Below are 130803 nucleotides of genomic sequence, written 5' to 3' on the forward strand. Positions count from 1 at the left end.
ATGTGACTACCCAATGTACACGATTTCCACTCCGCTAAATCGTGGGAACATCTTCTGGGAGATTGAGTTACAACCCCTGTTGCACAATTCACGTCTCACTTGTTTAAAATGTCTAAGCCCATCCCCAACTCATCTGCTTCTCTTTATCTACACCTCCTCCTTTGTTAATGCATTCTGCGTTGCAGAGAAAATCAATACGGGACGAGGACACAAACAGAGATGGACCCAGTTTGTAAGCATGAGGAGAGTGTGTCACTGAGTGGATCACTTGGTAACGTTCAGAGCGAGGTATTCCCAAAGTTGTAAGAAAAATATATAACATAACGAACATATTTTCATGACAACCGGAAAGAGTCCATCTGCTGGTAAACAAGGCGTTTAAATTACTCAAATTTGAACAACAGCTGCTCAGTGGAGCGTATCAAGCACAGTCTTAAGTTTTTTTTTTTTTAATCAGATACTGAATACTTCCATCAGAAGCAAAGAGTTCATGCAAACAAGAAGAAAGATGCAATAAGGCCATGAGGAGATTTACTAATAGTATAACTACTTCCTCACTGAGCTTCTGTTTTGTCCTAAAGATCTCTGGAGCTTTTAAACCACGAGAGATCTGTAAATGGAAATCTTGAACTTACAAGTTTTACTTCCAGGGATATAGTAAACCAGGTGCTTTATAACCAAATATCACTTTGTAATGATTTCTAACTAACTAACTAACTAACTAACTAACTAACTAACTGATCGGGGTTTTTTCCAGTTACTCTGGAGTCCTCCCACATTTTAAAAGCAGGTATTTAAATTTAATTGTTCATGCTAGATTGCCTGTCAGTGTGATTATAAGCAAGTTTTGGTGTGTTTTAGGTCTTGGATGCCCGATCGGTACATGTGAACCTTCACCTTCACCTTGAGCTGAAGGTGAACAGCTGGATGGATAACTGATGTATAAAGTCAGTGTACTGATGACACTTTCCCTGATGATCTTGATCAGGACAGAAGAAAATTTCATGCAGAAGTCTAAAGTTTGCTGTTAGTGTAACTTTTTCAGGATTTATGCTACAATTCCTACAGTGGAATAACATCTAAATTAATGTTTTAACTTATGTACGAGTATTAAGATCCCTGAATTGTGTGATGAATTGTTGAATGAACTGTGACTAATCTACTGAGTATTTGAAAGCATTTGCACTGAACCCAGTGCTGAAAACAGTGAGTGATGAAGTAAATACTGACGCTGCTGTATACATATACGATATGGAATAAAAGGTGTTATGCTGAGTTCATCATTGCTCAGAACTGCACCCGCCTCGCAGGAGTGTGTGTGTATCGAACACGTTGGACTTTAATTATGACTGTTTATTGCATCCCTCCATCTAAAGCATAAACTCGGTCATGATGCACAACTGCTCTCAAGCAAAAATGTTAAGTAACTTGCATAACACTGCGCTGAACTTCAGTTAACTCTTGGTTCTTGGGCATAACTTTTTCTGTCTGTCATATCAGTTGCTTCTCAGGAATGATAAGTGTTTATTTAATTGAACTGAATTTAATTTTATTCCTCACAGGCTCACTGTCCTCACGAAGGACCTTTTTTTTTTCCTTCTTCTTCTTCTTCTTTTAGTTGCTTCCAATTACACCAGTGGCTGTTTTCTTAGTGCACTTGCAGGAATGCGACTCTGTGTGAGTGGGTGTGTTTGTATGTAGTGTGTGCCAGCAGAAATCAGGAACTCCGGGGCAATGAGTGTATTTGGCTGTGTCTTTCTAGCTTTGAAATACAGCGAGGATTAACATGGGACACAAACACACACATAACTGATGGATGCACTGTTGATTAAACAGCCTGTTGTTGGAGAGTACATCACAGCAGAAATCAAACAACGCTGTGTGTTCGTCTTTAGATATTCTACAGTCTGGTGGATTTCAGGAATCCCACTTTGAGGCGGTCAATGAGTCAAAGCAAGTGCCAATTTTTCTCTGACATAATCTTTAACAGCACCTCAGAGTCTTTATGTTCCACCTCCAGCATTCCTTTCTTCCAGCTATTTTTAAAGTGTATTTTGATCAGACGCTGCATTTTAATGAAAACAGTTCATGTTATACATTTGGCACAGAGAGAAAAGGTTAAACACTCTGATCCTGACATGTACTTGTTGGCAATTATTTCCTCAATTTCAAGCTTCAACACGCCCGAATAATCTCCGACACAGATAAAAACGACTCTGTATACATGTAATTGCATCGCAATGCACCCAGAGGAAGGAGCTCATACACAGTCAGGAGGACAGATACGATCTGGCTTTTGCAGTATATCTTGTCTGGAATAGTTCAAGGAAAAGCTCCGCATGCACACCGCTGCCATGAGAGATTTATTTGATTTGTTGACATTTTTTTTTTTTTTTTCCTGGAAATCACTTTGTCTGGTTCTGTGGGTGTGTCAGACTCTCAAAGTGAACGCTGCTGAGTTACGGTGCAGCCACCAGAGGGACCGATGGCAGCAGTTGAGTCTGGCAGGACAGAAATCTCACCCTCTTATTCTCTGACTACATTCACTTCATATTTCTATACAAACTTTTTTGAGATTTGACAATTAGGTTGATTCTTATGCAGTTGAAGGAGAGAATTGAACTGTGAAAAAGTGACAGGGTTGAGTTCAGGTCATCTGCCAGCGGTGGATCCCGCTGCGTTAGTGTATCTGTGTCATTATTGGAGCAATATCATGTGCAAACGAAATTCAGCCTTGGTTGTATTTGCAGACCAGTTCAGCCACCTTTCAGGCTGACATAGCAAATGTTCCAGCAGCAACCAAGGCCACAAGTCATCCCCTGCATAGGAAATGTCATCTTAACTTCATTTATTTTATAAGTGACATTTTCAGAGAAGTGATTTGAAAGCAAGTAATAAAAAGGTGCAACATACAAAGAGATAAAAGGCTTTCAATGACAGCAAACTATAAAATCCAGTAAAATGTACTGAACAAAGATGGTAAGGGCAGTTTAGGCATATTCAACTTTTCACTGCATATGACAGATGTGATTCTCAAATGAAGACTTTGTTAGCAGCTTAATGTGATGATTGGTAATTTAAAAAAATATAATTTCAGTTATTGTAATATAATTTCAGGTCGTTCAAGAGGGCGCTTCAAGAGGTCGTTCATCCCCTCAGCAATCAGGCTGTATAACAGATGTGCCTGAGCCAAACCAAGTACAATCCGAGCACTTGTATTTATTGTACTGCTGTTATTTATTTGCATGTGAATGATCTGTGTGCTGCTGGACACCGGAATTTCTCCCTTGGGAGATTAATAAAGTTTTTATCTATCTTATCTATCTATCTTATTAAAATACAAATATATAATTTAAAAAAAAAGGTCTGTGACTTTGTTCTGGCAGGTTCCAGCCGACTGTTGGGGGAGTGCAACGGCACACCTCATCCAGGTCAGCGGTCCATCACAGAGCAAACACAGACTAACACTCGCATTCACATCAATGGCTTGTTTAGAGTCACTGATTAACCTCAAACGTGTTTTTTTAAAGGCAATGACAGGAAACCGGCTGACCTGGGAAAAACCCATGCCTGCTCGGGAGAACATGCAATCTCCAAGCTGAGACTCGAATGAGGATAAATCTGCTGCTTCACTGTTTCTATTTATTTGTTGGTAAAAAGTGAACATGGTTTGAGAGAGATTTGAATTTCATTTTTAAGAAGAAGCTCTGTCGGTCTGTGTCTGTGTCTGTGTGTGTGTGTGTGTGTGTGTGTGTGTGTGTGTGTGTGTGTGTGCTTTTCTCGGTGCGCACCGTGCATTACGGTAAAAGGGGGCGGGCTCTGACCTCCATGTGCGTCGCGTTTTGATTGACATGGCGGAGTCTCCCAGTACGCGTCGCGCCGCGCCAGCAGACAGGCAAGACCCGACCCTGGGAATAAAAAAACGCGCAGCCCCGTCTGTTTGAAGACCATTTTATTACAGCGAGGTGAGTTCTTTTACACTTCTTCTCACGGCGCGAAACCACCCCGGAGAAAGGAAAAGAGGGGTGAAACTCGGGAACCGATGGAGTCGAAAAAGTTTTCGAAGTGCGTGTGTGTGTGTGTGTGTGAGTGTGAGTGTGTGTGTGGGTGAGTTTGGAGAGCTGAGCGCTGACGCCGGCAGTCTGGGCCACTTGGCCAGCGTCAAGGAAAAAGGAAAACTGCCTCTCTGCTGCTGCGGAGGAGGGGGGGGAATCCAAACTTTTTTTTTTTTTTTAAAGAAGGGTGTTGGTAGTTTATCTCGTTTATTCTGAAACGAAAAGCGTCACGGCGGGGATTATTGTGCGACTTCTTCACCCATTTCTCGAGTGGACGTGTCGGGAAGAGAGAGAGAGCGAGAGAGGGAGAGAGAGAGAGAGAGACGGGGGCGCGCTTGGAGTCCGCTAGTCGTGGTCCCGATTTCTCAGCTTTCACCAAAGAATGTGTTTTTGTCTCCGGGGACTTCGGATGGAGTGAGTGCGCAACAGGAGAAAAACCTTCTTCTCCCCTTCGTCGCTCCTTGGTTTTTCTGCGTCGCGGCTCGCGTTTAATGGAAATAGTCTGTTTTGCCTTCGCGGCCGCTCAAAATCAGGAAATGAGCACTTTTTATAGCTGGAAAATAACTTGGAAGGGAAGATGCTGAGGCAGTCACATTTGACAGAGGGGGGGTTGCGAAATCATTGAATTGACACTCCAGGGGGTCAGAAAGCATGGGATCACAGTGGAGAGGCGTTAAAGGGGCAACTTGATGGCGACTTTCTGCCAAGTTGCAGATTGCAGTAAAAAAAAAGAGGTAGAAGAAGAACGAGAAGAAGAAGAAGAAGAAGGAGGTTTTGGAGGAGAAAAAAAATCCCAACTCCAGCATATCCTAGCATTCCTTCCAGCCAGTCTGTCTGCCCCTCTCTCTCTCTCTCTCTCTCTCCCTCGCTCTCTCTCTCTCTCTCTCTCTCTCTCTCTCTCTCTCTCTCTCTCTCTCTTCCCCCTCTCAGAAACGACTACGTGTCTGTTTGTGCAGGGAAGACAAATCTCTCGCTCAGCCTCTCTGATGCAGACGTGGAAATCAAACATTGGTCTCCTGTTTGCTCCAAGCGATCGATTATCTATCTTGACCCCCCCCCTCCCCTTCCTCCCCCCCTCCTCCTCCTCCTCTCCTCCGCGAGAGGACAAGATAGGACAGGCTGTTGTTACTTAAAGCGCTTTAACTCATCACAGATTTGGGGGGGGGGGGGGGGGGGGGGGGGGGGGGGGGGGGGGGGGGGGGGGGGGGGGGGGGGGGGGGGGGGGGGGGGGGGGAATGTCTGAGGATGCGTTCAGGTGCGCAGATCTTTTCGTTCCGTTCAATAACGGGACGTCGCGGTTGATATGGTCCCGCTGTCATCGTTACCGGCGGAGGCGCGCGCGCGTAATTGGCGCATAACATATCGCCCTCACGCTGTGCGCCCTGGATCCACCGGGCACGTTGGAGAACACAGGCTGCAGGCATGAAACCCCCCCCCCCCCCAAAAAAAAAAAAAAAAAAAAAGAAAAAGCACACTCACACACTTATCTTTTTTTTCTTGGGTGAGAATAAACAAGTTTTAGAGGAACTCTGATCCTAAATACTTGAGTCAGATGACTTTTTCGGGGGTGAAAAGGCTGATGTGGCCATGTAGGCTTTTTTTTCTTCCTGTGAATAACTGATATCCTACTTTTCTTTTCTTTTTTTTTTTTTTAAAGGGAGGGAGAGAAGGTGGGGGTGTTGCTGAGGGGTTGGGATTGGGGGTTGGGGGATGAATGGCGCTGGCTTCCAGCTGAAAAGGTGTGTTTAGGTTTAGAGTGCAAAGGAATTCTGCCCCTTGGTGCATGAATGAGCAATTTATTTGGCTTCTGCGAGTCAACAGGAGCATCATGAAGTCTTAGCATCGAGCCGGTGTGAATGTGGACAGTAAGCACAGGGATGGACAGTGAGGAGAGGGGGAAGCTTTAATTGGGCCGTAGGATGTTGTTTATGAAGAAAAGCTTTTAGTCACATTGCTGAATTGAACCTTCAGTGATAGTTCCATAGTTAGGATAGTGTTCCAGGTCTGGGAAGGCCCGACCTGGAGACCTGGTTGCTTCTTTTTGTGTCTTTGGTTTCAGTGAAGGTTGCATTCAGTGTCGCATACAAAGACAAGGGCAAGCTAGAAAATCATCAAATGTACTAAAGAGCAATATTCCTGAGAGGTGATGACAGAAAGGGCCACAGAGTATCAACAATACGGTTGCATTCAATCTGGCACAGCTTCATCTGGTAAGATCACCTGGAAAGGTGGCTGTGTGGTGGCATTTGGAGCCCCAGCCTCTTGAAACCATGTTGTCTCAGCTATTTCTACTGAATCATTGACTGTAACTTTGAATATTTGCTTATTGTATTGTAAAATTATATTTACCTTAAAAAGATAAAGTATTTTATATCCTGTTGAGCGCTGCAGTCGATCCCAGCTCGATGTGTGCGAAGGCAGGCACACCTGAACAGGCCGGCAGTCCATCACAGGGCAAACACCCTGTTGCTTTAATTGATATTAGAGCTGACAGCCTTCGATGCGCATGATCCAACAGAGACCCTGAGGTAAAAGAGCAAAGAATGTCTGAGGACACCCAGAAATCAGTTTCATGCTGCTTTGTGGTTTCAAATAAATGGATGGTGGATCTTTTTGTTTCCAACTGAACTTAGTAAATATAGGAGACATGATTCAAAATGTCATTGTGTTGAGCAGTAATGCTTTAAATGCACATGGCTGTATTCCTTTCTATTCTATTACTTTTTAATGATTTTTTTAATGGGGGGGGTCATCTTGATCTCCTTGTTTCCTCTTTTATTTCTACCTTTAATTACAGGTGAAATAACGACTGAAGCTTGAGGGAGGTTTTGTTATTGTTTTGTGAAAAGAACATTAAAACACGGGATCAGATGTGGAAGTCAAGCTGCAGGGCCTCTCACCGTCTGAACTGTGTTTTCATCCAAAAATGCTGGTTTTATTGGTCAAGTGCTACACCCATGTCCTCCTTAACACAGTCTGAGTGAGGTTTATATCACGGTACACTGTTCTTCTGGAAGTTAAGCCTCTTTGGCTTCGACATTTATACACTCCAACAATGTAAACAAAGCTCATAGGCTGGCACTCAAAAACTTATGAAAGCCCTCTTGTGCTGATTTTCTGTTTAGAACAGATTCAGCTATGAAAATGCTTTATTTTTATTTTTTTTTTTAGCATTTATGAATTATTCATTTCTTTGAGTTTTTAATATTTCTTCACTTAATTCTGTATTTAGTGGAAAAGTGCCCGAGAAAGCACATCAGTCCCCCCCCCCCCCCCCCCCCCCCCCCCCCCCAATTTTCCCACTTATAATTTTAGTTTTCTGTTTATGAATTCTCGTTTTGCTTGCGTGTTTAGTCACAGAACGAAAAGGCGAGCGTTGCAGTGGGAGTCGGGTTGAGGGAGAGGAGCCATTGTCGCGTTGGCCTCTCTGTGTCTTCCCCCATGAATAGGCGAAGGGGTTGAATAACACTTTATATAAGTTAACAACCTGTGTTCTGTAACCGCCGTCACACAGGTACAGCCCACACGCTCGCGTCCGTCGCGTCTATTGAAGCCCTTTCGTTAATTCGTCGGTTTGTTTCATTCCAGTGAAGTGCTTCAAGGTTACGCTAAAAATGCCAAGAAGTCAAAATATGTCACGTTGATTGCATTCCCCCCCCCCCCCCCCGGCCTTATCGTTGATAGACATTGTTTATTCTTTCAGGTGAAGGTGAAAACTAACTTGAAGATAACGGCGGCACTTTAACTTGATTAATCGGCCGTGTTTGGAAGCAAGGCTAGAATGTTCTCCATAACATTTAGAAACAGTGAGGAAGTTTTCCCGACGTTTTCACGGAGAAATACCGCAGGTGGTGCGTCTGCCTCTGTCTGACCTCCAGCACAATCTGGACGCTCCGTCGTCTACCTGCGCTGGCTTGTGGCTGCTCCGGTTGGAAATGGGGTCAGCGGACGGGCAGGATGATGCTCGCCTTTGTATGTTGCGCGCTTATGTGTCCGACCGGTAACCTAGAACATGTTATCCGATGGGTCCTGTTACCGAGCAGCGCTTGTGTGTCGGGAACAGAAGCCGGAGGAGCTATAGGGTTACGCAGACAAAAACAGCCCTGCCCTGGAGAGTGTGTGCGAGCGTGTGAAATAGAGACGGAGAAGAAGAAACATACGATAAACCTCCTCACTTAGTGATGGATTAATGTCGTCCACTGCAACTTTTTTTTCCAACAGTGGAAGTCATTCAATGATTTATATTTGTTGTGGGGTGATTTAATCAAAGTTTTTGTGCAACAGTAAATTTGATTTAGCCGAAGATTATTAGATTGAAAAGAAAATAATGTGAATAAACTGGCTACATCCAAAGTTTTCTGATTTCATTTGGTTTCTGATACTGGTTTGAATTTTTTTGCCCTTTGGGTGTCATTTTAGTGTCAGGGCAGATTGGTTGCTTTTTATTTATTTTCAGAGCACAGCATTGAGAAATCCGTGGAGAAAATAATAGAATTGAACGCTAAATGAAAACAGAAAAAAGACGTTGAGACAAATGAGATGTTTTGGACTGTCTAACGAGTGCAGGTTTATTTATTCAACATGCGTCATATGCAGATCCCATTTCTGCAGATCACTTGACCTGTTCATTATACATCTGGGTTATTGCTGTCTAAATATGTTCAGTTGACCCCGATCAGCTGTTCATGTTTACAATATTTCCTCCGGCTAATCGGCGCGGCTTTGCTGTGCGCAGTGTTGCTCTCTGTCCGCCGTCAGTTGCACCATCTGCTCCCCCATCATGCAACAGGTGTGCTTCTCAGAAAGAGCGCTGCCTTCGGCCTCAGTGTGGTTTTCTCTTATGAGAATCACGGACTTCCTGGTTCTGATGAGAGGTGCTCTGATTAGAGAGGGGTGTCGGATGTGAAAAGGTATTGAAGAGGTCAGCAGTGAGCAGGATTTACACTGTAACGTAGGTTTTCCCGGTGGTGGAGCAGACGGGACGTCTGCAGAGCTGACTTGCTGTAGAATGAGTCGGAGTGAAGTTCTTAGTTTGTTTGAAGTGTTTTGTAAAGTATATTTCCAGTTGGCGTCTGCTTCAGTTGAATTAAAATTAGCTGCATTATGACATGCATGCCGAAACCGAGTGGCACGCATGTCTAAAACAGAAACAAACAGACCAGATAAATTAAAAACAAAACCTTTGTCCTACTTCTTGACAACAGCTGTTTTTTGCGGCTTTGATGCTTTCACTTTCCATTTCCCTGCTTTCTGAGCTCTCTCTCTCTCTCTCTCCTTTTCTCTCCTCGGTTTCTGTTTAGCATCCTCTTACACCCCCTCATTTTCATGATCTCTTTTCTCTCCCATATGAACGCTGGCTTTTTGTTGAAGTATCCCAGCGTCGTATGTTTGCTTGGCACCGAGCTGTAATGTTTACCCTCGTCCTCTCTTTCTTCCCCCCTCCCTGCGTCCCTCCTTCCCTGCTCCTCTTGCAGAACACTGTCTCCCTTCTTTTTTGTCTCCCATGATAATTTCCTGCATTGTTGACAGTTGATTTAGAAGAAGATAAAAGGAGCCTTTCAACTTCTCTTCCCTCCGTTTCCCTCCTCCCGTCTTCTTTTCCAGTGCTTCTTTCCTTTCTTGCCCTTTCTGTCCTCCTCTCATGAAGCAGAGTGTCCCATATCCAATGGCGTCAATCATTCCAGTCTTTGGTTCTCATCAGCATGTTTGAAGAAACATGACGTGTCTGATTATATTTAGAATATGATGCAGCTTCTCTTTTTGTTTTCCAGAGAAGTTACAAATTCAGATTCTTGATAAAAATGTATTAATCAGATCTCATGTTCATTAGAAGCATGAAAAACTTAATAGTTAAAAGAAACTTAAAAGGAAAACAAAATAGTTTATGTGAAGCCCTAATCTCACCTACATAATCTTTGACGTGTCGTTTCAGCAGTTTGTGCTACTTTGTCGTTCTCACAGATTAATCAGTAAAGATTAAACTGCTGCATCAGAGATAAAATAGACATGTGTGCGAAGGCTAAAAATACCTCCGGTGCCAAAAAGGAATTTCAGGACAGAGATATGACTTCACAAAAAAAGCTCTCCTTTGTTTTTGTGCCGATCTGTGGCGTTGCTCATCTCTTGGTGTCATTTGAAAGGTCTTGACAGCAGCTGGCAGAGCATTAATAGAAGGAGGCGGCAGCAGACATGGGAGATGATGGAACAAAACCATTTTGACAAAGAGATAAAATGTTTAGAATCCAGAAATAAGCCTGTCAGGCCTGTCGTCAGCTGGTGAAGCCGTGGAGAGGAAAGCTGGAGCGCTTCGGATGAGGCACACGGCGTTCGGTCACCCTGCCCTGCCGGTGCCCTTGCCCAGTTTCTCGGGGGTGTAATCCATCGGAATGGCCCATTGAAGATCTGCCCTGCGCTCTGTGTGTGTGTGTGTGTGTGTGTGTGTGTGTGTGTCAGCTGGCTGATCGAGTGTGCACCTGTACACACACACACACACACACACACACACACACACACACACACCAATGAGTTAGCACACATGCATGAAACATATACACACACTGAGTCAACTTTACGTGCCTGTATTAGCATGCCAGGCGTGTTGGTGTTGCTAGTTGGCAGCCCCATGGAAAGTTCCACCAGTTGTTAATGGGTGTTTTTATGCCTGACTGTGAGCATTTTGTGTGGAGCTCAAGTATCTACTGTGTGTCTTGTGCGTGCATGCTGGAGTCGGCAAGCCGAGTCCGAGACCTGTGATACTTCTGATTATTGCACATAAACCTTCAAATGTGGCTCTTTTATGTTCTTTTTGTGTGTATGTGATGTGTGTGTGTGTGTGTGTGCGCATTAGTGTGTGACAGCTGCTGGCCACACTGTCACATGTTGGCGGGTTACAGTTAAAGACTTGGCAAATACGGAAGTTGGTGCTTTTTAATGCAGAACCACATTTTTTATTGCCTTTCTTTGCTAAACCCCCCACCCTCCTCCTCCTCCTCCTCCTCCTCTTCCTCCTCCTCCTCCTCCTCCTCCAGGGCCTGCAGGCACACTTTGACAACACCTTCTCCTCCTCTTAACATGACTTCCCCCACCCAGCACCACACACCTATTATTATTCCTTCTTTTTTCCGCCACACACAGCCTGTTTCTACAGGACTAATAAATGCTGATGGAAATGACGACAAATCTGTTCTCACACCGGCGGAAATAGAACCTCACGTCAGCATCAACACCAAAAGTCAGGCTAAGACAGTGCAAAGTAACACTAAAACATTTACAATTTCACAGGATATATTTATTCTGAACTGCTTTATTCAGTATTCAGGATGTAGCCTTCTGCTCTGCATTTCCTGAACATATACAAGTGGCTCACCTTCGCCCTCCCTCATGCCCTCCAACAGTGTCGTGGTCTGTTTCTCTGTGACAGAAAGAAAGGAGATTTCATACGAATGAATATGGAAATGCACTTTAGCCTAATTTCCACTGCGCAGTGCGTCACGGCACGGCAAAGCGTAACCAGACCCAAATGTAATGCGTGTCTCCACCACAGAGAGTACGGCTAGAATGCAGGTGAGGCTATGAACGAAACAGGAGTGAAAAGCTGCTGGGTGACTGTTCTTTTGGTTCTGTCCACAACTTTTGTCAGTGGAAACCCGTGCCGGCACGTACTGCGCGGTGGAAACAGGGCTGATGTTCTTGTTCTTCTGTATTTTCAGTCATTCTTTGGCCCTTTTCATGCTTTCATGCTGAATTTTGATTTCTCTTCAATGCAAAGCTCATGAAAAGAGGTTCTTGTCTGTATGGACCGTCAGTGAAGGCAGCTGTATTTATGCTGTGTTTCCTATCTTTGCCCTCTCAATAGACCCCCCACAACTTACTAAAATATCTCAAAAGTCACACACTGGCATGCAGGCACACACACACACACACACACACGCCCCTGAACTAGTGTGTGAAATCCTGAGGCTGATTGAGGAGGAGGAATGTGACCCTCTGACCCCGTGCTGTGGGAAGGGGTGTTATAAATGTGTGTGTGCATGTGCGCGCGTGTGTGATGGTAGATGTTAGGGAGCAAGAGATTGTGTGCATGCCTCCATTGGCTCGTTTATCCATCCATCCAGCATCTATCCATCCGTCTTCCATAACACAGGGGCGCTGGTGCCAATCCCAGCTCCTGGGTGAGGGCAGGGCTCACAGGGTGAACACAGACAGACAGACAATCACACACTCTCACATTCACACCGAGGAGCAATTTAGGGTCACCGATTAACCTCACATGCACGTTCTTGGACCATGGGAGGGAACTGTAAGAAACCCAAACACACACACACGTTAATCAGTTCAATCGCTGCCTAGGTAAGAAGAAAGCGCAGACAGAGAGTGAACCGCAGTGTCGGGAGCAGCAGGCGACCGTGCATCCGCCGTCTGGAGGTGGTTTAGATTCAGGGCAAGTGATGTTGACCAAAAGAAATCATGTGCACCGAGTGCCGCAGGTCAACACAACTAACTTCACTAACTTCACAACCACCTGGAAAAAAAAGAATTATTTGCAAATTTCCTACAAAGGCTTCATCTTTGTCATTTGTTTGCACTCTGCGAGGGTTAGAATTGTTCACATATTAATCAGTCATGATTGATAATCGTAATGTCAATATTGAGGAGAACATGCAAACCCCATGCAGAAAGAGAGCGTGCCAACCACTGACTGCGCCATCATGTGGCCTGCTGGATGTGCGGGTTTTCTTCATCCTACACACACACACACACACACACACGCACACACACAGACTTGGTTGTCTTGTGAGAGAGGAGACAGGTTTCTCATGTCGGTGTGACTAAATAGTCCTCTCAGTCTCATGCGCACACACACACACACACACACACACACACACACACACACACACACACACACACACACACACACACACACACACACACACACACGCACACACCTCCCACTGAGCAAGCTTTTTCATGGCCCATAAAACTGATGATCTGAACGTCTCTTGGTGGTTTGTCTGCGTCTCTGTGCTCATCCATCTGAAAAAGGGAGTTCATGCATCTGTGTGTGTGTGTGTGTGAGCGAGAGAGAGAGAGGCAGACAGGGTGGGAAGAAGAAGAGAAGGGCCGAATTCACTTCTTGACTTGGCATAGCTGTCTTAATTAAGACTCGTGGCATGCAGCCCTGATGGAGCTCAGCGTTCGTGGCAGAGACACGCTGTGTGTGCAGGCCCGGGCGGCAGCAGGTCCGCTGGCACTGAATGTGGGCTCATTGTCTGGACTCTGTGTGCGTCCTCCTCCACTCCTCTTTACTGGATGCTTGTAATGTCGAGCTGATTACAATGATTGTAGGTCATTGCATTGAAAGGCGAGGTAGTTCAGGGGTCTTTCAGCAGGAGAAGCAAACTTCACAGCAGCAGGGAAAAAAAAATACCCTGAATGACTTATTGGCTCGTTTTTCTTTACACGTTTTCACAGGGTTAGTTTTGACCTGTGCCTTTAAATCCCCATAATAAGCTGATTTCATGTTGAGTTTTTATTTCTTAGTAGGCATTGCTCCTCTTGAATTGCTGCTCTACGTGTATTAAAATCATTGCAACTTGCACAAATACAGACCGAGAGGTTTTTTTTCTCTGACCCTTTCTGTTGCAGCCAGTATTCAAAGCAGAATCTCCAAAATTCTAGGCTAAAACTAAACTGGATGTGCAGTGACACAAGCAGTAGTAGATATTAGCGTACACTTTGATATTGACTTTACATGCCACAATCTTTTTTTCATAGCAGTTTCACCCAGATGAGGGTCACAGAAGGGCTGGTGAGAAGTGAAAGGTCACAGTTTTACTTTGTTCTAGAACGTGTGCTTAAAAATATTTTCGATTGATTGCCAAAATAGTTGCCAATTAAACAGTTGATTCACAGACTGTTGCAGCTCTGTTAAAAATTCATTCTGAAAGTTATTTCAGTGGAGAGTTTCTTTTGCCTTTTTTGCCAGAAACACAAAATACGATCAAAAGAACGCACGTGCAAACCTCTTACGAAGGTGTGAGCTCCCTGCACGTCAAATCACACACTGAAATGTGGAGCATGCATGTGACGTTGTTCTTGTTAAGTTGTTTCGGTGTGCTGCCTGGACTCAGCTGTTGGTCTCCTGCCTACTGCCTGCCATCATACACAATGTATTATGTGTGTGTGTGTGTGTTTACATGCGCGTTTATGTGTGATGGAATTTAAGCGCGTCGGTGCGCCCTGTTGTTGTGTGTATCTGCGTGTGTGTGTGCGTGCGCGCTCGGCCGTCCGCGTGTCAGTGCGCACAGCGAGGAGGAAGTGGCTGTGTTTGTTTAAACTAAGCACGCTCAGCCATGTGGGACAATTTAGCGGGAATGAGAGCTGGACGCCCCCTCCTCACCTCCCCTCAACCTTCCCCGGGCCCGCGCCGCTCTCTTCCCCCACGCCACGCCGCACCGCAGCCTTCTGAATGGGCGGCCGCCTTTTGAAGGCCGAGGGGTTGTTTGGGAAGTAGGGCCAATAGTGTGGCGGCGAGGATGGAAGGGGAGGGGGGGGGGGGGGGGGGGGGGGGGGGCTGAGACAGGTTAAAGCTGGAAGTGCAGAGGAGATGAAGGAGGGAGGCAGCTGGTGCAGGGAAATCAAAGTGTAACTAATGCTCATTGGCCACTGTTTTTTTTTTTTTTTTTTTGTTCCTCCTGTGAAAAGCGTGGAACCACAAAAGTCATACACAACACACACACTGCTTTATCTGAGCCGCCACTTGAAACGGATCCAACTCTGCATCATATTTACGCAGGGGGAGACTGCGTTACATGGAACCAACGGTATTACACAGCCATGGAGGGGAAGACTTCGAGGAAAGGCAGAGAAGAGATGATTGGGAATGTACAGCGGATGCAGAGCCGGCGCTGCATACTGCCACACTGGCGCAAGATTACCATGTCTGATATGTAGGGGCGATTTTGACGCATCCGTGAAATCCGGTGGAAGCCGACAGTGTGGCTCATGTTATGTGTGTGAAACAGGGGAAAAATGACCAAGAGAAAAATATTACAGCCTCAGTTGAGTTCACGCCGTCACATCTCCATGCTGACAAAACCGTGAAATGGGTTTATGTATGAAGAAATCAAAAAAGATCGTTGTGTGTTTGTCCGTTTGGAATTGACCGTGACTATCTCTGACAGAGATGAAGCGAAACACTTGTGTTTCTCAGCGTAACCTTCAAATTTCTCTTCAAACTATGCTGGCTTGCCCAACGGAGGCGTATGCGTCTTCAGCATGTGGTCAAAACATAAAAGAGCAGTCGGCCTCAATCGGGCTTTGCTAAAAACAAACAAACAAACAAAAAAACAGGGTTCAAATAATGTAAGAATTCCAGGAACTTTAACAAACTTTGGGTATAATGAGTAGGTAGAGTAAAAGCTGGATAACGCCAGTTCACTCCAGTAGCAATATGAGCAACACTGCCATTCAGAGCCTGGACTCAGACTCTGTCATACTACCTGTGTGTGTGTGCGTGTGTGTGTGTGTGTGTGTGAGAGCGTCTGTCCAGACTGAGCCTTGGAATCTCTAAAGTGTTAGGAAGGGTTTTGCCGTGAGCCGTCCTCGGGCTCAGTGCTCAGCCCTTTTGGATATGATGGGGAAAAACCTAATCAGAGTTGAGGCGGGAGGAGGAAAGAGGAGGGAAGCAGAGGATGACAGAGAGGAAAATAGGCGAGGAGGAGGAGGAGGAGGGGGGGGAAGGACAAAAGAGGAAGAAAAATTTGGAAGCGCTGCCATGAAGAAAAGTGAGTCATGTTCATGCGCGGGAGAATAGCCACTTCCTCTGTATTAAACCCACAAACAGTATCAAAATGCAGCATGTTCTGTCTGAAGAGTCTCTCTTTAGCTGATATTGATTCAGAGGATTATGGAAGAGGACAGTGATGGGATTGATAAAGTCAATGATGGATGAACTGAGATGCCTCCCTTATTAGGATGATGACGATGACGAGGACCGGTTGGGTGTGCCAGTTAGTAAACCATGCTGTGTGTGTGTGTGTGTGTGTGTGGTCATTAGTTTGTGGATTCTGGCCCTGAACATCTGCAAGTGAAAAGAGTTCTCAGTTTGAGAAAAAGAGCGTGAGACTGGTGGTCCTGGCTGATGTAACCGGAGGAAACGCCAGAGCTCTGGACTGGGATAAATGCTATCACAAAGTCACTTTGTCTCTGTGACTGCTTGCAGTGACTCTGTTTATGCTCCCACTCCCACACAGTGACCCACATTATTGCACTTTATAGTTTTTTCCCCTTCTGCATAAGTATTTTTTCTCATACGCCGGAGAGCGAGTGGATGTGGATCTCGAGCTCTCTCCTCTTGGAGTTACGTCGCTGCTACGTGGCAAGCATCGGACTGTCAGGGCCTCTGCTGCGGGTTTACTGCCTACTGGCCCCCTGCCCAACCACACACACACACACACACACACACACACACACACACACACACACACACACACACACACACACACACGCGCACACACACACGGCCAACTCACAGCAGTACAGCTGTAGGAGGGAGGGCTTACTGGCAGATGCACACATCTGCTGCTGGAGCTAACCGGGCTGTGCTAAAGCGAAGCTAGCGGTAAACACAGAACTCCCAGAGCAACACAGAGCGGATTGTAAAGGCTCTGCCCTCATGAATAGCTGGGGAAGAAGTGGAGAGTATGTCTGAAACTCTTGGCGTGACTCTTAACTTGCCGGGCTCATTCAATTTTCTCTTCCTCCCTGTTTCTTTTGCCGACACACACACTCTCTCTCTCTCGCTGCCCTGCTGTCTGTGGCATGACGGACAGGACTAATGTTTGTTCTGGAGCAATAACACAATTAGGATTCCACACATTTCTCTCTCCACAGTCACATTTAACCTCCGATTCCCTCCCCCCCACCCCTCCATCCCCGGTTTCTCCCTTCTCCTCTTTCCTTCCAGTCTTCTCACCTTTCCTCCTCTATTCCTGCCGCTGCTCCTCCTCCTTCACCTTTCCTCTCGCTCCTGCTGTCAATTCTGGTTCTCGCAAACAGGCGGCAGATAATATTGATTTAATCAGACCAAATTGCTTTGTTTTTCGCAGAACCACAAGGGTCGTGGAGGTGTATTATATTCTTGGCACAGTCCTTCTTTCCGGTCCACTGCTCTTCCGCTCGGGGTTTATTGCAGGTGATCTTCCACCGTACACCAATTAACCTTTCCCTCTGTCTCACACACACACACACACACACACACTGCCTGGAAGTACTCTCCCACAGCTCCTGACCCGAGTGTAAAATAGCCGTTTCCGCTTTATTTTGTTCCCAAGGAAAACTGATGCCTCACCTACACCCCCCTGCTCCCATTCTTTACTTCGCTCTGTCCTTCATGTTCCTTTTTTTTTTCTCTATTCGCGCACTCCCTCTACTGTCTGCTCACCTTTCTTTCTCTGTGACCCTGTTTTGTGTTACACTGTTACACTGTGTGTTGAGGGTGTTGTCTTCACACCGTGCGTGCGCATGTGTGTCTCTGTGTGTGTGTGTGTGCACAGTTACGTAACTCGGGTCTCTCACTGGGAATGGGCGGCCGCTTGTTTGAGATCAACTTTTACTTCCTCCCGCCCAGCGTCTCGGCAGCAGCCTATAATAGCTGCCGACTGCTTCCCATCGGCCAGTGGGAGAGGGGAGCCGTGTTTTGACAATGCGGTGGAATGTATGAAGGCGGGATCGTTCCAGGAAGTGGATGGCAAAAGAGTCAGATTGTGGATTCCTTTGGCGGAGTGGGCAACCTGAACCAAATATGCAGATCAGACCTGTTGTTGGGTTTGGTGTTACTATTCGGTGTGATCATTTTCACGTAATTTTAAATAAAAGAACCACTTCTTTAGCTTTGCATTTTTATTCAAAGATATCGGAAGAAGCAAGAATCTTGAAATGCCCCGAGATCTCAGCGTAGAAGAGGCTAAATGAGAATGAGAGCTGCCTGGAAGTGACTGGGTCATCTGTTTCTCGCCAGTGTTCCTGGAAACCGGGCCTGATGAGAGGATTGGATGGGTGGGTAGATGGATAGATGGGAGGATGACAGGGAGAAAGGCTTTGCTCAGGGTGCTCATTTTGTGTTGGTGTGGAGGTTGAGGGATGGAGGGGGGGAGAAGTGCTGAGGCTGTCGTTTGCCAGGCTGAGTCCTGACTTGTCTGCACCCAGTGATCTGCAGAATGCCAGGCATTTTGAGGAAACAGGAAAAATGCAGACAAAGGGGGGGAGAAAAAGAGAAAATGGAGTATAAAGAAACATTTTTTCGAAAAAGGAGTCATACAGTCAGTATTCTTGAATTGTTTAATGACAGTTAAAGACAGGAAGAGCAGCAGTGCTCTTCCACTTTATAAGATAAACAGCACATTCTTAGTAGTATCTCATCTGTGTGAGTTATGCGAGGGATGCAGGGAATGACCGCAGTGCAACCTTGAACACTTTTATTTGCATTCTCAGAAATTAGATAAATACTTGCCTTACAGGGAATGTGGGACGTGGCATTAAAAGAACTTTCCAAAACTGCCAGATCGTTGCAGTGACTGCAGCAGCAGCAGCAGCAGCAGCCAGACTTTGGAGATAAAAGCCCGGGGCCAGTGGAGTGCAGCTACCGTGGTTCCCAAAGTGGCTTCTCATTTCTCTGCTCTATATTTTGTTTGCATTGATGTTTCCAACAGATACCCCCGAGTTGGCAGATGTCTCTTTGATGCAGCAGATAAACCTTCCTCCAGACTATTTTGCAGAGGTGTCCTTGAGCAAAGCGGTGTTTCCAGTGTTGGTTTACTGTGGCGTTATCTTGGCAGGAATCCCAACTGAAAGCACATTTTCTTTTTCCATGTTTTGAAAATGTAAGGAATTATAACATGAAGATAATTATTCTGCTAATTGCTTTACCCTGAGGAGAGGAAAACTAAGTGATTATGATAATATTGATCATTTTCGTTTATTTAGATTATTTTCATTTGGACTTGTTAAAAGTGAAATGAAAGCCAGAAGATGCATCTTGCTGGCTGAGGCTTTCTTCTGCCATCGGACGCGGTTACCTGAGGTGCTGTATCTCATCTGTTCGGGGTGCAAAAGGTTCCCTGAAGGCGTAACTTCAGGGAGTTCGGAGACGAGCTTGTTCATACACGGTTTGCTCGGGGAACACGTGTGTGCGCTTGTATATGTCCGCCGCATTCCACTCCACCCGCTCGGAGTTCTTCTTCGTCGATGACATATCATTACCGCAATTACAGGGCAAGGGCTACACACACACACACACACACACACACACACAAGCCTGCAAACATATGTGAGCCAAATGCAGGTAGGCAAATTTAACATTTAACAGCAAGCTAAATTTTCTTTCAGGCTCTGAGCTGCTTTACTGCACATCTTTCTCTTTCAGACACACACACGCACTCACACACACACACACACACACACACACACACACACACACACACACAGAATATGCATATGGCAAAAGCTGTTTGCCAGTGTGGGAAGCAAGAGAGGTTCCATCTTTTATAAATCCCCTCTCTGTCTTCTCCAAGTGTGTGTGTGTCTGTGTCTGTGTCTGTGTGTGTGTGTGTGTGTGTGCGTGTGTGTGTGTGTGTGCTCCTCTCAGATTAACCATAAGTGCAGCATTCCTCTCGCCTCCCTCCCTCCCCACCCTTCCCTCTCTCTTCCTCTCCTTTGCTACATTTCTGCATCTTCCACCTTTCACTCCACCTATCTCCCCCTTTATTCACTCTGTGCCTCCCTCTTTCCAGGTAGAGAGGGAGAGCGAAAGAGAGAGAGAATCTCCCTGAGACTGAATACCTTTTGTAAAAGGAGCTGGAGCTGAATGAGAGTGGTGTTGGTAGCAGTTTCCCACCATATTTAGAAGCCAGCCGCGACACACACACACACACACACACACACACACACACACACACACACACACATGCACACACGTCTGTGCGTATTAAATGCCAGCTCAGATTGAAGTTGTCAGCTGATAAGATGGGTTTAAAAGGACTTGGATTCATCCCAGTCATGCTTGGTGTTCGCTCTGTTTGTGTATGTGTGTGTGTGTGTGTGTGTGTGTGTGTGTGCGTGCACTGACGTGAATAGTCATTCAGTCACTTCTCAGCACTGACACCTGAGAGCATTCCTAACTGCTTAACACACCCATCACAAGGAAGAGGTTCCCTATACCTATCCTTCTCTTTTTCTGTTCGCTCCTTTCCAACACTACAATAATACACGCATTGCATATTTAACTTTTGTTCATTTTATGTTTTGGACATTTGTATAGTCCTAAGCTGAACTTTGAATCATCACAGAGCTCCAGTGAGAAACGTGTAGTTTTGGCTGCTGAACCATGACAATTACTTGAGCACTAAATAAAGTTCAGTTTCAGTTCTCATTGTTGCTCATTCTTGTTTCTCTTTTTCGCCCAGGCAGTCTCCCTTCATAAAAACGCCGTCCCTAATTGAGAAACAGAAGTTGGGCAGCAGCATGTTGACATTTTTTATCATAAAGTTCAGCATATGTAGTGAAATTACAGCCAGTGTTTGCGCTGTGTCTTCTTACAGGGTCCACCAGGGTTTGAAACGGTGGTTTTCTTCAGTGTCCTCACTGCAGTCGACCACAAGATCCCAGCAAATCTTCTTGCTTGACTGTCGTGTGTAGTTGAGATTACCTGGTTCTGTGTAAATGGGACTGATAACATGTTGGTTAAAAGTGGCAGTATTGTAATCCTGCGCAGTCTATGCAAGCACTCTAAATGAAGAACAGCCAGGTTAATTATGTTTGCCAGAAGCAGCACATTTGATTGCATATCACTCGACAATTGCAGAAAAGTCTTCTCCTGTGAGAAAACCCTTCCATGTTCCGCCAACTTTTATTTTTCCACTCTTTTATAAATTGCCATCTCCTTCTCTGCCGATCCCCTGACAATAGTGATTTAAGAGACGGCGGGATTGCATCTGAAATCAATGCCTATCTCTTTGTGACACATTCACTTCTAGAAAGGATTTGTCGTGCCAGTCATGTGTGAACTATGCATCATCCTCCTTTAAAATGACTGACCAGAAGTATTAACGAGTGCTAGAGCGAGCCATTTGAAAATGTCACTCGGATCCAGCAGTGAATTGTGGACGACGTCAAATCAAATGCCAAACTTGTAAACACATTTACGAGCCAAATGATGGACGGCGAGGAGTGTTGACGACCTACAAAACGAAACAAAATCTTGTGAGCCCTTATCAGGTGTGCAAAAAGACACAAAGAGTTGTCAGGAGCAACATTGTGAAGACAAACTGCAGGGTAATAACTCAAGGCCGCAGTGCTCTCGCTGGTCTGAATGTATTTTAAAGGGTCCTGATGTTCAGTCAAAATATGCACTTCAAAGATTGACCTTGTCTGGGTCTTTTTTTCTAATGTGGAAAAACCAGAGCAAATTTTAACAATTCAATTCATGCTTTTCATTTTCCACTAATGTTTTCAAAGACTTTTTGAGTTTTTTTTTTTTTTACATATTTTTCATGTCGTACGATGGCGACGCGTCATTGGGAAGGCTCATGCTCAGATGCCTTTGTTTGTGGAGTTTGCATGTTCTCTCTGTGTGCATGAGATCCGATTCCTGCCACTGTCTAAAACTGAGTTCGAAACTGTTTGGTGACTGTAATTGATTGGAAGTGTGAAAGAGCGAGTGCGTGTCTGTCTGTCTGTGATCAGTCTGTGATTGGTGACTTGTCCAGAGTGCAGCTTGCCTTTAATCCTGCTCTCTATAAGACGTCCTTTCATAAGCAGCAGCTTTGGTCCTCCACTCCTGAAAAGGAGCTTCTCTTGGTTTCTTCCAGTTGCCGGGGATTATTTATCACTCAACCGTTGAAGTTCTCTGAATCCGCTATTTCAGAGGTCTCCTTGTGTAAACCTCAATTTCGGCTATTTGTTTACATGCCGTGTGTAGTTGAGCCCTTCGACTCTCAGTTACGTGGAGTCAGACATGCTTACGTACAGACTGACCGGTCCTCTGGAAGCGACTCACTTCGATCCCTCCAGCTGCAGGACTTAAAAAGTCACAGTTTGTTGAGGTCTGAGTTTCTTGTCTTAAAAGGAAACTGAACTTGCTTTCATTTGTTGAGGCTTAATATGAAAACCAAACAGTGTTTGGGAATTTTTTTTCTCTTTCGCTTTGTGGTAGAAACTCAATTCTCTCCCATTGTTTTGTTTTCTTTACATCATGAAGAAAGCCCACGTGGTACCAGGTGGAAGTAACGCACGCTTAGTTTCACACTCTTTTTTTTTTTTTAGTTGTGGTCAGGGGAATAATCCATTCACTGGAAGAGAAGGGGAAGTGACGGTGTGTGTTCTGCTCACAAGACAATTCATATTTTTAGATGATCTTTTTTTCTTTTTTTTTTCTTCTTTTTTTTTTTTTTGAATGACTGCTATTTACGTGGTAATTGCTATACTTATCTGTAGTGTTTAAGGCCATATTTAATCAGGCCGGGGAACACCGGTCATGAATGCTCGGGCTTGTGTGGTTGCACAATTGTGTGTTTGTGCTTCTTTGGGCTGTGTGAGTGATCGCAGGGGGAAAGGTGTGAAGCGGCGGCCTGGAAGTAAGTCAGACAGTCTGTTAGGTGGCTGTGAATATCCATTATGTTTCATCAGGAGGGACAAACTGGAGTCATTGGACGTGTGTGTGTGTGTGTGTGTATGTGTGTGAATGATGAACGACTGTGTGAGTAATGGCTGTCCTCTTATGAGGTCAGAGCTGCCCCTGAATATCAGGGACTGTGTGTGTGTGTGTGTGTGTGTGTGTGTGTGTGTGTGTGTGTGTGTGTGTGTGTGTGTGTGTGTGTGTGTGTGTGGCTTTTGGATCTCAGTGTTTTGCTCTCATGCATTTTTTATTTCAGAGGGACAGTTTGCGTGCTTACACTAGGCTTTCTGTCCAACGATGGAGACACGTGTACATGCGCACAAGCACACATGCTCAATTATGCTCTCTCACAAACACATGCACGGACACACACACATTCATACTCTTGGACAAGTGGTTGATTGTTTCTGGATCTAACATGGAATTTTTCAATTTAACATTTTATCCCTGCTGGGAATCGACACCTTATTCCTCCGCATTCCACCGGGGAACGGAAACCACTGTGTGTGTGTGTGTGTGTGTGTGTGTGCCTGTGTGTTGTTCCAACAGCAACATCCCTCCTATGGTGATTCCTTTGTAAAACAAAGGAAAAATTTTTATGCATCGATGCATTGAAATGGCAGATATGTACATCACATCCTGTGATCAACATCTGCGTTTGTTTCCCTAATCAATGAACCTTAAAGGCAAACGCTCCACAAATGAGTAGTCTGTGGCTGTGGACAAATGGGCGATCATTTCTTCCCCTCAAAGTTGCTCGAACACTGTGCAATTTCACCCATCAGTTCCTCCAAATTGCAGCAAAGGTTGTCTTTAAATTTTGAACGTCGCCATGCCAAGAAGCTTTGCAACAGGACGTCCTGTAAGCCGAATGCGATTATATTCATCCTAAAGCTGGTCTGTGATTACTGGAAGGAGATAGTTTAACGTTTTGGGAAGGAAGAAGAAAAGGGTTACTGGTGTTTCCTGTATTATAGCTTAGGTTCCACATTTTTCCAACATTTTTCTCAATGAGTCAATGAGAAACTATTCCATCCACATGGAAATGAGGGGGAAATGCAGCTTTTCTGAAATGTCGCTTCCCAAATCGGTCGCTGTGGTGAATAGTTCTTCCTGCACATGTGTCAGTAGATGAACAATAACAACAATGGCCGCCTCCAGAGTGGCCTGACTCCCCGTCCACGTCCTCCCGGGACTTGGTAACTTTATACTTGAGAGTCACCAATAATACCAATCTAACTTGAGCGTCTTGGCTGCAGAAATGTCCACGTCCTTGCCGTTGTTGGTGTTTATAGCTTTTTGTCCTCTGTGGGGAACTGGTTTTCGGCGTCTCTGCTGTTTCTGTTGGATGTTGGAACTGTTGGCTCTCTTTAACTCTCTCTGGTTTTGCACTGGTAACCTGCCTTGTGGCATCAGCCAGCAAAAGTGTTGAAATTTTGCAAATGTACTTCATAAAATGTTAAGCTTTTGCTTTAAAAGTTTGGATTATCCACATTACAAACAGCATATGTTCCTATTAAAGTTAACTTGTGGTATTTAACCAAGAAAATGGTTCTGAGTGTGAAAAATTGTGTCGAATATTTCATTGAATATTTTCAGATTGAGACAATGCGCAGTGCTTGTAACTGTGATGCTTGTTCTTAAGTAACAAAGACAGAAAAATTCCTTCAGGAAATTAGAGGTTATTTTAAGAGCCGGTTGTTGTGAGGGATGTTTTGGACCGTCCTCCACCTTCACTCTCCATTCATCGTGTCAGCCGACCCTTATGGTACTTATTCCCTCTCTCTCTCTCTCTCTCTACTCTCTACTCTCTGCTCTCTCGCTCCTCTCTTTTTCCTGGCAGAGCTGACAGTGGTGTTACCATCTGTCTGTGATGTGTCCTGGACGCAGCTCTGCGTGAGTGTGTGTGTGTTGAAGGCAGGATGGCCAGGCTGAGCTGGGAACGGGGCTCAGATGGAGAAAGAAGAACAACAAAGTCGGGGTTTAAAAGAAGAGATTGAGATATGTTGAAAGACGTTTGAAGGGATGGCGTGAGGCTGTGTTTATGTTGTATCAGTGTGAGACGCAGCTGGATGATCCACTAACCCTTTCAGCGACCTCACTCGAAGACAACCAGCTGAAAGACACACAGCTGGCTTTGCTCTTTGTGTTCGCCAGAGAGGAGTAATGAGCTTCTTTTACGTGCAGAGTAAAAAAAAAATTAAATAAAAAAACAAGATGCATGCTTACGTATGGGTTCGTCTGTGATAGCCAACACTAATGGCTCATAATTGCAGCTCATGGTCATCATTCTGCAGCTATTATTTAGCAGAGATTTTACACAGCAGTAATGAATGCAAACACCTCCATCATTCAGAAACCGACCCCTGGCAGTGAGTGTGTGTGTGTTCGCATGTGCTGGTGCGTGCGCTGTGCGCTGGACTGGGCTGGCTCTCGCAGAACCTCCTGCCTCGTGTTCTCAGCTTATCTGCAGTATACGTGTGTGGGTGTGTATATATATTTCCCAGGAGAGACGGCGTACGTATGGCTGCTGACGCAAGTGTACAGGAGCTTCAGTGGTCGAGCTGTGTGTTTGTGTGGCGTACGTGTGTGTGTGTGTGTGTGTGTGGGTGTCGGTACACACATTTTGAATTTTGAGGTTTGGACTCGCGGCTTCATTAAAGACTCTGATAGGGACCATGTGTGCAACTGACACGTGTCGCTTTTGTTTCTTCGAATCCTTTCCTGAAATCCAGTTGGGTGATGCCTTGTTGTTTTCTGCTCAGAACGAAGCCCTGGTTGTTGTTTTTATTTTGTGCATACTTATGCACTTTTTTCTTTTTTTTTTTTTTTTTAACTGCTATTCTTATGCAAGCAAAGACAACGTCTCCAGATTTGGTTTTTCGGTTAGAATTAGCCCTGGAGGCCCTCGCTTAGTGTGTGTTTACATGCAATCTTCATTTTCTTTGTTGTATTTACAAAGAAATCAGCTGACAAAACTAAAACCTTATTCATCCAGTGGTTCTGTCCCATTATTGTCTTAAATGCTCCCATAAGCAGGATATTCACTTTGAGTCCTCCTGCACTTTAAGAGCCTATTCTTGATGATGAAGAGCTTTGAATTAGTCTCTCACTGTCATCTCTATTTAGCTTGGCCTCTTTAATCTTTTTTCTTTTATACTGACATGGTATGACTTGTTGGATTGTACCTAATGCTCGATCAAAGTCTGGGGAAAAAGCATTGTGAGAAACATTGGAGTCCGATCCTCCGTTTTGTTTTCTCATGCTTAACTTTGTTTTGGCCATTTGGTAAATAAAGTATTTCACTTTTTTTTTTGGAACTTTGTTTAGATTTGAATTCTTCTCAGTAGTTAATTCCAGTTTGCACATGGCTTGGTCCCATGTTTCACATGTGCCTCTCCTAATAGAAATGCGGTGGTTTGGATTCAAGTTGAAGTTGGGATGGAAACTGCACGGCCACGGTGGACGCAACTGAAGCAAGCAAATTTGATAAAAGCTCCTCAACAATGCAAAAAACCCACGCTTTCATGCTTGCACGAATTGGAAAATCGCTTTATAATAGCAGAATTGCACGATAAACGTTGGTAAAAGCCCTTTGGTAGAGGCTGACATAATGCATGCCTGGTATAGTTATGGATTACTATGTAATTGGAAAACTTAACCATTTATCTGAAAAGATAGAAGAATTCCTCTGTCATTGAGAGTTTATTCAGTTTTTGTATAATGTAATTTCACAGTTCTGATTGGATAATACTTCAGGTGTCAGGAGGTACAAATCGACGCAAAGCCAGCTCTGGTTTATTGGACACAAGTATCAAAATCTCCATATTTCTTACACAGAAAAAAGTATTTGATTAGCAATACTGTAACCAGATGTTACTACAACATAAATCATGCAGATCAGATGAACCGCTGTGAAACACAAAGGTCTGAAAACAGACAAATAAACCTAGTGTTTGCAAAAATAGTCAGTTTGATCGGTATTACCCAACATTTTGATCGTCAGCCAGTTCATTAGTGCTCAAAGCGGAGGCAGCAGGAGTAATCTTGTCACTACTGAGTGAGACATGTTTTTGTTTTTTTTCCCAGTCCCTCCACGTGTGCAGAATTGTAACATCATGTTTGTCCTTCCTCTTTCTTCCTCTGTACTTCCCCAGGTAGGGCAGTTCAGTCAATTTCTCCATGAATGTACGTCACAATGATGATGACAGACCAGATTCCACTGGACTTGGCTCCGCCCCCCCTCCTGAACGGGGAGGTCCCGCTCATGCCTCACATGGTTAACGGTGACGCAGCGCAGCAGGTAAACTCACGGGCACAAACACACACAAACACACACACACTCTTTGCAGAATAAACTCACGCTCGTCTAAGACGTGCTGGAGCTCACGTGTTGACGCTATAGGTATTGAAACCCTGCCAGGCTGTTCCAGTAAAGGGTTTTTCCTTGTACCAGGAACTTGAGTCGTCGCCTTGACGCATGCAGGTGCAGTCAGTGCCATGCATCATTCAGTCCCACAGGCGTCAGAGACGGATCCCGGGCCTTCAGTTTACGCTCTTTGAAACAGGACCTGCTGCTTCCCTTTGGCAGGTTGATCTTATTTGATGCTGCTGAGCCTCCTTCCAAGTGCGAAGCCCCACTCAGGTCGTGCAGCGGGGATCGAGCAACATGACTAAAAACATCAGAGTTAATTGTTCTGTGTCTGTTGTCGTCGTCACAGTTTTTTTTTTTTTTTTATTTTGGTAGATGAGTTTTGATGTTGATGTTTACGCCTGTTCCCCTCGCGGCCCAGAGGAAGCGTGGTGGGAGTGTTTTGGCTGCGACACATAACAGTTATGGGGGGTTTTGGCTGGAGCACACAGCATTTAGGGAGCTCTTTTTATTGTAACACCCTGCAGTTTAAACTTGGTTCCCTGTGTGGAATCAGCGATCTAGACCGATGATTATATAGATTTGAGTCTGCATGTGTGTATTTGTTTGTTTCTGAGTGTGTGTTTCCATTTGTTTCCTCTACCCTTGCTGTGTGTGTGTGTGTGTGTGTGTGCATGTGTGTGAGTGGGCACACAGTGTCTGTGTTGAGTCTGAGGACATACTTATGTATTTGTCTGCTTTCTTGTCTATTAGTTTTCCTGTCTGTGTCTGCGTGCCGACTCCTGTTTCTGTTCATCAAACTTCTGTCGTGATTTTGAGGAGATGAAAACTTGTTAAAAATATATGGAAGACTCAAGGAATATGTTGAATATGGCCTCAGTTTGAAGAATTAGCTGTGTGTAACCTTTGTAAAAATGTACAGTTTATTCATTCCTGTCTGAATATTGTCATTATACTTTTGGATAAGAAAAAGAAAAAGAAAAATCTAAAAAAAATGAAAATGCATGTAAATCCTCCTAATTCATAAGCATCAGCAATGGAAATAATTTGTTGATTTGCTTTTTTGAGGTGACAAAAAATGTGATGGGTTAAAACTCCTTTTCACAGCTAGTATTGTACATGGACAATAACATAATACATGCAAATCATGTTAAATTCTACCTTTTTCAATATCATCAAGCCAACAACAAAACAACCTGCCAGTAGTGTTGTAGGGTATTTGAACCTTAATCTAATAATTTATAAGATGAAACAGTAGCATTAATGCAACCAACAATGAGATGATGTACAATTAGGACTACATTTATTGGAAATAAAGGTTTTTTTTTTTCAGTTTACTTAAAGAGAATTAGGCACAGTTTATATAGTTATATTCATTCATTGAGGATGCATATTATGCAACACTCTATTATGGTTGCGTCTAATTGGCTTTATGACTTTCACAATGGCCAAAATGATTACATTACTGGCACTTATTATGCGATCGCATTACATTATTAGTTGTTACAGTCCTTCGTTTCAAATAAACATCCAATCACGTAGCCTGAAATTCAATTGCTAACGTGTGAAAACTGACGACGGCCTTTGTTTGTTAAATGCTTTCACTTGTAATCATTTGACAGACGAAGTCGGCAGCGTGCTGCGACAGCCGAGAGGTTAGAGTCGGCGGCTTGTAGCTGGAAGGTCAGAGTTTGACACTTTCACCGAGGATTATGTCAAGAAGGAGACCTGGCATGAATTTCATGTTTTGTGTTCTCACTTGATTTTACAATTTGTCTGAAAATAAAAAAACACACACACAAAAAAAAAAAACAGCTGAGTCATCACTAATAAATTGTTATCAAAACTGAACCGATGTGCTCGCACATCATTTCAGAGTGATTTTGTCTCGCTGACCCTCCCACATGGTCTGATATAGGGGTTTTCTCGGTCCTTGGGAAACATGGGTCGCCCTGTACTATGCTGGGGTTCCCATAGCAACAGCAGCCGCTGCAGCAGACGGAGCAGGAAGTGTGTAAATGTGTGTGTGTCGTAGGGAGAGAAGCAGGTTAGCGCTGAGATGGGAGAAGATGCAGACACTAGAGGAGGAACGTAGGATATGAGGATTTTACAACAGCACACCTGTAGAGCTTAGACGGGGCTGCACTTCTGCGTGCGCGCGCATGCATGTGTTCCTGAGTACGAGCGCGCGTGTGTGTGCGTGTGTGTGCAATGGAGGGTCACCTGTTTCATGTCTACAGCCACGTGTACACTCTCAACAATCTGTATGCGGAGAATATGACGGTAAGGTATGCTTCATTTCTTCAGGCACTCTGAGCCGAAACAGGAATCAAAGCAGTGTCATGTTTTACCCAGCTCACCTGTCTATATGTTGATTCAGCTCTGCTCCGCGAGTGTGTGTTGTATATGTGTGTGTGTTTCTTTTTTTTTTTTTGTCTCATTAGCATCGCCTGAAAAGAAAAACTGTTGTCAAATCAGGGTGTGTGAGACAGCAGCGGCGTCTCACCATTAGCTTATCTAACACCTCCTTCATGTGTGTGAACTCTGTGTCCGCCTTGTGTTATATCACCTCTGCATAGGCAGCCCGGCATTGTCTCCTCACTGTTGGGATTTTCCAGGGATGAATGTATGAAACACTTAATTGTTTGATCAATTAACCTCGTTTATTTCTCCTGCTTTTTTTTTTTTTATTTTTCATGTGTGTGTGTTTTGGTCCAGGTGATCCTGGTGCAGGTCAACCCAGGGGAGACGTTTACCATCCGGGCTGAGGACGGCTCCCTGCAATGCATCCAGGGTCAGTCCCCTCTTATTTTATGATTTTATCTCACTATAATGTGGTCTGCTGTCGCCTCTGTGTCACAGTTGGTCGGGGCTTTTCCCATCGTTTTAGTCATTTGCTTGCAACACTTGCTTTGAAAAATGAACCAATGAATTTCCCCACTGTTGCCCAAAAGGTTACGCTAGTTTTACTCACCTTCAACTTTTCTTAAAGAAACCACCAAAGTGTTTTTGTTATACAAAGGAAAGTATATTTCCATAACTGACAGCGTGAGACGCATCATTCCTGAGCTGTGGTAGGTACTGGAAAAGGAACTTTACAGCTTTTTTCTCTTGGATTTAGTTATCTGAAGAAAATTGTTAGAGCTCGACATAATGCAGCCATCTTTCATTCCTCTTGTTTATATCATCGCTCTGTATCAGATTAATCTGCCAACTCAATACACATAGCAAGTGGTGTAATTTCAAGCATATCTGATGTGTTTATCAACATTTGCTAAACTCAAGAGAGCAACACGAAGAGTTCTTCGATACTTAAATTAAACAAGAAAAGCAAAAATCTAGAAAACTTCTTTTTTCGTGTTCGTTCTTTGTAATTTGGAGAGCATAACAGCGGCACCAAGGAATGGGCCTGGGTGACATGCACTGGCGTTATCTCCAAATTAAAAAGTGCGAGATGAGCGCAGTGAGCAGATTAAGACAGAGTGGGCTCTCTGGCTGCCTCTGCTATCAGCGCATGAAAAGTCTGGAAATGTAAGCCGCTAAGAAGCCCGCAAAGACAGAAGGAGGTGGCGGCAGCTCGGGATTTCCCCCCCCCGACTCTTCTGGAGTGGCGTCCCACTTTGATGATGTCAGACGTGTGAGCTGTTGCTGAGAAACTTTGAAAGGACGCCTTTGTTTTCCTTCCCCATCTCCTTCCCACTGTCTGTCTGCCGCTTCTTCTCTCACTTTTTCAGCCGCCCTCCGAGTGAAGGTTTCCTTTGAGACGGAGGCTGAGAAAGGGAGTGAGCAACTTTGCCCCCCCCCACCCACCCCTCCACCCCCACCCCTCCCTCCACCCCACAGCACTCTGCATTGTAACAAATTACATCCCGCCTTCTTATTTTCTTTCCCCTGCCCGCCGTGTAATTCAATTTTCCCGAGAATCAGAGCGACGGCCGCAGGCAGACCTACGGGCGCAGATAATGCCAGACACAACAGTCCGTGATCGGATGGATGGATGGATGGATGGGTGGAGGCGAGGACGCTGCAGATACAGTTGACAGATAAAACTGTAGATATGGATCAGTGACTTGTGAAAAGATGTAGAGAGGAAAAAACTGCTCACGGTGAATAAATGAGTGGGATGCAAGACTCCGATTTGCAAAAAGGAGCATTGATGCAGCGGGTGTCTTGCGGTCGTCTGTTTATTTGTGCGGTTGCGTGTGTGTGTGTGCACTTCAACACGAAATTCTGCATTGAAGGCTCCGTGTGAGTCTGACTATGCTTTTTTTTGGTGCCTTATACTTGCAGACAGTTAATTGGATGGGAGGTTGAGGACTTGAGGTCATGTTTGAATGCAGATATTATTAATGTGGAGGGCCACACACACACTCAAATTCCTGCTCTTTCTCTCTCTATCTCTCTCGGAGGAGGTCAGCCAGTTTAATGAGAGGTGGAGTGTGGCAGTGTGTCTTGAAGTCGAACTGAGTCGCTCTTTAGACTGACTCGGTGTGATTACCGAGACCTCAGAGCTCCCTGTTTGCCCGTGCTTGTGTACTTTTGTGCCTGCGTGTGTGTTTGCTCTTCGGCGTACTCGTGCGCAAGTGTGTGTGACAGAGAGCGAGATTACAGGGACCTCTGGGCACAGCCAGGGACCAGCTTTATAAAGTAACCTCTGTTTAGCTGCTGCACTGCGGTGCATGCATGCAAACATGCGTACACACACACACACACACACACACACACACACACACACACACACAGAGGCACGGATACTCTTGCCAAGGCAGAACCAGCCTGGAGACGTCAACACGGCGGCCAGAAGAGATTCTTTCATTCGAGCGCTCAGACGTCCTGCATGATCTTTTCCTCCCTCAGTTTTCCTTCTCTCCCCCTCGCTCATCTGTCTCTACCTCGAGGCAGACGGCGAGCAGAAAAGAGGCTTTTGTGTTTGCTGGATTGATGTTAAGTGCTGCTCATTAGCCTCGCTGCTGCTAAGTGCTACTGGCTGAATTATGCACTTTTATTTGAACTGAAAGTTTACGTAGAATTTTATTAAGCCCAACACATTCCATAACCTGAGGGTTCCTGAAATCCCTTTAGAACCACACTGAGCACTTTTAAATAAATCCCAATTAGTCTGACACAGGGACGGACTGGGACAGAATAAACAGCCCCAAATGTTTTTTTTTTTTTTTTTTTGCAGAAGCAGTAAAACAGTAAGGCCCAACGACCACGTACTTATAAAACAGTTAATATCCTTACATTTAATTAGATAATTCTCAGAAAGCCTTTTCGCCTAAGAGTGGTTTTACTTCTCGGAGCCATTATATTATTGGTTAAGGTCACATGATCACCATCAGGTACCTGTGCTAGACACTGGGACATAATCTTGCCTTTAATGTAATCAATTCTGACGTTTATTGGTCAGTCTTACTGCTGAAGATATGAGTTGGAACTCTGGACTTTACTACAGCGTTTAGATGAAGAGTTTTCTCTGATTTGGAAGAAACTACAAAACAAGTTTCAGGGGATTTTTTTTTTCTGGTGTTTTCTCCAAGTGAGAAAAGATTACCTATCTAGTCATCCATCTACTGTCATTGTTTTTTCTAAGTGAGGATTGTGAGTGTTGGAGCCCATCCTAGCAGCCCTCAGGGATGCATGTAGGAAAGGTTATCCACGGCTGGACTAAGGTTTCAGTGGTCTTTTTTGAGCGATATAAGATTACAGTCTCTCTCTCTTTCTTATCTTTTGCTTTGTTCCTTTGTGTGTGGTCGTGACTCTCTGGGCTGTTTCTTTGTGAATCGGTGTATTTTAATCTAAATCCCTTCCACTGTCGCTCCGCCAATTAGCGTGTCGACTCTGTGATTGTCTGCGGATCTCCGTCCCGTGTTCAAACGGGCTGACCTCTCCGTGCTCCAGGGGTCAGCTTTGGCTGACCCTCCGCTCACACTCCCAGCCCCTCCACGTCCCCACCTTCCCTCTGCCTTCCCTCTCTTTCCCTGCTCCTCCCCCCACTCCGACCATTCCCCTGAGCTTTCCCACACTCACATCAAAGCACAAGACTCTGGAGGGTGTGTTAGAGCACCCTGCTCTGGAATGCGAGTGTGTTAATATGCATTTGTGTGCATGTGTGTGTGTGTCTATGTGTGTTTTACAAGGCCGTGTTGGTTTACTGTTTTGTTTGCTCTTTGTTGGACTTTTATGAGGGATGATGAGGCCAGGCCTGTGAGGAGCAGGAAGCCGTGCCCTGCTGGAGAGGATGTGACATCAGGAGACTTGGGTGGCAGCTGGAACAGCCGTCTGACTGACGGAGTGCCACAGGGACGAGTTCTGGGCCCAGAAAAGCTGTCCATTTTGAGAAACACAACGTCTCTTCATAAAAACCACTTTTCCTGAAGAAGTCCCTGCCGTAATACATATTTATTTGCAGAAAGGTCTCCTTGCTGAAAGAATACCATAAGTTGGAGCTCCTGCTATAGTCAGCAGGTTTCGCTCCGTGCCAGAGGAGTGTATGGAAGGATCTCCTGGTGTTGCTTTTGGCCTCAAGTCTCGAGCTTGCCTGACTCTATTACAGAATGCCTACTTTATGTATGCAGAGGGTTACGCTCAGACTGGGCCTGATATGTAATGTGTAGCTTCTTTGTTTTTTGTATTCGCTGTCCTTATAGAGACAATTATGTTACAGTTACTTTTTGGTGCTTTTCCCTTTAGTTTATAAAGTATTGTGTTAAAAACTGAGTGGTAACAAAGCTAAATCAATAATGAATACAAACAAAAGAGTCTTTGCAGCTGTTTTGAAAAGATCTACTAAAGCGTGCAGATTGATTGGGTTCATTAATGTAACAGTGGTTGGTTTTCCTGCTCAGGTCGGCCTCTGGGAGCGCAGCGTGTTTGTGTGATGGAGTCCGTTCTCAGTGCAGCTTCACTGCAGTGGCATGATGGGATCCATCCTGCTCTTTTCAGCTGCAGTCCTGGTTCTCTTCTGAGAATTAACGGTTTTGGGATAGACTGCCGCTGTTACCTCAGGAGGGTGATGTCTGCGCTTGTTTTTGCCATCTGAACAGATCAGTGTGTTAATCATGTCAAGATATGTTTTGGGTTTTGCCAGCAGATGTTTAAGCTCTGCTCATTCCCCCCCCCCTCTGTGTGATTATTACTGTCTGTCCTTCTCTTCACTGTCGTTTTTCACGTCCTAACAGTTCTCCTAACGCCGATCGACCCCACTGTCATTAAAGATGTTCCACTTACCTCAGCGCCGATCGCGGCGCAATATAATCACTTTTTCCAAAAGCAATTTGGGCATTCTCCATCTCACAGATACTTTCCTTGTTTTAATGAGTTGATGCTCCATTAAAACCACATGGCCACAGTTCTATAAGGATTATATTGCTTTCTTTGATTCATCAAGTACTTTTTAAAGTCTGCTGAGCTTTTGACTTTCACAAACGATAGTGACAGATTTTTTTTTTTTTAATGCAGTCTTTTGTTTTCTATTCCTCTCTGTTCTTATCCTTTCCCTCTTTGTCTCAGTTTCTTGACGCTTCAGGATTTGTCCGAATTGGACGGACGGTGATGCTGCTCTCACCGATTCCGCTGCATTGCTGAGATCCTCTATGATCAGCCGTGCGCCTCAGTGTGCCCTTGTTCTCCTGGAGCCTTTAGATGTAACTGGAACGAGTCGATTGAGAGAAATCCAGCGAGGAAAGTCTCCTGCTCTGCTTTAGCAACAAGCCGGATGGCTCCAAACAAGCCGGAGGAAGAGTGCACAATACATTTTTCCCGAGAAGTGCCTAATTGAGAGTATTGTTCTCCACGGTCTTCTCTGTAACCAGAGGTGACGGTGTCAACAAGCTTTGTTGACCTGTCAACTGAAAGATTCAGTTTGTTGAACCTTCTCAAATGAACCGATAATCATGCTTTGCATTTTTTCTTTATCTCTTTTTGTTGTAAAATTGGAATTAAACTCTCTATCCAGCTTTAAGTTTCTTGACGGACTGCTAAATTTATACTTTCGAAAGTAAAAAATGTCTTTATAAGATATATGACAATTAACTTAATTCAGTTACTTTCAGAGATTTCACAGTCTTCACGTTTAATTATACTAGACATACTAAATTATGAAACATGATCTCTCATCTGCGAAAGATTAAAGTAAAAAAGAATATTTACATGTGCAACTGTTTTTTTTATTGAATTTGCACGGCGCCGCCTAGAAATTTACTCCAGTAGCCTCAACATCTTCTACACCTTTATCTAATAAGCTTAATGTCACAGTTGATGAAGGAGTGCTGCTGAAGTAAGTTTTAATCGTCGGACATGAAGATCATGTAGTGTGTGCTCATGATCTAAATATTTTCCTCCCTGGCTCCGACTTGATGACAGTTGAATCTGTAGTAATGGAATATGTTTGTATTGTGCTGGAAACCAGGATAATGGGACGGGTGGAGATACTCATGGTAGAGTGGGATCATATAACGGCCATCTCCTGGGTGTGTGTGAGATGCATGCTTGCATGATTCCGTTTGTGTTTCGCTGACAGGTTCGAGCTTTAGGTGGAAGAAAATCTTTCTTTGAGTGGATTCTGAAAGTGACTCTGGTTAGGTTTTCATGTCCCAGTGGATTCACTCAACTGGTCGCCATTGGAATGAACTCTAACTCCAGGTGGTGTGCAAAGGAATGCGATCCCTCTGGGCACTGTATGAGTGTGTGTGTGCGCGCGTGTGTGTGTGTGCGTGTGTGTTCATTTGTGTGGCATACCTGCTTTTTTTTTCTTTTCCCAGCATTTTCTACTCAGCAGAAGTACTTTGCAAGAAACAAAAGGGCACGGAGGATTGGTTTGGTTCATTTGGTACAAGGTAGTTAAGAGCTTGACTTCTGTTTGTGTGTGTGTGTGTACGTACGTGCACACGTATGCGCGCGAGAGAGGGAGAAAGCCCCAGAGAGAGAGAGAGAGAGAGAGAGAGAGTTGATTGTTGTTATATGCCCTGCCCAGTGTTCACTTATAAACTCAATGCCCTCACACAGTAGGGCATGATGGGACAAAAAAAGAGAAAGGGAGGGAGCAGGAGAGGGGGAAGGAAAAAAAAAAGGAATGGAGTTTAAATAAAATGATAGAACGAAACGGCGCACATAAAGGAAGACGAGAAGAAAGATGAGGAGGGATAAGCAGAGAGAGAGAGAGAGAGAATCAGACGCTACATGTCTGGTCGTGTCTGCTGCCATGCATTCCGGGTGAGGCCACTTCCTCTCTGCGATGACCCCGGCCACCTCTGCGCTGCCGCTGCTGACTCGGTCCAGTCTGCCAGCACTGAGGAGGGCTGTATTTGCTGTTGAGACAGGCCCACTTCGGGCAGCGTGGGGGTGGGAGTGGTTAGGAAGGGAAGAGGAGGGTGACGAAGGCTCATGAGACTACTGTGTCTTTGTTAGTAGCGCTGCGTGCGTGCACGCCCCTGCTTCATTCTCTTTGTGTGAAACTGGGATTATTATACCCCTGTGGGTGGGCAGATTTACCTCCAAAATGCCTTTAAAGGTTAATGTGAAGTTTAAGGAATCAGTTTCAGGTTAAAAGACGAGGACACTGAATGCATTATGTCAATGAGCACGTAAAGAATGGTGCGCGCGCGCGCGCGCGTGTGTGTGTGTGTGTGTGTGTGTGTGTGTGTGAGAAGCCGGCAGCTGTCTACTGAGAGTACTTGCAGATTTTTCCAGAGAGAAAGAGAGAGATCTTTTTCAGGGATGAAAATTCTTGGCTCTCTGGAAGCTCAGGGTACAGCTGGAGCGCTCCTCTCTCTCCACCCTCATTCCCTTCTCGTCTCCCTCTTTCCAAACCTCCTTCCCCTTCTCATCCCATTTTTTTTTTCTTCTTCTTGGTTTCTTTTACTTCCACCATAACAGCTCCAACTGAATTTCTGTGCCTGGCCTGCTGTTTTTTTTAAAATCAAATAAAGGATCACCATAACACAGTCGGACTCAGGATTATTGAATCTCCTCCACGTGTTGCTCGTGCTGCTTGTCGAATTAGATTCTTTTAGATTAGATCAAGATTTATTGATAGCACGCCGTTGTGGGAGGACTCATCAAAGCCTCCTGAAGGGAATCTCCTATGAAGGTGCATTAAAATGAATGTGGCGTCCGGCGCAGCTGCACAACTTCCACATGTGGTTGTTTACATTGTGTGTGTGTTTAGATTTCACAGGGAAGCCCCCTCCCTCTTTTTTTTTCTTGCTCCAGTCTGATTGGACGGGCGGAAGTGTGTGTCGGTCAATGGGTGGGCCCAACCAGGGAGGCCAAGGAATGATTGGAGACGCTGGTTCTAATAAGAGAGCAGTTTGACCGACACACTTCTTCCTCAGAGCTTCTCTCTTCAGTCTTGGCCCGACTTTACTGTCATTACCCAGCAGGCCCTGCACACACATACATATAAATACCGAAACAGTGGAATTTAAAGTTGGAGAGTGGGGGAAAGTCCCTTCTAATCTACAGCTTCCAATCTCGCCTCCTTTTTTTTTTTTCCCCTTTCCATTGAATTTCACTCAAGTTTCTCTTCTCTTCTCTTCTCTTCTCTTCTCTTCTCTTCTCTTCTCTTCTCACACTTTCTCTGCTCCTCGCGGTGGACACAGGCTCGGCGCTGTTCAGACCGTGACTCATACGGCAGGAATGCCCCACATTAACAAGTGGAGAGATAGGAGGAGGAGAGCGAGCGGAGGAAGACGAGCACAGCTGGATACAAACACAACAGGTTGACTACAGAAGGGGAAAAAATGAGTAAAAAAAAAAAAAAAAAAGACTGCTTGTGTTGCTGTTGCCTTAGTGGGTCAACATTTGTGAGTTTTGCTGCGTCTCGAGGATAAAAGTGGGCGAGAAGGAGAAGGGAGTGAGGAAAGGAGAGCAGGAAATGATTATATGACTCTTCAGTCTGTTTACACACCAACAGCTGTTGCACTTCTTCTTCTCTCTCTCTCTCTCTCTCTCTCTCTCTCTCTCTCTCTCTCTCTCTCTCTCTCTCTCTCTCTCTCTCTCTCTCTCTGCAGGGTTGATTAGGGAATGGATATAATGAGTCATGAGTGTCTGGATTGTGTATACTTCTATGTACACGTGCATGCTTGTGCATGTATGTCAGAAGTATTTGCGCATGTTTCCATGCATGTGTGCGCGAATGCAACAGTGATAAGTGATGTATGCTTACACTGAGTGTTGCATGGTTACTAATCGAAAAACAACAGTTTCGCCTCGTGTGAATGTAAAAGGTGCGTGTGTGTGTGTGTGTGTGTGTTACGTAAGAATGTCATTATTTCATGTGTGTTCTGTTTGGCCGTGGTGCCGAGGTGACCACAGTTTATGTCAGGATACACCATCCAGATGTCAGCGTGCCCCGCGTCTCTTCTTGCGTTTGAACCGCAGTGTCATGTCAGAGCAACATCTAAAGGCCCGCCTGCACATCTGCCCAGGTGTGAATATGGCTGCCTGTCTGCGGTTTTTTTTTTTTCTCTTTTTTTCTTTGTCTTGTGGGCTCGCACATTCGAGCGCTCGGTGGATATGTGCGCAGCTGCACGGGTGTGTGTTTGTGCATGTCGGGATCTCGAGAACAAAGCGCGGCTGGGCTCGGTGTCCCTCCAGACGTTACGTTGCTCCCCTCTGGAGCGGATCCAGCGGCAGAAGTAGGTCGGCCGACGGCGGCCCCTCCCGTGGGCGGGGGAGGACCGGAGAGCAGTGTGGGCCGGGTGGAGGTATGGGCTGGCACCCGGGCTCCACGCCGAACACTGAACAGATCGGGGCATGTGCGCTTCAGGGTCGTTTACACAACGATTAGAGCAGGATAAGATGGAGATGGTAACATGGCTCTGTGAGAAATGTTTTGCAAGCATTTCTCCCTCATGTGAAATAACAAAATCAAGGTCTCTGGCTGTTTAAAGTCAAGCAAACTGTTGCAAAAGGATTGCTAGACTCCTATTGAACACAGAAAAGCTACTTAAAAAGAAAAAATGTTACCCTGTTTTCATATGGTTATTGTGTTGTTTTAATATTTGTTTCTCTTATAAATAAAATAAAATTTAAAACTATATTAATGCATCGAGAGATGTTTTCAGAGCCCCAAGTATTTGCACTCAATTCTAAATTCTCCTGGGTGAAAGCCTTTAATTGGGTAATTGGGTAGAGAATATTCCAGAAATAGTTTTATCATTTTCCCTCTGGATAAAAGACAAATTACATGTTTTACCAAATATTATACTTTCGATATGTGACTTTGATGGTAATGTCAGCTAAAAGCCAAAAATGAAATCAACAGAAGGCACTTATGATCCGTATTTAATCCCTCCTCCAGACAGGCTTAAGAGGAGCGACCACCGCTTCTGCTTCTGGGCAAACAACCAGAGGTGAGACTGAAGGCTTCAGCGCACCAGTCGGACGCTTCTGTTTGGCAGCAGGCGACATCGCCTTCAGACCCCACAATGCATTTGGCTCGGAGAGGTGTTTTTTACCTAACTGGGGGCAGAAAGCTGCTGTGCTGTCACAAACGCAATAGTCATACTATTTTCTTTTCATCATCTGTATTGAAAGGAGCTTCATTTGAAGCATGGGTCTGAGCCGGTCGGCTAGTAGAATAACGGAGCTGGTTTTACCGGCCCCGTAGCGATTGTTTCTTTTGACCTGACGACCTGCGGATGAAGTCATGATAGCGTCCACAGAGCCATCAGCTGCACCTCTGATTATACTTTCAGCCTGTTCTCTTATGACAGTTATGTAACTTTGAGCTCAGTAGCTTTAAGTAGAAAAGCTTAAACATTTTAAAGAATGTGCTGACACATACCTACACACACACACACTCACACACACTCTGTGCATACAGTAAGGCCCAGTGTTCAGACGTAACGACTCTTCAGCTTATGATTTAAATTCCACAGCAAATCAGCAGGAAGCTCAAATTACAGCCCGTCTCAGAGAGCACAAATTTGGGATCAGTAGTGTGGATGTTTCTTCATTCATGTGTACGAATGTTTGTTACGATCATCACGGCGACGATCGTGTCCATTCCTCCACACGTCTCCGTGTGTGTGCGCTTCTTGTAAGTGCACGGTCTGCGCGTCACTCCACGGAGCGCCGGTGTCAAGAGGGCCGAGGACTGAAAGCAGGGCGGCACAGGAAGCCCCGGCTTCCTCCTCGATCACCGGGCCTCCCGACCTGCCCACGGCAAAGATGTCCGCCGGATTTGGCTCACCGGAGGTGAAGTGGAGGGCTCCGCAGATTGTGTGTTAGTGTGTTGTTGTACATGGATGGAGCCCACACTGTGTGCATACACACACACACACAGTGCTATTTTAGAGTTGTCTCCCATATTTCCTGCTAGCGCTGTCCTCTCTCTCCCCTCCTAACTCTAAATTTTTCTTTTCACCGTCTCCCTCTTTTTTTTCAGCACACGTCCCTCGATCGTCCACGTTCTGCTCCCTCTCCATCGCTCTCTCTCTCTCTCCTTTCCTCTCCCAGACCTTCTGGTAGCTATTTCAGCACGATCCACTGGGATATGTCAGATTTTTATATAGAGCACTGATCTAAGATATGACACCGGGCCATGCTCTCTATAGTGTGTGGTTGTGCGTTTCTTTGTGTGTGTGAGTGTGTGTATGTGGATTGGCCAGGCAGTAGAGGAAGCTGTCGTGGGAGTGTCTTGCTCTTGGAGCTCTGAGGACAGATAACATTACCCTGCTGATGCTTACATAACTTCCAGGCAACGCCACGTCACAATTGACCCAGACACACACACACACACACACACACACACACACACACACACACACGCAGGAGTTCAAATACCCATCTAGATTAGACAGCTGCTCCTATGAGGGTCCGATAGGGTGAACGAAAACTGTGTTTGTGTGTACTTTCTTGTACTTTTACGATAAAGTGTACTGTTTTTTTTGTTTTTCAGATCATCTATTTTGCAACGCCGTGTTTACTTTTCTTTGTATCTGTTTTTGGGAAATCCTTCTGAGTCTGGTTGCGTTGTATGTAGGTCAACTCACAAGCAGGCTCCTTTGGTTCAATAACAACACACACACTCACACACACACACACACACACTCTCTTTCCCAAGAGGGTCTGTGTTTCCTTTCAATGTGGTGACCACATGTGCAGAGAAGGAGGGATTGAAAGGAAAGCGAGAAAGTTCTCAATTTCTTCCTGAGGTTGAGTTTTAGTCTGGAAAAAAAAAAAACCCCCCGATGCACACGGTTTGTCTGCATTCACACTTGTCACCGACGACTGATTGATGGATATGGATGAGTGTGTGTTTATGCCATGTGCACAAGTTTGTAGATTACTGCGGATGTAAGTAATTGGCTGTGTGTGAGGCCTCTTCTTCTGCATTTGTGTGTGTGTGTGTGTGTGTGTGTGTGTGTGTGTGTGTGTGTGTGTTGTGCTCTGGGGGCCCGGTCGCAGCTGCCTTTGACAGCTGTATCATGGGAAACATCTGATGAAACGTTGCATCACCTCCTCGGTCTGTCTGTGTGTGAATGAATGTATGGGCAGCTGGACCAAAGCCCAATGTAGGGTTTTTTTTTTTGTTTTCAGAGGGTTTTTGTGAATGAGCCAGTACCGAAGCGTATCTTCTGCTGGTCGAAGATTCTGTCATTGTTCCTGCGTGTGGTAAATGCGAGACAGGATGTTTACCACAAATGTGCCTGTTTATATTTCTTGTGTAAATCCTTTGCATGAAGACCTAAACTTTCCAAGGTGAGGCTTAAAAATTGTGTAGACTGGTTTGAAGATCTGGCCTCCTCTTAACGGTCATCTCAGGCTTCTTGTGTCCAATTTTGATTTTGTCTATTTAAGGTTTTATGATCTGTGTGTTTACTGGGTTTGGCTGCTGTGGAAAGTTGATCTGTTTTTTACACACAATGCAAAATCGTATTTTTCATCATTCCTGTGGCCTTCTTAGTTGCTTTTTTGCCTCTCAAACCAGTACGTGCAACGCCAGTGTCCGTTAAGTGACCCGAGAAGTTAGATTTATTCCTGTGACCCTTGCTTTAACTTTAGTGAGATTTGAACTTGTCCTGGAGAAAATACACTTCCATCCCCCTTGAGGGAAATTATGAAAGCACAGCAGGTCCATGACAAACAAACATAAATAACATTAAATTGGAGCAATATATATATTTGTATAAAGAAAAATGCTCATGGTATAGTCGAACAGTACTAACAGATTATGTCTTGCTCATATATTTTCATCAGCATAACTCTTTAGATGAGTCAAAAACTGACAGAAAGCAGAAAATCAGTGTTGCGCTTGTATACTCGTCTTCATAGTGACGTTTTCTCGGTGTGATTGTTCAGTCACACTTTGGGAATGAATTCGCTGATCAAGGCTGCTGCGGCTCAGGTACAGTGATGCCATTCAGCGTTTCAGGATACGACCTCATGACTGATCCCTGACCCGACGTCCGCGGCAATCGGAAGCGGAAGAAGCAACAGATGGGAGATGAGAGCCGAGCAGGGCAGCGCGGCGCTGGTCCTCTGCCTTGTCTGGGATTCCTGCAGGATTAGGCGGAGGAAGTCGTGACTCTGTTTGTGGTGCTTAAAGGGTAAAGCTGAAGGCAAGACCAGAGAGTGACGTTACCACAAGGTGGATCAAGGACCACACTGACTGTTTGTACATGTGCACGCACACACACACACACACACACACACACACACACACACACACACACACACACACAGACGGACACAATTACAACCTCTTGAATGCACACGTACAGATGTACAGACGCTTGATTATCCTGAGCTTTTCTAAATGGAAGTCAGTCAAATATTGCATGACTTACAGCAGTGTGCGTGCGTGTGTGTGTGTGTACGTGTGTTTGTGTGTGTATGTACGTGCACGCGTGTGTGCTAGTGAAGGGTAGCAGGACAAAGAGTGTCTTGTATCTTGGGAGGGTTTGGGGGGTAGTTGGGCCTGTTGGGTCCAGTCCTGGGGGCCAGGGATGGGAAGAGAGAGAGTGTGTGTGTGTGTGTGTGCGTGTGTACGTGTGCATGTGTGTGTGTGTGTGTGTGTGCGTGCGCGCAGAGGAATGCTGCTGTTTGCTGAGTGAAGAGCACAGAGGCAGCAGCGACTGTCCAAACACACGTCTATTTGCCAAGAGTGTGTGCGTGTACGTGTCTGAGAGAGGGTGTGTGTGTGTGTGTGTGTGTGTTGGGGATAGTATGCGAGCGAGAGGGAAAGTGCGCTATGAGCAGTGATGGAAAGCGGGTTCGGGGAGCTGTGTGTGTGGTGTGTGTGTTCTCCCCATGCTATGACCTTCTGCTCAATGAGGACTTTCATATCCACGCCCGTGTCTCCATGGCAGGGGAGCAGACGGGACTGAAAGAGGCCTGTCTCTCCGTACCTGTGACCTACTCACTACACACACACACACACACACACACACCAGCCCACACTGCAGACTTTGCTCAGGTTGTGTGTCTGTGGATGTGTGTTACCTGTTTGTTTGGCTGCTCAGAGGTCAGAAAGGAGGGCGAGACGTGCAGAAGATGTGATGGTGAGAAGATGACTGAGGCGACTCTGAGAAAGGATGAAGCTAAAAAAAGGAGGGATTGGATGGAGTGAGTAATATTGCAAAGGGAAGGAGGGAGTGAAGGATGTGAGTAATAGCTGAAGCAAAGGAAAGCAGGGAGGCTTGTGCAGGAAAGAAATTCCTGGAAACAAGGATGACAGTATGGAGGTAGATGGGAAAAGGGGATGAAAAGATGGAAAGAAAAGCAGAATTGAGTGAATAAGAGCAGGAGAGCGAAGGTGTAGGAAGCTATGGAGAGAAAAGTTGTTAAAGGGTGGAATGTAGGAAAGGATAGAAGGCAGCGGATGGGAGGAAGAATGGAGGGAGACAGGAAATGAGAGAAGGGATGAAGGGAGGAATGAAAATAGAAGTCAGAAGTGCCACTTCACACAAATAACCGATAAAGAGCTCTGCTTCAGGTTTATCACATTCATGAATTTCCTTTTTGTTGTATGGAGCAAGTTCTCAAGAGTCAACAGGAACAGAAAACACTAACATCTGTGTGTGTGTGTGTGTGTGTGTGTGCGTGTGTTTGCAGGTAACCAGGGCCTCACTTTGTGTGTGTGTGTGTGTGTGTGTGCGCGCGCGCTGTGTGATTTATTCTGGAGCCAAGTCTGCTTCCAGCTGTCCCAATGGGGTCCCAATGACTTTAACAGCCGCAGGACCTCCATCACAGAAAGATGGAGGCAGAAAGCGATGGAGAGATTTGGTGGGGGAGGAGATATGGACAGTGGAAAAGTCAACATCATTTCAGTCTGCTAATTCTATTTAGATTTTCTTGCTGCTCCTTCAGGCCAGAGACTTCATTTTTCAGGCCATGCGGCTTCACGTGTTGCACCTATAATGATGCTGCTGCTCTGCTGCACAGTGCACGGAGCTGTGCACGAGAAATGTAGAAAACACGCTCGTTCACACGGAAGCTTTCACATGTTCTGATTTCCCGTGTGGAGATATAAAGAGATTAAGATAGTTTAATAATATATTCATATCATGGGTTTCATCAGAATACACTCCAGTATGCTACACATTGGTGTCTTCCCAGATGACGGCCTGCCTTTGCGTGCGTACGTGCGTGCGCACGTGTGTGTATTTTTGTCTCTGCATGTGTACTTGTGATTGATGGATGTTAATGCGAGTTTACCTAACTTGTGTGGTGAAGGTAAATAATGTTTTTTCTTCCTTGCAGGTCCTGCTGAGGTTCCCATGATGTCCCCAAATGGGTCAATCCCCCCCATCCACGTGCCTCCAGGGTACATCTCACAGGTTAGTTTATGTCTGTGTTTTTCCCCGGCCTGATTTTCTTTTCTTTTTTTTTTTTTTTTTTTTCTTTACTCATCGTAATTAGTTTGAGTCATATATTTGTTTGGAGTGTTTCCTTCAAAATAACAGTCTGACACATAGAGAGCGTGATGCAGAGACGGGCCTCATCTACAGCTGCTTTTCATTAGCTTGTTATTTTTGTTTCAGTGCAAAAATAATAAAAGTTATTTAAAGTGCAGTGTGTGGAGTTAGCAATGGTCAGTCTGCCCACAGGTTTGCTTCAGCAGGTTGATTCTTGCATTACGGTTTGTACTAAATAAGGCGAAGAGTCAGATCTTTAGCAATGTGGAGATTTTTTTGGAATACAGACTGATGTTCCTCAATAAAAATTATTTCTGTGGCCATGAATGGAAAATAAATTGTAGACTCTTTATTTAACCTTTATTTAACTTATTTGATACTTTCCTCATGATTCGCAAAATAACATTAGGAATAGAAATTAGTTATAAAAATGTGCATTTAAATGAAATAATAATAATAAATACAACAAATGCACACCTCGTCTTTTGTGTGGTTGCTTCCTGTCTAGCTTGAGCTACTCTTTGCAACTTTTCATGGTTTCTGTTTAAGGAATTCAGATGGAAAAACAAGCACAGTGTATGAAAGGTATTACAACTATTCTCTGTAGTTTAGAAACCAAAGAAACCAAGGTGCCCTCCTCCCCCAGCAGAGCGCCGAGCAGGAATGTGCTGAATTTGGGGTGTTAAGGTCATTTGTGTGTGTGTGTGTGTGTGTGTGTGTGTGTATGTGTGCTCTGTCAGATGTCCCCACAAAGTCAGAAAAGTGTAGAGGGAGAGTCGACGAACTGTCCTCGCAAGCAGAGTGTTGCAGACGCTTCTGCGGTGGGATTGTGTTCCTACGCCAATGGAAGTCGGGTCGTTGGCTCACCGGGGGTGTGTGTTTGTGTTCGCATGCATGTGTGGGTGTGTGTTTGCAGCGGCCGGGCCAAATATGAGCGGGAAACACTGTCACTCTTACATAAACAAGCCTGATAGGGCAGAAAAGCATGGGTTGGATATGGGGGGGGGGGGGGGGTGTTTCTGCTATGCCTGCTCTGTAGTGGCGTGTGTGTGTGTGTGTGTGTGTGTGTGTGTGTGTGTGTGTGTGTGTGTGTGTGTGTGTGTGTGTGTCTTCAGCAGTGTGCGTATGTAGGCCAGGTCCACATGTTCTCACACAGGGACTTTGCCCTTGTTTTCCCGTAAACACGCGTTTCCCCCTCCTCTGCAGCGGGAGATGGGCCGAGGGGGCAGATAGGGGGCCTCCTGTTCCACCTCCTTCCCTTATTCTGCCTCCCCTTAAGTTTTTTCTCACTCGGATTAGTTCTGTAACCCTCTTCCTCCCCTCCTGGCCCTCTTTCATACTCCTGCTTCTTTCTTTCCTATTCCGACAGAGAGTCTGTTGCTTCTCAGTTTGGGTTGGGGGATTTGGGCTGGCGTGATCTGGTGTGAGTGTGTGTGTGTGTGTGGCAGCGTGCCTGTTGTTGTTGTCGTTAGGGGCCAGCAGATAACTTCCCCTCGCTGCAGGGAGTGTGTGTTTGCTCTCTGCTTGGAATGCAGGACTGTGAAAGTGTCTGAATAGCTGGAATGTGCGTCTGTGTCTGTGTCCCAGTCCAAGAATGTGAAAGTGAATACATGCATGGAACCTATGTTAATTTGAGGCAGGTCTTTGGAGCTCGCCGTTATTGAAATCTGCACACCATCTGATCACAACATGGCAGCACTTGTTTGCACCACTTTAGAGGACAACATGACCTGTTGGCACCCTGTCCCAGTTGTCAAATTAATTATGCAGTTATCTTCTTTATTAGACATCACCCGTTTGAAAGACCGAGCACCTGCTCCTGCTCCAGCATTGAGCACTAAAGTGCTCTTCACATCAGAAATAGGCTACTTTGATTATTTTTAGGGCTGCAAAAATCCCATCCTCGCTACCAGAGAGGCAAAAAGCAGCTTTTCACTGTAGTAGAACAAAACTAAGCACCTGAGATGGACTTCCTATGGACTTCAGATGAACGGCGACGGTTGTGTTGTAATTAGAGTATTTATAATTGATTTCAGGTTTAAATGTGGTCCAAATGATGGGAAAGTGATGGCCGTGTTTCTGCTCCCTCTGAGGTCGCGAGGTTTGATTTGGCACCAGTTTTAGCCTGGGATGCCCTTCCTGATACGGTGTCTGTGGAGTTCGGGGGCAGTAAGATCTGAACCCCGACCTGCTCTATCATCTGGTCCACCAATCACCCCAGAGGCAAAAAGCATTTTACCGCTGGAATACCCACAGCCGCGTGTCTCCTGTCCCCGTTTGTGAGCCGCTGACTCGAGGTCAGAGTTCACAGTCCGGACAACTTGAGGGAAGAAGCTCCTCCTGAGTTTACAGAACTCACATGATTTGTGAGTTTAAAGTTCAGGCTTCACATGATCGGTTGTCTCGCTGTCATTTGGTGCTGCCGTCAGTTTTTGTGACAATTTCAAAAACATTCAATCTTTACCTTCAGCTGCTTTTATTCCTCTCACTCTGCTGCTGTGTAAAACTTCATTCTGATGGCGCCTTCAGTGCAGTTTGCTCCGGTTCATGTTTCAGAAGACATGATACAGCAAAACAAGATTTATTAGTATTCTGAACTAATTTTTGAGTATAATTAATGTTTGTTTAAAAAAACAACAACTGGGGAACAGAGGGCTCTGAAAGTAAGAAATACACATATAAAAACTGAGCAGTTGTTCATTTTTTAATTCTAATTTCAGAGCTATTGCAATATTTTTTTTCATTGACGTGTCAGTGGAATATGTCATCTGCGTTTTTTCTAAGCTGAAGATGGAATTGTGCTTGTTTTGTGATCATGTCCAAATCCTTGTGGAAATTTGTGAAAAGGCATAAAGAATATAAACACTAATGCTGTCATGTGCTCGTCTGGCCGTCAGGTGCTGGAGGACACCACGGGGGTCCGCCGAGTGGTGGTCACGCCTCAGTCTCCGGAGTGCTACCCCCCCTCCTACTCCCCGGCTCTCTCCCCCACGCACCACCTGCCCCCGTACCTGCCTCACCCTCACTTCATCCCCAACTCTCACTCTTTCTACCCCCCTGTGAGCCCAGGGGAGCTGCCCCCCCACCAGTACTACCAGCACCCCCTGCCGCCAATGTATGGCGATCCAGGTATGGCGAGGACTTCAAACACTCAGTCAAACGTGGTTTTAATTCTGTGATTATGAATCAAAATTGAACCTCTTGATTCAGGGTTTTCATGCGTTCATTTTCTTTCGTTCGCAGAAATTATTCCAGTTTACGGGATGTCGAACTTCATAGGCAGAGAGGAGACGTACAGCAAGCCACAGCCCAAAAAGATGAAGGGGCAGAGAGAGCTAGAGCGACAGAACCGACTGAATTCCCCTCCCTCCACCCTCTATAAAGGCAGTCTGGGCCCGGCACACAACGGATACAGGTAACCTCACCACTGAGAAGTAACGTCCTCATTATAATTTCATTTTTCCTCATTAATTCATGAACTAGTCACATCATTAAACTGAGGATATGGTGTAAATAAACATGCTCCCATGAGATGTTTGGCCATCAGATGATGAATGAAACCAGATTATTTTGTTTTTCATTATGAACATAACGTGTTTCTAATTCACTACTTCCACCTCTGGATTTTACTCATTTCTGTAACTGGTTTTTCCGGCAGTTTGTTTGAACTTGTTCTTTTGTTTTATCTCATGCGTTCGGTTCCCAAACCGACTTACATTATTGTTCCTTTTCCAAATCTGTCTGCGATGCAGCAGCAAATCCCACGCCCCGTCGCTGGGGTCGGTGGGATCAGGGGGCGGAGTGGGCAGCCCGGGGGGCAAGAAGCCGGAGAGGCGGCTCCGCAGCAGTCCGCGAAACAGTGAACCGGAGACGCACACACAAGGTAGGACACCTCGTACACACACAGAGCAGTGGAACACACACAACACACACTGCTGGTATAGAACATTCAGGAGTCACACAGGTCTGTAAGCTCTGCTTTTCCTGTAGCAAACATCACTTTAGTGCCTTGTTTGGGTTTTTTTGTCAGTTGTATCACAGATTCACATGTTACATAATCTTACATTCAGTCAATCAATCAACCAAACTTCATGTGTAAATCACTACATACATGGTGAAACAGTTCCAAATCAATAAACTGATAATGAGACAAAACAAGAACGTGAAAAGCAAGAATGCATTAAAAGAATCCTAAAAAATCCTCAATACTCCTTTTAATTAGGCGACACGTTGAAACGACAAAGGCAATGCAAGAAATGAGTAAAATATGAAAAAAGTAAAATAAAAAGCAACTGACAAGAGAAAAATCACAAAGCAATCTTAAACTTTTTGCACACATCTGCATAGGCTGAGAATCACAGTAAAGATGCTGTCACCATGGAACAGAGCTATGTGGTATGTCTCTGTGAAAGAAGAAGTGGTTTTCCTGCTGACCTCTCCCTGTCCGTCTCTGCGCGGCTGGCTTTGCCCTCATTGCCCCGGACTCGAGGAGGCAGGATGAAACGCACCTTTCGTTCCTCTCTTTCACTCTCTTTTTTTTTTTCTTTGGTCGCACAAAAGTCACCCACAGAATAATGAATGGATGAATGCAGCCTCGCCGAGGTGAAGGGACCTGGGGGCGGGGGCGGTGGGGGGGGGGGGGGGGGGGGGGGGGGTGTTAGGTTGGAAGATGGGGAAGGGGGTAAAGAGGGGTTGTCTGGGTAACCACATAGCTGAACTCGTCCCTGAGCACTATCGTTTTACCCCCGCTACAATGCCGGCCTTGTTGGTGGAGGCTGAGCTGGAGGAGGGGGGGGCGGGCTGAGAGAGACGGGGGGGAGGGAGCAGCCACATACCTGTAGAGTCCTGCTGGAGATGAAGGAAACCTTTGAGCTCTGAGATTTAGACACCGCAGCTCGCCCTTATCACTCACACACACAGAAACACACACACACACACAAGGCTCAGCATATGTGCAGAAGGCATGATGGCACGCACACACTCACTCCTGGTCCTCCTTTATTGACCTGTCTCTGGACACATCAAATGGATGTCGGAGTTATTAGAGGAGAGCAGGAGATGCTGGTTTTGCACAGCTGACACACAGTCTGCTGAGGTGTTGACAGAAGAAATGAAAGGCAGCGCGTAAATTCGTCCACAGTCCGACCGTACCTGTCGGATTCTGCCTTAAATTTAGACGCTCCATAAAATGTTGGACTCGTTCCCACACGGTACGGCGTCGGATCACAGGAAAGCCTTCATTCACATCTGGGTCAGCCGTGGATGCATGTGCGTTTCCCAAAGTCCGGCGATCTGATAGCACAAGCGCAGGCGTCATGCGTGCAGCACATACTTTCCTATCGATGTGTAAATGTGACTACATCGTCATGCCACTTCGGTAGGTGGTAGAACAATCGCATGACGTACGGAACAAACCGCCTCATGTCATAAAAACCACAGTAATTCATTCATTACATATAAACTGAAAAATGTCAAGCTTTTCTTGTTTCATTATTGTTTTATGATTTCGGTTAGCTTAGAAATAGCTGACATAACTGTTTTCTGATTTTTTTTTTCCAGATCATTATTGATTAATAATCCTCACATGCAGAAAATATAGTGTGCAAGATTTACAATTGTATTCTTGTAAAATGATCGGAAAGTTGTTTGTACACATCAGTAAAACCTGAGACTTCAGCATTTCTGTTTCAGCGTATTTCTACTAGTCATTATTTTCCAAATATCAGTTCATAGCTGAGTACCCGGGATCGCTCACACAACACCAACACACTCCACACGCAGAAGAAGTGTGTCGGCAGGTCACTGGATGTCTGTTCTGGTCTACTGGGGTCTCAGTACATCACTGGAGATCAGGCTGAGTCAGCTACATATATACCGTACACACGCGCACACACACACACTGCACACACACACATGCACAAACACCTCGTGACTGGGCTTCCTGCAAAACAATCAGAGCATGAGGGTCCGGCGGACAGGGGGCCGAACACAGCGAGGGGAGGAATGTTGAATCTGAAGGACAGATGAGAGAAGGAGAAAGATGGATGAAAGATTTAAAGAGGAGGGGAGAAAGGGAAGCGTTAACCCTTTAATCACAGAGAAGAGAGACGAGAGGGAGAGAGACAGAAGCCGTAAGAGGAATATTCAGACAAATATTCAGACAAACTCGATATTTGGCTCCTTGCATCAAAGTACAATCCAAAAAAGAATACCACACACACACACCTACACGTTGCCCTTGATACCCTTGCGTTCTGGATGTGTGTGTGTGTGTGTGTGTGTGTATCAGTGAGGCAGCAGGGTCCATTCCCTAGTAAATCCTGCTCTACAGGCCCTTTTCCTCAGAACTGAGCTGCTCGCTGAGCAGAAACAGATGTGGGCTCCGTCCCCTCTGTTCCTCCATCTTGGCCGTGCATCATCACCACCGCAGATCCTGTCTCACTCAGAAAAACTGGGTTTTTCACAGAAACAGATGGAGCGGCTCCCTCAGCTCCTCCGTCTCTTGGTTCTACGTCATTGCCAGTTGCTGTGAATTCAGGGGAAACCAGATGTGTGCAGGGACCGCTGTGTCCGCCATGTTGGTTCTGTGTTTGGGATGTGAGGAAAATAAGAGGTCTCTTGGGTGTTACTGCGTCTGAAAAGGTGTGGAAAACAAACCCATCCATTAAGTAAAATAACATTTTATGCAACGCTAAATCACATATAATGAGCTGGACTTTCCCGTAACACACTGTGGGGTTTTTTCTTCCAGTTGAACTTATTCTTGCACAATCAGCTTAACAACGGAAACAGAAGAAAACACTTCATTTGTCCTCAGTGAAAAAGAGAGCTGTTTCCTAATATCATGTTTAAAAAAAATTCAAATATGTGTTAAAATAAGAGAAACACCATTTAACTGCTTGAAATGTTGTGCATATGGGGTTGCATATGTAACTGTGCAGCTCGGTAGGCAATAACGTCCATGAGGCACAGTGTTTTCTGGCTTTTTCCTGTCAGCACCATCATGAACTTCTGCAACAGTTTGACCTGCAGATGCTGATCTTTGGGATCGGACCACATGGGCCGGCCTTTGTTTGCCACATGCACCAACTCGCACGACCTCGCCCCCACTTCATCACTTTCCCCTTCTTTGAACCACGGTCGACGTTCAGTATATTGAAGACTGCAGACTGAGATCACCCTGCAACAGCATCATTTCAAGAGACGGTCCTACTGCTAATACTTTACAGTTCCTACCCTCGTATTACTCGTCTTATCATGTGAATGACATGGTGTAATATGATTGATCAGGGATGAGGGTATAATGTGTTTCCATACAAATTATTTCACGTTGGCATGGAGGTAATCTTACTATGTTCTCAATAATAGCTGAAGATAGTGATGATGACACTGATGAAATTGATGGTGGTTCAAGGTTTTAAACAGGAAATCTAATTTGAGCTGTTGAGTCGCCCTCCGTCATCTCCAGTCAGCGGAGTCGTGACCCGGCAGCGATCGGACTCCTCCTTCCCCGCTATCTGACTTCCTCCTGCTGCGGCTGGAGTAGCGGGCCTGAAAATGTGTGAACACACTCCCACCGTTCCCTTACTGGACTGTTTTTGTGAATCGCCATGGTGATAATCCCCCTCCTCCAACACACACACGCGCACAAATTCCAGCCCCTTCCCGCAAACCCAAATACGGCCATGTTTGTAGGGCAAGATGGCAAGATGGAGGGCAGTGGGGTGGAAGAGGGAGGTTTCGAACGGGCTTAAGGCTTAAGGGGGGGGGGGGGGGGGGGGGAAGTTGATAAAAAAATGAAATGGAAAAGAGAGAAAACTGAAATGCACAAACTGAGCAATAAAACAATCAAAACGGGACGTGTAGAGGGAACTGACAGAGATGGCTTTAGCAGCAGAGGAATGATATGTTGTAACAGGACGAGTGGGATTAGAAGAGGAGGTTGTTCCCGCCAATCACAGCGAGGACGGCGGGAGCTTCCCCGTCCGGCCCGGTGGATTGTGTGACGTCGGCCATAAACTCCTCACACGCCAAACTGTGTCAAACACAGTCAACTTCCCAATACTTTTCTCACACAAAGCAGCTTTTTCTTCATGTCGCAACACAGTTGGTATTTTTTTCTGTCTCATTCTGTCTGCTAACTGTTTCTTTCTCTATTCACCTGTCCCTTTTCCTCCTCTCCCACCTTCCCTCTCTCTCTCTCTCTCTCTCTCTCTCTCAGTGCCTCTACTGTCCGTCAGACGGATTCACTTTCCGCTGTGCGTCTGCCAGCCCGCACACACTCCTCTCAAGATATGTTTTGGCTGAGCAGGGTCGAATGGGGTCAGGGTTCTGAGAAATAAATCCCCCTTTTAATCTCATGCTACCTGCTTCGGTTGCACTGATGTTCAGGGCACGTACACACCTACCAGTGGACTCTTGTCTTTTTATGGCTGTGTGCATTAATGTGCACACGACGAGAAGGTAAAGTAGCTCATAGTGGAAGTCTGGCTTTCATGTGTTCATCTTGTTTTGTTTTTTTTTTTTCAATTTTGCAACACTTTCAGAAACATTCTCTCGTCACGCACACCTCCGGGAACACCGTTTTAACTAAAGCCTCCCATTTGCGCGTCTTTTCCCCCTCTGTTTCGGAGTTCGACGTGACTTCTTTGTGAACTCTCTGATTTGTTGTCTTTTTTCTTTCATACTTCACTTTTTCATTTCTCGGTGCCAATTTCTCCATCCCTCTCTCCCCTTCTAATCCCCCTTTATAAACGATCGGGGGCTCCGGCCATGAGAACCAAACCTTTACCATGACAACCACAAATTGAGGCATGTCCCAACAACTTGTGTGAGTGTGTGTGTGTGTGTGTGTGTGTGTGTGTGTGTCAGCTGTTGAACAGATGGAATGCTCACTATGCAGCAGATGATAATAGTGAGGAATTCAAGGTCTGTGCCCATCTTCACCTCCATTTTCCCCTTTCCCCTCCCGCCTCTGTCTGGACTCTGTCCCCGTGCTTTACCCCTGCTCTCCCTTCTTTGCCCTCCACGCCTCTCTCTCTCTCTCTCTCTCTCTCTCTCTCCCTCTCCCCTGCCTCTCTTTCCCTTTTGAAACGAGCGTCCGTCACTTTGTTCGTCCCCGAGTAGAGGCTTTAAAAGACGAGTATCATCCCTCGCTCTGTTCCTTCTGGGCACCGCGTGCTCCCTGTGGCCCAGCGTGTGTGTGAAGAGGGGGGCTGAGTGAGCGAGCGAGCGAACGAGCGGCCGTTGCCACATTTTTCGCATTTTTTTCCTCCGGGCCTTAAAGGTCTTTTTCTGTCCCGGCGCAGACAGACTGTGTCTAAGAACCACAGGCCGTCATGCAGGAGGAATGCAACCTCCTCAATGTCAAAATGACTCAGTTTAGCTAAAGCTTTGTTTCAAACTGACGCAACTTATCTACAAGTGGGGAAGAATGCAGCATAAAAACAGAAGAATCCTGTAAATGTTAAAAAAAAAAAAAAAACTAAAGAAAGAGAGAATTAGGCCTAATTTGGGCATTGATGTGACTAAGTACTCATGGAAATCTCTTGGACATAATTCGTTCAAACCATTGATGTTAATCGGATGTTTCTGAAACTTTGAAAGAACAGTTAAAGGGTGCCTGGAGGCAGCAGATACACGCTGCGATTTGTTTGTGTCAGACAAAAGTCAGACAGTCGTGTTGCTGCCTTTGATCGAGGCTTGAAATCTGCGGTTAAAATCTCTCGTACAGTGAAGTGGGTTTGCGGACTGCCGTCGTCACAGTCGCGCAGCCACAGACAGTCTGATGTAATCTTCTTTCACATCCACCATCAGCTCACAGAAACGCAGCAAAAAAAAAAAAAAACAGTTTGCAGATTCCCATGGATGTAAAATCCTGGATCACATCACTTTCTCCAAGCTTCTTCCTCGCACATGAATGCTTTAAGAACAATAGCCCCGTTCTTGGTTTGCTTTGTTTATTTATTCCCTGAAGGCTCGGGTGTCGTGTGAAGGTGACGTACGGGATAACGTCAGTGGAGAACGAAATGCGAGAGCGACTTAAAGCCGATGAAATCCATGTCACATACAGTTGTGTGAACGAGCTTCTACCTTCTAGACACACAAGGACCGAACTAATCAAGAAAAGATGGTTTCACTGCATTAAAAAAAGAGAAGGAGAGCTCCGGCTGTGTTGATAGTATAAATTGTAGCTTATATCTCCATTTTACAAGTCAGTAATGTTATCAGGAAGTTAAAAAAAAACAATGTTTGCTTGCAAAATGGTGATATAAAAAGATTTTAGCTCAGTTTGCAAGCTCAGTTGGAAAAGTGGGTCAATTCCAAATCCCAAGGTTGGGATTTTGACTCCCGTTTTCTGTGGTGAATGTGGCGGACAGTTTAAAGCGCTGTAAAAGTGCTGAATGAAGATAAAAATCTGAATAAGGCCGTTCACGTTCAGTTAGATTGACCAAAAAAAACCTTAGACATGTGGACGAGTACGCACTGCTCAGCTGAAAATCCGTGCATGCACAGGGAGAACATGCGAACTCTCTACCAACAGCAGGAGTTGAACTGGGGCTGCTGGGACTTCAGCAGTAAGACCGGCGCATCTGTCCAGCACCTTCTGCTGACGTCGCGCAGTTCGTGTAACTCTTGCCTCACATCTTCCTAAGCCCTATTCTCCTCTCCTCCTTTCATCCATCCCTTTCTCCTCCCCTCCGCTGATCCCTGGCTCGCTTTTTGTCTTTCAATTTCCTCGTGTTTTTCTATGTAATCTCTTCCCCAGACTCCGCTCGCCTGTCCTTTTTCTCTCGGTGCACTCTGTCCTTCAGCCTTCCCCTGAATTCCCTTCTCGCCCGGCTCTGACTCGGCCTGCCCCCCACTCCTCCATTCCTCCCTCCGTTCCTGCCGTCCGCCGCGCTCCCTCTCTCCGTCTGGCCGTCCTCGGTAATCAAACGCAGGCCGGCAGACGGCAGACAGGATGTGAGGTCAGACGGGGAGAAGGAAGTGAGCGTGCGTGGGCAGAAGCGGAGACGATGTAGGACAAAAGGGACGGTGAGGACAAAGCGGCGTGAGGGGGGGGGAAACGCCGGGAGGAGGGCCGACTCCTGCCTCATGCCGTCGGCGTCGGCGCTCTGTGGCGGATCTCTGTATTAAACACTTAAGCAGCTGGACTCGCCCGCCGCAGCGAGTCATAACAGCGAGCAGTGAGGTGAAGCTCTGGTGTTTTCAGAGTTCATGGCCAGTTTCCTGAAATAATAAATAAGTCTGTCTACTGTCACAAGCTCGACTTGCAGTCTGACCAACAATATTCACTTTACTGAAACCTGCCTGGGTCTTCTTTGGTTTGGAGTTGGGAAAACTGGGACGCAGTTGTTTCCATTGCATTACGGCTTAAGCATTATAAGTACAGTTCGATTACACAATGATTAATGGTTAGAAAATTAAAACTGAAAGTGTATTCCAGTTTAAGGCCACGGTGTAGTGCAGCGCAGACTCCAGTTAGATAAAGCTTTTTATTAGATGGATGCATAAATGAAAGAATCTGAGCTCAGAGATGGGAACTCTTTGTCCGTACTGTGTAACGTACTGCGTGTTTTCAAATGCTTCCTTGCTTGAACGCAGCAGAATTTAATGAATATGTCATTATTCAGCCTCGGAAAGGAGGAATTCATTGAAGAAACAGATCAAGATCATCTTGGACTGTGGGCATCTGGGATCACATGTGCCTGTCAGTTTTTATTATGATGCATATTGATCATTAGTAAGTTTCCAACATGGAAAAAAAAAAGGAAGACAACAAATACTGCGAACATGCAGCTCTCTTTTTCTTCATTTGTGACTAAAATGGAACAGCTGAAGTGATGATGCAGGAAAATTCCTCCTTCACTTCGCTCAGTGATCTCAGCATTACAGGACAAGCAGCTACACGACCACAGTGCTGAGCTCGCCATATTCTGCTCCTTCACTCGGCGCTGATGAATGGCTGGAATAAGCTGGGTCAGTCTGTTATTTGCCAGGACTGTTCATGTCTGGAGCTTCGACTCTCGGCGTGCTTTTTGTTCCATAAAAGAGAGAGAAGGTTTGGTTCTGTGTAAATGGGTGAAAGAGGACGTGTGTGTGTGTGTGTGTGTGTGTGTTTGTGTGTGTGTGTGTGTGTGTGTGTGTGTGTGTGCGTGCGTGTGTGTGTTTAAGAGAGCGCTAATTAGCCAATGTGTCGAGCAGTGATGCAGAATGTGTATTCCACCTGTTGAACTCTGCGAACACCACACACACACACACACACACACACACACACACACACACACACACACACACACACACACACACACACACACACACACACACACACACACTCACACACACACCAGCTTAACTCTCCTCCTCCTATTGCCCATTACCAATCCGCTGTAACTTGAGACTGGGAGACTGACACACACACACACACACACACACACACACACACACACACACACACACACACATACACACACAGGCCCTCTTTTGCTCGCGTTTTTTTTATTCTAACACACACACAGTCACACACAGGGAGGTCAATTTGAGGTTGTGCTTCCATGACATCACTGTTGCCATGACTCATAAGTGTACCCCCAGGCACACTAAGGCCCTCTACTCCATACAAGCTGTCAGAGTGACACACACACGCATTCACACACACACTGCATTATCCACAAATCATATGCGTTTACATCTATTTGGTGTAAATCCTTTTTATATCCATTTTTTTGTTTTGTTTGCCACTCGCAAACTCTATGTTTTCATCTCGTTTCTTGCCTTCAGATTTACACATGAATGCACATCCTGTGTGATTTTGGGGTGTGTGTGTGTGTGTGTGTTGGGGGGGTCACACAAATGAAGACAGCAGGTCTCCTCTGGTTGGAAAAACCGTAACTTTGAGCATCTCTCAGGGGCAAAAGGCATTACCTGCACATGTGCGCTCACACTCGCTCTCGTAACCATTTCAAGCATCCACTAAATCACCTTCAGACAACGTGACACTTCTCCAGATTTAAGCATGTGTGTGTTTGTGCACACATGTCAATGCTAACAGAGCTAAGAAAACACTTGGAGAGATTTGTAACTTGGCTATTTTTCCTTTTATATCACCAGTATAATAATTTTTCACTCACTTGTATGATGAAAATTAATGTCTTTGCATTCCTTGTTATACAACCCAAGCAGTAAAATACTCAATGTACTTTAAAATATATCTTTAAAAAAACCACCTATGTAAAATAACAGTAATCAAACCCACTTAATAAGAACAACTAATTGTCCACTTTTTCCTCTCATTAGGTGTAAATCAGCACTAACTAATGACTTGGTTTCCAAATTGAGATCACCTCCTTCTTGTCCACATGGCGAACATTCCCTGATTTTCCAACGTTATCTGGTTCAGCAAATTGCATCAAGTATATTTGTTTCCCTGGTAGTCATGAAAAATGAAAATATGTAAGAAAGATCCAAGACCTGTTTATCTTGTTTTTCCTTACGGGGTTTTGGGGGTTTGAGGATTCAGGTCATTACATTCATCTGGCTCTGTACCGAGTGTGATTTTGCATATAGTAAGCTGCTCTGCAGGGCTGCAACAACACCACTGACTTCACATGTTTCTGTGAATAATTATTCACAGGTGTAGTGAGAAATGATTGAAAATTATACATAATGGAGATGAGAGTAACCATTTCAGTGAACTAATGGCTCCAAAGATAACCAACAATTTCCATGTAGAAAGAAAGCGGCTGTCGTGTCTGGAGTATGAGTCACATTTTGTTTGCTTTTTTTATTTTTTTTTGGTGATCCCCATTTTATTTGCTCGCAGTCGGGAGCTCGTGACTAATGCTTTTCTGAGGAATCCTGGATAATTTAGTGTTTTTTCCAGGGCCTGTGTTCATCATGACTTGATGAAACGAAATTGGTGCCTGCTGAAGAAAACAAGTGTTGCATCACACACACCATTAGACAACTCACTTAAGGCCTGTTTTCATCCTATTTTTGGGCTATCCCTGATACGTTTCCACAGACGGCTGGACTGTTGGTTTGACCTAGTAAGTTGACAGGCAATAAGAGGGTTGATTAGGCCGTCAAGATGCTTTTTTTTTCTATGGCTTTTTAAAATGCTGCAATTGAAATCCAAACTTTGGCTGATCTTGGATAGTAATGAAGCATAGATTTCAAGACGTGATAGTACCAAAGCTTCTTGGACATAAGAGCTCCGTGATAAAGACTTTGTTTTTCTCCTTTTCCTTTCTCCCCAGATCATGATTCAGAGGGAAAGCGAGTTCAAGACATGCTGTCTGCAATCGACAAACCACAGGTCGGTATGCTCACCTCGGTGTGATCCAGTCAGAGCTGGTGATGATATTGATGTCTCCACATGTTTATCTTGTCACTGTGATTAATATGAGAGGCAAACGCTGCAGTGATTTGTGTCTAGTAGTTGCAACATGCAGGACCGCGGCCCCCCCCAGTCCTCCTGGATTGGACACGTCTGCTTTATTCAGGCTGCTGACCAGGGAGACTGCAGCTGTTCCCACTGTGGCCACATGAGGGCAGCATCTGCTCATCCATGCCATTCACCTCCCACCGCTCCTCCATCAGCTCAAATAAATTATAAACACTTTTTTCCTGCCTAATGCACGCGTGGTTTGGTCGAGAGGAATTCTCATTGCTCCTTGAGCAGCCTCGGTTAACAGACTGTGCAATTGGACCATTAAATATGTGTGAGACAGGAGGTCAGATAGAACTGTTTAAATATTTTAATTAGGAGTTAATGCACTGAAGAGATTGCAATACATATTCACTAGTATTTATTCACTCCCAGAACCTGAGATGACTTCTCGTATGAAAAAAACTAATGCCGATAAACAGAATGGAAGGAAATATAGAGGCAATTCTGTGATGTCCTTGTCGATGATTTGATACTTTTGTGACATTAATGGCCGCCGTGACGCACCGTCATTGCCACGTGCCGCAGTGCACTGATATAAAAAGGTTCAGGTTCAAGTGTGTTTATATTTGGAGACAAACAGAGACACAGATATGCCTCTTGATGGATTTAGCTGCACACCATGTTGCAGGGCTTTTTATTAGAAAATATTTCATGTAGAAGTTGTCTCGATCCTTTTCAGGTGAACTGCATTTAGAAGGATGCAGGCGAGTGAAGGAGGTGTAAACAGCAGATGGGACAAAGTTGTTTATGAATTCTTGCAGAGGAGAGTCACCGAAACACTTTACCTCGGACGGTTTGATGCTCGCAGAGTGTATCTATGCATACTTGTCCAGGTTTTTTCAAAGCCGCTGGTTTGATCTTGCTTCTTGGAAGACATCTCGCCTCTTATTAAATTGGCTTTTATTAGTTTACTTCACTAAGCTTCCCATCCTAGTCAAGGGAACAGCATGAACTGACGAAGCAGCCGAAGGCAAATTTCAGTTGTGTTTGACTGATCTGGACGCAGCCGGAGCCGGTAATGTGATCGTGATGGGCTCAGGATGTACAGTGGGACCATGCGTTCACGTGTCTCAGACGTTCCTGAACGTTGAGAATAAATCTCATTGCAGCCGTGTTGATAAAGGCTCATCATTTCGTTGGGACTAATGCTGAGTCGGCACCGCGCTTTTAAAGTAGTTACAGTATAGATTTCTGACGAGCGGATTAGATGACTATGAGAGATGATTGCTTGATTGATGCAGCAGATTCACTGCAGCCAGGTAGTTATTTGTCTCTCAGGTTTTTGGCTCACAAGAGACGAAGACCACAAACCTCAAAAATGTGCCCTTTGTGATTATTCTCCAGCAGCCATTTGTCTTGTTCTTCAAGGTTTTTCTCTCTCTTTGTTACTCTGTCTTCCCACATCTTGCATAATGTATCATTTACTGTGTGTACAAGAGGAGTGGGGATTATGAAACCAAGTAATTCTTAAAAAATCTCTTAATCAAAGCACTTTTTCCCCCAGTCAGCCCGTACCTTATCCTCACAGACAGTGTGGACATAGCTGTGGTTTGCAGGGCGAGCGAGGCACACTCATTGCCTATTCATCGGATTCGGTGTCTGGAAAGGTGGCAGATTGGACTAAATCATGCTAAATTGGCTAACCGCCATTTACTGGAACGAAAACGTCCATGAACATGCATGCACTCGCAGGCAGACGCCATCAGACACACAAACACGCCTGCCTGCGTGCGTGCGTGCGTGCGTGTGTGTTCATTCATTTTAATTTTCCCACGAGTTACTGGCACTGATGTGTCTGAGCTTGAAACAACAGCCGCATTCGAAAGAATGGCTCTAAGTGCATTGTTGTCGTTACCTGGATCGACATGCGTGAGCAGACGGGCGAAAAAACACAAATGCAAATTAACTAGGAGAGGTTTTTTTTTCATTGTAAGGATCAATATTTGCTCAAATAAAAATAAATCTAAAGGGAATTTACTGGTCTGTAATGCACCAGTCCATGCAGGGGTTTTTTTCAGAAAGGATGCAGCTGTCAGCTTTATGTAATAATAATGTTTTGTTGTGTTTTTCAGGTGTCCAATATTCAGGCGCGAGCTGCGCGGCTGTCGTGGGCCCCCGTAGCGGGGCTGGTGAACAGGCATAGTAACGGGATGCCCGTGTCGTGCTCCTATGAGCTCTCTCTCTCGGACAAGGGGAGAGACGGAAAGTATCGCATTATATACAGGTACGAAGTCAATGTCTGAGTTCAGACTCACTTCGGATTCACGTCATGTCTGTGTTGTGAGATAACTCTTCTGCTTCTCTGCTCAGTGGTGAAGAACTGGAGTACAATCTGAAAGACCTAAGGCCAGCGACAGACTACCACGTAAGGTAAGGACTAAATCGGGCCCGTTTGTGGATTTAACTCAGATTTCTCCTTTGCTGGAAAAACCTGTTTTGACTGTTTTGCTGTCTTTTGCGTCAGGGTGTCAGCAATATATAACTCAGTTCGAGGCTCGTGTTCAGAAGCCAGCTCGTTCACGACACACTGCAGCGTCCCTGATGTCCCGCAAACCCCGAAGCTCACCCACCGCAGCAAGAGCACCCTCACCCTACAGTGGAAGGTACAGCAGGCAGAGCGTGCTCCTGCAAACTTGCCTTACGTTTGCTATCAGTCCTCTGAATGTTATCAGTGTGTTTGGAGAACATTTTCAGTCAGTCCTGAAAACACAGCGGGCTGTTTGAGTCCATCTTGTTGTCAGTTATTATTGCACCTTTAGCTCATCTCTGAATGTCTTCTTTGTCTTCCCGTCTTCCTCCCTCGGTCCGTTTTTCCCGTCACCCGCAGCCTCCAGGCGACAACGGATCTAAAATCACAAACTACCTGCTGGAGTGGGATGAGGTGAGTCTGCCCTCGCCTTCCAAATCCCTTAAACACAAAGCTGTCCTTCTGTCAGAGCTGTTGCTAAACTCATGTAAATATCCATTTCCTCAGGCAACTTGTGACAAGACTATGGATTACAGTGGTGTAGTGGTTAGCACTCCCATCTTTGTGTGAATTACCCGGTTCGAGTCTCAGTATTGTCCATGTGAATAGTGGAGACATGATAAATCGTTCTTTTTCATTTCTATTTTAATTTCTTTTACATCGTCAAGCTTTCCAGCTCTGAAATCACATTGCAAATTACTTTTCTCATCAGTCTTCGCGTCCTAAACGTGCCTCCCGGTGTCTGCAGGGAAAGAACAGTGTTTTCAGAGAATGTTACTTTGGGAGCCAGAGACACTGTAAGCTGACGCGGCTGTTCCCCGCCTGCGGCTACACGTTCAGAGTGGCGGCGCACAACGACATCGGCACCAGGTACCGCCGCCGAAAGCACAATCGCAAATTACACTCATACATGCGTGTGAAAACTCTCATCTCCTCGCTTCTCCTGATGGCAGACAGAAGCAGAAACGAGCGTCAACCTTTCCAAAGCTATTATTCTACATGTGTCATGAGACTTTTTCCCCCCCGCTCCCATTTTCCTGCCATTTCCCCCCGTCCGTCCCGCTGGCCGTCATTACGGCGGGGAGCATCTCGCTTGCAGCCGGGGCGACGGGGAGGAGGGAGTAAATGATAGATGGGAGTGTGAGTGAAGGACGAGGCATTAGCTCTCTGGACAAATGCATAGCAGCCCTAATGCATCCTCAGCTTCGCTCACACATCAAGCTGTGGTTGGACGTAATTGGACAGCTTGGAGATATTCTCTCCAGGATAAGAGAAATCCTGTTCTGTAGCTCTCAGAATACCCTCAGGTTCTCTTTTTTTGTCAGATTTCTGAACCTCAGGAACCCCTGCAAATCCTTAGAATCAGTGTCCTTTTCCCCGTCGCTTCTTTTACCTTTAGAAAAACTTCTCCGTCTGTTTCGGCTCGGTTTGCGATTCCTGGCACACAGCATCCCGTCTCGCTCGCACAAGTCAATCATTTGCCTCGGCGTTCATAAATGAAAAAAAAAAAAAAAAACAAAACACAAAATGTGATTGAAATGGAAATTGTGTGTCATGCAGCGGCTTCAGTCCGGAGGTGGTGTTCTACACCATGGGCACGCTGCCCGCTCTGCCCCTGGCGCCGCGGCTGGTCAGGGCCGGGGTGTCCTGGGTGACCCTGGAGTGGGGGCGTCCCGAGGGCAGCCCCAGCGAGGAGCAGCTCAAATACACGCTCGAGATCCAGGAAGACAACACCGTGAGTTTGCGTTTTATTTCCTGTTCCTTCACATTAGCAATCACCTTTTGCTCTAGAATTTTAAATGAGGGATATGAGGCTGTGTGTATCGGTGTCTCGCGCTCTGCGGCTGACTTGAATGCCGGAGCAGACGACAACTTAATAAAGAAAAAGTTGTTTGAAAATATTTAATATTCCGTGCAGCAGTAAAGATAATTCTGACACACACACACACTCACACACACAGACGGCTGACAGTGTATTTATCTCACAGGGAACAGACTTTCATCCAAAGTACACTGGAGAAAACTTGACCTGTACTGTACAAGGCCTGAAGAGGAGCACACAGTATAAATTCAGGGTAAGTGATGACTGGAGGAGATTCTATCTGTCTCTAAAATTCAGTTTTCATTGATATTCTATTTATTATTCATAGATGCGTTGACTTTCTTCGCACTAAACAGAACAATAACCCCATATTGAGTTGAGTTTTTCATAACTCTTCCTGTTCAGTACAATTCAAAGCTTATTTTAAATGCATGTGTGTTTGTATTCAGGCTCTCTCATGGTAAATTCCACATTATATGGTTGGACTGGAGTCTGTTGGTGGAATTAGGCATAAATTCTATCTAACTAGCCTGATTTAAGTCTTAAAAGTGGAAAAAGTCTTAAAATCAACCCGAGTGACAGTCCAGTGGGGTATTTTAGTGCTCCATCAAGGGTTGAGCCGACTTGTGTTTTAAAAGTTGTTCGACCAGCAGCACTTCTGATTATATCCCACTTGATATATTCTCACTTGAGTCATCCAATCTTCTTTTTTTTCCTTCAGCCTTTTCACTGGATCAATGTTGTTTCTTTTTTCTTTTTTTTAATTTAAAAATGTTCTCAAGGATCCTGGTCCGTTCGGTTTCCTTTTATCAGTTATACAAGGCACCAGCTATTCGTCAAGCAGGGAACGCTGTCCACTTCCGCTAAAAGCTGAGGTCCATATTGCTCATATGCTCATAATGCGAGGACACTTTGAAACAAAATGTACCGACAGGAGATTCTTGTAAATCTGTGATGATGTGTATTACATCGCGGTCATCTTCGGTAACGCCTGAGACGTACCGGTAAACACATACAGTCAGAAAGAGGCCACAAACACACAAAGGATTGCCGCACGCGCAAAGTTCTGTGTGTTTTTTGAGCGTGTTTTCCGTCCAGTGTGATCTGGGAACAAATCTAATTGATTGTTGATTGTATGTGGTAAAGGAGTGAAGTGAAGAGAAATGAAGGGAGCGGAGCCGGGAGCCGAGTAAAGACTGACGGCTCCTGTTAGTCTGGACGGTTGTTGCTTTGCGATGGATTTCTCCGTGCTTCCTCTCCCCTTGTCCTCCGTCTTTACTCATTTCGTCGTCTCTCTTCTCATCCCTTCGCCTCCATTTCTCTTGCGTCCGTCACTTCTTCCTCCTGCAGCTCATCGCGTCGAACATGGAGGGGAAGAGCAGCCCCAGCGAAGTGTTAGTATGCACCACCAATCCGGACAAGCCTGGACCCCCATCCACCCCCTGTGTCACCGGAACCACGCCTTATGGATTCACTGTCACATGGGGTAAACAGACACCAGTGGATCTGGAGCACATGTTCACTGGAAAACACACTATTTGCTGCTGCTTCCAAATGAGTTCATTTTTTTAATCTTTTAATAAATAAAGCAACTTTTTTAATATCATCTACTCCTCCACACATTTGATATTAACTCTGCCTCCTTGATTCCTAATTAATATTAATTTCTAATCCCGTCCTCCAGATCCTCCCCAGGACAACGGGGGCTCGGAGGCTCTAACGTATCTGCTCGAGATCTCGGAGGGATGCTCTGACGGTAAAAGTGTTACATATGTTTTCAAGCGCGTCTGTCTATTTGCGGCTAATTTGAGCGGTTGTTCCAAGCCCATCATCTCAAAATGTACCCTCCGCCCTCTCCTGCCTGTGCTCGTCCTCTTTACCTGCCTATTTCCGAACAGGAGCGGCAGCCGCAGTTCGTTATTTGTTAGCATCAATTTTCTGCACAGCGTGTTTGGATTGTCGCTGATCTCCGCGGTGGAAAACGAAATGTTCTCTCGTTTATTATAACCCCCTATAGCAGGCGTAGCAAAATCTGATTCCTTCTGTACTCAGAGAGGTTCAAATGGGACAAATCACATATTAAAGACTTGACTGAATATAACATGAGAATAAGGCAGCAGTCTGTGTTAAAGAGTCAGAAATCATTCAGATGAAATTATTGTAGCTGACAGTTACTTCAAGTTACTTTAGTTTTTGCTGCTTAATCTTTTGTGCCTATTTACGAATCGGCCTGAACTTTGAATGTAGGAGTGTTAAACTCACTGCAGTTCAGGAGCCACTGGAAAATGGTCGAGCAGCGGTTACTTTCACTTTAAATGTTAATTAAAAAATGCTTCACTTTTGTAGTCACTGATCTTTATCAATTTCACTCCCAATGAAAGAAAAAGAGAACTTCAGTTGGCGTTGAACAGTTGAGCTGAGAACAAATACACAAGTTTTTACTTTCGCTGCCTTTTTTCTCCATTGTTTTTATACCACGGGCGGTAAAACGCCCTCCTTTTGTTGTTGTTCGACATTTGAGAGTAGAATTCACTTTTACTTGTCGTCACAGCCCAATCATAAGGATTACATAATCACTTCATGTCCCACTTATGGTGTAATTTATTTTCCCTGGACATATTTTCCCCTCACTTCACCGCTGGAGCTACTGTGTTTCACAGGCGTTTGCCGTCCAGCAACAACATCAAATCACAACAACTCACCGCGCAGTTGTTCATTCGATCAGTGGGATTTTGTTCTGAGTCAAGTAATTAAATGCTTTTGTAATTAATGTTGTGTAACTGTGTTTTGTTTTGTCTTTTGTTGTTTTGTGTTTTTTTTTTTTGTTTTTTTTGTTTTTTAACTGGGTGTCATTTGCAGCGAGCCAGTGGGAGGTGGCGTACAGCGGTCCAGCGACTGAATGTGTGTGTGAGCGCCTGACACCCAGCACCTTCTACAGCCTACGTGTGTGTAGCATCACCACCGGAGGACACAGTGCGGTGAGACACACACACACACACCCCACTTCAAAACTGAACATTACTGGATTTTAGACAAATCGGAGCAAATTGGCCAAAAGTTCACCCAGTTAACAATGAAGCCATTCATTACTGTACGTCTTTTGTTTCATTTTCCCGTCTTTTTTTTTTTCTTCTGCCCCTGAAGTGCACTGTCAGTGTTCCGGTCCGCACATTAAGTGTCCCGCCTGGACCCTGCCAGCCGCCGAGAATTGTGGGTAAAGCCAAACACAAGGAAGTGCAGTTAGAGTGGGGTGAGTGCAGACGTTCGCGCACACACTTGTCCGTCCTCACTCAGCAGTTTGCTCGAGTTTCTCTCTTGACGAAGCCGCTAAATTGTCCTCTCGCCAGCTCTAATGTCAGCTAAGTCAACTGTGTTTCAGCCTATTTGGCCCCAATTTAGCCCATTAAAGACCCAAGTTAGCTTTATATCTGACTTAACTCTGCCTAATGTGGGCCCATCATTGCAGATTAGCGCTGTTATCTCTTGGCAGGCAAAAGTCTCCCAGCCTGCTGTGCTGACTAAGTTCTCCCTCTAACCAGTTTATTGCAGCTGGTCACATCCCTAATCAGCGCACATCCAGGCCGCGCTCAACAAATTACGGCCTGGAATTGAAGGTCAAGCATAACATAGTGGCGGGTTTTCCCCACTGGCTGCGAGCAGCTGGTGGAGGGAAGTTATTAATAAGACGAGCGCCCGGCGAACTGGTCGGGTTTTCTAAAACAAAAGCTTAATTCATGATGTGAGAGATTCTGAGGAACTTTCTTGTTCATTTTTTTGGATTCTATTTTCGTCTGATCGTCTGTATCTTTCTCTGATTCCTCAGACTCCCCCGTCTCCGAGGGAGTGTGTGAGGAGTGTGTGTTCAGTCTGGAGATGAGCGAGGGAGACGCCAAGCCCGCCGAGGTGTACCACGGCTCAGAGCTGCAGTGCACGGTTGTTAGTTTGCTACCCGGTGCGACGTATAGCTTCCGGCTGAGGGCAGCCAACGAGGCCGGGGTGAGACGCTCGCTGGACAGCCGCATAACATCCTCAACTCAATCACACTCTAAATTCTATTAAATAGAATTGATAACATTTATATTTTATGCTTCAGTAACCTGTTTACTGTGTGTTAAATAAAACATCTTGATTCATTTTGCTTTAATTCCAGCTTGTTTTGAATCCACACTTGGTATTATGCACACATTTCAAGTCTCTTTGTGTTTTTTCCCCCAGTTCGGAGGGTACTCTGAGCCGACTGAGGTGACGACCGCCGCCGGCCCCCCCCGCCCAGTGTGGGGCGCCGCTCATCACTCTCACCAGTAACACCTGTGTATCGCTCAACTGGGAGGTGAGACGAGCAATATCCAGATGAAGCATCTGCGTTCGCAAATCCGTCTCGTTGGGATCGACGGTTGCAGTGAAAGATTGAATCAGCTAAAGAAACTGAATCCGCAGCGGCCGTCAGATTTAGGAGTTATAAAGTTACATAAAAAACAGTTAAAAGTAAATAGTTTGTGTTTCTGCTTCAACAATAAAAAGTCCCTTGAAAGCAAAAGTTTTAAATTAAATTTATAGTGACTTTATAATATAAAGACAATTTATATTCTGACTTAAAACTTTGTTACAGGATGAATCGCGATCTATGTAATTGATCTTTTTAAGCTGGTTTATTCATGCTGAGGAATTTGGCGTCGCAGGAATGGATAGTTATGATTTGGGTGCATTTGACTCCACACAAACTGGAAAAAGGTTCAAGGAGACTCAGCTAAAGCGTCGGAACTCAGTTCACTCACTTTATATTGGACTGCATTTCAAGTCTGTGAAGAGAGCTCAGGCAGGGTGGAGGGTCAGGGGTGATCGGTGAAAGAAGAGCATGGCAGGGAGATCAGCTGTGCCGAATGGTTTGGTGACGGTGGCAGAGTGATCAGAATGGACAGGATGAAGAGTGAGACCTTATGTGTTCAGCCAAAGAGAGGAGTTTGAGACCGTTTGAGACATGAGGTGTGAGGATGTAGCTGCTGGGTAAGAGCAGAGGAGGGATCTGAAAGTTAATTGATGCACTGAGAGAAGACGTGCAGGTGTTTGATGTGAGGAAGGAGGAATCCGAGGGAATTAGAAGCAGATGATCTTTTGTGTCAACTTTTAATAAGAAAATCCCAAACGACTCTATTCTGATCATTGTGTTGTATTTTCATTTGGCTGAAACCCTGAGATGTGCTTTAACGTGGTTTCCTTTCGAGTCTGGACTGCCCCCCCATGAGCTGCGTGTGTGTTTTCCTGGGTTGCAGAGCCCTGAGGGTTCGGGCACAGACATCTCCGAATACCGTTTGGAGTGGGCGAGGGAAGAGGAGCCCATGGAGCTCATCTACTGCGGCTCCGCTACGCAGTGCGAACTGTCTGACCTGACGCCCGCCACAAATTACTGCTGCAGGCTACAGGTAACACACACACACACACACACACACACACACACACACACACACACCACAGAGCATACCTCAACTTATCTGACTGAGATGATATCAATGCTACAAACACACAAAAGGAAAATTATACCACAGATTACTTGGATAAATTTACACAATTCCAAACAAAGTGAAATTAAATTAAGCATAATTAGGACACAAATACATACAAATGACACAAAATCCGCAGCCGCAGGAAGCATCAGAAGCGAAAAACACAAAAGGGAATGGCAGCAGTGAAAGGTTGATGGTAATTGATTGAATCTGTGCCTTGACTCCTAATCTTGTTGCATAAGCAGGCACTCTTTCTCTTTCTCATCCTCCTTCCTCTACTTTGTTTTCGAGCACTCGCTCTCTCGCCGTCCGTCTCGCTTCCTCTCCTGATGTACAGTCCGATGCTGTGAATCCAATAACTGCGTGTTTTATGGTTCGCTTCTTTATGGGTTCATGTATTATGCTCAGAGGACAAACACAAGGTCAAGCTCATGTCCTAACCCCCTCTCTTATGTGTGTGTGTGTTCATCATTTGTGTGTGTGTGGTTTCTGTGCCCTCTGTGTGTCCATACATCAGGCTTAGATCACTCCGGAGACTCGGTTGAACTCTGCATGACTCCTCCGGCTCCGGATCTGTGTGAACTCGCGCCGCTGTAACATTGATTATAACCTGCATGTTTTATCAAACACGTGTTTTATGGGAGCTTTTTATACAGCCTGTAATGACAACATAAATGAACTTTTTTATGGGTTTGAAGCTTTGCCAAAACAAATTTGACAGCTCACGATAAATCAGACCTCAATCCTTTTCTTTTTCTTTTTTTTTTTCCCCCCTTACAAGTTTTAACCTCCACTTGGTGTCTGGTCATTTTCAGTCCGCTCAGCTGTTCGTGCTGAGTTGATGTTTACATTTTCATGCCAGTTTTCTGCACAGTTATTCCATCAGTCATCAGAAACAGTTTGTGTTTTCCTCGTTCACACATTCACTGCCACAAAGTACACATCTCCCCCCTTATGAACAGATATGCTGAACACAAAATTGTCTATCATTTATCTATTTAAAGCTCTTACATAAAGTACAAGAGTATTTTTGTCCTTTTTGACTCCTCTTTAACTTCATATGGAGAGTTCAGTGGAACTATTACAGTGAGATTTTTAATAGACAAGACTGGTGAATATGAATTTGACTTGGTGCAGAAATAGACTGAGGTTCTTTTAAAGCTAATTTGAATTCATCTCCTTCTAATTTTCTTGTCTTCTTCCATTTATTCATTCCTCGTACTCCGTTTTTCTTTTTTTCATTCATCTGCCGCTTGTCTGTGTGACTGTCCGCCCTTACCGATTCATTTCTCGTTCTTTCCTTCGCCCTGTTCTTGTCTCTCTTCGTCCTTGTTTTCGCCTCGTTTTCCTGCCCTCACGTTTTTCCCGTTCCGCCGCCGTCGGTCCCGGCCGTGACGCTCCGTGTTCCCTCTGTCTCCCCGCAGGCGGTGAATCAGGCGGGCGCCGGTCCGTACAGCGAGCAGGCCAGTTTTCGGACCCCGGCGACGACCCCGGACCAGGTGTCGTCCCTCGCCCTCCTGGACCTCCCGGCCTCCTCGGAGACGGGCCACTCCCCGTCCACCTGCCTGCTGTTGAAGTGGGAGGAGCCCAGCAGCAACGGGGCGGAGATCAGCTCCTACGTCATCAGCGTGGACGGACAGACCATCACGGTCGAATCGGGGACGAGTCACCTTGTTACCGGCCTGCAGCCAGACAGCGAGTACAGGTGCGACGGCAGCTTTCACCTTTTGAGGAAGTAAAATAAGAACAGCAGTGCGCCCACGGGTTCTGTTTAAAAGGTGGTGGGCTGAAAAAAATGATTCAAAACCATGATAGTACAAATCATAAGCTGCGATACATTTAGACAGTTTGTTCCAATATATTATAAATTCTCCGGTGTAAATATGTAGGGACTGCTGTTGTGTTGTGACAGTAGCGGCACTTCAGGACAGTCTCCTTGCTGTTTACATGACCTTTAATGTCGTTCTCGATGCACTGCAGCAGCAGTAAGCAGCGAAAGTAAAGACCAGCCCCTGTTGTTGCGCTCCCCTGAGTGTGTTTATATGTTTGTGTGCGTGCATATTATTGTGTAGCGAGTTCTTTGAATTGTGATTACACAAAAACGGGAAGAGGGTTTCCAAGGTAGGGTGACATGTGAAGAGGCGCTGTGAACACACACACACACACACACACACCATTGTTTTCATTCTCGGCTTGTTTTTGTGCCGATGTCACTGTGCTCTGTTGCATAATGGCAGCGACGGCGGCAGAACATTGTGTATATATGTGTGTGTTTGTGTGTGTGAGGGTTTTTTTTTTCTACGTGTATTTGATAGTAAGTGCAATTATAGTTGTTATTTACAGCAGGAGGTGTGCTTGAAACGGTGTTAAACATACATGTATGGCTCTGAAGGACCAGAGGAAACATGGATTGGCTTGTTAGAGGTACTTAAGTGCAGTTTCCACAAGTCTTCTGTCTGTCTGAGGGTCTTGTTGACACATATGATGATACATGTTTCTTGTATTGAACTGATTTTTTCTTTAGTGTGCCTCGGGTTTTCTTGCATTATATTCTCATAAATGCTACTCACAAATCACACACCATGTAAAACTAATTGCCTAAATCTGCAATACGAAGAAACAGTATTATTAAACTGGAAATAATGATTTAATCATGTAATTATTATTAAAGGGGGCAGTGGTTTGCATGTATTAACTCGGGACTAAACCAGGTGTGTTAAGCAGTAGATGCTTGCATACACCTTCATAATTACATTACATTGTGATTGAATTAGAAACCTGATAAGTCGGTGTTTTTCCATGACAGTCTGTGTGAAGCGACGATCGCATCTATATGTAAATCCTCACCTACCTGAATGTGTAAATGCACATTACAGTATCAGATTTTACTTTCCTTTACTCTCTTTTTTTTGTCTCAACCTCACATCGTTGTTCTTCCGTGTGCCTGATTCCCGGCTGGATTGATGCGTTTGGCCCCCGTCTCCTCGGTCTTTCGTGAGCCGCATTAATTATAACTAAAGGTTACAGTTACAGAGGTTCGGCAGCCGTCAGGTGGCGGACGCTCTCGGGCTGAGGGCTTTGGTTATGGATGCTAATCAGCTGATCAGACACTGACAGAAACAGGGTGAAGAAGGGAGGGGGGGGTTCCTGGAAAAGAGGCAGCAGGGGAGGCTGAAGACCAGAAATCAATTTCCGCTTGTTCTCTTTAATGAGCTATAGCTGTGTGTGTGCGTGTGTTCTTGTTTTAGTAGGAGGAAAATGCAGTAAATTTATATTTAAAATGCACTAAATCTATTTTATTATGTTCAAAGTGTGGATAATAAAACTTGGTGTTTTTTTCATGCAGATCACTTTTGTACGTTGAGCTGTAAAATGTGTTTGACAGTCTGAAGTCTTGTCTTGAAGAGTACATTGCTCTCTGATGGGAGCCGGGTGGTATAGTTACACCAGAGCAGCTATTTTCCTGAAAATTGCGCCGCCATTAGAAACATATTTCTGCAGCTATACTGAGAACATACAAGGTGATAATGTGCATATATGTTCTGTTGTGTACTTTTGGCTTGCAGCCCTGAACCGTTTCCATATTGACCTTAAAATATGTTCTCTCCTGCAACATTGTGGATTTTAAAACATTTCTTTTTAAATATAACGTAGCATCCAATTATTGAAAATTAAATGCACTTTTTTTCCACAATGTAATTAATGTTTCCTTTTCTATCCTCGGTGTTTTCAGTGTGCTGATCCAGGCAGTCAACGCCATCGGTTCCAGTCCCTCGAGTCCACCACTAGTGGCGAGGACACGCCCCCTCCCGCCGGCCCCGCCCCCTCTGGAATGCTCGGCCGCCGGACCTCAGAGCCTGAAGCTCAAGTGGGGGGAGAACGCCAGCCACACACGCGCCCTTCTCGCCGAAGACATGGTCTACACACTACAGATGGAGGACAAGAACCACAGGTAGAGTGTTTGGGTGCAGGATGTGACGCTTTCGAGAGTGTAAAGGGAAGCGGTTACAGAATCGGACGCTCGCAGGTCCGGGCCGGACCCTGTTCCTGCTTGACGCGTGGCGCTGCAGTCAGATCCTCTCACACACACGGTGCACTAATTTTGCAGACTCCCAACCCACAGCTCATCAATATGACACACACACACACACACACAAATACACGCACTCGCGCGCTTGAGGCAAGCAGAGGGTGTGTGCGTGTGCGTGCACGCGAAGCTCAGGGTGTTTGTGCAGAGCCTGTGTGTGTCTTTTGTGCGTCCATCAGCATTAACCAGCTGTACCATGGAGTAGTCATGTCATGGTGTCTGGAGCCAGCTGGGATGGAGCGTCGAACAATCAGCCCCGCGTTAAACACGACGGCCAGACGGGAAGAGAGGCGAGAAGCAGAATCACCACAGAGCAGGAAGGGAAGGCAGAGAATTTAACCGCTGAGAGAGAGATAAATATGCAACGGGCGTGGGGAGAGAGCCTTTTTTTTTTAATCACCGGCGCAGGAATAGCAGGCTAAATAGCCACTTTTATCCATTTGCCAGTCTGCCCACCTGTCCAGCGGTCTGGCTTCCTCCTGCTGCTCAGCCCTCTCTCATTCCGGTTGGCTGTTATCACCGTTTGAATCGGGGCTTGGACAGGATCAGGTTGGCACCTCTGGACCTCTGGACCAGGGGCCACGGGGCAGCAGGAAGCAGATGGGGCCCGATCCGACAGGCTGTGTTCAGTTAACCTCCGACACACACTCACACACTCATAGGCACACACACCTTCAGAGTTACAGGAGGGTTATTTACCCTTTTCCAACTGGAACAGTCGTCCTTTAGCATCGCAGCATGCGTGGCCATTTGCTTACGATTGCGTAGGTTTTGCATAATTGCTTCCCTTACACCAAATCGAAAAGGTGGTTTGGTAAACATTGAGGCATTTATTCTAATCAATTTAAACATTTCACTCTTTCCCTGGCTTCAGTGCATCCTTCCAATAATATTAAGCAAAACACTGATTTGCATTTATGTATTTATTTTATTTCTGCAATACAGTGTTTTAATGCAGAACTCAGAAAACAAGTTGAGGAAGTTTTTTTTTTATGGTCTTCCTCATTCATTTTAAAGGACAAGATTATATCAAGTCTGACACAGCCATACACTTCTCATAAATTCACTTCATCTGTAGCAATGCATTCATCTGCAGCAGAACATTTTTTCCTTGGAGGCCTTCATGACTCACGCAGATCTCTGAATCAAGAGGATCATTCAAAGTGGTGAAAGGTATTTCAGAACGAAGAGCTGTTGATATATTTGGAGAAGCAGTGTTGACTCTGAGGCTCCTGCCAGAGATTGAAGCAGCTTATTAAAAAAAAAATCATGTGAAGCTGAAATGTCACATTATTTTGATTGAGAAATTCGCTCAATAAAAATTGTAAATATCCTTCATTTTTACATTTAATTACATAAGTCTTTTTTTTAATTTTTGACTAAACAGAGAGACTCAATAAAATGAAATTATTGACAATACTGCTTTCACTGAAATGTGTTTTAAAAGAGGAGCATAAGACTTGACTGAATTACGGTATGAAACAGATCAGCTCCTCGACTGCCACATGGTTGGCGCCAAGCCTTGAATGTTTTTAACATAAGTTTATCAGCAGTGAAACTTTTAAGATTCCTCAAAACCCATCTCGCATTCAAACAATCATCTCTAATCACCATGATCTTTCTTCATCATTGTGGTTCGTCTGCACTTTCTCCAGCCTGAGTCTGTCTGCTGTGCAGCAGCGGCGGATCTGGCTCTGGATAATGAGTCGACCTGCCAGGGCGTGACGTACGTTCGAGGCTACTGGCAACAGAAAATGCCAAAATCAAAACATGTCCGCTCTTTCTCTTCTGTCAACATGCAATCAAGTCACGCCCAGACTTCCACTTCACAGAGACTCCATTAAGTGCCCTCTCCATATCTGCATGTTAGCAGATCATTTGAAGCGTGTTTGATTATTCATTTTATTTATCTGTAATTCTTGCAAATGTCAAAGTTCCGCACCAACAATCAATGAAATGGAGAATTTGATGTGCGTGAGTGGTGTGAATTAAAAAGGCCTTTTCAGTGTTAAGCACCAGTTTGCTAATGGAAAAACAGCCGAGCAGCAGGCTTTTTGGAATACTGTGGTTGTGGAGAGGCGAATCAGAACGGAGCTGTTTGGCCACAGAAGACGCGCTTGGCACCGTTCAGACGCGACTCTTCAGGACTGCTCAGCGCTCTGTGATTAAATGCTTCAACAAAACCAGATTCCTGACTGATTTAACCCAGTTTCCTCTGCTGTGGATTCATTATGTGGCACATTTTGGCTTGCAGCAGCTGCATTAACGATCTATGACCGTATTAAACCCCGTGTGTGTTGTGTGTGTGTGTGTGTATTTGAAATGATTGATGGACTCAGCTGGTCTCAGGTCTGCCTCCTTTACTCCTCCTCTTATTCTGTGCTCGCTCATCTCATATTAAATTTCATTAGGCGGGATTTCATTTCTCTCTTATTTATTACGACGGTCGCTGACGGATTGAGTGAGACTGGACGAGTAAAAGCATCTTGAGGTATTTACCTGTGAAAGCTGTAATTCCTACAAATAGAATTTGCGACTCCACGTTGATGTTTCTGACCTTGGCTGTCCTTTGCCTCTTGTTATCTCTCTCCCTGCCCTCTCATCTCATTCATATTTATTAATCTGGTTTCATTGTTTATACAGGTGACTTTACCTCTGAGGAACCTCGGGGGAAATATGAACCCCCTCTCCTCATTTCTCTCCCCTCCCTCTGCCTCCTCGTTTTCCAGCGGTGGATGTACTCAGTGACGAGGAAAGTCGTTCTCTCGGGTTCACAATACGGACTCCTCTTTGTTCACTTTCCTCACTTTAATGCTCAATTTGTTTTATTCCTATCTCCTCGTGTGCAGACTTGTTCCTCTGGTTCGACGCTCCCCTCCTCGCTCACAGCTGTGTCACTTCTTGTCCTAAACTCCATTATTGCCCTCCCGAGTTCTGCCTCTGCTTGATTTCTCTCATTTCGCCTCCTCCTTGATCCACGCTGCTCAAAATGCCTTCTGACTGACGTGTCAGGAGTTGTGAGGACGCCATGGCAACATGGACGGTGCCTCAACCTTCTTAAACAAAGGGTGGTTCAGATGAATGATGGTGGAACAACACACACACACACACACACACACACACACACACACACACACTCGCGTAGGCAACATTTCTGGTGCGCTTACTGCTTTAAAAAAATAAATTAAAAAAAATTGGCAGCATAAATGTGACTTTTTTAGTCCATTTCTGTCTTCTTAAGTCTATTTAAATCTTTTCATCTGCCTTCTTTGCTTTTTTTTAAAGTCTCTAAGCATATATTGAGGGTCAAGAGAGGTTATTTACACCTATTGATTGCTTTGCTTTGTGATGAAAGTGGCGTCTTACTCATCGCATTCAAGGTAAATCACTAAAATGTGAGAGAAGCTTTGCTTTTTGTGGCATTTGCACAGTGTTGTTATGCGTCCCGACGGTCGAGCACTGCTATTTAAACTCTGCCACGTTTTGTACTTTGAGGCCATGCATTGTTTTCCGTCGAGAAGACGTGACATTTCGTGCGCCGTGCAATCCTTTATATTTATATCTACCCATCTGTGACTCAGTCAACACGTTGCTTTATAAATCCACCGTTTTCCTTATTTCTTGTCCCGCTCATCTTGGCATTCAGTCTCCTTTTCTTTAAGCAGCGTCTGTGTTTTCGTTTTATGAATACAAATACCATTTGATATAATTTTTAAGAAAACAATGACCTGAAAACATGGAATTAAAACAAAACCTGCTAATTCTATTCACCCTGTTGGAGTTTATTACAGTGGATTTTAAAGTGAGGTGTGGCTGCCAGAGAGCCTCAGAGGTCAGCTTCTCCCTGCATATTAAAACACTTTCGGGAAATGAAATGATAAAATAAGTATCACAGTTATGACTATTGCAGGCCATATATAAAGATTAACTAAACATTTTAAACTGTTTTCAAAGTTTGACTCCAGTACTTTAAAAAATCCTGGTTACTGCTGCTCTGCTTGTGCTCACTTATTTTTGTATTAGTCAACATTATTCATTAATTTGCAGTCCTGATAATTGCGTAATGACTGGAAAAAAAAGCCATCTCTCCATTTGATAAATGCAATGAATGGTTTATTACAGGAATTCATCCAAGCTTTTACCTGCTTTTAGGAGAAAAAAAAAAGAACAAAACAGTTTTATGTGGTTATTGCCAAGGTAAATATTACTTTTTCCTGAATAAATGTAGACTCTTTCAAACACACATGACGGACAGGTGCAGTCAGGGCCGGCCCGGGCTTCAGAGGCGCCCTAGGCGAGCCCGAGATGAGCGCCCTTTGGGAGCGTGTTTTTCGAGCGGTCCCGACATTTGTTGAGCGGGGGGGGGCTGAGGAGCGATGCCGAACAATACCGATCAGTGCCGAGCAGCGCCGAGGACGAGGAGCGCGGTGCGTCGGACCGCTGCACAGCGGGGCACACGGAACACAGAGCGTCGTGGCGCCCCTTCTACGACCGCGGCGCCCCCCTCGGGACGTGGCGCCCTAGGCGGCCGCCTAGTTCGCCTATGCCTAGAGCCGGCCCTGGGTGCAGTCAAAGCAGCGTTTGAAGATGTCTGTGGAACGCCTTGAATTTATAGCATGATGAAAATAGTCCTCAGTCAAAACACATTTAGATTATCTCAATATTCTCATATTTCTAACAGGAATATGAGAATATTAAGGTACAGAAATTGTCTTTGTCTGTCAAAATATTAGTATTTATTCACATTCCTATAAATAAGAGGAGCAGTGTGTAACTGGAGCCCATCAGGCAGCGCTTGTCTTTGTCTGCCCTCTGCTCCGGGGTAATTGGCGAGCTGCTTGGCTCTGAATCAGCGATCAATTCATCGCATCAACTGTCCGTCCATCCGCCCAACTACTATACCGCTCTGTCCAATTAGGGGTTGCGGGGGCCTGGCGCCGATCCCAGCTTACAATGGGCAAAAGGCGGGGTTCGGCCTGGACGGGTCGCCGGGCCGCTACGGTGTCACACGCTCAACGGGCCGAACGTGAGGAACGTTAAGCTGTTTCTCTTAATAGCCGTTCTGTTCCGTCGATGCGATGGCGATGAAAGACGTCACTGCGGTGCAGCGACGTGAAGAGCTTGTTTGAAGTTATAGCCCTCGACTAAACCTCACCCATCTTTTCTTCCTCGCTCATGTTCCTCTTATATTCGATCCACCGTCATCGCCTTTGCGCTCGTCATTACCAGTCACCTTTCTCTTCCTGATGCTCCATTTCCTCTCTCCTCTGGCTTTCCTCCTTTATCATGACCGCCTCGCTTTCTCTTATCCCTTCACTTTTCACTTCTTCCTTACACAGAGACTTCATTCCTCACTCAGACATTTAGGATTTTGAGTTGATAAGTTAAAAAAAGAAAAAAAAAAAAGGTAGTCCTCTTCAGCTTGAATTCCCCTTTCCTCCCCGATTCGCTCGTTCAGCTGCTTATCATCTCTCCCACGGTTCATTAATCTCTCTATCTGGCCCACCTGGAGCTGTTTTGGGGCTCATTTCCATCAGATTAGTGACTGCGACCTGTCAGTTTTGGTTCAGTGTGTTCATAAATCACTACAATCTATTTTTTTTTCCCTATTTATGATCTACTCAAGTTCCCTCTTCCTACTTTTGAAGGCCTCCTCGTCTCTTTCTTTTATGCTTCAGTCCTTTTTCAAGGCAGCATGTTTCAGACCTCTTCTGCCACACAGCAATGCCACTCGGCACTGAGCTAAAAATAGGTGATTTCACATGTTTACTACTTCATATCTTCATGGAAAGTCTGGGAAAATATCTTTCCCGTAGCAAATGTGGCGTCGTTTTCTTTTCTACTTGTGTACGCAAGTTCAGGTGTGTGTCTTTTCTCATCCATTTTTGTCGGACCTCTCGTTGAATCTGTGACTTACTGCATTCTCCGTCTTCCTCCCTCGTGTCGGCAGGTTCGTGACGATCTACCGCGGTCCCAGCCACACCTACAAAGTGCAGCGGCTCATCGAGTCGAGCAGTTACAGCTTCAGAATACAGGCCATCAGCGACGCCGGGGAGGGGCCGTTCTCGGACACACACACCTTCTGCACCACCAAGTCCGTGCCGCCAGCGCTCAAAGGTAAACACCAGTTCTTTGTTTCAAATGTCGTGGCTTATTAGAGCCGCTGTAATCCCAGATAGGAGGATCCTCTGTCCTCTCAGGCGATATAACCAGACACTGGGATGAGAACGACTGCCAGGCAGTAAATACTCGGCGCAGCTCTGATGTATCAATAAACGGCCTCGAGGGTCCAAACAGCTTGCATAAACCTTTTAGCAGAGCGCGGGCAGTTTTTGAAGGATATCCGCAAATCAGCAACCATTTGTAGCAATGGAAGTGTTGCCGTCCCTCAGCAAATAGGCTGAGTTGAATATTTGTCGGATATATTGCAGCTGCTGGTCGCCAGAGTTGAAGCATTACTGGTTTACGTTGTTTATTCCCGTTGCAAAGTGACATTATTCGCCAAAGACGTACTTGCTGTGCAAAATAATTATTGACCCTGGGTAAGCAAATTAATTACATGAACAATCTGCTCTCTTTGTGGTGACTAATATGCAGCTACGCAAAACAATAGCCTGTCATTACCTAACATTAACATGACTGCAGCCATTATCTGGCAGGGAAATCCAGGCTGGAATTCAGTGGTTTCAAATAGGTGTTGCATAATGTTTCTGCTGTGCAGTAAAAAGTGTGTGTATTAGGAGAAAGATGCGCCTGTCTGTGTGCTTCTTTGAAGGAGATCTCATGTTGTGCGTTAAGAGATAATGTCCTGACGCTGTTTCCAGCTCCCAGAGTGCACCAGCTGGAGGGGAACATGTGTGAGGTTACCTGGGAGACCATCCCACCAATGAGAGGAGACCCGGTCAGCTACGTGCTCCAGGTGCTCGTGGGACGCGAGTCCGAATACAAACAGGTAGGTTTGATGCTCTCGCGGACGGACGCGCGCACACACACACACACACACACACACACACACACACACACACACACACACACACACACTTGAGTCTCAGCCTCTGCTTCACTTTCATTTGTATTTTGAAGAAGTGCTCACGACTTTTCTAATTCCACTAGGAAGTAATTTCATTTTCTATTAGAAGATACACACAAGCAAAACTTTGACGTTGGAGAAAGAAAATGCACACACACACACACACACACACACACACACACACACACACACACACACACAAACACACAGCTCATTAGAATGCATTAGAATCTAGAACGTTGCACTTTTCAGGAAACTGGTCATTAAAAAAAATCTATGCTTCTCACTGAAGTCCATTAACGTTCATTTTATCTTCTTTCTCTCGCTCTGTTATTACTTGAAGCATCGTGAAAACTGTACATGAGCAGGCGGTTTTCAGCCTTAATGCTCAACACAGGTGCTTCCGCAGTGGCGTTGTTTCGTTGTGATTCATGTTGCTCTTTCTGATTGAAACCTCGATCAGGCTGGAGGAAGCTGTCTGACCGTGTTTATGATCCAAACGGTTCATGAAAACATCAGATGGCGTCACGCTGTCAGAGGTGGTGTACATATCTGTTATATAACATGACCATCTGACACCTCCCGCACGGTGTTTTGAGAAAATTAGGGATGGAAAGCAGATTCATGCGGCGACCGTGCTGCTCTTATTAGAGACATTAAGTTTAAAGGCTCAAAGGTGACTTTAAATAAATCCATGAGAAACAAAGTCTGGAGCTGACAAATCCCTCTTCAGGTAGATCTGCATGTGTGATCGCATGAAAGTCACAAATATTACAGTGCAAAGCATTATGGGATTCATCTACTGACTGAGTCTGCTCTCATTAGACAATCCGAAGGAATTTAATCAGTAGAAAAACAGTTAATGATGGATGGCCGTCTTCTTGAAGCATCGTGCAAACCAGTTTTAAAATATCACACAGAATGTTTTGTGTAATATTCGTCTCTCACTTTTCCAAAGTTTCCGACTCGAAATGCCACACTGCAAAAAAACTGAAGTTCATCTCGTGAAGACAACAAGGCGGCTCAGGATTTCTGCAGCATCACGCGAAATGACACTGATTACCAAAAATAGAGACAACACAATTATTCACCACAATTAACATTCAATAGCACTTTCAGCATCAGTGACACTGATGCTGGAGGTGATGTGCTCCACACTGAGGCGGGTTTGTTCAGAACGGCAGGGTTTAGTGGCTGCTCGCCGCACAAGACTTGACAAAAATACATCTGTCTTCAAGGCCATTTCACTTTCTGCTATTGAATTACTGAATGATTGGAGGGAATAAGAGCTGATCCTCCCCAGTGGACAAAGCCACAGCTGTGTGGAATTGCTTGTGAGTGGGATGTGTGTTTCCTCATTCCATTTCTGAGCACACACCAGCTGTCAATACAAATCTGTGATGCTGCTTTTCACATATTTGTATTCTCTCCTTGTTTATTTCTCTTTTCTCTTCGTGTTTTTTTTGTTTTTTTCTTTTTCTAAATTTACTTTGAGGGACCCGTGAGTGCTTGCGAAGACTTTCATTAATCGTGTCTGCCTTCTGTTTGAAAGTCCTCTGTGTAAAATAAAACTTGAATATGCCTGTGTCTAAAACTTATGTAAACTTCTCCCATGAAAACAGTCAACGGCAGTGTGTGTGCTGCTTACTTAAAGACAAGAAAAGTGTTGTTGGTGATCAGCTGAAAACCAATTGAATTATTGCAAATAAAACTATTTGTTGTGATGATATGTGAGAGAAACTGCTAACCGTAAACCGTTATGCATCACTGCATTCTCTCCACACATCCCACCGCCAGTCTTCACTGGACTATGTAGAGATTAAAGCTTCTTAAAGTTAATTCACTTACACAACAGATAGCTCTCTCTTTTTGTTTTCAGTCTTAGCCTCCCCACAGATAAGGTGCAGGCAGCGCCGGGGTAGATGACGGATGGCGATAAGCGTTCCATTTGATTAAATGAGGGCCGCTTCCATTAAGAATCTGGAAATACTCATTGGAAAAGCTGGAAACTTGCAGGAGGTTGGATTTTCTCACCGTAGGGTGGTGTTATGGCATAATGCGTCCCCCAAATTTGACTTGAGCAATTTCCTTTTGCAAAAAGGCTCCTGCTGACAGCTGCAGCCTTTCCAAAATAGCAACCAATCACATGTGACTGTGCCCCAAGCCAGAGTGCAGGTTACTTTTCCTACAAAGGTTTTTTTTTTTTTCCTCCTGAACAGACATTCAGCACAAATCAACAGGTGTCTAAAAGTAATTAAAGACTACAAAACATTGTTAGAGTGCAATTCAATTTCCATATATTTACTGGAATGAAAGCTTGTTTGAGGTTTTTTTTCAGAAGCCGGTGCAGAAGGGAGAAGAATAACGGTACATATGCATTTTAATCCATCAGTGAAGTTAGCAGAAGCATTAAGTAGAAGTAAACGCTTTGTCACTCACCGCTCCTGAGAACTGAGAAACATCCATCGAATGCAGGATGAGTTATCCAACGACTGACACCGTATAACTGTGCTTCCGTCGATTATAAAACCTCTTTCCTCTCCGCCCCCGGCAGGTCTTTAAGGGAGAGGAGGGCTCCTTCCAGATCCCCGGCCTGCAGGGCAACACAGATTACCGCTTCCGGGTGGGCGCCTGCCGCCGCTGCCAGGACTCGTGCCAGGAGCTGTGCGGGCCGCTCAGCCCCTCCTCCTTGTTCGCGCTACGCCGCCAGGAGGCGTCGGCGTCGGGAGAGCAGTGCGCCATGGAGACGGGAAAAGGGGCGGGCCTGATCTCCAGCGACGAGCGCTTCGCAGCGTTGATCGTGTGCGTGTTCGCGGGCCTCTCCATCCTCATCGCCTGCTTGTTACAGTACTTCTTCATGAAGTGAGGGAATTTTAACTATAGGATAGAAAGAGAAAGCAAAATCACAGAAAAAAAAAACTTTATAAAACGTCTATGAAAGAACCGAATGAAATCAAAACACTTGAGATGTACTTTTAAGACTATGTTTTTTTTTTTTTTTTAGTCAAAGTATCGATTCAGGCTTTCCCCACCTTGTTCTGGTCGTCTCCTGCATTCACTCAGTTTGGTCTCATTTCTTTTCCCGTCTTCGTACCGTTGTCTCATTTGTTGAGGATTTCTGTGGAGGGAAGCGCTGTCCTCGCTTTACCTCCGTTGGGAAAGAAAACTGATAATCAAGCCTTAAAACTAGCTGTGAGCAAAGCGGCTCTTCAGACTGACTTGCATGTTTTTCATTTTGTATATTTTTTAAAAAAACATATTCAATTAGAGAAAGTGTATATTTCTTGACGGTCATTGCCTTACTTTATTTTTATTTTTTTTTCTCAATGTTTAATTTGCTTTTTTTTTTTCAAATTTTTTTGTTTTGTTTTTGCTGCAGTCTATTCATTCAGCCATATTCAAATGTAGGCCTTCAAAGCTTTAGCTCAGTTCATTTACTACTCTACAGGCTGTCGGTCGACTCATGCAATCTGCGTCTGCTCTCACAATCCAGACTGACAACGCGCGTGTGAAGACTTACCCGCATAACCACGCACACGCATACGACTACACTCATGCAACGACAATGAAAAAAGACACGTTATCCTCCGAAGAAAATCGATCGCATATCTGCTCAGCTTTTTAACGTTAAGTTACTCATTCATTCAGCTACCAAAGTGATGCAATCCATGTGTGGTGTAAGATGCTGCTATCCTGTGACTTTTATTATATCTAAGACAGATTGAGGAAAACAGTAATGATGATTATATACACAGTAACAAATATCTAAGATGCTATAAAGGTGGTGTGATATAAGTGATGGCAATGTAAGGTCTGAAGTGCAGAGGAAACGGGGAGGAATGGACTCTGAGGTCAGTTGAGCTAGCGACAGGCGGTCGTACGTTTGGCATACGTTTGCTTTAGAAAAGCCAGCCTGGACACGTGACTGGCTTCAAACGTGTTGGAGAAGGGACTGTGGAGATCGTGGATTTGGTCGGATCGGTCAGTCCTTCCCCCCTTTTTTCTACCATCTCAAACACCATCGCTCCGGCCCGATGCGTCTGTGGCTTTCGGTGGCGCCGCGCCCGCACCGCCACAGGCCCGGAGGTGCTAACAGCCTGCCGGCTAGCCGTGCTTCTCAGAGCCGTGCGTGTGTTAACCAGGAAAGCTATTAGGAGTTAGCTCGAGCTTTAACCCCCCCCCCCTCCGATATTTCGCCAGCTGCCAGCCAGAGCAGCGCTAAAGCCGTTTCTTCTTCCAGCTACTCTGTGAATCGATACGTTTGAAGACTCTTCTCTCTTTTCATCTCCTGAACATAATTATCTGTAATTACCTTTCTTTTCTTTTTTTTTTTGCTCTGGCTGCTCTTCTCTTGCTTTCGATCCATCCATCCAGCCTCTCTCTCTCTCTCTCTCTCTCTCTCTCTCTCTCTCTCTCTCTCTCTCCATTAAAAGGTGCTTTATTGACATGTAATCAGAGCAGTAGCACGTCTGCGGTCTCTCCCCGGACGGACATGTCCTCTGAGGACTTGAACTAATGTTCACTAACCAAACGATCCTTCGACAGAACACAGCTCGGCAGAACAGAGCATTCTGACACAAGTGACGCCCCCTGGCCTCCTGCCTCGAATCCTGAACCCGTTCTACCCCCCCCCCCCCCCCCCCCCCAAAGCCCGAAACACACAGCCAAGGTACAACCCAGTACACACTCTGATAATCCAAAGAAATCTCCCTGACCCGCATTTATAATGTGTGACACCTTATTTTCTTTTTTTCCTTTCGTCGGGTTTGGGGGACACGAGGGAGGAAGGACGGGACGGGGGTCCGGGGGCAGTAATGAACAGCTCTGATTGGCAGCCTGTAACGTACCTCAGGGATAAGGCCTTACAGAGGGGGGCTCTAACCCAGTCGTCCCCTTTGCTGTCACCATCAGCCTCATTGTCACTGTCAGACGAGCCTCTCTTCCTGTTTCTCTGTCTTCATCTCTTCCACTCTTTCGTTTGTGATGCTGCATCTTGTCCTCTGTCTATGCTGTGCCTTGCTCCTGTATGTATCTGAAAGCAAAGTGGTTTACTAGCTCATAAAACCTTTGCCAAAGTTGATGGAAAAGTTATGGTAGAGTTCTTTTCTAGGTTTTATTTATACTATATATTTGCATACAGTACTTTACATGCCAATTACAGTGCAATCTTCATTTATTTATTGTTTAAAGATTAAGAGACAAGTGTAGTTATATACTAATTTTTTTCTTGTAGCATGTTTTTTTTTTCTTTTTAATTTTTTTAATGGATGTATGTTAGATTGTATGATTAAGGCCAGCATTCCTTATCTCAGTAACCCTTTAAGTATTTCTCTTACAGCTGTTGGGAACCTGTAGCTCATCAGTCCATTCATTGCAGTTATCATTGCTGTTTCAAACATGTAACCAAATGTATTTTTATTTTTATTTTTTTCATCTCCTGTTTCAGCCGTGCACAGGCGAGCAGTTCTTGTAATGCTTAGAGAGATATGTAGCAAGCCGGGCTTTAGGGTCAGTTCAAGTTCATCTGTATTGGGATAAACCTTGCGGCCTTTGGCTTATTTCTGACTAGTGTTATAATGAAGCTTCTGATATCTTTTTACTGTTTTAATGCCAAAGTGCAGGCTTTTCGTGTCCACTAGATGTCGCGTTTGCAGTCTAAAAGTTTCTGTGATGTTCTTGACACAGAATTACAGTAATTATTATTAATTATTATTATTAAAATACTATTATTATTCTCTCAAAAGGAAAAAAAAACATTAACTTGATCTGTGATTATGCTTCTTTTCATATTAGCTTATAATATTTTGTTTTGTGAAGCAAAATGTGCCATTTTGAAATGTGTAGCCCCCTTTTGGAGGAGAGTTTTTAACACAACTGATTTCACACTGAAAGGTAAAGAAGGCAAAAACAAAAAACAAAACAAAAAAAAAACACAATCATGCGATGATTTCAGGCAGATGACAACAATAATAATATTGACGATTCCTTTATCAGGCTAGTGCTGGTATAGTTGTAGTGAGTGTTTTGTATCCAGTGTTTTGCTAAGAGATGATATACAGAGATATCTATAGAGCTATAGAGTGAGATGGTAAATGCATTATGACTAACAAAGTTGAAGCACTTTTTTTTTTTACTCAACGCCGAGCATTAGGCTTGATGAGGTTCAAGTGGGCGAGGGGGGGCGACCCTCCGCTCCATTCCAAACACTACTGCCGAGGCGGTCTCTGTTACATTCATCGGCATTACCCCGTCGTTGGCGTCACTGTGACATTGGCATTACTGGAGCGCGGTTCCCGGTAGGTCCGCCCCGCTCCCCCCCCAACCCCCCCACACCCCCCGCCGCCGAGAGCGAATCAAAAGGGAGCGCGGCGCCTTCGTCAGACGTGCCCGTCGGCGGCGCGTCTGCCACGCGGCCTGTTACATTGTAAAATGACAGGTGACGTGAGATGTCCTGTCTTTTTGCGCCCCCCCCCCCCCCCCCCCCCCCCCCCCCTGTAGTGGGTTCACGTTCGGTTGACGTCTGGCCAGTTATGCACGTGTTGAATAGTCTGAGTTGAACACGGTGTTGACTGAAAAGCTTTGTTTTTGTGGGCAGGGTACTCCCTTTAATGTTTTTTTTTTTCCTTTTCTTTTTTTTTTCAAATGCTGGTTATTTTATAAAACACCCGACCTCTCCGCGCACGCGCCCAGTAACCCACCCTGTAGGTCCTGCACATTTTGGTGGGTACATGTCAAAATAAATAAATAAAATATATAAAAAAAAAAAAACAAGACAATGTTTTGCCCAGCAACCCCACGTCTGTGCCTTCTGATCAGTTTTTTTTCTGTTAATTTTTTTATTATTATTTTTTATGTTTTGTACGTTTTACAGTAAGTAGAGATTTTGACTGAGAGATTGGCGATTTGACAAACGTACAGAGACTCACAGGTATTTAACTATTTTTTAAAACGAGACAAAAACAGAAACGTATTTTTACCTCACGATTTAAAAAAAACAAACAAACATTCCAATGTTGTCATGGTCTACGAATTGATTAAGAAAAAATTCATGCATTTCTTCTTGTATTGTAAATGTTAGACAATTTCATATGCATTATATAAAAGAAACTGCCATATCAATTTTAATGTATAGATTTTTGCAAATACTACCCTATGTATGTAAGACGTAACTGTATCGGTAGCGTATATATAATATATTTATGCCCAATAAATGTTTTAATTTTTTCTGACTTTGATTGCTCGAGTTTGTTCATTTTGTGTTTCACCAACATAAAAACTGCTCCGTGATGTTTGTTATGATGATCATGCAACCTTAAAAGAATTACTGATCTTGATTTCCATGATCAAGGTTGGAGAAACGCCTCTTCACTGGACGGTTTTAGCACTGCTGCTCTCAACTTGATTGGATCTGAGGTGTTTTCTGCTAAAGCTGAGAATCGCCTGAAGGTGTGTGAGGTTGTCATCGAAGGAAACACCTTGATATAATTTGTGTGGAGCACAACACAACAATGGAGGTGATCCAGACACTGGTACATCTAGAGGTTTAAGTCTGGCTTTCTGTCAGATTCAGAAAAGTGTGCAATGTGCTTCAAATTCAGAATTTTCAATTAGCTTGGTTTTTTTTCCCCCTTTTTGGGACAAAGTTTCTCATTTGGTTTATTGTCTACAGAACTTGCTTTAAAGGTGCATTAAGGAGTTTGCACGTTTTATGCAAAACAGCGCCCCCTGCAGGCCTTGGGTGTAATGCAGCTTAGTGAAAAACTCGTCCCTGTGGCTCGCGTGCACGGAAGAGGGGAACTCCGTCTTCGCTCGTTTAGAAGCGCTCAAGTAAGATTTAAGTTTCTTTTACCTGGTGGAGTCTGTGCTGGAGCTGTGGCAGTGCTGGAAGCCAGTCTTTTCTTAATTTCTGGAAGCTCCTGCTCAGTTGTTGCTCACTAAGCATCTGGCGGAGTAATGGCGGACAAAACGAAACCTAACCAGCCGGAGCGCGCATTACGTCATTCCTTTCAAATTCTCCCCAAAAAAATGCTGGTGCCAGACCGGCACTGCAACTTTCAAGTGACAATTTCGCGCTGTTAGAGGTACTTGTAATGAATATGTCAGGGCACATTGTACACATCATTAAAAATGTGTAACATATTTATGGTGGAAAATAAGTATTTTTAAGGTTGTAAAACTCCTTAATGCACCTTTAATGTAATCTGGTCAAAATAAACTCAGTAGTGGTGTCCTAAAGTTAATGAAGCAGACCTGGGATCAGGTATTTGAAGCTGTGGGAGGGGTCGCCACTGTGGGTCAATGAGCGAGACACTCGATCCTCATTGGCTCGCTGGAGCTCCCCAGTGTGGCTGCACCTCTGCATTCTAAGTCCATGTGGGGGAAAATGGAATTTTCCGAAGTATGAACAAGGTCTCAAAAAGAAAACGGCAACATCACTGGAACTTGCAACTGCTGTGTCTGTGTGTACAGGCCGACACTGCTTGAAATCAGCAGGAACAGTCAAGTGCTTGAAACCGATTCAATAGAGGTTTGTGTGACCCGTACAGTCTGGCACCAGGGACCAGACAGTGTGGGAAATGAGTTATGCAGAGGGGAGAGAAGCAGGAAAAAACATCTTGAACACTGCCACAAATCTTAATGAACTTTTGCCTCATCAGCCAAAAAAAAAACTTCCTCTGAAAGCTGTTTGAGTCCCTCTCCTCCTCCGTCTTATTTACACACTTCAGTGTGTATACATCTATTTGTCAAAGTTGGTCATTTCCAGATTTTTCCCTCCAGTATCTTTGACGGTGTTGAGCCAGTGAGACCGGTAAATCATAGGAATCAGCTCCGGGTGTCTCTCGGGGGAGCCTGAGTGGCTTCAGTGCTGCACGCTCACTTCCCCTCAGCGAGGAGCAGCCCGGCGAGCTCGTTTCTCTTCTGGTCCTCCTCTGATCACGTTTCACCGCACGGACATGAAGTGAAAGAATCCAACAATCTGACAGGTAAAAGCAGAATGAATCCACTCTCTCACCATTCCCTGCCTTAATTAGATTTATTGCAGCAGTATTATAAGAAAACGACCCGATGTTGTGAAGAACGCTGCAGATAGAGGTCACCTGGCAACTGAAATGTAAGAACAAAGCTGAAGGACAAAACACTCTGTGGTTTTAGCAGCATGGTGATATTTCTAACTATTCTTGACATGAAGTTAATTTTCAGTGTCTGACTCAGACATTAGTCTTATCATCAGATCCATTACTGGTCTGGCGAGACTAAGGTGATCATCTCTCTGAAGATCCATGATGTTATCAGAGCCGGCTCTAAAGGAGAACAAGCTTTTTGTGCATTTGTGTTTTTTATTTTTGGTGATCAGCAAAACGAGTTGAAACTCTTTGAATAAGTGCATATCCATGTCTAGGATGGTTTGAAGCTATCAGACCATGATCGCAGTGAATGTTCTCTTCTGCTCATACATTATATAAACCTGCCCCGCTGCACAGGTTCACACTGATAATGACATTCAGACCACCGATCCGTGGCTGTGGCTGCACTCGAGCAAGGATCAATTTGTCCTTCCAGGAAATTAAAATGCTGCTGTATGTCTGTGCGCACAGCCGCATGTGAGAAAATTAACGTCTACTTTTACATGATCCTCCACCTCGTTATTTGTCTGCATTTGAAAACATTTGCATGATGTCTGATTCATTTATTGAACCTCTCTTCTCCTTTTTTTCTTCATTAGTCTTTTTTTTTTATTTTAGTCCCGATTGCTGTTTTTCTTTTACAGTTCTCTGACCACCGTCTCTACATATCACCTCCACAGCTGGGACTTAATGAAGGTCTGATTCATTACCACAGGACTTCATTAGTCCCGGACCTACCAGCGGAACATCCTGTCTCATGAGGGCTCCTGCGGACTCTGCAGGCGCTTTGATAATGGACCTGGGTCGACTGAGGGTGTCCTTTGATTCCTTCTTGGTATGAGCGGCGCCTGCTGCTCTTTAAAGCGGTCTGGAGCTACGGACCGGCGCCACACCTGGTGGACACCGGCGGAGAGCGCACCGCTGCGTCTCTGTGCTCGGATCACTCTCCAGTTACAGGCCAGCACAGGCAGGGTCGCTCCGGGTAAAGACAGGCCCCAGCGATGTGTGGGATGCATTTCTGAGGCCTCTCTACACGTTTCATTCAGTGTGGGTATGAAACATTTGGTGTGGGAAGGAGGTTAAGTATTCTGTTAGTTTCACAAACAGCATTGTAATTTTGCATTTCATACCTGTTGGAAACGATTTGTTACCTCACTGTGAAGTGGGCGTGTTTTGTTGAAAAGAGAAGCAAAGAGAGCGAGTTCTTCTTGATCGTTATGCAAGACTTTATCATTGACAGATACATTAACCAACAGAGGGGGATACACATTTAATAAACCCCCCAAATAAATAAATAAAACTGAAATCCCCTCCTCTTCCTCTTTTCCGAATCAGTTTACGTCCTGAAGATTAAAAGCTTGTTTACCATGTTATCCATATGTACAACCAGAGATACATTCCCCAGAGGCGCGAGGCCCTGTTTTGAATCCAGTGTGGATCAGTGGAGGCTGCTGTGGTGATTTGGACTGAAACCATCTGAGTGTGCAGCATCAAGTAGTGTTTCACATCACAAAGCATCTGGTAACGAATTAACGCAAGAACAACGCGACCGTTTCGGATCGTTCACCGATAAAACACATAATGCACATTGTAGAAACCGATTCACAGGAGCAGGCTTCCCTTCCAGCTGATCATTGTGAGAACTTCTCCGGGTTTGCACGTTCGGTGCCTTGAAAGCCTGAGCCAAATCACCCACATTAGACATGCATGGAGTCACTTAGTGTGCGTGTTTTAATCAACAGTTAAAACAACTCTGGTCTGCATGTTCTCCTGTGGGAGTGGGCAACGATGTGTGTTTGATAATAAAGCTGGTCAATAGAGGCAGCAATGGTTGAAAAAAAAAAACTCCATCTGAAAACATCAGATAAGTGATATAAGAGTCACACCTGCTACAACTCTGAGGGACATTTCAACTAGCTGTGATTTTTAAAAAAACGATGGCTCTCTTTTGTACGTTTGATCAGAGTTACTGACATTGATTCTGATTAAACACGTGGAGGATGGCACTGGGAAATCAACACTTCCAGTTCTGCATTTCACAACACCTACAAGCATGTTTACAACCACGTTAACTTCCAGCACAGTGTGTGGATCTGCATACACAAATCGTTCCTGGTAAAAAAACAATCCATCAAGTTGAACAGACAAAAGCTTAATAACAATATTCACAAAGGCGAGAGGCAGTACTTGACTTAAAAATGCTGTGAACCTGTTAAAAAAAGTCGCTTCTGTCCAGTAGATTTAAATGCACGGTTGACAAACGTCTCCTTTGGCAGCATCGTCACAACATGGACTTGAATCTCCAAGATACAGGCCACTGGACAACATGAGGTGCACGTCACGGTCTGTAAGTAAATAAACATTATCGCAACCAAAACAACATCTCTCACTGGACACACACACACACACACACACACACACACACACACACACACACACACACACACATAGATATCTATGTCTCACATGCACACACACATGCACTGCACCTCTGCCCCTCTCAGAAGGAGAGCAGAGCAGTGCCACAAGTTCTACAGTGCTTTCTTTGTCATCCAGAATACAGATACAATATAAGGCATTTGTAGATGTTGGTGAGAAGGTGTGTATTTCTGTTGTTCACATTCTGTGTGTTCTGAACTCCATCATGCTGTACTTTTAAACTGCAGATTGAGGGTGTGTGTGTGTGATATGGCGTTTGTTGGAATAATCCAACAGGAACATTGAGTTTTGACATTATACAACACAATTTCATTGATGCATGCTGGGATTTTTTTTTTTTTTTTTTGCGTGTGCGTGTGTTTGATTTTTAATCCCTTTATGTTTCAGTCAGACAGAGGCGAGTGCTCACAGCAGTGTTCTTCCTCATCCTGATAAATAACGGCTCCTGGGTGAGTGTTTTTTCCGTGCGTGGTTTGTAGATTTGCAGGTTAACGTCCAGACATCTGCGGGACTGTGCGTTCAGAAGCTGACCGTGGACTCTGTCCAGAGGCTGGATCCGTCCCCCTTCACGGTGCTGGCCGTGCGCCCTCGGGCCGGTTGGCTGTCGGCGAGGCCGAACAGGCGCGCGGCCGCGCTCCGGTATTTCCAAGACATGGTGTTGTAAAGAATGGGGTTTATGGCGGCGCTCAGATAAAAGAGGACGACGGACACCATGCTGAAGTACTGGGACAGCACCAGCAGCAGCGGGGACGGCGAGTCCAGGAACCTGAAGTGCAGGTAGCGGCCCACGTGGAAAGGCAACCAGCAGAGCACAAAGGCCAGGACGACCACGACTAGAGAAGAAGGAGAAGACAGGAGCAACAAGTGAACAGACTGAAAAGAGAGGTGGGATGATGAACGGATGGGGGAGGAACCTTTACATAACTACATGATAAGGAAAAAAAAACAACTCATCTGTTCCACCCAGATAATTTTCCACTGATATCTTTTATTATGGGTTTATATTGGAGGCTTGCATCAAAACTTTTCCGTGTGTTCAAGCAAAGCAGGTCTGTGCACTTTGCGCAACGCGCGCGCTTACCCAGCATCTTGATGGTCTGCCTGTTGCTCTTGTCTCTGTGGGCGACCCGAGAGCTGATGTTGGTCTCCTTGTGTCTCTGCCACAGCCGCCGGCCGATCAGGCTGTACAGCACGGTGAGGCAGAACACCGGCATGAAAAAGAAAAGCGAATTCAGCCACACCATGGCCTCCATCAGGCCCGACGCCACCGCAAAGTTAGTGATTCTGCACTCCCGCGTGTCCTCGGCCGGTCCAGTGCCGTTCATCCAGGAGGTGAAATTGGGAAAGCCCATGCTGTCCTGCTCCACTCCCACCATGACAAACACCGGCCCGGCGCTCAGAAGCGACACCGTCCACAGGAAAAGGATCAAGGCGCGCACGCGCTTCTTGGTCACCAGGGCCTTGGCGCGCAGCGGGAAGCAGATAGCCAGGTAGCGCTCCACCGACAGCGCGGTGATGCTGAGGATGGTGGAGTATGTGCACGACTCTGACACGAACTGGAAAAGCTTGCAGAGCGCGTCCCCGAAGCGCCAGGGCCTGTAGTTCCACATCCGGTAGAGGTCCAGCGGCATGCAGAAGAAAATGAGCAGGTCGGACACCGCCATGCTGCACAGGTACAGGTTGGTGGTGGTGCGCATGTCGCGGTACTTGCTGACGACCAGGATGGTCATCACGTTCCCCGCCACCCCGACGAGAAAGAGCAGCGTGCACGCGACGGTGATGGCCGTCAGGAGGGGGATTGAGTAGAGGTGAAGAGGGGGCAGGGGCGGCTCGGTGTCCCCTGGGGCGTCGTAATTCTCTTCCCTGGTGCAGTTGTGGGAGAGGCACTCCGACTGGTTGGGCCAAGAGGGCATGCTGCCGCCGCGCGCTTATTTACGGGGCCGCTCCTGCCCCAGACAGCTGCAGTCACCCCGGGTCCAGGACTCCTCAGCCCCAGCGGCGTTCCCCTTCCCTCCATTCATCGTCCCTTGAGTCCCAGACATGATGGCAGAGCGCTGGATAGAGTGCGATCATGCGTAAAATCAATGCACTTACTGGTTGCGAGCAATGTTATGTAAGGATTGTTTGCTTTTAAGAATGGAGCCTCAGTTTTCATAGTTTCTCCATGAAACAGACTGTCTCTTCTATGGACTCAGACACAGTGATGAATCTTTTTTGAGTTTTAAACAAGTCGTTTTCTTTGATTGCAACATTTATTCTAAAGAGGTCCGAACGAAACAACAATAAAAATAATAATAAAAATAAAAATTGCTGGGCGATGATCAAGTATTAAAACATGACTGATAAAAATGTCACTGAAAGGCAGGTTATCTCTTGTATCTTTTCCATGTGAAGGGTCCAGGAGGAGCCGTCGATGCGCCAAGAAGTCCCAAAGAGTTCCCGCGAGCCGCCGCCGCAGCAGCAGCAGCAGCAGCACGCGCACCGGACCGAACCAAAACACCGCGCTGCCGCCGACCTGCTCCGGGCAGCATGTGACGGTGAGTCAGACTCCGGCTGGAACTGATGCGACAGCAGCCAAGAACATCTGTCCAGGGGAAGGTCACCGGAGCTCCAACTCAGCCAAACACAAACGGACAGAAAACAACAACTGTGAAAACAAACACTGTGTGGCGGAGGGGAAAGACTTTTATCAAACTCACAAAAACCACAACGGAACGACGCATTGTCAACTTAGATTTTTCTTTTTTTCTTCTTCTTCTTTAAAAAAAAAAACTGAGAAAAAATGATAGTATGATGAAAAGTGGCGCAGAAATCCCGCTGTCCTCTCCCACCTCTCGTCTGTCAGTTATGATGCTCATTCGGTGGATCCTGATTCCCAGTGCGCAAAAAAAACCCTAACAGGTGAAAATGATGCTGCTCCTCCGGGGAGGGAGGTGTGGAGGTCTGCTGCAGCACAGAGACAACGCCACCTACCGGCGCTGCGAAGCTGGCCGTCAGGATTCAGAGAGAGGAGTGAAATGTCACTTTTCCAGCTGAGCGCAGAAGAAAAAAACCCAAATGTTGCTCAATTTATCACTTATTCACTGAAACTCAGTGGTTTACAGACTAAATAGTTCATATAGAGTCTAAACATGCATCCATGGCAACACAACTGAATATTTCGTAATTAAAAAATATAGAATTATTGTTTTTGATTAGCTTTATAGTACCTTTAAAACAAATGTTTTCAAATTGCTTTCGCAAAAGCATGAGCATTGTAAAGAAACAACAACAGCACTAACAAATTAATAGAAAGACACAGAGCAACTAGGTCAAGAGAGATTACAATTTGGATTTTGCACTGAAGGTTATTTATTAATTTACATTTGTCTCATACTGTTATACAATAATTATCTTTTATATTGCAAATTTATATGACATAATAGGTTGATTTAGCCCCTTCTAATTTGTTTTTGATAATGGCTCCTCTTAATTAAGTTGCGTCTTACATATGTGAGCATTATGCTGTTTCAGACTAGATTAATAGACTTTTCTATCAATTCTTCTGTCTGAAGCAACAAGTCAGCATTATAAAACCATGAAGATAATCAAAAAGCTGCAAGATCTTCATGTTTATGGCACTGATGTGAACTTCCCCCATCAAATAGTGCTATCTCTTTGCCCTTTGCGCTGTGTTTACCTGCAGATACCATTATGTTTATGACCTATGAATCATGATATGTGTGTCTATGTGTGTGTGTGAGAGGGAGAGAGAGAGGGCAGGACAGAGATAATTAAACATACGGAAACAGACTTGGCTGGCGGACACAGCAGAGGACAGTTGTGTCTTTTCCCGGATACGTTTTCATCCAAACAGGTACGTAACTGTTTTGTGTGTATTTGTCCAGGTTATGTTGTTTGTGTGATTGTTCCAGATACAAGTTTGTACGTGGACAATTCTTCTTTTAAAAGTAATTGTCATACGTAACACGATAAAAATTAGAGCTTCATATTTCATAATTGACCTACATTTCATGTGTCTGTGTTCAGAACGACCATGTAATGCTACTATAAGTCAGACTGCAGACTAATGTCTGTATTTACTCTATAATCTTGAAATTGGACTTTATGAGACCACAGATTTCACAGAAAAACTAAAACTGTGAGTTATTTACTTGAATATCCAGTTATTTATCCTCATATTTCAACTTTTCATGATGTTATTGTTATTTTATATTCTGGAGTTAGTAGTTCTGTAGTCACTTCACTGTTTCAGTCCTAAACTTTTCTTTGATTTATTATCGTGTGTTTGTATATATATAATCATGTGTTAAAGGTTGGATGACTGGATGCAATGCTATCTGCCATGGGCATGCTGGGAGTGGCGCACGGCAGGTTAAAGTCCCGTTCATAAGGGTGCAGACACATTTGAGGACAGCTGCATGTGGAGCGGGTGGACGGTCGTTTGTGGAATGAGTGCAATTCATTGCTTTTTCCACTAGATGGTACAAGAGTTGTTTTTCTAATTTAACCAGAGTTGTTGGATGTGCATTGCTGCAAGATTAATGAGTCGTTGCAGTTCAGATTAGTTAATGAGAGCTGTTCGTATGCCCGGGTTTCTGCCAGATCAAACACACAACCTTATAAACACCCAACCTTTCTAAAATAATCTTGTTTTCTTGGTCTTGATTTTGCAAGATTGGTTGATTTTGATGAGTTCAGTGCATGCAGAAGCACAGGAAAACACACACACACACACACACACAACACTAAGCACAATACAAAGAGAGAGTGGCCGTGTGAAATGATGAGATAATAGCAGGAGCAGTGTCAGTATGCTCTCTCCAGAGGACTCCTCCTACTCCACCAGAAATCCAGCACTGTTTTGTTGTCCAATGAGAGGAGCTCGAGGGAGGAATCTCTTCCCACCATTGGCCTGGAGTTTCACAGTCCCCTCCCTTCCTGAGGAGTTGGAGAGAGTTCACAGTTAGTTTTTCTCAGCTACACTTAACTGGGTAGCTGAGCAGAAGGAGCAGACAGACACGCCGTCTGCCGCCGCTCTACAGGTCTTTTGCCCGTTTGGGTGCAGAGTGTGAGTGTCTTAGATCTGCCGTTCATTCAGTGAAGTCAAGTGGAGTGATCAGACTGAGGCAACATGTGGACTGCACGTCCACAAAAAGAGCAGGTTGGTAATGTCTCCCTCTCCCTCTGTGTGTGTGTGTGTGTGTGAGTGTGTGTGTATCTACGTCTGCTCTGTTCTATTTGTGTCCATGAGCATTTGAGTCTCTGTGTCACTCTGTGGTTTTGGCTCATCAGTGGGATCATGTAGAAGTAATGAAAAGCGTGACGCTGATCTATACGCTGGATCAGTTTTCCTCCTGCGCTGTGTGGTTCACATGTCAGCTGGAGCTGCGTTCACTGAGTTTTATTGATATGTTTGTGAGCTGTAAAGATTCTCAACTGGGTTGTTTGTTGGGTGTGGAGAGGGATGTTTTGTACCTGTAGTGTTCAGTTTTCAGTAAGTAAAGTAGGCAAATATATGGCTACTGTTGCATAAGCTTGCACAGGTGTGTGTGTATGTGTGTGTGTGTGTGTGTGTGCTGTTCCTTTTCTCAGACCCTGTTGTGAAAGTTGGTTTCTACAGCTGGAATGTCATGGGAAGATACTTCTCTCCGCTGCTTCTCCTTTACAAAGCAAAGCCGGCCGACTCCCTCTGCTCTGCCCTCCTTTGTGTTGTCTTTGGAACTGATATCCGCGATACTGACCTCTGGCATTCAGTCGGCTGACATCAATACCTTTCTGTTGTTTCGTGAGCATGCTTGTACAGTAAACTTTTGCTGGATGCATGTGCGTTTGAACGCGTCAGCCTGGTCAGCGCGGGGAGGCTCTAAGTTCGTCTGTGTTTGAATTCAGTGGTTAAAGTGAACAGAGATGGGGGTGGGTGTCCGCTGGCTGCTCTTTTCAAGTTTTGTCTTCTTTTATCCCCTCAGATGTTTGCAAGGACATGAAGAAATTTCAGTAAGGCGGGCAGTTTTGGTCTCGTAAATGTTTTCCAGATGTGCACAGCTGGCTTCTCCTCTCCTGCCAGAGTTTACCCACATTACAGTTTCCAAAAACGCTCTGATAAATGTTACGTTTTGGACAATAAAATTAGTACAGAATGCTGCTTCTGCTGCTTTTATTGTACATAGAAATGATTTTGCAGGCATTTTCTGTAATGCCACCCATCTATCCATCTGTTATACCACTTTTTTTTGGGTGGAGATGATGGGTGAAGTCAGGGTTGCCGATCCTTCACAGGGCGCTGTGATACCTAAAAGCTTTGAATGTTGAAGCCAGTCAGGAGAGATATGTACAACGCAACACTGCACCTGCAGCTGGAGCGGCGTGTTTTGGCCGTGAATCTAAACTGTGTTTATTTCTGGATGCCAGGATTTGGTCGCCGGCAATATAAATCAGGCGTTTCTGCTCCGCGCATCGCAATTTGGGTGAACCCACGCTTGAAGTCAGGCGTATAAACATCCCCTATACTCCCTTTCTTGAGTCCTGTAATCATGAGTCACTCCAGAGGGGCGGACAGACGTTGTAGTTTTGGTAATTTCCAGGCTCAGACTTGGCCGCTTCGGTCTGAGCCGAGTCAGGCTTGGCTGAAACACAGAGAAGGAGCAGTTCCCTCCCGGTCGCCTCAGTACAATGATGCCTTGTGTTACCGCCGGCAGAACGCCACTCTGCTGATGATGACGATTGCTTTCTCTCGCAGTCACTCTCCCTCCTCTCGCTCTTTTTCTGGCATCTACTGTATGTCTTGCTTTCTCTGCCTCTCTGACCGTCCCTATACCCCTATCCGTGGCGTGAAGGATTAGATAATAGGCAGCTTTAGTGTGGGCAGAGAAGAAGAGGTGTCACAGACCTCTCTCATTGCTGCTCTCCCTCCCTTCCTCCCTCGATCTTCTCTCTCTCTCCCTGTCTTTGTACCATCTGTGCCACGAGGAGCTTGGCACCACACAAAACTATAAATGCCAAGCGAGATTTATATTGTCTTTGTTGTATTGTACTTCATTGTGCCTGAGCCTGACTACCTTTTGTTAACATGTGTCATATCTTTCATATGTTCAGAATATTTCACTATAATTCATCTTATTTTGTAATTTCGAAGCTTGTTTTCACAAATCTAAAAAAAAAAAATCAAATGTGGGTTTGTTCCACAAGTTACCTATTTCTCCTCACACTCAGTGTTAATCAGTGATGGCTACTTCGCTGGTATTACTAAGATGTCCAGTCCGCCTCCAAGGATTTGACACTTTCAGGCACGTTTTGGAAGACAAACCAGTGTGGAGCAATCAAATGAGGAGTTCTGATTCCTATTTAAAATACAGATTATTACAGTTAGAAACAAATGTCAAAGTTGGTCCAATAGTGATGACAGATGCAGGAAATATAACTCAGACGTGATGAGGAGTTTTGACCATTTAACTTAGAAATAGACAATTGAGACAGTCGTCATTAATCTCCATCACATTCATTCAAATGAAACATGCGACCTAAAATTACTCGGCTTTCGGATGGAATACACTTTTTCTCTCATGTCTTCCAGAATCAACGGTTTCAAGGTCCTTTTCCAGATGACCACACAAATCAGCCATAACTTTATAGCTTCCAACATGTGATGTGAAGACAGCTGATCTCCGATCATAGCCCATTTCAGTATGCAGGGTCTGCTAGGCAGCAAGTGATGGTTTTTTCTCAATCTCATAATCAGGAAATATAGAAAACTATGGGGATTTGAGTCTGACGAGGGCTGAATTATGATGCTGAGGTCAGAGTAGACTTTCTCCAAAAAATGCAACACTTTTTGAGCTTTATTACTCTGTGATGACGGCCAACTTCATGCTGCTGCAGGAATATTTCACTGAATTTCAGACACCTTTTGTAACATGAATCCCCTTCAATGAGAAAATCTAACCTCAATTACCTGAAGAAAAGAAAAGAAAAAGCAGAATACTTTTCTTCAGTCTGTTTGAGCTCTAAGCATTGTCTTCATGGCTCTCTAGCATTTAGGATTTGGTTGGAAATTCATGCTGTGAGCAGCTCAGTTCCCACAGCAGGAGTTTCCACCTTTAAGAAACAAAGTCACTTGCAAAGAGAGAAGAACCTTTGTCTCCACCTCATCATCATTTCTCACAATTCTCCATTAGCGCTGTTCACCAGTGCAAGCTGAAAAAGTGCTCATCATTCCTTCGGCGAGGTAAATGCCAAAAAGTGGCCCGCTGTTCACGGAATAAAGAAAACACTTCAGTTGTAGCAGTGAGTGACTTGCGGCACACGAGATCGCGGCGTGTGTGACTATTTCACTTTTAAGCCACTTCCCACGCTTATCAGAAAATGCTAGCAGCGTGTCGAATCTTTGGCAGCAAGCTGGAAAAGTTCACGGCCAAAGTTAATTTGAACAGGAACGGGAACAAAATATCTGATCTGGAATGGAGGATATTATTTTGCATTTTGTAAACGCGTGGTCAACGTGACCCTGTCCTCCGTCCCTTCTGTCTCTCATGGGGTTCAGCTCTGCTACTGGAACAAGAAGCTCTTCTACACACACACACACACACACACCTGAGGATTGGAAGAAAAACACTTGCTGCTTTCCTGGTATCCGACAGATTTTTTTGAATGGTTGTAAATGGGTGTGAAGGCTCAACAGTCCAATGAATAGAGTATTGATCCTGGATTAACTTTTGTAACCTCAAGTGAATTTTAAAGCAGTTAATAAATCATTGTTGTGGCTAATGATTCACAAAGACTTTGCTGGATCAGAAAGAAGTAACACAGGTTGGATTAATCATTCATAGCCCGTTTCTTTTAAGCAAGTGACACAGAGGTCTTTGTGTTGAGCAAAATGTTTTACATTATTTATATTAATAGAACAACGTTAGGCAAATGCACTGAGAACAGATCAATGTCCCCTCTGCTTTTAAAACCGCCACCAGGAAACATTAGGAGTAATTTAGCCAAAAAAAAAAAAAAAAATACAAAACCCCGCAGGACTTTTCCAGAAGCTCTGCAGTCAGACGGGCCTTCGGAGCACATTCAGTGTTAAATATACGGCACTGCAGACAAAGCAACTGCTCCCCTTCAGGGCCGTAAGCAGCAGTCAGAGATATTTCACAGCCTGACTGCTGAAAATCTATACCTCCATCCCAAAAGCTGCTACTAAATTTAGTTTATATGTCACATCCCGACTAATGGATTTGATCCCAGTACGACAAAGGTGGCGATGAGCTTTTAACGGCCCCGAGGAGCGGAGCGAGGCGCTGTAGAGACACTGCGCTGGAAAGATGGACGAGCGCTCACTTTACTTTCCTGTGAAAGGTGTGAGTTTTTTTGGGGCCTCTCTGCCGAAGCGTCACCGTTCCTCTCCCACTAATTGACATTTAAGAGGGATGCTAGCGCACGAGGGGAGAGGCGGACGCTGCTCCCGTTGATATTTATAAGCAGCTCGCCGTCGGAATTATCGCCATGACAACAGGACAGGAAGCAGGAAGTAGGCAGCCGTCCATCAGAATGGAGCCGAGAGATAACTCTCGCCCAGGTTGCACACTGTAAACACAGATACCACGACGGACGCTTTTTGTGCACGTCAGTGTGCGTGCATATGTTTGTCATGTGACTTCACACACACACACACACACACACACACACACACACAGATACACAAACACACTGAAACTGCCTTCAGCACTTCAGGCCTCTTTGCGGTTCACCTCTGGGTGGGTGGAGTCTGTCGGGGTCATGGGTATTCTTGTAACTGGGAAATATCTGCACAGTAATAAATTCTTCAACCGGAGTCACACCCACTTCACACAAAGACCCGACAGAGACCGAACCTCAGAGTTAATGTTTTATATCAGATAATCAATCGTCTGTGTGTGTGTGGATTCAAACTAAACGTTACCAATCCAAAGCTTCAGATCAAGATCAAAGACGTCCGTGATTGTGTTTTTGGCTGCTCTCCACTCTGTTGGTAAGTCGTCGGTCAGATTTTGCACAAGTGTCATGCCAGATCCCGTTCCCCTCAGTGAGGTTTGAACCCTGACCTTTCACACTCAGGCCTGTTGCTCTGACTTCTATTCCATCACTGCCCATCAAGAATTAAAAAATGCACGTGTATTGGAATATCTCACATGCAGCATTTCACTGGTATAAACAGAATATGAAGGAGACACAAATGGACAAATGATAGATTTCAAATATACTTTTTAGTTACTTATTTAAGATTTGAAAACATTGGGGCTTTAGATATTATTTAAATGAAGGATTAGACTGGAGAACTCTGTTATCCCAGCATCAGATCAGATTCTGATTCGCATCACTGAACTGACAGTGGTAGTAGTAAGCAGAAAGTAAGGAAAAATAAGAAAAAACTCCTGTATGTGCGATGAGGAGATGCTGTCATCTTCTCTGTGCCTCAATTCAAGATGAACCTGTGGAGCGAATGTGGAGTTTCTTGTAATAAATCTACAGTTGAATAATTTTTGAAGATCAGAGATACTGGGAAGGAGTTCAGAGGACTTCTGACAGTTCAAAGCTCAAAAGTTCATGATGGATCTTGGAGATTGTATAAGTACACACTTCACGTCTTTTGAAGCCTTCCTGGCTTTGCCCTTTAGAATACCTTAATTGAAGCGTCGAGAAAATATCAAACCCATTTTTCCCTGCGTGGCTCTGTAGTAAAACTGAATGTGTTGAAGTGACCTTTTGACTGCCTACAGGTCAGAGCTGTCAGGCCAAAAAAAGCAAAATCATCATTCAATTTCACAGCTGAAAGAAGAATAAGTACACAAAGCAAAGATCTTTATTTGATTTAAATGTCACTGGCAGTCAGTGAGCATGATGCCACAAACAGAAAGTGATGCAGACAGAAACTCCTGTTCAGCTCAAGAATGGAAGAACAGTCGAAGAATTAGCTGTGATGGATAAACTGACTCACACTTTTGGAGAACAAGAAGCCCAATATTAACACAAAATGGACAATATCCAAATCCCACTGAGACTTAGAAATAAGAAGACTGTCTCTGTTTAAGGATGATGACAGCTGATGTTTAGTTTTGAATCGTTTTATGTGAATGAAAAGGAAAGTGGGAGAAGAGTGCACATTAACTCAGCTAGAAAACTGTTTTAAACTCGATACACAGAATATTTTGCATATAATTCCATAATATTTGTTGATTTCTCTACATAAAAAACTGCACAATGCTTCGAAGATAAAACCACAGTTCCGACCGGCTGCAGGAGGAAATGTGTTCGCAACCATCACATTACATCAGTGTTAAACGTTATCATTCACTCTGAGCTATTTCTGCCTCGCAGAAAAGTGGCACCATGTTTAGCAACATCCAGGATCCTTTCCCATGCAGAGTGAGCCCTGTTAAAGACTCAGGAATGGGCAAACATACTTTGCCCATGAGTATTAAAACATCCGCAGCGTTTCTAATTTTTCATGTCGACATTGAACTGAATTAAAATTCCGTTTGAGAGAAACGACGACTGCCTTGAATAAAGGAGGATCAAACAGCGTCCGAACACGAATCGGCAGACGTGCAGCAGACGCTGGGCGGCTGAAGTGTGTGACTGCCGGGGGACTCTGTGGACTGTGCTGACGAGTTTGGTCTTGTTCGGCCGGCGGGGGAATGTTTACTGTCGGGCTCTTATCTGTGCGCGCTCGTGTTATTGACTCATTTTGGAGGTTTTTGTCCAAACAGAAGATTTAGCCCACTTGCATTTAACTGGGACATTTCATCTCTCTTTGAATGGAATCGAGTGAAAGACAACAGAGTGCGGCATGGTGGTGTAGTGGTTAGCAGCCAGGTTAAGAAACCTTCTATTCACATAACATACATCCTTTGTTGTGTTTTTTTAAAAGATGGTATTCATGTTTTTGGATCTTGTTGTCAGCTTTAATCCTCCTTGTCAGAGGAGTCTTTAGAAACACCGTTTCCAGCTTGACTCGCTCCAGAGAAATCAGATGAGTCACTCAAACGCTGTTTTCCAGGCTGTTTGAATAAAATAGCGAATTTGTCTCTGTGGCTCTTCTTGGCACAATGTCTCCCCAAACATAAGATTATTCAGTCTCACTGTGTTATTGCTATTGTTATGACTTCTGATTTCTGTGTCTTTCTTTATTGACATAAGTTCTAGTTCTCCCCTGGTGGCACATTGGATCAAGTCTTGACCTTCAGTGACTTATAGTGATGAACTCTGGGAAAAGGAAGCACCTAAATAGAAACCTACTTTCTGTGAGGCCTTTTTTTTTTTTCCAGAATGGTGACAGATGTTTACTGTTAGTCAAGTCCTCTTCATTTTTTAATATTCTTGTTATCTTTTGGGACACTGTGAATTGGGAATAGAGTGCAGGAGGCATCTGCTTTCTGCTTGTAAACACACAAATCACGTTTAATAGTTTCATTTCCCGGAGAGATTCATCTTGCCCATCGGGACTCGTCTGTATCCCCCTGGTGTAAGGAAAAAAAAAAAAATACTGTGAAATTATTATAGAAACCAATCAGAAAAAAGTAGTGATAAGATACTCTGGGTAACAGTGAAATGATCCGTATTGATGTTCAATAGCAAGAGAGCAAAAAAGCGGAGAAGATTCCAGTCATTCTTCCTCACCTCTCCTCCTGAGTGTCTCTTTCTCGTGACAGCAGTTTTATAAATGGGCCACATGCATGAGCAGTCTGCAGTGACTCAGCGTTCAGCTGGAGTTGTGCACGTGAAAAAGGCCTCCTCTGTTTTTTTTTTTTTTTGTCCCGTGTTAATATTGCAAGGGCAAACTGATTCAAAGACTCTTCTAACTGAAAACGCCGCCGGAGCATGACTGTAAGCAAACACAAGGGAAGTGACTTTTACAACTGGTTTAACAGGTTAGTTTCTTAATTTGTTTATTATACAGAATTGAACCAAAGCTCCCTGCGCTGGGGTCACAGTGGAAGAAAAGCGAAAGCATGTTTTTTCTGATACGTCTTTAATCAGCGTCTCTGTACTCGTTCTGGTTCATCTGCAGAGGTTCAGGCGGAGAGGATGAAGCAAGCCCAGGAAGACGCTTGAAACCAATCAATGTTATTTTTAAAATCAATGAACCGGAGTGACGTTCTCCAACTTGCTTTTTCCGGTTGAATAATGAGTAACCGTGTGGGGGAGGCTTCACAACTAAACTAAAAGCAGCGCTCCCTGGGTTCTGACTCGGGGCCATTAGGCAGGTTTGTTCCAGACAGTCCCCGTGGTCTGACTGATTGATAAACCACCAGGTTTTCAGAAATGCACACAGGCCTTGAATCATTCAGGCCGTTCTTGACTTGTCAGTCAGCTGTTGATGGGAAGTGCTGAACTTGTGTGTTCATGTCTGAAAACTTGAGCAGAAACTTTCTGAATCAGCCTTTTAGGAAGACCAGTAAAGATGGAGTTATAATGGTCTGGTCTACTGATGTTGACTTAGTTTCTCTAAATTTTCACAAGACACCAGGCCTTGTATTCCTGCTCTATTTTTCAGGTGATCATAAGATGTCTTTTATCGTTTAATAGTATCTGGTCAGATTTGGTTGAAGTCTATTACCAGATCAAATTTTCTTGCATTTTTGATTAAATTAAAGGTGATTAAGTTAAAGGTGAACTTTCACTTGTAATATTTCCTGGTTAGTTCCAAAGTACAAGTTCAGTCTTACCTTTGCTCAGTCCAAAAGTTGTTTGATACGCTCACTCATGTTAGTAGATTGTGTCCTCCTGTCTGGTTTACTTTCTCTATAAGTTCTGCATGTTTCTATAATTATCATGCAGAAATGTTCACAGCTTTCTAAGGCAGTTTCACAACTTGACTTAAGATAAGATTACTTGTCTATTGACTCTCGATGATTCATTATATTCCATCTGGTTTTTTTTTAATGATTTAAGAACAAAATGAGTCCTCGCCAACATGATTGGACAGGGTGGAGGCAGTCAGCTGACTTATTTTATCTGTAATGATTCAATGATGATGACGTGTCTGAGGTAACGCAACAATCATGACTAAGACACTGAATGTGGCTTTGATTTCGTAAAGCTTTTACTGACAGTTTCCAGTGAGACCGTTAGACCGGGTGTGGTTATTTAACATCAACAATGACTATTGGTGATGTTAGTCCTGCAAATGCTCCCAGTCCTTTATATGACAGGAAGCAATCAGAGATTATTCAATACATGTCTCGACTGGTTTGATCAGAAAAGAATAGCTTCATCAAACAAGAGGAAGAAGCACTCGGTTAGTTGATGCAACAGAGATCAGGAAGGTTGCAGCTCCACTGCCACAGATGAAGAAATTTTGCACCTCGTAACAATCAGGCTGTTGTAGGTTTACCAGGGAGCGTTAAATATAGACCCAAAGCCTATTAAATTACTAAGCCACCGGGGTGAAAAGTAACCCATTGATTTATTTATTTCTTTTCCTTTTTTTGTTTTGTTTTGGTGTAAATATTTTTCGGTTACCAGTCGGTAGTATTAGCTCAACCTGTGTTCGTTCTTGTGGCAGCAGAAGATCTAGAATATGCAGTAAATGTCTGAGCTTTGATGACATTAGGTTTATTTTCGCCTCCTCTTCTCGTCCCAGGCGAGCCCTGCTCAGGGCCCTGACTGCTAAGCATGCTGGGTAAGGCTCCACCGACAACCAGCAATCTCGACCTGGTGAGCTCTGAAGCCTCGGACGCCACGCCGGACACAGACGCGCTCGACGACATCGACATGGCCGACCTTGTGGAGAGCCTGGATACCAGAGAGCTGGACCTGGAGGAGGGGGAGGAGGCCGACTGTGATGGGAACTACTTAGGTCAGCGCAAATATTTTTAATGTCTGTCTTCTTGAAAACAAATTACACCATCCATTGTATTTCCATGCACTGTTTCACTGGATCACATCGTATTTATCGTTATCACATGTTCACCTACTCATGTTCAGCCCGACTAAACACATGATTGTAGTAATTATCACTGTATCATGTACAAGCTTTTTTTTTTCCCATATTTATCCGCCTCGCTGTGAGAGCACGTCTCTTTTCCGCCGTTGTCTCAATGAGCTTGTTTACGGTGCAGTAAAACACCGTCGGAAAAAACAGCACGGATTTAACCTCCTCCGTGTTTACGCTCCGTTAAACGAGGATCACGGCCTCTCCTGCTGCTTTTACCGCGTCGCTGCCGCCGTGTGACTTTAGTCGTGTTCTTATCGGCCCCAGACTGGAGGTGTTGTGCATTTACATTTATTATTTTGCTGTGTCACCACCAGACTGTGAGCATTACACCCACAGGACTTCAGGAAACAATGGGCACAGGAAGGTTTGCAGTTCCTTGAGGAGTGTTATTAAATCCAGCTCTCTGAAAGCAGGGAGACCTTAAAAACATCACTGATTGTGGCCAGAAATGAAGTGCAACAAAACCCATGCTTGTTTTGAATGAATAGTTGATTTCTACTTGGACTGATGCCACATCTATAATGTGCATCCATTTGTGATAAGAACAGCAGAGCTGTTTATGTGGGTTTTGCCCTTGAAGAATCTGGAAAATCTTTCTCTGTCGCTGATCATTATTATCATCACATCTCTCACAAATGCTCCACCCATTAAAAGACGATTTTTAATTTATTATGAAGAGAATGCTCTACACGTGTAAAATACCAGAAAAGGCAGAAGACTTTTGCCCTCACGCTTCAAACTGTCAAACACAAAGGCCTCGTTTCCAGCGAAGCAGCCTACTCGCTCCCAAACAGCTTGAGAACCTCCCACATGTACAAACAGAGAGAAGAAAGTAAACTCGCCGCCTCCTTCGCTCTCCGTCCCAGGAGACTGTCGCATCCCGTTCTCGGCCGTGTACGCCACGGTGGGCTTCAGGGAGGCCAGCGCCAAGGTCTACCTCCCCACCGTGCCCATCACCGCCCGCATCCTGGAGGTGGAGAGGTTCACCACGGCGCAGGACCGCTTCAACGTGTCGCAGCACAGGAGCGTCAACAAGGTACAGGCGGCGACACTGAAACGCTCCCAAATAAAACACACTAAAATAATAATAAAATGACACACTTACTGAAACTATCTTCAGTGTTTTTACTGATGTGTGTGTGTGTTTGTGTGTGTTTAGTCCCTGCCAGCGGTGTTTAAGATTGAGCTGAAGCATGGGGAGTTCACCTGGGTGGTCAAGAGGAAGGAGAAACATTTCTTGGAGCTGCACAGGGAGATGAGGACCTACAAGACCTTAATGAGGATACCGCTGCCGACACGCAGGTTGGCGCTCGCACGGGAATGCACGGATACACACTTTAAAGTGGACACGCACACGTATACAAGCAGGCTGAAATGAACAGACAACGTGGAAGTTACTCTTTTGCTTCTGTACTCCTGCAATGCTTCGTTCAGGAGTTACTTTAATCCAGGGCTGCAAACTGAAGCGTGACGCTCAGGCATCTGAATCACATTTCCTCGCATAATGTGCTTTTTTCAACATAAAGCTGCAGCTGAAAGATAAACTTCCTTTGTTATTCAAGATATTTTGATGCGGTTATTTCTTTAGATCTGATTACCTTCTATATTTGTTGATATGGTTTCTCATCATGGTCTATATTATGGATTTTATGATCGTTTTATCCTTGTAATTGGGTATTTACATACAAAACTGTTTTATTGTACAAAAAAAATTCTAACATCATTATATTATAGTTTATTATATTAAACATATTGTGTTATTATAGCTTAACATAATTACAAGATGCACAGGTCAATGATCTGCCAGTCTTGTAAATTAGTCTAATCCTTCAGTATAAACATGGATCAAGATTGACGTGTGTTGTTTTAAACTGCACACAAATTAATGTTTGATTGCTCCTCCCTGCTTACTGGTACATTCTGTAATTTATGTACATTTTCCTGTTAATGTCACTCTGCATTCTTTTGTTTCCCATTTCATAATCTCTCTTTGTTTTCCTGTTTCCTGCTCGCTCTCTTCCTGTGTCCGTCTCTCTGTGTACATTGGAAAACAGTGGCATGCTGTCACTAAATTTTACAAGAATTGTTGTGTTGTTTTGTTGCTCTTTGTCCTTTTGTGTTGATTTAATTTTAGCTGTGTGTTTTTTGCATTCCTGGAACTGTTGACAAAGCTGTCGCTTTTAGCAACGATTGTTCTCTTTTTTTTTTTTTTAATTAAATGCACAATCACCACAATAATATGTAATGGCTTTGACATTTTCAGATGATTATTAGATTTTTCACACCGCACTCCTGGCGGCTGTGAGTCAAACTGCCGTTAATTTATTCAGGTTTACTCATTTGCTTGTTTCAACATCTGCTCAGAGGAAAAGTGCACCGATCATTTTGTCTTTTCACTTCCCGATCGGCCACTTTAAGTATTTTTGTGTTTGTTAGAGCTAAGTGACTGAACCTTGAACTCGGAGGAGAGAGATGTTATCACGTCCAGAATTCAGTATCCCCCCCCCCCCTCTCTCTCTCTCCGTCGGTCAGCCACACGGTGCGCAGGAAGACGGTGAGGAAGAACGAGGTGCGGGAGATGCCCTCCCTGCCCCGGGGCGGCAACGACGACCTGGTCCGAGACGAGCAGGTGTCCAGCAGGAGGGTACGTGGCGGGACTGCGCTTCTGTATTCGCTGCTGCCTGTTTTCCCGGTCGTGGGAAAAAAAAAAAATTAACTTTATTGCGAGGAGCTCTCACTTGTTGCCATGGCATTTGCCTCCTTGCCAACGCTTCTATCCTCTAAAACCCTCTGTGTGTGTGTGCGTGCGTGCATGCACACACACACACACACACTCACACAGTGATCATATGCATGGATTTTGTCATTAAAATACTGACAGTGGCCAAATATAGTGTGTGTGTGTTCCTACAGAGACAGTTAGAGGACTATTTGAACAAGCTGCTGAGGATGGCCATGTACCGCAAATATCACCACACTGTGAGTAACCATACTAAGCACCCGCAAGCCATGACACTCACACCGAAAACCCCATCCATTTAACTGGAAGTTAACCTTAAAACGAGTGACTCATTTCATGCAGCTCACATATACCTGATGGTGAAACACTGAGTGTTAATCATGTTTACCCAAAGCACCTGGTCTGCTTTAAGTTGACACACGCAAGGAATATAAACATGGCTTCAGCAGTCTGCTCTCATGAGCGAGACCTCAAGTCTGTTGAAATACCGTTAGGAAATTCGTGAGAAATTGCGTTGGTTTGCACAGTGAGTGTGATTTGTAAGTCGTGAAGATAGATTTCATAAAGATAAAAGCTGCACCGAAGCCAAAACTGTAAGAAGTGAGATAATCGATTTAGAGACGCAGTAAATCCTGTACATTTAAAATTCATATTAAATAGTGAGTTCAGCATATAACTAAAAACTAATGCTTGTGTGAGTAAAAGCATGTATACTGCCAACTACTGGAGCACTGCTTAGTTTTTAAGATGCAGATCCTCAATGTGTTTTTTAATGCTCCGCTAGTGAAGTAGTATTAATCACTATGAGCATCTGATGGATTTGTTCCCAGCGGTGATATAAACATTTGAACGGGCGGGCATCTTCTTGCACCGTTTGTTTTTGCTTCATCATCATTAAAGCATCTCCATTTAAATGAAAAGAGCCGTTCCCGCCCATCATCATGGCTGTTAAGACGTCATTCCTTCCCTTAATGTGAAATGAACCCTTCAGAACACGACGACCACAGCTTCATACTATTCTCAATACTTCTCAAGTTAACATCTGAGGTGACGACACATGAATTAAAAATGAAACTGCGGTTGTTTGTACATAACTGCCGCTTTCTCACACGGTGATCGTTACAGTTTATTTCGCGGTCTGCGGCGCGTCTGGACAAGAAGCTGTGTGAAGCCTCTTGTTGTGTCTTTATGTCTATTCTTAGATGGAGTTTATTGACGTCAGCCAGCTGTCCTTCATTCATGACTTGGGGCCCAAAGGACTGTAAGCATTTTCCTATTTGTTAATGTCTCAGCTATGTTTTTGTGACCTTCTTTTCAAACTGAAACGATCAAAGCATCCTGCTGATTGACCGATTAAAACTATGTACAACATTTAACAGATCTTGTTTTCTTAGAATTGCAAAGAGTTTGTTGAATTTTCCTAACTATTTTTTCTATTCTTGTGTGAACTTTCAGGGAAGGAATGATCTATAAGCGCTCCGGTGGGCATCGTATCCCCGGAATGAACTGCTGCGGCCACAGCCAAGCCTGCTACCGCTGGTCCAAGCGGTGCGTGAATGGAGCCGTTATATTTCATCTGTGTACATTCTCACACCTCACTCCCACTGTTTTCATTATGATTTATATGTCACTGCTACCGACTCTCCTCCCGTCTGAGCGTATTTTTCAGGTTTTTTTCGGTCTATTTTTCAAACTCCTGTCATCGAGCTAATGAAGGAAACACCAGTGGGGCAGTGGTTTATACTTTCTCCGACTCAGTATGTCTGGCATACTTCTTCAGCTCCCCTGCAATTAATTAAAGCAGTATAGAAGATGAATGGATAGATGGGGAAAGGAAGACTGGATTATGGATTAACCCTGTTATGATTGCAGTTATTATCAGTCCACATGGACTTATTTAGATTTCATCACTGTTAATCTATCAAAAAAAGTGTGTATCAAGTGAGCGCTTACACATATTTTTCCAAGATATCCTTAACTTTAAGTATTTGCACAGTTTTAAGATATTAATGTGTGTTTTTCATTGCGTTATTTGCATACATAGGATAATTACAGCATAAACATCTATATTTACAGTTTATTTGCTCGCCGCGCAGTATATTTTACATCTTAGCAGTCTGTTAGTAAATCTTGAACATGGATGCACCACTGTGTACTTGCTCCTCCATCTGCTTGGCCGTTTCTTCCTCTTCCTCATCTCTCAGCCAAATTATTATGTGAGCAGTTTATGTTGTTATTTTTCTGAAGACAACACAAAAAAATCCCACACGTTTGAAACGCTCAGCCCGTCCACCTACATCCCCACGACGATTTTCTTCCTACACCCGTTCCTTCAAACAACAAGCCTAAGAAATGATTCTCAGAAATCACTGGGAGGCTGGAGAACTTTGGGCAAACACTTTCGTCTGATGAGTGTGATGATGACAGCTCTGTGTGTGTGTGTGTGTGTGTGTGTGTGCGTGTTTGTGTGTGTGTTCTATAGATGGCTCGTGGTAAAGGACTCGTGCTTGCTGTACATGAAGCCGGACACGGGGGCGATCTCCTTCGTCCTGCTGCTGGATAAAGAGTTCAGCATCAAGATGGACTCCAAAGAAACAGAGACCAAACACGGGGTCCGGATCGACAGCCTCTCCAGGTTAGAAGTGTGTGTGTGTGTTTGTATATGTAAGCCCTTGAAATGTCTGACAAGAGAAAAGGCCTCCAGAGATTTTTTTTTACAGCCCCTCGTCAACAAATATAACTATATGACTCCCTGCAAGTGCCAACTTTTTAAAATCCAATTACTTAATATGGAAACCTAAACCGCAGCCAGAGCCTGAAGTTGCTCGTTCATAACACAGTGAATTATTTGCTTGCACTCCTTCACATTCCAACACTTTGTACAGAGCTGATTTATTTCAGGAGTCTTTCCAAAACTCGTATCAAACCAAAGGAAAATGCTAAATTCCTGTTTTGATAAAACTTGTGAGCTTCTGGGAGCCAGATAAGAGCCAGTTGTACACATTCGTCATTTTTTTTTCTGCCCCGTCCTTCAGCTTGGCGGCCTTGAAAATGTCTCTGCGTTTGTGTCTGTGTATGCGGCGCTGGCAGGACCCTGGTGTTCAAGTGCAGCAGCTACAGACACGCTCGCTGGTGGGGTCAGAGCATCGAGAGCTTCGTGAGGGCTCACGGGAAGGCTTTCCTCCGAGATCACCGCTTCGGATCCTTCGCACAAGAACAGGAGAACGTCTTCGCCAAATGGTAGCTATCCAGCTGCAGAGCATAGAAAATGAAAATACCAACACAAACCGGTATCAAAACTGAATATATGTGTCAGAACAGTATTTTTTCACATTGTGACCATTCAGGTATACTCAAGTGGTTCAAGTAGTCCTCAATATGTAAAAAACACTCTTGTAAAGTCAATAAATTTCGAAGTAAAGCAAATATTCAGCAGGTGTTATCTGTCGTCCTCTGTTAGTCTTTCATTGGTAACTATAGAAATGTATGAAATAATGAGCTTTCTCTCTCTCTCTCTACTTTGGCTGTGCTGCCATATTTTTCTTTATTTGCATGTTCTCCCCCTCAGAATCTGTGATATTGAATCATCTGTGTCATAATATTACACTGCATTTGTGCTTAGTACGACGCCTGAAGGAAAAACACATTGCAGTCTTGAGAGCCGTTGGAGCAAAAAAAAAAAAAAGTGTGTGGAAAAAAACCCCTGTAATGTCACGATGACAAACCGACGGGTGTAGCCAGCTTGTAAAGGGTGACATAAAGTAATGAGAGTCGGGGAAACGAGTTGAAACGCTCCGTCTTCAGCCTCTCTGCTGCGTTTCTTTTTTCCGTCCAGATCACGGTGACTGATTTGTGGTTTTCGTGGCGGTTTTGAGGCAAGCTGTCGTCAGACAGCGACTCCCAAAAGACAGAAGTCCGTGTCGTCTGTTGTGTGCGCTCAAAAAGTGAAACAATGCATTTCTGCGTGACTGCGCAGATCAACACAAACACAGGGGAACCGGAACGTCTCTTCTCACAAGTTTTTTTTTTTGTTCTCTCGCAGGTACGTGAACGGAAAGACGTACATGGAGGACGTGGCCGACGCTCTGGAGGAAGCTAAGGAGGAAATCTTTATCACTGACTGGTGGTGAGACTCGCCGTTTTCTTGTTGTGTCTCTGAAAAGAAAAGCGACATGTTTCTCAGGTGTCATGTTCCCATTTTATCTCCTGACCCAAACCTTCAATCAGTAGTGAACCCATACTGACCTAATTCTCATATTAAAGAGGAAACTGAAGCTCAAAAAGCTTTTTTGTTGTTGTTTTGGCGGTAGTTCTGTTGGGCATACACAGGCCGGTGCTGTGCTGCCAAAAGAATGAGAACACAGTTTGACACTCGGCTACCAGTTGCTGCTCCCAGTGTCATGGTCACTGTTACACATCGCATTATTACCCACAAGTCTGTGCCTGCCAGGGAGCCAGGAGGACATGATAGTGCTTCTAATTACAGCCTCACACCGAGAATAAAAATACACTGAGATAAAGAGTCGGCCCCCCTATCTGCTGACGCTTCCACTACATGCTCCTTTTGTGCCTCCCTGTTTTCTTCATATTTGCGTGTATTTTTCCTGAGTTTTTGTATCAAGCATCAAATTCAAGCAGCTGAGAACAACAAAAATCATATTTGCCATATGAAGCCTTTTGTCTCATGCTAAGCATAAACCTGCGTTTTCTATTTTGACATGATCCTGAGGGTTCAAGAAGCCGTCAAGCAAGAAGATGCCAATCTGATTTCAGATGCAGCCAGCGTGACACCTTTGCAATAAACAGAATTGTTTCCATGCCAGAATTTCCCTGAACGTCCCCGCTGTCTAAGTTTCCGAACTTTAATAGGTTTTAATGATTCTGGCTTGATTACTACAGTCATTTAAAATTCGAGTTTACGGTCAAGCGGAGCTAAGTGTGCTGCTGCTGGATGTGGATGAAATCCCAGCGGTTCAGAGCTGTAATCACTGGGCTTATAGTCTTTACCAATGAGGTGTCAGCCAGTGTAATCCGAGCCAGTGGTATTTTAGACATGTCGGGCTCAGGATGCCAGCGTCAGTGACTCATGAGGCCGTATCTTTGTGTTCACGTCTGTTAGATGCATTTTTGGCTCTGATCAGTGAACGCAAAAATGATTTTTCGACCTTGTTTCACACACTCTTTTTTTTTTTTTTTCATGTTTCTGTCCTCACTGGTGCTGGCGTGCCTTCCTCTTTTCATCAGGCTGAGTCCAGAGATTTTCCTAAAGAGACCGGTTGTGGAAGGAAACAGGTGGAGGCTGGACTGTATCCTCAAACGGAAAGCAGTAAGTTGACTTTTAAACGGACACTCTTATGGGAGCGGTCTGGCTCACGGGCCAATTATTCACTATTATAGACTATTTATTCTGAAAACTGTATCTCCTTAATGGAAACATGCTCTTGTTGCAAACAATGAAATATGTAAACAGTGTTTATCCTCCGTCTGTCCACAGCAACAGGGAGTACGAATCTTTGTCATGTTGTATAAGGAGGTGGAGCTCGCTCTGGGCATCAACTCCGGCTACAGCAAGAGAACGCTCATGCACCTGCATCCCAACATCAAGGTGAGGGGAAGGAAGAGGAGGCGTGGCTTCCATGTCCAGTGGTTGCAAAGAATAAAAAAATAAATAAAATGCCGTGTGTTTGTTTTCCAGGTGATGCGCCACCCAGACCACGTTTCCTCCTCCGTCTATCTGTGGGCGCATCACGAGAAGATCGTGGTCATTGACCAATCGGTGGCCTTCGTGGGCGGGATCGACCTGGCCTACGGTCGCTGGGACGACCGAGAGCATCGGCTGACGGACGTGGGGAGCGTGACGCGCTCCGTGGCGCTGGAGCAGGTCGGACACGCCGTCCCGTCCCGTGTTTTCACTGCTCCTGACAAACGGCTCGAACAGGAAAACATGGAGGAGACGAAATGAAAACAATGAATAATAATAAATAATTCTATTTGTTACCTCTTCTTCTTAAATGCTGCACAAAAAGTAAGACCATTTGTGTTTGATGTGTCATTTCTTTCTTATAATGCCTGATCATTTCCCTTTTGAATAGTACCTTTTAGATAGTGTTTGCTTGAGGAAATGAGGGAAATAAAGAGGAAATAATGCAAGAAATATTGCAGCAAGAAGCTTTGTAAAGGAAAACTAAATAAAGGAAATCATTTTTAGATATGTTATTTTTTTCACTCAAGATCAGACCAGGTTCATTTGAAGTTAATCTCCTCCAAAGATTATGAAGATTCTATATATGACAGGTCAGATATTGCCCCGTTTTGAATGAGATACTTCCTGATTATATCAGTGCCAGAAACACAACAACACATAGTATTTCTTGCCTATGATTTTAACACAGGTTGGCTTGTTTATATTAACAGTGATGACAGTGAAAGTGTACAAGCAAACCGTTGAGCGCCAATCTCCATATCGAAATCTTTAATGATTCTATCTTGATATATGTTTGCCTGCAGCAGATCTACAACATACCACATAGTAAATTCTCTCAATTTTATCTTTCAAGGCTGGCTCCACCAACACCCCGTCTACCAACGCCGTATCCTCGTCCGCCGAATGCGTCTCTCAGAGCAACGGCCGCGGGACGCCGCCCGGGGAGCCCGTGGACCTGCCCAAGCTGAAAGGCATCGGCCGGAACAGGATCGTCCGCTTCAGCATCTACAGACACCTGCAGAAACACACCCTGCAGCACGTGGACAGCGTGAGCAGCGTCGACAGCGCAGGTACCGGAGAGGCGGAGTGGAATCTGCACCTTCATCAGACCGGGAAGAGAAAATTCATGCTATATGCTTTACGTAAATGTTTTTTTAGGGAGTGGCTCAGTGCGAAGTCTGAAGACCGGCGTTGGAGAGCTACAGGGAAACACTCGTTTCTGGCATGGAAAAGACTACTGCAACTTTGTTTACAAGGACTGGATCCAGCTGGAGAAACCTTTTGATGGTCTGTCTCTTGCACACACGCACACACACTTGTTTATCCTACAGTCAGCAGAATCTCTCTTCTGTTTGGCCCACCCAAAATGCTTTTCTCCACAAACAACTGAATCCAAACGCTTCACCACTTGAAGGAAACAAACTGATTCACGGAAGTTCCACCGTGTTTTTGCTGCACATCTCTTCTCGATGTACCACCGAACACTTCTCTTCGCCATCATCTTTCTGGTGCTTTCTTTATTCTCTTGGTGTTGATTGATCTTTCCGGGGTCTGTCACAGACTTCATTGACAGGTACACAACTCCCAGAATGCCTTGGCACGACATTGCCTCAGTGGTTCACGGCAGAGCGGCGCGCGATGTGGCGAGACACTTCATCCAACGCTGGAACTTCACAAAGGTAATGTTGACCTACACACACACACACACACACAAGGAGAGCATGCAAACCCCCAAGCACATCCTGAACTGGAACAGGGGACTTCCTTTCTCTGAGGCGAAAGTGTTTAACAACTACACCACTGTGTGGCCTGAAAACAAAATGTTTTGAACTAAACGTTCACCTGACACGCTTTTCATTTACAGGATGAGTATCGTTAGTTAGTTAGTTATCAAAGCAATCAGAAAAAATCAAATGCACATTTTAAGGAAAAAGTTATGACCTGTTGACTTCTGTGTCGGCTGAACAGGGAGAGAATGTTTCTTTCAAACTGTGGAAAAACAACCTTAATCCTCACACTCATACTTTCCATGGCAATTAGAGCAGTTTTCCTGTTCTCACTGTGTTCCAGTCCTCTGAGACTCCACATTAAAACCTCTCCTCTGTCCAAACGCTGCTGCTGCTTCCCTTCCAGATCATGAAACCAAAGTACCGCTCCCTGTCGTATCCGTTCCTGCTTCCAAAGTCTCACACCAGCGCCGACGAGCTCAGATACCAAGTCCCGGACTCTGTCAACGCCAATGCGCAGGTAAGAGAGTGTGTCTAACGTCCGCCGAACTTACTGCAGTCACAAAAACTGGAAGAAGTCAACCATCAAGCGAGCTGCTTGGAAATTACAGAAAAAGCAGAAAAGGGCAAAACTCTTTCTCTCATCTCCGTCTCCAGTCAAGCATAGCTGGAAGCAGCTGAAATATTTCTTTAAAAAATCCTCCGAGGGACTAAAAGTTATATAACTTTAGAGGTTTGCTTGTTTTTTTTATTTATTTTGTGCCACAAAGTGGCGATATTTCAGTGAAGCTATTTTCTAAAATCACAAGTGCCTGGAGGTCCCATCATGAGTTTGTTTTGTTGTGGGGAACAGAAGACAGTTTCTGCTTTATACTCAGCCTTATCTGTCACCTGCTTTTGTGTGTTTGTGTGTCCAGAAGTAAAACATCTGTGAAAATATCATCGTTTTCTAATTTTGTCCTAATAAAATTACCCATAGTTTTTTTTTTGAAAAACACGTGTGGCCAAATGTGTCACATTCTAATATATATATTAAATATATGACTTTTAAGTTGGGTTTTACCAAGCAAGCATCAAAAATGCTGCTCCATTAAGTTTTTTACATCCCATATTTGTATTGAGCAATTTAGTTTAAATCATATGGAAGCCTGGTGTCAGGATGCAAGGCCATTTCTATTTTCATATGTGGTGATTTTTCTGCTGTTTGTGTGTTTCTGTTCCTGGCTCTGTTACATTTTCACACTGTACTTCTTTTTCTCGAAATGCAAAGAAAACCAAAGCTGGCTGGAAAGACTGTCACGGCCACGGCTGCCGAGTTGGCAGTCCTCACTGCTTCTCCTACATGTAGTTTCACTGTATCCGAGTACATTTTGTTTGAGAAATCCCACAACGCACACACACACACACACACACATAAATACACACTGATATCCATGATGGGTGCGGAGGTAGAAATGGCGGCTCTCCCTCGTGTGTGTTGAAGGTGTTGCGGTCTGCGGCAGATTGGTCGGCGGGGATAAAATACCACGAGGAGTCCATCCACAATGCCTACATCCAGGTCATCGCCAAGAGCAAGCACTACATCTACATCGAGGTAAACCGACAGCTCAGTCGCTTTATGTCACTTCAGGAAAGAACAGACCAAAACTCATGAACACACCACAAGAGGAAGGGCGTCCAGGCCTGCTCCAGCTCTTCCTGTACAATCACAAAACATAGCCATGGTATTAAATGGTATAAAATAAGAAAATTTACTCAATTTTAATACTTTTGTGTGTGAATTTTACATATTATGAGAATGTAGTTACCTTCCAAGACCTCTCTGAAGTTTCAGCACAAAGGTCCTTACTTAATTTAACTCTGAAAACTGAAGCAGGTTCACATTTTCACATCAATTCTCAGTTGTCATCATTTTCCACGAACCTGCAACCCTCCCTCCTAAATTCGATCTTTTTTTTTCTTGATATCGAAGTATAGAGTTTATTCCCAACTCAAAACAGCCTTTTTTAAAAAATATACAGTAACCAAATATACAGTAATAACAAGTGTTATTGTAATAACATATTTCTCAATAATCCAGGAAGTTATTACATGATTGAACTAATGTTTAAAGCCTTTCAAGTTACAGTATTTACAGCCAATGTTAATCGCACTGTAACGGCGTTCTTGCCTGTTTTGTCCAGTTTTCTCAACCGTGGTTATAATGAATGGATAATTCATTCATTGTTTGTAAAAATGTTGAAGTATTTCTTTACATTAATAACAGTCATTACATTCTTGGCTTTGTTACAATCAGGATCTTCAGAATGTAAATGTTTTTGGCCAATTTTTTCATAATTGGTTGCTACTTTGCACAAGAATCCTTAAACGGTCATATGGCCAATTTACTAAGATGGATTTATCAATTTCAGAATTATATTTGCAAACTTCAAATAAACTTCATTGTGACACATATTGCTGTGTAAGAGTGACAGGAGTAGAGCAGAACAGGTCGGATCAAATAGATGTACTTTTCTTATTTCTTGTGAAACACAACTGTTACATAATGCATGTGTCGGTGTAGAGTGAGTGGGTATATTCACACTGTGGTTGTAGGTGTGTGTGTGTGTGTGTGTTTCTGAATAATCGTGACAGAAATCCATCAAATCAATCATCAAATAAATGTGCGTTGAATCATTATTTTATTATTTATTTATTTTTCTAACCGCTGTTGTTGTGGTTTGTGCGACTCCTCCCAGAACCAGTTCTTCATCAGCTGTGCAGACAACCGGACGGTCTACAACAAGATCGGAGACGCCATCATCGAGAGGATCATCAGGGCGCACAAGTACTGACCTTTTCCTCTATTTGTTTAGCTCGCTGTGCATGTATGTGACATTTACCTTCTGTCTTCATCTGCTCATCACTCTGAGCTTTAAATATTCAAACATGTTTGCGTTCAGGGAAGGGAAGAAGTACCGCGTGTACGTGGTCACCCCCCTGCTGCCGGGCTTCGAGGGGGACATCACCACCGGGGGAGGGAACGCCATCCAGGCCGTCATGCACTTCAACTACAGGTCCACACACTTTCACGCTGAAAGATACGGTCTATTTATTCTTTACATCATGATGGGTAAGTTTCGTTCTCCTGTGTCCACAGAACTATGATCAGAGGAGAATACTCCATCATCTCCCAGCTGAAAAAAGAGAGTGAGTTCAAGAATAGCTAATTTATACGAATGTCAACCACTGATGGTGAATCTAATCCCCTCCCTGTGTTTGTCTGCTGTCTCCCAGTGGACGACCAGTGGATGAACTACATCTCCTTCGCCGGTCTGCGGACTCACGCCGAGCTGGAGGGACGCCTGGTCACCGAGCTGATCTACGTCCACAGCAAGATGCTCATCGCCGACGACAACACGGTCATCATTGGTGAGTCTGTCCGTCGTCTCACCTTCTGGCTCCGGGTCGTTGTGCAGTTTTACGCCTGCTGCAGTCAGAAGGCATTATTCTTTCTGCTGCAGCGCCATCGGAATGTGATGGAGCTAAAATTCTGCCTCCTTAACCCTTTAATTTCAACAACTGCAGAGTTAAATTTGTACTGAAGGTTACTCAGCCTGCAGCACCACCTGCTGGAGAACATGTGGCAGCTTGTTTTTTCCACAGTACTAGAAAAAAGATTCAGGATTTCTTTATTGTTCTTTTGCAAAACACAGTTTTAAGTGGAATTAAAATCACATACAAACATGGCCTCTGTTAACCCCTTAAGGGAACTCATGATGCTCTGCATTTCCATCCCAGAGTGTGATTATTGATGGATACCTCAAAACTTCAAGCCTTTAAATGATACTCATTTAACTTAAATAATCTCAAAATCATTAAACTGAACAAAATTGCACAAAATATACAGTTTACATAACCTAACCTAATTGGAAAAATAAGTAGCACTATCCCGCTGTACAACTTGTTACTGCAAAAAAGAAGAAAAAACCCTGAATATGACTTCATAGAGTTGACAGGTGAATGTTTGACGAGAGATACTGTAATTGCATTTAATTCCATCAATTCGCCACCTCTCAGCCTGACTGCAGACTGGGTTGTGTGACTGAAGAAGTCGAGCTCAGTCTCGTGGTTTCGTGCGTTTGTTGCAGGCTCGGCGAACATCAACGACAGGAGCATGCTGGGTAAACGTGACAGCGAGGTGGCGGTGATCGTTCAGGACTGTGAGAAGGTCCCTGCTGTGATGGACGGACAGGAGTACGAGGCCGGACCCTACGCTCTTCAGCTGCGCCTCGAGTGCTTCAAGTGTGTGACGGTTGAATAACTTTATGTCTGTTTGTGTGAGATAAACACTTTAATTAGCTCTCTTGTGGCCAATCCAATTAACATCGATAATATTTTAATGAGACAGATTTGTTGTTTATTTAGTTTTCATATAAAGGAAGTAAATAAGACACAAATTACAACTTTTACTGCAATGATTTGAATTTTAATTATGTGTTATCAAGTTCACCACCTACTGAGATATATATAAAAATGTTGCTTTTATCCGAATGCATTGACCATCTCAAGTTTAACCGTCACGATTCTAAACAGGACTGTCCTTGGAGGCCACACCGACTCCAGCATTGACGTGTCGGACCCCATCAGCGATCGATTCTACAAGGAGGTGTGGATGACTACAGCCGGACGCAATGCCACCATTTATGAGAAGGTAAAGAGGACAAAATAAATCCTTCCGTCAGTCTTCTGTATCGCTGCATCCAACCTGGAGTCACTGGATCATCAGCTGAAAACAATACCCTGTTTTTTTTCCCCCCAATTCGAATTTATAAACAGTTTCTAATTTTAAAACGGCTGAACAAAACAAAAGAGTTACATTTTGACAACTATATACGTCCATGAAGACGGAGAGTGAAGAAAATAAAGATAAAAACAGGCAGGTTCTTTATAGCAGTTTTTACAGATAAAGGGACACTCCTAAATAATCTTGGCCTGGTGTTTTATGGATGTTTCCTCAATGAAATTCTCAGACATTTGACAAATTGCTTCTTTTTGTCCAAGTAGCTGGTAAAGTTTATTTTTAAGTCAACGTTTCCCCCCCCCCCCCCCCCCCCCCCCCATTCTATACATTTTCATTGTGACCCATGTGACAAAAAATGCTACTTTTTTTTCCAAACAAGTATACAATATTTTTTTCTATTAGATTGATATACATAATAATTATATACTAAAATCATGGAACCAACAAGAAAATAAAAAGGATTCTCATGTCCCCTGTTTGATTAAGGAGTAGGAAATGTACTCTGTATTTATTTCTATCTCAAAACTATTATTAAATATATGTATCACTATATCACACTACATTGCTTTACAATTATACTTTGTCTTCTGTACGCATATATAGTATATACACTCACCTTTAACTTTCGGCTTTGCGGTGAACTGAGTCCGCCCTGCTCCTGTGTTTCCCTGCAGGTGTTTCGCTGCCTGCCCTCATCCCTGGTGAGGAACATGTCGGAGCTGGAGCAGTACCAGTCCAAGCCGGGTCTGGCTCAGACCGACCTGGCCAGAGCTCAGGAGGAGCTGCGCAAAATCCGCGGCTTCCTGGTCCAGTTTCCCCTGGACTTCCTGTCGGAGCACAACCTCATGCCCTCCGTCGGAACAAAGGAAGCCATGGTCCCCACTGAGCTCTGGACATGAGACGCACAATCCTCCCACCAGCGACTCACACACACCAAGTCAACTCTCTGGATTGTGCTCTTCATGAAGATGCAAGAAATCACTTTTGATTAATATAATCCAGGACTGAGGGCAGGATTTGAAGTTCCTTTGGCCTGTAATGACTGCTGGGCATCGACAAATCTCTTCAATCTGTTTCTACTGATAAACGGTAGTTAGGGCTTGTTGGGTTGAGCGTCAAGATTTTGGACATGAAGAACGCAAATGAATCACACCTGGAGACGGCGACTGTGGAACTGTAGCTGAAGGATTCCTGAGGGACCATCATGGGGCAGGAGAGCAGCAGCGATAAATATGCAGATATCATATGAAATATGTCAATGCATGTGATCAATGAGTTTGTGACGTACGGTGCATTAGTGCTTTGTACGCTGTCGATCAGCTCTCAGATGAGCTGAGGAGCTTTAAGCACGTGCTGCTTTCCATAAATTCTCAGAATTGAAATGAGTGTTAATCTCAGATCTATTGGGATTTTTTGTTTTTTTTTTTGTTTTTGGGTACAAGACATCTAAAAATGTTCCACAGTTTGCAGCAGAGGCAGACGGACAATTGTATTGGTCTAACAGTAACGCCTGATTTACTAACTGCTCCGATCTGGTTAAGATGACTGCCTTGATGCACGTATCGGTGACTTTCTTTTTGTTTTTGTTTTTGTTTTTTTTTTTGTTCAAGGTGTTTTGTGATGTTTTCATAATGACATCTGAACCTTCTGCATCGCTGCAGTCAAGGTGAACCTAATCTAACCCAGATTAAAGACCTAACTCATCCCAGAGTGGCACACGCAATGATGAAGAGTGAAAACCTGGCAGGGCGGTTGTGCCGGTGGCTGGATGAGACAATCAAACAGCGATTTCGGTGTTTGCTCAGCAGATGGTGCTACCTTTCCAAATTTACTGCACTAGCTGTATGAAGGCGTCAAACAGTTGGAGATCTTTGATTTATTTGCAAAAATAGTAAAAAAAAAAAAAAATGAAGACACAAAAACAGATGCAGATGTCGATGCGAATTTTAATCTATTTATTTTTGGTCAAAAGGACATTTATTGTTTTCTGATGATTAGGAAACGTCACTCTTTAGTCAGATGTGGCTATGAAGGCTTTCTTTATTTCTAATTTGGAGTTTTCGTCACATGAATTCGTTCGGTGAACCTGCCTAAATGTGAAACTCACTGCTCACTTTTTGCCATGAAAGAATTATTCGTGAAAGATCAAGCTGATCCTGCAGCTGTCAGGATTCTCTAAATCTGATGGAGAATGTGACCCGCGGGCGTTTCTTGAAGCAGAAACGGGCAAAGTAGACAATTATTGTATTTTATGGGACGTCACAATAACTCGTTGATATTTCTTAAATGGGACCAGAAAGTTGGCAAATGTTGAATGATAACAGACGGAAACTATTTGCTCGTTGTTTCGACGCGTTTTCTTCTCACTTAATTGATTTTGGACAACTCTTGCCTGTAATGTTTACCCCTGCCACGGTTGTCAGTGCATTATTTATGGGACAGGAAGCTTTTAACAGTCGTTAGACATTTATTTTGAACTGTACAGCATGGTTGTATAGATACTCGAGGACTCTCTTTTTGCTCTCACTGCGACCCGTTGGTCCGACTTCCACAAGTTTTATGTACCATAACATTTTTTTGTACAGCTGAACATATTTCTAATTTTGTCCGTTCATTTAACAAAGTGTAATTTAAATGGCTAACAAATAAAAATTATCTATCTTTCCTTCTTTTATCTCTTTTTATTTTTTAAAAAAAGCTAACAAGCATGGTCAGAACTTCACAGATTACATAGAAGCAGATCATAAAGTTTGAAAGTGTAGGTTTAAATCTTTTTTTTTTTTAGATTATATTTACATTTGTGTAAAATCAGTGGTGGTCTTAGAGAATGTTTTAATGTTTTTTTTTAAGTTATCAGAAGAAATCAAAAATATTTTATCATAAAATACATGTTTAAAACTGATTTATTCAGTGCAAAACCTTTATTAAAACAGAGTATATTGAGAAATTAAGTCTTCTACAAGCAGAAGAGAAGTGAAAGTGTTTATGATGGCTGGATCTCCAGACTTTCTTCAACCACACCTTTGCTTTCATAACAAAGACAATAAAACCAACACGTCAATCAAATGACTTTTAATTCCTTGGAAAACCGGACGCTATATAATCACGACTGACATCTGATAGCATTGTTGTGTGGGTGTGATCTGTTTTAACAAGAACCTGGTTTCCTGACTTGTTGAGTGAAAGTTGCTCAACTTGAATTATTCTGTGAACTGATGGTGTGACAGAATTCCATGGAAGCATCGCTGAGATCAGCTTGATTCTTTAGAAACCCATTAACCCCTGACAGCGTGAGACTGTTACCAGGAGCGCTTTGTGTTTTGCTGCTTCTCTGCATTTGGGAAGCAGAACAGTTTTGATCACGGGTTTTGAAAACCCTGCTTTGTCTTCCACGTTTAAGTTTTTTTTTTTTTTTTTGAGCTCTTGGAATCCTTGTGATTGTTTTGTGTCGGAAAACGTGCAGAGAAGGCAAACTGATAAAGACACGACGGCGGAGAATTCATTCACACGTGTTCGCGCTAACTCAGCTGAGGATGCTACCACAGGCTTGAACCGGCGCTTATTGCCTCGCTCGAACGGCACAGAACAGCCATAGCCGCTGACTTTAAAGCGACATCCGACTTAATCAATGGCAAACTGGACAAGATCCGAGCAGATGTTGCGGTTCAAGGCCAGCGCCCAAGCCGCATTCGAAGCTAACTACAGATCTCTGGAAGAAGAAAAAAATCTTCTGAAAACCAACTTCTCCGACTTGGGCCAAAGGCAAAATGTCCGTCTGGTGGGCTTACCTGAATCCCTGGATGTGTGTCGACAGCCAACTGAGTTCTTCTCCCAGCTGCTCGTGGAAGTTTTCGGTGCCGAGGCCTTGTCATCTCCCCCGGAGCTGGATAGAGCACACCGCAGCCTTTTGCCCAAACTTGGACCGCACCCGTTATCATCCGCTTTCGCCGCTACAAGATTAAGGACTTGGTGATGGGAGAGGCAAGAAGACGTTTTACGACCTTGGAGTGCCGAATTACAATGCTGATGTCCAGAAGCAGCGCAGGACGTAATGGCAGAACTGTGCAGGAGAGGTTTTCGTCCTTCTCTTCCCCGTGAGGTTCAGGATTACCATCCCTGGCGGTGAAACCCAGACGATAGTATTCGTGTCAGAAGCCACTCGCTTGCGTGTTTCCACAGGCCTTACTCTACTCGACTCGACTCGGCTCTACCAACATTTAATATCAGTGCCCATCACTGTTTGTTTAGGCCAGAGACACAGGACCCTGCTCCAGCCAGACGTCTCTGCTGTCCTGAACCGGATCCGGCGTGACGAACATCTGAGCTGCTCCTCAGTGACGCTGGTGAATCCAGGGAGCAGGAGGGCGGAGAGTGACGCCATGCTGCTTTAAATCAGGCCGTTCTGGGTTCTGACAGGACCTGCTCAACACGGAGGAAGCCGGGAACCTTGAGAACATATTAATGGCATAACTGAACTTTTTGTTGTTGTTGTTGAGTTGTTAAAATTGGGCGAGCTATTTCGCTCAAATGGAAGGACGCTGTGGCCCCTTTACATTCACAATGGATCAAAGACACCATCTCTGGCATGGATTTGGAAAAAAATTAGATAAATAGTTCGTGGTTCTGAAAACAAATTTTACAAATTATGGCAACCTTTTCTAAACCATTTTGAAAGATCTACAACTACAATCTCTGAGTAGCTCACAGTCTCCCCCACCCCCACCCCTCTACTTTGAATTATTATCTCTATAAATGCACATGCCATGTGGAGTTTAGTTTTTTGTTTACCCCCCCATCCCCTCCTTTTCCCATTGGTAGCTGGCTACCTGTGCTTTGTCTTTATATATATGTTTTGTTTTTATTTTGTGATTTTATTATCATAATTATTTCCAGCATAACAATGCAATTTTTCACCGTATATATGATATGTTTTCTGATGCTCTGCCCATAGTGCCCAATAAAAAGACCTTTGAAAGAAAGAAAAGATTTCAAAATGATGGGTGTTGTTCATTTGAGTGATTTCTTCCTGTTCATCCTCTCATCACATCAGCTGTTCAGTGCATGTGCTGCTCCCAGTTTTTAGAAAGTTTCTCTCTGATTTGTATAAAACATTGCGAAAATTGTGCTTACTCAGTCGGAACTACTGATGGCTTTAAATAAGCCTTTCGTCTTCCCGCTTCATTTTATGGACTAATGAATGGATTTGTTTTTTTTCTTTCGAATGTATCCTGTCGATTGCTCGGAAATCGGAATAAATAAAGCAATACAATGCAATACAAAAATCCACCGCCCTTCTAAATTATGAGACCAAACTGTCTGTTTCTAACAACAACAAAAACATGAAATCTTCAAAATAAACCTCTTTTTTTGTTCTTGAAGAAAAAAAAACCTTCTAACAATTAACAGACATCCATTTTTTTAACTAATCTATTTAAATATCAGTTTGTTGACCTGTTGCTGTTCTTTAAAACACAGTTGCAGAACATTGTGAATCTGCAGAGAAATTCTACATGTCACAAGTGATACAATCATGGCGAACATCTGATGACATTCTTTGTGAGACGATCTTCCAACTTGCTGATTAAAAGTTCGCAACATGATTGTGAGAGTATGGTCTCCATTTATTGAGTTTGTGAAGAAGTCAAATTTTTACTAGATCATGTCATTCAAACGACAGGCTTAGCTGACCTGTCTGAATGGTACACCAAGATTATAGTTCGACACTGGCAGCTTTAACAGTGATGGTAGTCACCCCTTCTCTTAAATTATGCCATGCTCTGCCCATGCCTTACTGATCATCATTATCACTCTTCCAAGATCATTATGGCCTTGCAAGTCTGAAACTTCACCAGATATCAATGGGTCTTTTTTTTTTCTGTCTTTCTCTCTCTCTCTTCTCTTAGTGTACTTTTGGTCCCACGGGAGGGTACATGGGGAGGGTTATGGGATTATGTTCTTTCTTGCCATTTTGTATGTCTGTTTGCTTACTTGTTTGTATAACTGAAAACCTGTTTAAATAAAGTTATAAAAAAAAAAGGTTACGCAACATGAATTATTGTGAACTGATTGTGTGGCAGAATTCCCTGGATGGATGCCTGAGAGCGCCTTGATTCTGAAGAAACCCTTTCATACCTGAAGCCCTGCGGGCGTTCCAGGGCGTGCCTTTGTGATTTTGGTGTAGGAGATTAACAACTTCATTATCACCGAAGCAGGTTTCTGGAGAACTGCGCTTGATCATAGAATGAAGTCGATGATAGACGTTAAACAGCTTCATAGATGTATTACATGGAAACAGATTTTGGTTCTTCTTCTCCCTCCTCCTCTTCTTCTTTTTATGATTTGTTAATCACTAGGTGTCAGTTTGATTAACTGCTGTTGTAGCGCCACATTAAGCAATAACAGAGCTTTATATAACAACGGAATGACTCATTTTGTAATAGTCTGTCTTATTTTGGGATAAAATTGTTGAATGGATGCATTCTGTAACAAACTTTGCCACATTTAGTAATAACTTACACAATGTGGTGCTACTGCCCTTTAAATTCATTAAGGGAAACAGTGTCCGTTTAAAAACTATGTGTTCTATGGTCAGGTTCTGCACAGCCAGCAGAGCAGGAGGCCAGTGATGATATTTCCACTCTGTGATCACAACAGAAAACTCTTTTCCCTTCTCTTCTTAGTAAAAGGTCGACACAGTTGATCTTTTTTCATTTCTTGCTGATATTTCTTGCTGATGCACAACATTTGAAGAAGACATCCTTTTTCAGAAATTAGTGTAATTTAAAAATAATACACAAATCTTTGCAGCATATGGAAAAAATTATTTAGAGAAAGAAAATACCCAACACACACACACACACACACACACACACACACACACACACACACGCACAGTCTCGTATTTCTATCCTTGTGGGGACCTTCCATTGACTCCCATTCATGTCTAGCCCCTAACCCTGACCCTTACCCTAACCCTAACCCACACCACAACAAAGCCTAACCCTAAAGAAATGTTTTTGCACTTTTACTTTTTTCAGTAACAACAACATGGTCAAGAAAACACTGTTTCTCCTACTTCGGACCAGAAAAAGGTCCCCACAAGGCACGTCGTTCCATGTTTTGCTATCCTTGTGGGGACATTTGGCCCCAACAAGGATAGAAATACGAGAACACACACACACACACACACACACACACACACACACACACACACACACACACACACACACACACACACACACAGAAAAAAACCCAAAAATCTCCCATGTACCACATGTCCTGTTTTTGTGTGTGACCAGCACTGCAGAGCTTCAGGCCTCTACATTGTCTGAACAGGCCTGGCGCTGCCACTCCACCTCTTTCCGACATTTGCCACATGTGTATCTGAAGCAATCGACACAGCACACAGTGGCGTGATTGTTCCTGCGCCAACAGTTCATCTGTCATATTGACCTGAAACATTCACCTTGGCCAGGTGTGGGAGGTTGTTCTTTGCCTTCTTGGCTTCCAAATGTGACTGAACAAGTTCGCTTGATGCTCCACCAGGAAGTCCAGCCGTCTCTCCTGCAGCCCAGTGCAGCCTGATAAAGCACATGTGCATCCAGCGCTGCCGAGTCCATCGTGTTATAAAACACAGTCACTGGCCATCGACAGTGTAGTCTGGTCCCATCTGGTCCACCACATCCACTCCATGTTTCACGCTGCTGTGTTCGGCTTCTTTTTCCAGGTGTTCAAACTCTGTTTGGCTGATTGTGGAAGTTCCTGGTGATTTTTTTTTGACCCTGCCAAGGAGGGTGGTTTTCTGGATGAGCAGATGTTGTGCAAGTGTCAACGATGTGAAGATGTCTGGTGAAGGTTCTTCCTTCGTCCGTGAACGGTTCCATGAGCTTCATCACCACATTAGGATTCTTTGTCAAGGTGTGGGATGACACTGCACACAAACTGAGATTTCCAGTCCTATGTCACCCAGCACTTGATAGCAAACTTCTCAGGTTCCGTTGCAGAACACAGCATAAAATTATTGAAGCCAGTGCCGTCAGTGAGTTATTTATCCACTTCAGTTCCCTATTTTATTTATTCCCACCCACATCCACCCTTCCACCACCAAACTCAGTAGGCCTGCTTTAACATTTTGCATTGAGCTATATGTCGACTATTTTTTAACATTTATTTTCTTATTTTCATCGTTTTCATCAGGATTTCTGTGTTTCTCAGCAATAAAAGTAAAAAATGTGTAGATGAATGTTAACTTTATTGAGGCTATAGATCAACCCATGTCAACTGGCACACTTGATATGTTCTGCTCAGCTCTCTGACATTCAGACTTTCAGGGGGTCAAACTCTGTAAAGAAAATGATGACACTGGATATTTGTCATGTCAAACAAACAAAAGTTGGAAAGACATAACATAGTTCGGTTGTTAAGTTACAGGAATGCGTCTGGGCACACTTGTACTATGTGAGCCAACATCTATGAAAGCGGAATCATTTATTGATTCGAAAAAATTGCAGCCATGCAAACAAGCAAGTCTCACAAGAACTTGTGACAGAGGCAGTCAGTTCAGGTTTGTTTTGCACACTTACAACATCCACAGTTACACAAAGTATTTCATGGTTGAAAAAAAGTGTCTATTACAGCCACATCCAACATGTGTACACATAAACGTAGTTCTATTAAGAATATGAAATGAGTATGGCAATAAAACACTGAGAAATGAATACAAATCATACTGAAAAGCAAATAAAACTGTGTCAAATAAAAGCTTAAAAATAAACGTTAGTTTCACATCAGGATTTTCTAGTGTTAAAGTATACATCTAAAGTATAATCTAATGTAATGGAATCTTAAGTCATATTTTAACTCGTTTATCTGTTTTTTTTAAATAATAATAGCGACAAGTCATCAAACTGACATTATGGTGATTAAAATGGTTTAATATTGAAACAATTGAATATCTGTTAATTGTAGAAGTTTATATTTTAAGAGATTCGT

General features: G+C 44.4%; 3 protein-coding genes across 3 annotated transcripts; 2 read left to right on the forward strand and 1 right to left on the reverse strand.

The window, feature by feature from the left end:
- Nucleotides 1-29280: 29280 nt before the first annotated feature.
- fndc3ba (fibronectin type III domain containing 3Ba) lies at nt 29281-87564 on the forward strand. Its single transcript, XM_030116631.1, is given in 27 exon segments — nt 29281-29383; nt 29819-29894; nt 44813-44889; nt 47865-48096; nt 48211-48382; nt 48720-48850; nt 59229-59287; nt 61495-61646; nt 61733-61792; nt 61887-62025; nt 62250-62303; nt 62638-62759; nt 63450-63624; nt 63878-63964; nt 65062-65197; nt 65396-65467; nt 66571-66689; nt 66856-66961; nt 67535-67707; nt 67927-67971; nt 67973-68041; nt 68982-69131; nt 70637-70917; nt 72946-73164; nt 79250-79416; nt 80124-80251; nt 82884-87564. Coding segments are annotated over 27 exon segments (3585 nt in total). The 5' UTR covers nt 29281-29311; the 3' UTR covers nt 83196-87564.
- A 4848-nt stretch (nt 87565-92412) lies between these two features.
- On the reverse strand, nt 92413-93988 carry ghsra (growth hormone secretagogue receptor a). The gene is made up of 2 exons (XM_030117004.1): nt 92975-93988; nt 92413-92726 (listed from the first exon to the last, which is right to left on the reverse strand). The coding sequence occupies exons 1-2, from the start codon at nt 93804-93806 to the stop codon at nt 92413-92415; spliced, it is 1146 nt and encodes a 381-aa protein (XP_029972864.1). The 5' UTR covers nt 93807-93988.
- Nucleotides 93989-96900: 2912 nt separating this feature from the next.
- pld1a (phospholipase D1a) lies at nt 96901-124480 on the forward strand. Its single transcript, XM_030117001.1, has 26 exons — nt 96901-97057; nt 106505-106720; nt 107725-107894; nt 108018-108160; nt 109391-109502; nt 109772-109837; nt 110801-110859; nt 111054-111146; nt 112081-112233; nt 112689-112838; nt 113641-113724; nt 114843-114924; nt 115093-115203; nt 115294-115479; nt 116156-116372; nt 116461-116589; nt 116863-116981; nt 117436-117549; nt 118513-118623; nt 119768-119856; nt 119972-120085; nt 120169-120218; nt 120306-120440; nt 121160-121313; nt 121605-121722; nt 122487-124480. Exons 2-26 carry the CDS (start codon nt 106537-106539, stop codon nt 122709-122711), a joined length of 3168 nt encoding a protein of 1055 aa, XP_029972861.1. The 5' UTR covers nt 96901-97057; nt 106505-106536; the 3' UTR covers nt 122712-124480.
- Nucleotides 124481-130803: the final 6323 nt, after the last annotated feature.

This window comes from Salarias fasciatus, chromosome 19 (genome assembly GCF_902148845.1).
Source record: "Salarias fasciatus chromosome 19, fSalaFa1.1, whole genome shotgun sequence".
In the NCBI taxonomy this organism is placed as follows: domain Eukaryota; kingdom Metazoa; phylum Chordata; class Actinopteri; order Blenniiformes; family Blenniidae; genus Salarias; species Salarias fasciatus.

What these genes read in the sequence shown, in the direction of transcription:
- pld1a (XM_030117001.1), top strand. Translation starts at nt 106,537, where the DNA reads ATGCTGGGTAAGGCTCCACCGACAACCAGCAATCTCGACCTGGTGAGC. An exon ending in ACCGCAAATATCACCACACT is followed by an intron (nt 109,838 to 110,800) that starts GTGAGTAACCAT and finishes GTCTATTCTTAG; the next exon opens with ATGGAGTTTATTGACGTCAG. An exon ending in AGGATCATCAGGGCGCACAA is followed by an intron (nt 119,857 to 119,971) that starts GTACTGACCTTT and finishes GTTTGCGTTCAG; the next exon opens with GGAAGGGAAGAAGTACCGCG.
- ghsra (XM_030117004.1), bottom strand. Translation starts at nt 93,806, where the DNA reads ATGCCCTCTTGGCCCAACCAGTCGGAGTGCCTCTCCCACAACTGCACC. An exon ending in GCAGACCATCAAGATGCTGG is followed by an intron (nt 92,727 to 92,974) that starts GTAAGCGCGCGC and finishes CTTCTTCTCTAG; the next exon opens with TCGTGGTCGTCCTGGCCTTT.